Here is a 144,179-nt window from a genome sequence, read left to right on the forward strand (position 1 = left end):
TAAAAGGCATGGTTAAATTATTATTATTTATTAAGCCTTTCAAGCATTTAATGAAAATTTATTGAGTGGATTGAGGACATATTTGGGGTAAAGGGGGTAAAGTATTTTGTTATTTTGGGGTAAAGTGGTAACCCTGAGCCACGCAGGCCGGACGTGCGGAGGTGCGATGCTATCGATCGACCGCTTTCGAAGTCCACCATTTTCTTTTCTTTTTGGCGTGGCGTCGGTCCGGGGTGGTTGTGTTGAAACGCCGAAAAGTTGTTATTTGTGTTTTAGATTAAAACTTAATTATTAAGCTTAAAGTTTAGACAAACAGTTTCTCTTAACGTTGTATTTAGTATAAATCGAAAAATGAGGCCGCAAAACGGAGATGACGGTTTTGTAAGTATAATATATTATTCTATTTTTATCTCACGGAATTACTTTTTATTATTGAATATTTCCTGGCCTGGCACTTGTTACTACTTTTATAAGTTTTATTATGTGTTAATGCAGTTCCTTAATGACTCGTTGTCCAAGTTTTCTTGTATGGTTTTGTGTCGAATCTGCCCCGGTTCGATAAAAAACCACGCCGACCATGTCCGCCATTTTGTTGAACGCGCGTCCTACTTTCAGGATGAGCCAGAAGTTCACCGAAAAATCTTCATCGGTGGTCTGAACTACCGCACGTCGGACGAATCACTGAAGTCTCATTTCGAAAAATGGGGGGAAATAGTCGACGTTGTCGTCATGAAGGACCCCAAGACCAAGCGATCGCGTGGATTCGGGTTCATTACTTACTCGAAAGCTCATATGGTCGATGACGCGCAAAACAACCGGCCCCACCGCATCGACGGAAGGTTAGTATATTTTTTTCACTTTGTCTAGTTATTGCAGTCCAGCTATATAAAAGGTTTTTTCTACCTTTTATATCGTTTTATGCTGCAAAAATCACAAGACAACACTTGGTGAATGTTACGTGTAAACTGCACGTGGCATTTTCTGTGAGGTCGACACTACTATTAAGTATAGGTACAGTCGAAAGTTTTAATTTATGTCCCATTTTGTACCCTGTCAGTGACAATAGTATGAGGTCTCTAGCATAGCGATTTTCATATTGATGTCACTGTGACAAGGTCCGAAATGGTTCATAAATTAATACTTTCGACTGTACTTCAATGTTATACTATAGCATTGAAACTGTAGTATTCAAGGAACTACTCTATTGTTACAGGGTGGTTGAGACTAAACGCGCAGTTGCGCGCCAGGATATTAAAAATCCTGAAGCCGGTGCCACAGTTAAGAAACTGTTTATTGGTGGCATTAAGGATGACCATGACGAGGAACAACTCCGAGAGTACTTCTCGAGTTACGGAAACGTACAGAATGTTAGCATCGTCACCGATAAAGCTACTGGCAAAAAGCGTGGCTTCGGATTTGTGGAATTTGATGACTATGACCCGGTGGATAAAGTTTGCTGTAAGTGTTTTTGTAATATTATTTATTTTTTCGTCCACAATCTTGCCCCAGGATGGATTTTTATATCTAGGTCTGGCTTCTCTAATTGTGGAGATTAACCATTGATTTTAAGCTATACCTGACTACTTATTGAAATGGTATGTCCGGTACGCAAGTCAATGTACATTGCAGCTCTTTAATCCTCATTATCAAGTGATTGTTTTCTTTAGATTTCTAATTTCTTTTCTCTTATTTACAGTGAATGTCCCCCATAAAATCGGTGGTAAACAATTGGATGTTAAGAAAGCATTGCCTAAGGATGGCTCTGATCAAAGAGGAGGTGGTGGTGGCAGACAAGGCCAAGGCAGAAACGACAACTGGGGTAACGGAGGTATGTATTCTTTATTTTGAGCTTCTTCAATATAAATTATGAAGTTGATAAGTATTCATTTCAAGATTTTGTGTGTTCCAGGAGGCTATGGTAACAACCAGGGAGGTTGGAATAACTCAAATCCATGGGATAATAACCAGGGAGGAGGATGGGGAGGGAACCAGGGGGGTGGTGGTGGTTATGGAGGCGGCGGAAACCAACGCGGAGGGGGTAGCTGGGGTGGAAGTCAAGACTTTGGCAACTATGGCCAACAAAGCTATAGCGGGGGCCCCACTAGAAATCAGCAATACACTAACAATCGTACAACACCATACAACATGAACCAGGGTGGTGGCAGTAGTGGCAGCGGCGGTGGCTACGGCGGCGGCAGCTATGGTGGTGGCCAAGGAAGAGGAGGTCGCTTCTAAATCCAGGTATGTATGTTTTTTATAATTAACTTCATCATTTTTCATACTACTCACTATCAAATCGCCCACTGTTAAAATCTAAACCTGACAAAATTTTAGAACTCTTAATAGGATATATATTATACATCGTTTTTCAGGATTAACGGGTTAAATTTATTTCACTGAGCCATACATAGCATTAACATATGAAGCTTAGGAATAGTTAGTGACTCCATCTTTTTTTGGCAAATAGTTCCAATGATAATGCTATGCTGGTAGTGTTAGTGTGTTTATTTATGACTCATTAAAGATTTTTTCAATCTCTAGGTTTCGTGCTAAGTACACTAGTAAAGCAGTGTTAACCGTGCTAGTGTAGGCAGTACGCTCCGGAGCACTAGTTACACACCTCATGGTCCACACGCGAGACCACCTAGGAGAAGCCGTCAGGAAAACCTTAGAAATTAGCTGGAGTTCTTGTCTCATTCATAGAAATATGAATTAGAATATTTTAAAATGTGTACTGATCTTTGTAAGTTGGTCTTCTATTTATTGTAGTACTTAGGTACTTACCGTGACATACTTTTAAGGAAATAGCTATGTAAAATAAAAATTAGAATTACATTTTTTACAGTAATAAAGTACAATCTAGGATAATGTAAGAACTCCCTTTTTAGTAGATGCTAGGTGTATGAGATCAATTAATTTTATTTGACATAGAATATAAAGAATCATGATTCAGACTATTTTTCCTGACTTTTACTCAGTATTAAGTTCTCAATTAGCTGTTAAATAAAAATATAGGCATATAATTAAATCTGTAGGTTAATTTAATGTAAAATAAAATTTAATACAAACTGTAGGGTTGTTTCTTTAGATCTGTAAATATTCCTTTTTATTTTTTTATTTAGAGTAAAAAAATATGAGAACCGTAACCTGAATAAAATCGCAGGTCTTGTTCTCACGACTTGGAAGGAATCTATGAGGAAGGTAACTTATAAAATAAAAAACATATACCATAAGTAGCATTGGAGGTGTTCACGGCGTAGGTAACTACAGTTATTAGTACACCGGACGCGGACGCAAGGGTAGTTAGGTAGGTACGAGTACATTCGAGAAAAAAATACCTTCAGTTGCAGGAGCATCCTCCCCTTAGATATTTTTTTAATGAACTACTAAACCAAGGCGGCCTACAAATGATTTATGGCCTATGTCCAAAATTTTACCATAATAAACTTGGTTATTCTCACTAGTTACCAGCAAGTTGTTACCAGTGGTAACAACTGGGATTTAATTTCTTACCTGTCCAGTGGTAACAACTGAAAAAAAATTATCCTTATATACATATTTTTCAGTATAGAACATTAATTTATTTTGGTGGTAACAGCTGGGATTTTTTCTGTTGTTACCACTGGGGACAGCTGAAAAAAAATCCCAGTTACCAACAACTTATTACCCGTGGTAACTACTTAGTGGGAATAACCCCATAAACTTTAGTTTCGGGAGTAAAATGGCTAACTTATAAACGGACAAAAAACCTCAATATACCTATGCGTTCACAATTTTAGATTTTTGTTACCACGTAGCTTTATATCATGGTGTGCTAATTTGATTAATTTCTTAATGTAAAAACACGATAAACTCGTTATGGGATAGAAGGGGGAAAATAAGCCAGAGATAACTAACTACAGATGACAACCCCAAGCCTCCTCTGGTAGTGAGCTCTGTGTAGAAACACTGGAAACCCTGTGTGGCTATGGGATTCAGTCATTTTGTGTAATACAAAATTTCGATATGGAATGTCTATTCAACACACTAATTCCGTGTATGAATACAAGAAGAGCATTAGTTTTTACCCTTTACCACATGAAGCCATATATGTACAGGGTGGCCAAATAAGAGGTATACACTTTATTTTTGAAATTTTATTCTAGAAAACATAAAAAATATTAAGTATTCCTTGTTAAATATAATATTTAAGGTCAGCAATTACACATGGAAAATAATGTCAGAATGTCCACCTCTAGCAGCATGGCAGATGCGAACCCTTTTCATCGCGTTTTTCATCACTTTTTCACACATTTCTGGCGTTATCTCAGCGACAGTGTTTCGAATATTTTGTTTTAATTGTTGAAGGTTCGTTGGCCTATTAGCATAGACACGTCCCTTTAGATAGCCCCACAGAAAAAAGTCAGGAGCTGTTAAATCAGGCGATCTTGGGGGCCAGTTAATGTCACCGTTTCTCGAAATTAATCGACCGGGAAACGTTATTTTTAATGTTTCTATTGTAACTCGTGCCGTGTGACACGTTGTTCCGTCGTAAAACGCTCCATAATAAATTTGCCGTATCTACACAAACTAATTTTCATGCAATAACTGTCATATTTACCGCCAAAATAAAACGGCGGCAAAAAAAAGTTGTATACCTCTACGTTGGCCACCCTGTATATGGCAGTTATTGACACTAACGTGACGTCCCGCTCTTACACTGCAAAGTGCAATCGCCATAGAAGGTAGGATCGTATAGAAGTGGTATACGCGTGCCCCCGTGAGGGACAAAACATACGCCAATGCGACACTGATTGGTCGAACTCATTTGTTGCCCACCATTATCCATACTAAAAAAAGGTGGAGAACAAATAAAATGTGAGACTGTGACAAGGACAAACAATAATAGCTCTTTCGCTGCTACTCCTACTGAAAGATACATAAGACTATCCCGTTCTGTCAGTTACCCCCAACACTCATGCCAGATCCAGGTATATCCTAGATTCATGGCAATCGCGCTGTAACTTATAATCAATTAGATTCGGGTTAGGCGCATGCGTAAATGCGCAACCTTACACGAAATATGCCCAGGCTCAGGCCGATTACTAAAAACAGGCGTCGGCGTGAACATACCTCGCCTTTAATTAAAGAGCCGTATAAATACGTATTTCGGGTTAACAAATAGTGCGCGCAGATTTTTCCACATATTCATTGCCACTGTAATTTTGTTTACCATTTATTGCGAGGATCGAATCACGAGTGCTTACTTTACATCCAAAGTGAAATTGAGCTCAATAATGCGGGAGAATCTTACGAAGGAATATTAAAGATGGAATTAATTAAGCCGAGTTGTTAACCTTACTAACCCAACCGTTATTCATATTAACGGTACATTCTTTGGTGGCACAGTTTTTGGCAGTCACTATTTTGGGACCGGCGCTGTCAGTAGGTAGGTACTTTTTGAATGGATGGAAAGCCTGTGTGTAAATTTTACCGCTAATCATTGTCGGATTGCTTGCACATTTCCGTAGTGAAAATAACATGGCGCTGTGTTTACGCTCTGATCTTAGGTAAAAATAGACGACGCAGCCCAGAACTAAAAAAAACGAACCACCCTGTAAGAATAGGGAAAACCTTAACATCGCTTTTTAGACAAAACGTGTGGTTAATACTTACAAACAAAATAAAATTCTACGACACGTAGGTAGGTACAGCGGTCGTGCGTTAGAAGTTTTTCCCTATTATTTTATTTCTAATTCTTTAAATTTTATTTTCCATGGACTGCGGGAGGGACTGGGGTCATATCGATCGGCCAGTGATATGTCATCTTCAGGTGAGTATTTTTTTTCCACGAAATTCAACTGGTTGAATCATCAATACATGTCGACACATATCAAACTTCATTTTGCACGCATTAAGACTGTGGATTTTTCAACAACTTCTGAAGGAGTAAGTCGGAATAGTTAAAATTTTGAGGACTTATCTAATTTTGATATGTGTTGAAACAACACGTACCTACGATCACGTCGACCTTGATGTATTCTATAACGGTGCAGACGCATATACAGTTAAGGGTAAATGACCTCTCGTTTCCGTTAATCTGGCCGCCTGCCACACCCTGTATATCCGTCTGCTTATGAAAATACAATGGGGTCTAAAAACGGTGACTGGTTAACTTAACATCTTACTTTTACCTTCGTTGTTTTAAAAAATAATAAAGTTTAAAAATAAATGTGCGTTTTCTTTTCTTAAATCAGCTACCCTAATCTCCTTTCTCTCCAGACTTCCACAATTAGACCACAAACACATTTAATGGCTCCTCTAAACGATGGGCCAGCACCGGCCACTCCCAAGGGACGCAGCCATGCGGTAGAATGAGATAGCAATATCACGTGCTCCCTCTATAAATGCGTCCCTTGGAGTGGCCGGCGCTGGCCCATCGTGTAGAGGAGCCATAATATGGCACGTTTAGTCGGGATGGATTACAGCTTACTGATTGCCTCCTACAAAAGCATGCGTGCCAGTGTATAATTTCCTGTCTTATAACGGACATGGATGAATCAGTAGCAGTCCGCGTACCCAAAACCCAAACGGATTTTGTTGTTTCGCATTACCTACGACGTTAGAGAACAACATTCAAAGAATTTATACCTGGAGCCCGTTTCTCAAAAGCTTGTAACTTGTAATACAAGTGGAGGTCACTTTTTGACAGCTTTTGTTAAAAAGGGACTTGCACTTGTATTACAAGTTACAAGCTTTTGAGAAACTGGCCCCTGTAGTCAAAATGGAGAATTAAAAAAAGAAACAGCCGGCCTAGCCAAGGTTACAATCGCTGTCGCTTCGAAAACGAAACTGTGTCTCTCTATCACTCTTCCATATTAGTGCGACAGTGACAGTTGCGTTTCGATCGATACGGAGCGTAAGCGATTGGTATTTTGGCTACGCGGCCAGTTGTTCCTACCTGCTACCTACTTAGCATTCCTGGTATGGGATGAGATAAAAGGTATGGTTCCGTGCACAATAAAATTACAGAGATCAATAAATCTTTGTATGTAGAGATAAATCACTGATAGCACAAGGTGACGTGGTAAACCAGTCGTGGGTTCGAGCAAAAAAGTGCTACCATGAGTTTTAGGTTTTAGGGTCTTTTATATAGATATAAATATAGGTAGTTTGACAAATACCAATATTCTTTTTGGTGAAGAAAGACGAGAAATTAATCTTGAGGAAACCGGACTAACTAATCCCAATAACAGGTCTCGAATAGCAGTCATGTATTTCGTAAAAACTAGTGCTTGCTCAATTCTTGTAGACTGACCACACAAACTTGTCAGTACCTAAGAATGCATTTATGGGTAGGTAATCTCCATACTTGACGCAGCACTTGGCATGAAAACTTGGCGTGGCCAGACTCATAAGTTTTCCAAGCGATCTATATCACAGAAGAAATAATAGTACTACCGTACAGAAAGGACACTTCCTACAAACCCGAAGTTTGACAGCGATTCAGGATCGAATCATGCTATTTATGCCCTTTCTAATATATGGCACTATCCCTTTCGGCTATTTAGGGTTGTCAAAATTCAAGTGATTATCTTATCTGTGGTCGTGCACGCACAAGGAAGTCAAGTGGTGCCAACCCTAATAATTGCTCTGAGCAATGCAGAGGGGCTACCGCGAAAATCGAAGTTAGCAAATTGCGGGCATTTTTCTCTGTCACTCTAATTACGCCTTCATTGGAGTAAAAGAGACAGATCCCCGCAATTTGAGAATTTCGGTTTTCGCGGTAGCGCCTCTGAGCCGAATGGAGCCGAGTTCGACCGAAGTCAGAAGTGTCTCCCCACTGTCTATATGCAACGTATCGACATTTGAGTTGAGCAATGTCTTTACTTGACGGATAGGTATTGTTGCTAACTTGAATATTGTAGGCGCTGGAAGAAGGCCAAAAGGTTGAATTCATTAAATAGTAGGCAATATTTAAACCATAGGTATACCGATATTTGGAGATGAAGGGGCCCACTGATTCAGTCCGCTGCACGGTATCGGCCTGTCAGTTGTTCGGAACTGTCAAAACTGACAGGCCGATACCGTCCGGCGGACTGTTAATAAATCAGTGGGCCCCTTTTGGAAAACGATGATCGGATGTTGAATAAATTGGAATTTCTTGGGCGAGAATGTGGCATATCATTGTACTTTTCAAAATAAATGTTTCATAAAAAATGTTTGTGTAGATGGCGCTAGCATAGGTTTTACTTGTTCTTTGAGATTTGGCCTAGAGTAATGGGATATAATGATCGTTCCGCAACCCTTCCGTTCTGACCAATTGGTACGTTCAAGCTGATCCAAGGCAAAATGGTAGGTAATAAGTGCTGTCAAAACGTCCGACGCATTGGTACCTTTCCCGTCCATCTGTATTTTATTTACTAAAAGCATCAACGTACTAACAAATTAAGATCATGGACACGACCGCGATGCCGGCCTGTGAGCTGTGTCTAATTAAATACCTACCTACCTTTCTAGAGATCTTAAAGGCCACATTGCAGGCTCAACGAAATGACATTCAAAACTGGAGTAGCCAACTGGGGAACTTAATATATTTTTCTATTTAAAGTTGTACCCCCAACTTTTGTCTTAAACTTGGTTATTTTTACATAGTTTCATCAATTGGAAGATCAAAACGGAACTCTTCAACGACGCATAGTACACGTTTGGCGATTTCGATTTTGTGGGTTAGGTTAGGTGAATAACTGCGACCCTTATGGCTCCTCTACACGTTGGCCCAACCTATTGGTCCAATATGTTGGGACAACGTGTAGAGGGGGTATTGGTGTCGGTTGGCTTTTGGCGTGCGGGATGGCGATGAGTTGGCCGCGGTGTCGGTTTTTCGGCCGCACATCAAAGGGATTGGCCAAGCGATTGCGGTACGCATCTACACGTGGCCCAATCCACAGTGCGTGCTCGAACGCGGTCGAGTGCGGACGTTTGTGCTCAGTATCAATTTTAGTTTTTTTTAATTAAAATGACGAGTACGTGGCCTCGTTATGGAAGTAATGAAGGAATAGGAAATTTACGCCGACAGTACATTTACAATTTAAATAAATAAATATAACAATACATACTTATAGTTAAATAAATGAATATTATATACATATCTAACTATATATAGTAAGTACCTACATTGCACAATTTGCACAGCTATGTTGGTAAGCTAGTAACAAAATTAAATAAAATTATAATATGCTCTAAAATAATTTAAGCAAATTATAAGGTAACATGAAATTAAAAAAGATATTTAATTAATTTAATTCTTTAAAAAAATCTAACATGCATTTATTTTCGAGAAGTAGGTCATCAAAAAACTCTTGCAGCTTCTACGACATTTTTTAAAATTACTTGATGATAATAATGGTACGTGGCGTATCTTAGATAAATTGCTGCAACGGCTAATGCTTCCACGTCCATCTTGGAAACCGGTCAGATCACAACTGAAATTCGCCATCGTGTAGTAGCGTTCCGACCAAGACACGGCCAACTCATGGGCCAAGCGTTGGCGGAGCGTTTGGCCAACGTGTAGAGGAGCCATTAGAGAATCGAAATGCAACCGGGACATATTTATGCTAAAGGGGGAGGGGGGATTGCGTCAGGGGGAGGGGATGGGACGCTAGTGTGCGTAAAGCACCATACCCAAAGGCAGTGTTGTCACATACAATTTTGTCTAAGTGGTAGAACACGATGCAAAAATCGGTAGAAATAGGTAGAATTTAAAATGAAAAATAGGTAGATCTACCTACTTAGCTTTAGTCAGAAAAAAAGGCGCGAAATTCAAAATTTGTATGAAATATCGATCCTTCTTGCTTATATTTTTAAATTTGCCCCTTATTTCTACTGAAACGCTAGGCTTGTCAGAGTACAATTATTAAAAATGTATTAAAAATATTTATGAACAAGCAAACCAAGCAAATCTTATCAGTAGAAAAAGGCACGAAATTCAAATTTTCTATGAGACGATATCCCTTCGCGCCTACATTTTTGCCGCGTAAGTAACGTTTTGTTACACGCATGGAGGAAAATTGCTATTACCGTAATATTTTGAAAAAAATAGGTAGATTTGACGTCGAAGGTGGTAGATAGGTAGGACGCAGGTAAAATAGGTAGATCTACCTAAAAATTGGTAGATGTGACAAACTGCCCAAAGGTACCATACTACATTCATTAAATGCTGGCTATAAGTAGGTTATTAGTTCTTCAAAAAACACAATTTGACCGAATCACATTGAAAGGTTAAAATGATAATCATAATTATTATTACTATTCTGAATACCTACACTCTTTGTGACCTACATCTACATCCCTACATCTCGTTTACACTACTCCGCTTGTATTGCAGAAATCCATTATTCCGCTGATTTCACTTTCATTTTTATCAGCACGCTGGGAAACCCCACAACTAGATCCGTGGAAAATGAATTATCGGTACCATTATTACCTGACTACCCAGAAGAGGAATTCGACATGCTAGATCGTCGATCGTAGAGCGTCGATTTAGCCCCCTATGGGACAGAGCCCTCACAAAGCCTTCCAGTTGGCTGACCAAGGGCCCCTGTGTCTCTCTTTACTGTGAGGACTTGTAGTCCTTAAGTAAGGACTAGTATTTGCAGCACTTGAGAACCTGGGCCTGGTCAGCCGCACCGCCGGCCTGGGCCCTACCTAGTTTCCACGGCACCAATGTCAGGACGCTTGCCGTCGTCTCTCGCCATGCCCGCGGGTTCGAGAATTGTAGGCACAGAGGCAGTGGCAACTTGGCAAGCGAGCGACGGACCAAACCATAAATGGTACCGTGGCGAACAAGGCGGCCGGCGCTTTTGGGGCATGAAAGGCCATGTCGGCCTAGCTGATCGACGTTTTTGCTGCAGGCGTACGTATGAGGGACACATATTTTGAACCCAAGCCTTAATCATAAGCCGGAAAGGGAGTAGTGAATAAAAAACCGGGCAAGTGCGAGTCGGACTCGCGCACGAAGGGTTCCGTACCATAATGCAAAAAAAAAAAAACAAAAAAAAAAGCAAAAAAAAAAAAACGGTCACCCATCCAAATACTGACCACTCCCGACGTTGCTTAACTTTGGTCAAAAATCACGTTTGTTGTATGGGAGCCCCATTTAAATCTTTATTTTATTCTGTTTTTAGTATTTGTTGTTATAGCGGCAACAGAAATACATCATCTGTGAAAATTTCAACTGTCTAGCTATCACGGTTCGTGAGATACAGCCTGGTGACAGACGGACGGACGGACGGACGGACGGACAGCGAAGTCTTAGTAATAGGGTCCCGTTTTACCCTTTGGGTACGGAACCCTAAAAACAAGCGGTACCTGCAGGTACAGGCAAGTTGACAACTTGACATGTCAAGTGGATAATCTGTTCTCTAACTGCTCCTCAAAAGGGGTAATTTTAGACATGACAAAAAAAAGTTGTCTACTTATATAAAGACTAAGCCCCAAGTTACTCTACTTAACCGGTTTTGGGAATAGGCCTCATCAATTAATAAGATCCATATCCGCCTTCCGTTTTTAGGGTTTCGTAGTCACCTAGAAACCCTTATAGTTTTGCCATGTCCGTCTGTCTGAAGCTTTGCTCCGTGATCGTTAGTGCTAGAAAGCTGCAATTTGGCATCGATACATAAATCATGCATTGCGACAAAAAGGTAAAATAAAAACTACAAAAAATTGTTTTAGGGTACCTCCTATACAAAATGTTTTTTTTTTTGCTTTGTCCCAATAGTGTGGGGTATCGTTGGATAGATCTTTCAAAAGGAATAAGGGGTCACCAAAAACCATTTTTTGATATAGTTAATATTTTCTGATATATATCCCCTCCCCCCCTCTAACTTTTGAACCATGGGTCCAAAAAATATGAAAATAATCGTGAAAATAAAGCTTAATAAATACATTCAGAGAGAGAGAGAGAGAGATCTTTATTTGCATACCATAGTACAGATGTTATATACATGGACCCTAGAAAGGGTGTAGCAAAAATTGATGGTTCACAATTTCACAGTTTTGGTTATTATTACTACTGACTTATATACTTAGGTTTCGATATTATAATACTTATACATTTTCTAAATTGCACTTTTAAGTTGTAACAGCCTCTTCTAACGAATACTTGAATGATTCAATGAAAACTATAAGCAAACATGATCAGTCAAGTAATTTTTGAGTTACTTTTATTGCAAAAAATCTTCTTTTCTTAGTAAAAAGACGTATAAAGCGCTGCAAAGGTACCTACTCCCTTATACTTGTAATGTATGTATATGATACTTACTAGTAGCCCCCGTTTGGCCTATATTGACAGAATGGTAACTACGAAACCCTACACTGAGCCATGGCCCGACATACTCTTGGCCGATTATTATACTATTTTGTCGTAGGCAAGAGTAGAAGTTATTGATCAAATTTCAGGTTATATAAACAGCACCAGTCATGGGACATTTAAGAGGAAATTTGGAGTATTTATGATATTTCCCTTGTACATGTAAATGGTCTTCCGCTTAGCGTGTTAAAAGATGAAAGTCCTATCCGCCTTTCATGTTTTAGGCGTGTTGTATCAAAGATACTGCAATGAGTTTCCACATAATTAACAAATTAAAACTATGCTTTTTTTCTCCAGTCATGGACACCAAAGCTCCAGTAATGGGCCCCCGGTAATGGACGTGGATCCAGTAATGGGCCCCCTATAATGGACATTGCTCTATCAGTATAAAATTTTGAAATGGGGAATAAGTTATGGCAAAAAAAACAATTTTTGGTATAAGCTTTTATCGCTGAATGTATTTTTCTTTCCACAGCCAATTATTATTGTATTAGATTCATCGAGACAATTCTAATATACCCAAACACAATTAGTTAGGGTTTATTGCGATAAAGTTCCCATGGCCACCTCCTGTCTCCATCATCAGATTAAGTCCATGTTATCATAATATTGCATTATCATCCGATTTGCATACTTAATTACGTACTTACACAAAATTTCAACTGAATCGGAAATCGAAAAGTGGGTCAAATTCAGCTACCAAGATTTGACCCACACTAACTAACAAGGCAAGTTAAATAAAAGTTTGGAAAAACGATATTAATTTATCCTAAGTCCGAGAATACCTCCTGGTTGACATATATTTCGTAACTACATTTTACTTCTGTATTGTTTAAAACATGTTATTATGGCATGGCAAGCATCATTATGTCAATTGTCCCATCATAGGAGGTATGCAGTTTTACAGCTCCTATAATGGGATTGGGCCAAATACCACTATTTTTTTACATCTGTGGAGTCACAACATAGTATGTTGTATACCTTATCTCATGGTAAATGCAATTAACAAAACACATTATAGTTTTCATCAAGTATTAATTAATTAAAATTTTATAAATTAACTCACCTCTCTTAGCGAAGTTGTTAAGAATTTTTAGTGATATTTTTTTTCAGTGGCACGGCAACTTTTGGGTTGACGCACATTTCTTAAAAAATAACCGAATTTAATAAAAATTCAAACATAATCAGCTCTAGGACTCTTATTTATGATAAAAATATATCCAGTGTTTATAAACTACTTTTTCTCAAAAATGGACGGCAAAGTCGACTTTGCCGTTTAAAAAATAGGTCGCGAAGCGCGTAGTTTATGGTCAGTCAAAAATTAAAAAGTTAAAAACATTGCAGTCTCGATTTTGGGACTGCAATGTTGCATACAAATTCCATTATTTGTCGAGTTCCAAACTTTTTAAAAGTTGAAATGGCCATATCAAATGAAGGCACAGGCCCATTAAACAGCCAAACAGATGATTAGTACCGCGACTATTTAACTGTCTCAAATAGGTTGACGTATTTTCGGCAGAAAAATACACTTCTATTTTTTTATTAAAAAAATAAAAAGGCGGCAAAGCTAATTTTTTCAATTATTTCTACTTTTGTCTGTGAAAATATATACGTAAGAACGTTGCTTTTGTAAAATATTCCTATTATATTTATATTTCTTGCACCATTTTTGAGAAAAGCACTATATATGACTCGGCTGGAAGGCTACTTGCTGGCTTCGGATTCAATTAAACGGACTCCCAAGATCGTCCGTTTAAAACGAATCCTCAGCCTGCAAGTAGCTACTTCCGAGCCTCGACAATAATGTACTATTATATACTTATTTTAGAGGAATTGTGTTTTTTTGTCCCATTACTGGTTCCGTGTCCATTATAGGGTATACTACTAGTTTGGTTTAGTAACAATGCCTACCAGATAAATGATAAATTAATTAACCAATAGGTATTGGTATTGATACTTAGCTATGTCTTCGACGGCTAAGGGTGGTCATTTCTCCATACAAACGTACTCCTCGTTTTCCTCCGTGGTTTTTGAAGCTAGAGCAATGATTTTTTCAACACATATTAATATTGTCAATATGTGTGTCGGACCGTTTTGCTTTTTTTGATATTTTTGTTTTTTAAGGCGCTAGAGCCCTTCAAAAATGGCCAAAATGGCCTAATTGACTATGCCGCAATGAGAGGCGTGGCATTCAAAACTGATATCAATTAGCCAAAAAAGCAAAACGGTCCGACACAGATAATTTCATAATCATTTAGATTTCCAAATTTGGTTACGATTGGTTTAAGTTTTGGAGGAGGAAACAGAGGAGTACGAAACCTCGATTTTTGAGATTTTTATTACGCAGGATTTTTCGCCTTGTCCTTATCGCACTACTTTTAGGTGCCGCTTCCGTTAGCGAGACGGGTATATTTACCTAAAATATTTAAAACTCAGTTCCTGTTTCGTCTTAACAACCTATAGGAACTGGTCGAACTACGCTAGCTGCTGCTAACACGGTGGGGCGCTGAGATTTTGGCGCGAGTGAAAGTGCGGTGGTGTGGCCGAAGACCCCGCACTGCGGCTGCGCCGCCGCGGCCGTCAGTACGCGAATAATGCCAGCCACTCGCCTTCACCGACTTCGCCAGTGATCCTCGAGATGCCGTGCAAATAAATGGTTGCGCATTTAGTTCTCCACCGTTTCCTACCCCGGACCCGCGACAATGTGCCCATGGACAACAGTGGCCCTTGTTTTTGTGTTTGTTTGTTCCGGTGCTGCGAGGGAGATTAGCTCGCCGGATATCGCTGCGCTTGATAACCATGTGAGTTTAAGCATACTACAACCAGTTCTGAAGATGCTTAATAGTGCAGTAAGGAAAATATTGACTCTTCCTCTGCCTAAAGTCGCATGCGATTTTAAATACATTGCCGGCCATGTAGGTTCAACGAATTGAATTGATCGATCAAAAGCCGCAATGTGTAAAAACACATGCAATTTGTTGCAAGGTGAGTACAGTGAGGCCATAAAACAGCGAGTGGTTAGCCTACAAATATTTACTGAGAAAAAAGTTGCGTTAATGATTTAATTATGCTGTAGGTTAACATTAACATTGGTCTGCAGGGACACCAACAGTAAAAGTTATGCTCTTCCTACGGTTCCTCTGCTCATTCTTTACGGAATTCACCCCTCTGGTTTCGTGTTAGGTAAATCGTTGCGCCGTCATAATCTGGAAAGGATAAGGTTTCGAGGAGAGCATCACTCAAAATTAAGTTTGCAATAGGTTCAAGTTTGGAATACATAACATCCGTCCTCTTCCTGGGAATCCCGCTTGTTTACGTCGGGAGCGTTATCACGGTCGGTCGGGCTGCGCGTGCGTTGACCGTACGTGCACTTTTACTTTCCGCCAGCTGACTGCTGTTGCCTTATTATCACGAGAACAAGACGCTATACGGTGCGTGTCGAGCAAGGTACAAGTACCTATGTACATAGTTAACTAGTTACATAGCTTGTGGTTAGGGCAAGTGCTGGAATTTTAGGTACAAAGCTCCATATTACAATAAATTTAGGTTCTATCACATTATCACAAACTATCGGTAGTAATTTATCTTAATTCCTATTACAATTGATAATGTTGTTTAGAAATAAAATTCGACGCTGAGGTAGGTCAAAATCATTTCAAAGAAACAATCTAAACAGTCTGTAAAAGTTTTGTTAGATAACTAGTAGCCATAAGAAGTTTTCTTCGGTGCATTGCGTTGCATACAGCGTGCATATACGTAACCATGAGCAGTGTTGGCCGAAAGTTAATCCAAATTGAAAATGCTGGCCATTAACCATTATAAATTGAACCGTAATCTGTAATCGTCCGTTACGGTTTAAGGTTCAATTTATAATGGTTAATGGCCAACATTTTCAATTCGCATTAACTTTCGGCCAACACTGACCATGAGTCATCCCACACTTAATTGTTATGGACTCAATTTTTGCGCTTAGTTCATAAAAACCGTGGCGTTATTCGTTATGTAAGTATAGGTAAACCAGAACTTTGGGAGTATTGTCAAGAGGGCGCTCGTTTTGAATTTTATATAGCAACAATTTGTATAGTGGGGACAATGGAAATTGGCAGATGATTTTTGTTTTATTCCGACAACTTTAATAAGTGCGAAGTTTGATGTTTGGATATTTCTTCGGTTTTTACGCTATAAAATTCGTGAATTTTACGACGTATGACACATAAATCAAAATCATCCAAATCTATTTTCTTTTTTTGTTTTCTTTTTTTTAGGTTTGGTCGTTTAATTTCGCCCTTACGCCCTTCGCTAGCAATCCGTGATGCCGATGCATGCGATACACCTAATACACAAATCAAATTATTACAAGACATCAACCAAATCGTGACGACCTGACTATAGTGACATTTGTCCATAAGTTTGAAACTTACCCGTCAATTCAGGTGCTAATTTCGTTATGTTTTCTAATGGAAGAAATTTCTCTCCCGCACGTTTTTTTCCCAATAAATAACTATATACACTATTTACAACTTTTTTCTCTGTAAAATCTAAAACTTTCGGCATGATTATTGCAGTCTAATAATAATTCACACGAAACTAGACAAAGCAATGTTTACATTGTCAATATTGACAACTATCATAGAGGGTAGATGTTGTCTATTATTAAAATTGTTGCCATTGCTAGAAATTAGTACCAACAAATTTCCGTAACATGGCGCACCCTCAATAGATCCTGGTTCACCTATACCAGCTACGGGTCTACAGACATGGCGAAATTAGTAAGTGTTCCTTGTTGTCAATGGAACCCTAAACTCATAGCTGTCTCTTTGGGCAATATCCTTGATGCCTGCAAATACTGTTGCCCATGGACACCTGGAACATTAGAGGGGTTGCAAGTGCGTTGCCGACCTTTAAGATGGGAATACACTCTTTTCTTGAAGGTTTGAATGTCGTATCGGTCGGGAAATACCACGGGCGACAGTTCATTCCACAGGTTAGCTTTGCGAAGCAGGAAATATGCTATCTACTCCTATGGGATATTGTATGTATTGTCACTGTCAAGTCAGTGCAAACTTTGTCTGGTTTTAGTCTAATACGATGCTTAACTATGATACTACCTGCTGCCTGCCAACTAAAGAGCTTCCTGAAGACCTAAAGAAAAGAGTTTAGTAAACAAAGACAAATGACTTAACAACTGATGATGGAAATTTAGATGTTGCTAGCGATTAGTGTTATGACTAATGGATTGAGCAGAATCGACGCAATAACGGTAATAATTAGGTCCGATAGATGAAGCGGATGTGCACCACTTTCGCTGTTACGTGCAGCTGTTATATAACAACACGTGGTAGGTAACAGTTGTCGAACTCGGTAGTGACCGACTAGCCTTGCATATTAGCATTGAGTTTAGGTTCGACCTACGCCCTCTAATATGTACCCTGGGCAACACAATGCAATTTAGGTTATCATAATTGATTTGGAGTTCAGTTTAAAACACACTGATCTAGACGACGCTTGCGCTTAATACCTAGATTCTAGACTTGTGGTCAATATATGACGGGAATCACCAAATCAGGTACATTTGAGTCCGTGCAGTGTAGGGTTGCCATAAGTGTAGGGACTCAGACCGGGACATTTAAAGAAAACCGGCCAAGTGCGAGTCGGACTCGCGTCGCGTTTAAAGGGTTACACAATTTGTAACAATGTATTTTTTCATGTGAAACGTGAGTGAAATGTCTATAATTAAGTCCGACTCACGCTTGACTGCACATTTCTAATAGGTTTTCCTATAGATATTAGGTAAAGAACTATTTTGTGTTTTTTATTTCAAATTTTAGCACAGTAGTTTCGGAGATACATTTTCCATGGGTTTAAATTATTATTCATTGACTAGTCAAGCTACCATGTAGATTCAGGGGATTCAGGGTCAACCAGCAAAAAATGCGAGCGAAGCGAGCGCGAAATTTTTTTGACAAAATTGTGAAAGCGTGTTAAAAAAGCCGGGCCGGGCCTAAAAATCCGAAGTTCCCCAGTGAGGCTAGCTTTCATGCGAGGTCGAAGCCGTGCTTCAGGATAAGCTCAGCTAGAGCATAGACGCCAACCAATGTCCATTGTATTAAAAAGCGAAACCGTAGGCCGAGCTTGGCGCAGCGAGGTCAAAGGCTAAGCTGAAGAAGACGAGATTTGGAAGACAAACCAAAAATTTAGGTAAAATGTGAGGCTGAAGGTCGAGCTCAGAAATCTCTACATTACTTAATAAGCCCGAAGCGTACCTACTTATAACCAGCGCGGTGAGCTTTCATGCGAGGCAAAAGGTTAAGCTTCTCAAATCAAATTTTTATATGTGTTAAAAATTAAGCGACACTGAAGGTCGAGCTGTAAGAAAGCAGCGCTAGTGTTACTCAACAATAATATGTGTCATATGTACAAGAGTTACTCGGAGGGCCGAAGTTCCATTGATGAGGTTTTAGGCCCTTGAGAGCCTGAAATTCGAGCTCTACATTACAGACTTTAAAAGCTATAAAATAACATAATTTCCATAATCATCTAATTATTGTGTGTCTGAGAAACTGATATTGGACATTAGGTAAAAGTAGGTACCATAAAACATTTTTTTTTTATTTTGGCCATATGAAACGTAGAAATGTAGGTATATTATTATTTACCAAGTCCAGCCCCCTACTAAATAACTATGATTTTTAAACCGGGACAATTTTCTTATCGGCCGGGACGCCGGGACACCGTGCTTCAAACCGGGACATGTCCCGGCGTACCGGAACGTATGGCAACCCTACCCATATAACCATTCCAGTCGCAGAATCACAAAGTGGTAACTAAATGTCAGATGTGTCGTAACAGAGTCCACACAATGTGTCTAGAATTGTTTCGAAACAAAGTGTCGTCGCCGTGTCTACACTTTTCCGTAACAAGGTGTCGACACATTTGTGTGCACTTTGCGTGCGGTTTGCGACTAAATCTGACAGCCAATTTGTGACAGCAAATGTCAATATAAAATACCTCTTGAAAACCAAGGTTTGTCAAACTACTATTAGTGTCTCGTGTGCTCGTAATTCTAGTAAGTCATCATGGGCAATGCAAATGATAATAATCGACCGAAACCATATAAACACCCAACACCCGTCAACCTTTTCCAGAAAAGTTTTTAAAGAAATGCAATAAGCTACTTAGGTCAGGCAACGAATGCTCCAAAAGTTGTAGAGGGAAATGCTCGGAACACAATTTTTGACTCCGTAACTCGGTTTGACAAGTTAGGAGGTGAACATATCAAAAGTCCCCGGCCGTAGCCCTTGAGCGGGTGGGAGAGAGGGGGCTTTGAAGGTCCCATTTTCCGGTTTTTCGATTATATCTCGGAAACTATGCATCTCAGCGACATGGCCACTTATACAAAATGAAAGTTTATTTAATTTGTTACAAGTTTATTCAGTCAATTTTTTCGATATGTTGAATAGCCTTTGAGATATCCGCTCTTGAAAGTTTATTTAGGGCTCTCAATTTTATCTTGATATATCTATATCAGTGAAGGTGCTAGGCCGTGTTTGGTATCGTTTTCGTATAAATCTGGGGTGCTGAATCCATTTAAGATATCACATTGACACCATTCCACAAAATAAAAATAAATCTTTTTAGGGTTCCGTACCTCAAAAGGAAAAAACGGAACCCTTATAGGATCACTCGTGCGTCTGTATGTATGTCCGTCTGAATACACAAAATAGTTCTTTACCTATAGATGACAGGAAAACCTATTAGAAATGTGCAGTCAAGCGCGAGTCGGACTTAATGTACGGAACCCTTAATACGCGAGTCCGACTCGCACTTGGCCGGTTTTTTTGAAACTCTTCTTGACGCTTAACCGCTGAACCGATTTCGTTGAAAAATGGTATAGAAATAGTTTGCGTCCCGGAACAGGACATAGGATAGATCTTATAACCAAAATCATCTTTTGAAGGTGTGAAAAGTGGCGTGGAAATTTGTACGGGAAAGCAATAACCGCTGAACCGATTTATATGAAATTTGGGATGGTCTACATCTTTGATTTAGTTAAAAATGATGAAAAAACATGACTTCAAACCTAAACTTAAACAGTATTAACTTCAGGAAGTCAATTCTGAATTCCCCCCTACACCTCATTTCACACCTTTAAAGGATGATTTTTGAGATAACTTATTATATCCTGTCTCGGGACTCAAAATATATGTGTACCAAATTTAAATTAAAACTGTTCAGCAGTTTAAGCGTGAAGAGGAGTTTAAAAGAAAGTATTTTAATAAGTTTATATGTTTTTACTTCGGAATGGTGTCAATGTGATACCTTAACTAAATTTGGTACTGCGAATTTATACGAAAACGATACCAAACATGGCCTCGTAGCTTTACTGTTGTAGAAGTCAAAATAAAATTGAGAGCCCTAAATTCTTATTACTTGGCCAAACTTGTGTAGAAGGAAAAGGTAAAATAAAAGTCTTCGGCAGGAATATAAGACACAAATATATTTTTTTTTTGCGTTACTATTTCATTCATCAAATATAAACATACCTTGATTATACTATTCTAGTGAGATCCTCATAGATAAACAAAAACATTTACTTAAAAAATTACAAGGTCGAAATGTCACGGAACTTGTGAGAGTAATATGTGAAAAATAAAAACTTTTATGACAAAAAAAATCTGGACACAATTTAAGAATCACCCAATTGCGTCGAGGAATCATCTGTATTTTTGCTTGTTTCATTACCTCCTCGCTTCTTTTTTGTCCTTTGTATTCTGTAGCAATTTGTTAGATCTGAAAATAAAGATAACTTGCGTCGTCACGGATGTCGATTTATAGGTTTTAGGGAGTGCAGAATTCGAAAACGATGATCATTTTATAATCCAAGATGGCGGCTACGTATTTTGTCATAAAAGTGGAATCCAAAATAGTCATCATTTTCGAAATCTGCGCTCCCTAAAACCTATAAAACGATATCCATGACGACTTTTATGACATAGTGCATTGCCGCCATTTTGAAATTGAAAATGTTATCATTTTCGAAATCTGCGCCCCCTAAAACCTATAGAACGACATCCATGACGACTTTTATGACATAGTGCATGGCCGCCATCTTGGAATCCAAAATAGTCATCATTTTCGAAATCTGCGCCCCCCAAAACCTATAAAACGACACCCATGACGACTTTTATGACATAGTGCATGGCCGCCATTTTGGATTCCAAAATGGTCATCATTTTCGAAAGCGGGGCCCCCTAAAACCTATTAAACGACATACATGACGACTTTTATGACATAGTGCATGGCCGCCATCTTGGAATCCAAAATGGTCATCATTTTCGAAATCTGCGCCCCCTAAAACCTATAAAACGACACCCATGACGACTTTTATGACATAGTGCATGGCCGCCATTTTGGAATCCAAAAAGGTTATCATTTTCTAAATCTGCGCCCCCCAAAACCTATAAAACGACACCCATGACGACTTTTATGACATAGTGCATGGCCGCCATTTTGGATTTCAAAATGGTCATCATTTTCTAAATCGGGGCCCCCTAAAACCTATAAAACGACATCCATGACGACTTTTATGACATAGTGCATGGCCGCCATCTTGGAATCCAAAATGGTCATCATTTTCGAAATCTGTGCCCCCTAAAACCTATAAAACGACACCCATGACGACTTTTATGGCATAGTGCATGGCCGCCATTTTGGATTCCAAAATGGTCATCATTTTCAAAATTGGGGCCCACTAAAACGTATAAAACGACATCCATGACGACTTTTATGATACAGTGCATGGCCGCCATTTCGGATTCCAAAATGGTCATTATTTTCGAAATCGGCACTCCCTAAAACCTATATATCGACACTAGGGTTTGAGATCCGGATATCCGGATATCCGAAATATCCGGATATCCGTCGAAACTAAGATCCGGATCCAACGTCTCATAGGATCCGGATATTTCGGATCCCACGGATCCGTTAAATATTGCACTGGTCATGGCCATCACGCGATAACTAAATACAAATATTGCTTAAACTAAACAGTAGTAACAGTAACAACAATACTAACAACCTTAAAACTAGCTACCTGCATACCTCTTGACTGGAATAAGGATAATTATTACTATGTTTTAAAATAATTATTATAAATCGCCTCGTCGGCGATGGCGGGATAACTTGGACTCCTTCTTGAGAGGCTGGCCAGATATTGCACTAAATAGAGACGAGTGGAGGAAGAGGGGGGAGGCCTTTGCCCAGCAGTGGGACACAGTGGGCTCTGAATATAATATAATATATGTTTTAAAATAATTGTTATCAGGCTTTCGCTCAGTCGGTACAATGAAATACCTTCATAGTCCTAATGCGTTCTATCAAGAAAGCAACTCTGCATTTCCTTTCGAGAATCCAAGTAATGACTGTGTTCGAGAGACGATAATGAAAATAAATACTACGTTTTTCGAACCCCAACCCGTACACGAACAGGCATAACCTGAGCAAACCGCACTTCCTAGTACCTCAGCAGCGGCCTCAATGAGTGTGAAACAACAACTGCAGGATGAGATTAAAAAGCATTATTGGATCCATCATCTTAACCTCTAGACGCAACTGCTGCTCTGGACATAGAAACACAAGTAAAGGTTGAAATGGCTTTGTTCGATAATATAGTCGCACCAAACAAAGTCTGCAGCGGATTTGATAGCCCACGCAGTGTAAGTAGTGATCCAAAGGACTCAAGCCTTTTAGCTCTTTTTGACTTGACGCCTAAAAGGCTAAAAGCCTATTTAGCTCTTTAGCCCCCGAGCCTAGTTATATTTAAGATCCTAGACTCTTGGGGTTAATAACCTTATTAAGCCCGGCCAGCCGGTCGGGGGCTACAGAGCTCAATAGGCTTTTTTTTAGGGGCTTAATAAGGTTATTAGCCCCAAGATTCTAGGCTCTTAAATAGAACTAGGCTCGGGTGCTAAAGAGCTAAATAGGCTTTTAGCCTTTTAGGCGTCAAGAGATGAGGCGAGCCCTAAAAAAGAGCTCCAAAGGCTCGAGTCTTTTGGATCACTAAGTGTAAGTGTTATATATACGTCATAATTTCATAGAAGTTTGACGTTTAATATGACACTTGCACTGCGTGCGCTATCAAAATCGCTGCAGACTTTTTACGGTCTGACTATAGTAACAAGAGGACTGAATACTTACAACGGGCTTATGATGCCTTATTAACGATATCACCAACCAGCGTGGAATCCGAGAGAGTATTCTCGTCAGCTGGTTACTTATGTAACCATCTTCGAACTAGGCTCAAAGCAGACTCGTTGGATGCTTTGAGTTTTCTGCGCTCACATTATCAAAGACTGGACAAGTAATCATTAAAAAACAGAGATTTTTTAATGCTTTGTATCGTTTAAATTAGTTATAATGATTGTGAGACATAATAATTATTAAATTAATCTTTATTATTAATGTTACCTTGTCTTTTAGTTTTATTAAATGTTTTTTTTTCGTTGGACGAGGTCCTTTTGAAGATTCAATTTTATTTGTTTGTATAACTATAATATTGATTTTGAAAACTTTAATTTTGATTACCATTCGCTTGGGTAAACTTTTTATTTTATAATGTGATTTTAAAAACTTTTAAACCTGATTATTATCAACCTAGTCAATCATTAGCTAAGGGTGTTACAATTACCTAAGTTAATTTAGTGTTATTGTAAAGAATTTTTCTATAAAAACTGATTGTTATTATTTAATTGTTAATTTGCAAACAAATGTTTAATTTTTGTCATATATTTCTACACCGATTTCAGTACGTTAATTTCAAATAAATCCTACTATCCATGAAAATAGCCTTTTTTAACCGATCCTCATAGAACGTCACTTTTTTTTATACAGATCCGTATTATCCGAATTATCCGGATATCCGGATCCGTCAAATTTTAATATCCGAAATATCCGGATCCGAAAAATTTACGGATATTGCAAACCCTAATCGACACCCATCTCGACTTTTATGACAAAGTGTTTTGCTACCATCTGCATGCAAGACATTTCTATTATTTTTACGTACAAAAATGGCCCCCTGTCAACTTTCAATCGAGATTTAATCGATAATTTATTCGATTAATATTCAGATTAATTCAATTTCAATCTATGTTAGGTCGACTAAACTAATCGCGATTAAAATTTGAGAATTAACTTTTTTTATTCCATTAATTAGTCGAATAAACAGTTAATCGATTAATGCCCATCTCTGACCACGGCATTTTTACACTTTGAGAATATCTGAAAACAAATCAACACAAGGAGCCATTTTGCAAATCCAGTAACATACCAGTAACTTTGTTATTACTTTTGACAGCGCGTGTCATGTGTCAACACAGAGTCGACACAAAGTCGAAACATTGCAACTACTTTGTGACTGCAATATTTCTCAGCCTTAAACCATATTTATACATCATAATTAACAAGTTTCGTAGTATGTAAAGCGTTATTTCTGTTATTTAAGTATAGTATACGCATCGAAGTACTAAAAATGCTTCAAATAATATAGTTATGAACACAGGCACTGAGAAGTAAACAATTTAATTTCCGGCTAAACTAAAACAATGTGGTGGCGCGTTGATTATATTACACTTAGTTTATCAAATCACTCGAGCAGTTTAATTCCCCATATTAATTTAAGTCCTATTGTAATATAAATGCAAACAATATATAATAACGTCTTGTAATCCGTTTTAGAGATGGCGTATTAATGTCACTTATTTTTATTTAAGTATTTTTCCATCTGACAGTTTCCATTTGACAGGAACAAAATGAACGAATGAACGAATGATTTTGGCATAAAGTAGTCGCAAACCCGAAACAATGTGTGCACACGGCGACCACACTTTATGTCACTGGTAACTGTGTCGACACGGCGACGACTCTGCGACTGGAATTGTGACCGAAACAGACGGTGTCGACACAAGATGTGTCAACACCGCGTCGTAACGGCGACTGGAAATGGTTGTATGGGTAGTGCAGTGCTTCTCCCACCATATATTGACAGACATGTCGACCAGACACATTTAATATACACATCCGTACGTATTTAATTTACATATCTATCGCTACATAATACTTCAATCGTGTAGAAGTTAGTTACCTACTCCACAAGCTATTTTATTTTTCCTGATTGACTAATTAATACATTTGAAAGAAACTTTTTACGATACATTCACCTAATGAATTCATAAATACACGTAGACATTCTTTCGTTTATTACCCACTTACTGGGTCATTAGTGTACCTAATACATAGTTCAATACAAAGTAATCGAATAGGAACTATTTTTCCGCCGTGCTGGGTCACTAAACGATCAGTTATGCAAGTTTGGGTGGGCGTAATATGCGTGTTTCCGCACTTGTGCTGGAATTACTTAGTAACGTATGCGAATTAGATAACTGACAGGCAACTAAGTTAATAATCACCTCATTTGTTCATTAATAAGTTCCTACCGATGAATATAATTTTAGTAATGAGACTTTAACGAGGGTTGTCTTAATCCTATGAACTGTTCGAAACACACGTTACACGTTAGTTTCTCATTCTCAATCATCAGATGTCATCTCATCACAAAGAGATATTATAAGTATACAATGAACTTTTTAAAGCTTCTCATTACCTACTAAACCTATTTGATGTGTTCGGGCAGGAATACCTACCAACGTTGCAGAGGAAAAATATTGTCTCTATACAAAAAGTGGACCGCAAATTGTGAGTTACGCAACCGGCGTCAGACACTTTCTTGCATTATTTTGATCGCAAAAACGAGAGCAACAATTACCTCGTGAAAGGCAGCCCAATCATACTTTGGAAAGTATAAGTAAGTACCTACTATCGCATGACCTTATACTGGCGGCTTATACGCATTCAATGAAAAAAAAACTTACACGACGAATGCGATATTAGTGCAATTGAGCGTTGCCATAAAAACATTTTATAAAAAAAATATAGTTGAATTAATATAAAACACTAAAAAAGGGAAAATCGGTGTTATCGGCTACATTCGAAGCGCGCAGCTCGCGTTATTAGCAGTGATTGTGTTAAGTAGGTACTGGGTAGGTATCTTCTTTAAGAAAGTAACCTATTCCATTTTGAGGATACATTTTGAATAGTGTTCTTAACAGCTCATGAGTCTCTATTATTTGCTATTATGTATGTCCAATTTATTGTAATGAATAATTTTCTAAATATTTATCTTAGAAAAGAACCTAAAGATTGTCCCCATCTTACACTAAATACAATTGTTTTTTTTTTTCACCTTAAAATCTCTTCGACATAAATACCAAACACAAATACATAATACCTACCTACCTAATGATATTTAAGTAAATAACCCATCTGCATAATACCTAAAGTTTATTGTATGCATAGTATCTGAGGAAATTGTATTGTTTCGATGCATTGTTAACAAAACAATCAATCGACCCTGACATGAAGACATTGAACTTCAGACTGACCAACGATCTACATTGCATTAGATATTTCACTCGGGTCGGTTTCGAAATCACTAATGGGGTCACGGGTTTTCAATTTAAATGACCGATCTTCGAACTGTCTAGAATTCATTTTTTGCTGCCCTTTCAGGCAGCCTTGGAATCAGACATTGACCGTTTTTTTTTCAAATTATGAAAAACATGACAATAATAATCGTGACTATAATTAATCATCATGAATTCATGACTCATGATTCATGAGTAATATTCGTGACGTAAATCGAAAAGCGTGTTAGAAGCTCGAAAGATATTTGTGTCACTTAATTTTGGATTCAATTATCTTTATTCTTACTCTCAGTATTAAGCATATATATGAGAAGAGCTCTAGAAAGCGACATAATTTTATGATAGTTATTTACATTTTTTTTCGTTTTCAATAAAGAAGGAAGTTTGAGAACATTTTGATTATTAACAATTGCCTAACTTGTTGAAAAAATAACTTTAATATAAATTTCTACAAGTACATACTATATTTGTTGACATATTTTAAATACACCATAATTTTATTAATTTTTTTAATGAATATTTTATACCTTTAAAATTATATTTAATCTTACGTAATCGCTTTTTCACGTCGTGCGCGCTTCCCGAAAATTAGGCGCGGAGGGCTGTGTTCAGCGTTTAATAAAAAGTATAAATAATGGAGATACAGTTCTGCAAGTATGGAATGTTTTATTAGATATATCCTCCTCTTTTACCATATTAATTTTGGTTTCTTAAATAGTAATACTTTTTGAGATTTTGCGGAAATAAAAAATATCTACTTATTTCCCAATTTTTTTGTTTATAACTTTTGATATTTTTTGTGTGTATTCGAATACATTTTTCTAGGCATCATGACGAATCTAATGAGGTATCACACGTATTTTTAGGAGTAGTATCTCTATTTTTCACCATTTTCAGTTTCTCGAGCAGTCTATAATATTTTCTTCGGGTTGGTGTGGTGAAAAATTTTGTGTTTCACTCGGGGGCAAATTTTGTTTAACCCTTGCGCTTTGAAACCCTCGCAAAGCTCAAGATTAAATTTTTCAACTTTGCCCCCTTGTAAAACAAATAACTATATTTACTAGTAGGTATTACTTATAGCTCCGCGAAAGCCATAACACTAATATACCTATTACTATTATTGTTTACAAGTTGTTTAGTATCACGCGTAACAGTTTATTCATGATAGAGTTTCAACCTTAGCCTCATTATTTGTGCCATAACGGGTTACGTAATGGAAAGACGTGTCGTTTCGTCACCACTGACGTTACGTCAGAACACATCGGGGAAAGCGAATGTGTGTTGCTGCTCATATTATATTGTAAACATAGGGAATGCGGTTGACATAAGGAAGGATTGTTAAATATAACACTATGTATGATATATTTGTGCACATGTACATTGCCAAAGCAAGTGCTACCATCCACCGTTGTCGTCGGTACGTTTCCTTGTGCATAGTAGGTTCTGCCATCTTGTGGACTACATCGGAAGCATAAACGACACATTTACGACTCGCGCCAAAAATCTGACGGCTCCTATTATGCTGCCCCCTATAGTTCATGCACGGGGCCTGTAGCACTTATTTTCAGGCCTTGGATTTTCTATAGCAAATAGTAAGCAAGGTAATCATCATCCTCATTTGAATAATTAATCAAATATACCTAGTACTTTTACAAATGATAGCAATTAAATCTGTCACCACCACATTAGTTAAACATTATGTGATTAATAATAAATAAATGTGACGTTCCACGGCAGAAGGTACCTTATGGCGGCTGGCGCTTACGTCGCATAGCGCCACAATAATATTGGAGCGACGTTAATAATAGCGTAAGCGCCAACTGCCATAAGGTACCTTTACCCGTTGGACGTCACATATGTATAGTAGTATACCCTATAATGGACACGGAACCAGTAATGGGACATAAAAACACAATTCCTCTAAAATAAGTATATAAAAGTAGTTTATAAACACTGGATGTACTTTTATCATAAATAAGAGTCCTAGAGCTGATTATGTTTGAATTGTTATTAAATTCGGTTATTTTTTAAGAAATGTGCGTCAACCCAAAAGTTGTCGTGCCACTGAAAAAAAATATCACTAAAAATTCTTAACAACTTCGCTAAGAGAGGTGAGTTAATTTATTAAATTTTAATTAATTAATACTTGATGAAAACTAGAATGTGTTTTGTTAATTGCATTTACCATGAGATAAGGTATACAACACACTATGTTGTGACTCCACAGATGTAAAAAAATAGTGATATTTGGCCCAATCCCATTATAGGAGCTGTAAAACTCCTACCTACCTCCCACCTCCTATGATGGGACAATTGACATAATGATGCTTGCCATGCCATAATTTCATGTTTTAAACAATACAGAAGTAAAATGTAGTTACGAAATATGTCAACCAGGAGGTATTCTCGGACTTAGGATAAATTAATATCGTTTTTCCAAACTTTTATTTAACTTGCCTTGTTAGTTAGTGTGGGTCAAATCTTGGTAGCTGAATTTGACCCACTTTTCGATTTCCGATTCAGTTGAAATTTTGTGTAAGTACGTAATTAAGTATGCAAATCGGATGATAATGCAATATTATGATAACATGGACTTGATCTGATGATGAAGACAGGAGGTGGCCATGGGAACTATATCGCAATAAACCCTAACTAATTGTGTTTGGGTATATTAGAATTGTCTCGATGAATCTAATACAATAATAATTGGCTGTGGAAAGAAAAATACATTCAGCGATAAAAGCTTATACCAAAAATTGATTTTTTTGCCATAACTTATTCCCCATTTCAATATTTTATACTGATAGAGCAATGTCCATTATAGGGGGCCCATTACTGGATCCACGTCCATTACCGGGGGCCCATTACTGGAGCTTTGGTGTCCATGACTGGAGAAAAAAAGCATAGTTTTAATTTGTTAATTATGTGGAAACTCATTGCAGTATCTTTGATACAACACGCCTAAAACATGAAAGGCGGATAGGACTTTCATCTTTTAACACGCTAAGCGGAGAGAGTTTACATGTACAAGGGAAATGTCATAAATACTCCAAATTTCCTCTTAAATGTCCCATGACTGGTGCTGTTACTATATATTAAAAGTAACAGATAAATACGAAACAAATTTTGTACTAAGCAGAAACGTCTGCTAACAAAAATACTCATTCGTTTCAAAAACCAATCATTTCGGAAAAGTAGGTAGGAATTTTAACGTAAGTATGTAATATATAAGAAATACTAAGTATGTACCTATCTACTTATTACGTTCATTGCTTATTATTTTTAATAAACATACCTATCTCGGAAATCCTGAAATCGATTTATGTTGCAGGTATTTAATCCTATCGGTCATACCATACGGCTATCACTTCCATGATGATTATGCACAATGGGAAAATTTAATTAAATACCTAAATATCTACAGAGGTGCATATCACGTTATTTAGCAGATTTAATTAATGAACGTTCGTTTCAATCAGTATTATACTCAGGGCTCAATAGTAGATTGTTAACCAAGGGATGAACGGCTAAATATTTAGGCCATTTGCATTAGTGCAAGTCGGTATGCGTGCTTTTCTTTCGAATTAAACACTCTACTATTCATTTCGAATACGAGGAAAGTAAAATACATGTGTAGTTTACAAAACCTACTAAGTAACATACCTATACCGTAAAATGGGGTGAGTTGGGTGAAATTTGACTTTCAAACCTCGATAAAATTTTATTTTTACATGTGAAAACTGAATGGTGTATATAATAAGTGGTTCGGACGTTTGTATTTTAGTTTGTATTTTATTTTGGGTAGTTCCATTTCATAACTTTGACGATAAAGAGGAAAACCCACCTCACCCCGTAGTGCCTCGTATTTGGGGTGAGAGGGTTTTTCATACAAAGGTGATTTTGGAAGATTGTTGGATCGATTTTTTTTATTATGAATATTACTATAGCTCCATTTTAAATTGGAATACATTATTTTTGTAGCAGTAGCCTTAAAAACCCACCTCACCCCCCTCTCAATCCTTCTCTCCCCATTCATAACCCATAGTTCCCCGCGAAACCTACTCACCCTGTTTTACGGTATTGTATAGTATTTCTTAACGGTCCCTACTTCCATAAAAAATAGGCAAAAGAATCGTTGTTTATGGAATCGGGAGTTGAATATCGCAATGGAAATTATACAACAAATCCATTTATTTTATTTTCATTGCTCATGGTTACAAAAATGCAAAAAAACGCACTTGGAAAGTAAAACGCCCGCCTTACCGTAGGTAGGTGTAGGTTGTACTTTGAGTCATTCCACAATTCACCGCCTGTCAGATGAGATGAGAATGAAAGTGTAACAAAAACTAGGCAAAACGAAAAGAGTAATGGCGTATCAGATCACCGGAACATGGTTTTTTTTGAGATTGTGAAAGCAACATTGACATTACTGGCCAATTATTTTGCCATTGCGCAAGTGCGGTAATGCACGTGCGCGCTGCGAAAGCGAAGCCGCCGTGAACTTTAAATAAACATTAAACAATGCTTATGTAAGTGCATTTCCGTTGGGACGGTCTATCTCGACAAGTTTATCTGTGTTTCTGGTTTTATAGCCTCTCTGATGTCGCGTGATGGGTCACGTAAATTTTAGGTAGTTATGTAAGTAAACGGTAATCGTAAAAGCGTGTTCTTCCAACTGACAAAACTGCATGGTGGCTTTGTGAGCTGTAGATCTCGCGAACCCCTATAGCTACGCCATTTTGAAAATTATGAAAAAACCTAATCAACCAAAAATGCCATATAATTATTGAACAAATTGTAAGGTGTGGGTGTCTGGCGACCTACGAGCAGGCGCATTTTTTGCACAAAAACTCAGCCTCACTGTGCAGATAGGGAACGCGGCCAGTGTCCTGGGAACAATGCCTCAGGCTTATTTAGGTTTAGACTTATGATCATAATTTAATAATATGTTTACAAATTGTAAGGAAGTACCTATGAGTTTATCAATTGAGTTTTTTAAATTTTCCAGGTGTCATCAGGTAACAGAAGCCAGCGGTTTCTCTTCGACGCCATCTTCGGACTGGAGGTGCCACTCCTGGATGAGCAGAGCGTGGAGGAGGAAGACGATGACTCCCAGGTCAAGAACTGCTCATGTGGCAAGTATTCACGTTCACCAGCCTTCCCATTGCGGCACTTTTGTTGTAGCTGTACCTACCGCCAATGCCAACATTCTTGTAGGATCAATCCACTTTTGTAGACCAGTGACTATGTAGTTCAGTGTTAGTTTGGCTCAACCTGAGATTCTATCTTTCTTTTTGTAGAAATGTTTGTATGTGTATCTTGCTGAGAAATCTACAGATCATAGGTACTTACTGAAAAAGTCTATCATTGTATTTCCATATTGTTAAACTTGTTAACAAATTATTTGAAATACCAACGTACGTTGTACGAGTTGTTTCAAGGTTCCGTACGCAAAGGGTGACCATAGGAACCCTATTATGAAGCCTATTTTTATTTGTTAAAATACCTATGTTTACCTAAATTCACTGTAAAATGATCACACGAAAGTATCTTATAGTTCAGTTAGGCATGTCCTTTTCTTACAAATATAGTACTTTTGAAGACACTGCAGCAAGTAGCTAGTTCTCAAGTAGAGGGTCTACCGCGAACATCGAAGTTCGTAAATCTTCCTCTTTTACTCCATTTAAAGCGTAATAAGAGTGACAGAGATAGTTGCTAGAAATTTATGAAATTCGACTTTCGCGGTTACAGGTGCCTTTAATCTCGCTCAAACATCTATATACGTTTATTATACACTCGAAAAATGTCCAAGTCACAAATTTTCATGCTACACTGAAATTTGCATGGTCCCAATCTATTCACAAGTTTTAGCGCTTACATGCAGTTCTAATTGTGCATTCAAATTCACTTTTTAGAGTGCGGCAGAGCAAATCCTCTTCCTAGGAAGATAGGTAAGTTGTGTCATGTAGCACTCGATATCGAAATACACTTATAATCGAATTAAATTGTACCTATTACCTACTAGTGGTAGAAGTAGTATCCTTAGTATCCTAGCCCTATTGTTAATCTGTGGTTAATGTGGTTATGCACATTGCACAACATGCACTACCTATGCTTAATTTGTAAGTGTATTTGTATTTTTAATTATTGTATTGTAAGTAATAATATGTACAATCTGTTAATTTGATTCGTAAACTGTGTATTGGCACTATGATATATACACAAAAAAACAATTTTTTTTTTTGTAAATATGTACTTAACACATAGTGACTAAATCGGGTGAACTTACTTTTATTAATTGGCCTGCGGGCTCAGCACGGTTCCATTTTTATCGACTATCACTATGCGCGTCCCTTTCGCACTTACATACTTGTTAGAACGTGACAGGCATGGTGACAAGGGATAAAAACGCGACCGTGCTAAGCCGCCTGATTACGTTATTGATTGCAGGAAGACTAATAAAAGTAAGTGCACGCGATTAAAGCCTGGTTCAGTTTAAATTTAGTTTTCAGTAGAAAACGTTTTCGATCAAGTTTAAATTAATTTAATAAACAGACATCGTAAATCTTATAGCATTTTCGGTGCAACGGAGTGGTGTTAACGGAATTGGTATAAACAATTTCAACCCTAATGATTAATTAACGTTAATTACGTTAATATTAACCTTAATTTACCATTTCCGTTGGAATTGTTTATACCAATTCCGTTAACACCACTCCGCTGCACCAAAAATGCTATAAAATTTACGATCTCTGTTAATAAAACTCACGTTTCCGTTTTGCACTATTACCTAATTAAATAAACTTGGTCAATATTTATGTAAGTAATGTTGAAATACCTATTAATTAAACTTTTTTTGTATGTAGTGTAATGATTATCAACTTATCAATATATATAGAAATTAACAACCCCTGTGTATAACTCCTGGTTATGTGTGAATGTATTCCTCAATGTTTTTAAGTTTGAATAACAATAGAGGTAGTCATTATGTATGGTATAGCAATGGTCTAATAAAAACTAACAACCAGGTAGACATGACACTTAAAATAGTCTTGCGAAAGCAATGTCTTGTTACAGCAATCTCATAAAGAGTGCAAGAAAGATGTAAACAATCATTAACAAGAATAGAACGACCCCATGTGCATTGAACTGCAGCCATCGGAGAAAGTGAAGTAGTTACTATGGTGGTCGCAACCGTTCAACTGCAAACGTTTAAAAATGACAGGAAAACGATCGCACAGGTATCGCCTAGTAGACTTGATAGTGCTATAGTGTTATAAAAGAATTGAAATTAGTTAGATATACTTATAACTAAAATACCGAATAATTAGGTACCTACCTAATGATTTTTTTGGCTTTTTGGGCTTTTTGAATCGTAATGCCATGCCGGCAATGGATTATCATACGACATTACCTATGGCTCAATCCCCCATAAAAAACATCGACATAAACTTTAAACTTAGGTACATTACATAAGTCCTTTAATAGCTATTAGTTTTACAAGGGGGCAAAGTTGTTGTTTAACCGCTCGAGCTAATATTGATACCCGAGTAAGCGAAAGATTCCAAAATTGAACCACGAGCGTAGCGAGTGGTTCGAAAAATGGAATCTTGAGCGTTGCGAGGGTTTCAAAGCACGGGGTTAAAGAAAATTCGCCTCCGAGTGAAACAAAATTTTTCACCACACCAACCCGAAGCAAATATTAAATGTAAAATATCAAACAAAATCAAACCAAATCAAATTCAAATGAATGTTATTAAATATTTATCATCCAAAATCATCATTAAAAAGTCAATTCTACCAGCAAACATAAGAAAACAACTTAAAATTTGCATTTGATTACTTTGCCTCACATGTGAATTACTGATAGCAAAGTGCAACTTTGCTATCCGTTTTTGAAGTGCAAAGTACCTAAGCCTTTCCGAGCTGGTGTGGTGAAAAGTTTATTGCCATTATTTATTCTCGCATTTTAATTAAATACTTTAATGCATACGTCGGGGCAGACCAGGGATTGCTTGAACGTCTTTAGTGTCACACTACACAGGTACAGATTAAATCACTTTAAAGTCATATGCTATTCCTTACCCTAACTGTTTATTATTAAATCCCAAAAAATATGTGAGTGATGTAGAGTGGTATTTCCTAAGACACAAATTTCTATGAAAATTTGATGTTTATAATACATACTTTCTTCTACACTTTGTTCTGTCAATTTCGATGTAGAGTTAGCGTAAATGGACTCTTGTCACAAAATTATCATCAAAGTATCCTACACAGTTCACACGAAGCTATTTCCTTATGCTTATATCCACAACCGCCACCGTATAAAGCAATTTCCCGGTCCCAAGCGGCCGAGCGAGTTTGTCAAGGGCTCCATCTAGATATCTACAATGTTAGGGTTCAACAAACTGCTTTCGCTTTCACAGAGTGCGGCGGATCGAACCAGGAGAACCGCATCGTGGGCGGCGTGCCGGCAGGGGCCAATCGCTACCCGTGGATGGCCAGGATCGTCTACGATGGACAGTTCCACTGTGGAGCGTCGCTGCTGACCAAGGAGTATGTGCTCACGGCTGCGCATTGCGTGAGGAAGTAAGTTATATGGAAGACTTCATATTTCTAAACCCGAAAATTGTTTTACTAGGGAATTTATATCTATGTATCTTGTAACTTTAAAAACATCTGTAAACTGAAAACCCGCATACCATAAAGGCCATAAACGTGATCAATTCAAATAATTCCAGATAGATTGCTAAATCGGATGTAGAATAGCCGTAACGAGGTATCTGTAGTTTCAAACTAATCAAAATAATCACCGCCGACGTTTTGGTTTAGTTAGAATATCACTGAAACTGAAAACGCTGTAATATTATAATCAACGAGTTAGGTTAAGGGGCTGTGCGTTTGGATTTTTGAGAGTTACGATAACTTTAGTACTTAAGCACAGGTTTTCCAATGTTTCTGAAAATTAATAGATGCTGAATCTGTTGAATGATGGAGTGAGGCGACTTATTAAAAATGGTATCAGAAATACTCGTAATTTACGACAATTTTCCAACTAGGTTTGTTCAAAATATTGGAAACTTTAGTAAACGAATAATAATTTGAAACTAAAAATATGAAAATGTTCCAAATCCTTTTTACGTGAACTTGAAAGGACTATAATTTAAAAATACTAATTGTAGTCAAAAGTAAAAGTTATCTGCTTTAGGAAGTAAACAGTTCTCAGGCCGGAGTGAGAGCGAAATAATGATACACGCTCGCTGCCTCAGGATTTCCTTATTACGGATTAGTAAGAAGACCTAGGCAGTTAGTATAATCCGGTTAATGAAAGTAGTATTATATAACTAATGATCATAATGCATTTCCAATTAGGTGTTAAATTTAAAATGACAAAAAAAAAAAACAAATTGGCGACTCTTTCACCCAAAACATTTACATGCAATAGAAAATATTTTCTTAGAAATAAACCCACAGATTATTTTTAATTTTTATATCGACCTTTCACAAATCTCTCCTTGTAAATAGATAAATAATGTACCTACACATATGTACCTACTTGTGTACGTGTGTGTTGTTTATCTGTAAAAACATAGCACAAATGAATTGACAAATTTTCAAAACTCGTGAATCATCTGCATTTTGCATCAAATTAGTATTACGACTTACGAGTATTACCGGTTTAGAGTATGCACTTATGAAATGCACTCACCACAACTAAAATTAGACTTTAATTCGAAGAAATTAAGCGTCAACATGTGTCCACTTAAAATCATGTAACTATACCTTACTAATTATGCACGTATCATTATTCAATCGTAAAACACATAAGCATGCGACACGTTTGCGTGTCGGTTTGCGATGATTTATCATTACGTTCTGCATCTTATGACTAAATCACTTGTTTACTTCTTCAAGATTAATACAGTAGTTCAAAGTGTCGAAGTGTTGATTTATGCGTAGTTGCGTCCTACTATCATGTAAACATATCGTCGTTGATTTGGATTTAAAGATAAAGAAGGATTCATTACTTAATTGTCACTTTTATTTAACCGTTTCTTCTTTGTTTTCTGTCTATCGTATCGTAAGGAAATATCACTAAGTATACTAAATAGCTAGGCGGAATACACATCATATATCATTATTATTTGTGTTGAAGTAGTTCTGTTATTACTCGTATATGTACATAAACATGCAATATTGCGTTGCTACAGCGAGTCCTACTTTTGCAAATTATTCCAACTGCAATTTGCATTCGTGTCGTTTTTTTTTTTCAGAATAATAAATTCCGGAAGTAAGATGGAGAAAATCGGGACTCAGATTATAAGAAAGATATCGCCTCTTATTATTGGAGATACAAAAGTACCTATAAACAAACGTATTGTAATACAAACGTATTAATAAACGATATCAACATGTAAAGGAGGTCAATTCGAACGCACTTTTTAATATCTAAATGATGTCATGTAGTTATCATTCGCGCGTGCGTCCCGCTCGCGCCAATATGACGAGCGAAATTCATGTGCGAATGATATGAATGTAAATGACATGATTTAGATATCAAAACTTACGTTAACGTACGAATTTGGCCTCTAGCCCACACATTGGGGTCCATTAAGTAAGCTTGTGCAGAGAGCGAAAATAAAATACAAATGAAATACTTTTCTTCTCAATACCATTCGTTAAGGTGTATTATTAACACATTCACTGCCCCCGACGCACATGTGCGTCCACCGTCATACAAGTTTGTAGGCCACGCCCCCTTGCAGTGAATGCGTTAAGGCGGTGTCATGACGACAGGACATTACTAAATATCAACCGTCATGTACGTGTATCGTTTTGTTTTACGTGTTTGTGATACCTAGCTGATTTAGCAGGCACTAGTCGGTACTGTCAATGTTTGACATAATCCTTCCGCGTATGCAAGTTTATTGATAGCCATTCTGTTTAATTTTACTTATGCAAAAAATGCCAATGCCAAGACATGATTATGATTCATTTAGAAACATTTACAATAGCTGCAAACTACGTTGCTGATTAAAGTTGTTTTTAAAGACCATATCGAATTATGTGCCAGAATAATTAATTATGTTAGTGCCCCCCCTAAAAGTATTTGTTTTAGTTCTAAACTAACTAAACAAATTTCAATAAAATATAGCTTATAGTTTTCGAATAAAATGGCTGTGAAATAAGGACAGACAGACGGACGGAGACTGACAGGAAATACAAAGAAAATCACCTATAAATTTTTTGCTCTCTTTATTTCAGACTGAAACGTTCTAAGATCCGTGTGATCCTCGGCGACCACGACCAGACGGTCACCACGGAGAGCGCCGCCATCATGCGTGCCGTCACCTCTATCGTACGCCACCGGAGCTTCGACGCTGACTCATACAACAACGACATAGCGCTGCTCAAGCTTCGCAAGCCGGTCACCTTCTCCAAGATCATCAAACCCATCTGTCTGCCACCAGCTAGTAAGTAATATCACTTGAAAAGAAAGCTTTAAAATAATATCTATCACTGCCATCGTACGATAGCACATTTTTTGTCCAAAAAATACGGTACCGTTCAAGCTAGATAGTTTAATCTACTAAAACTGCTACTACTAGTCAGTTATCATTCAACTGGAAATTAATGAAAGTGCGGACATCAGCGTCCGAGTTAATTAGCTACTGAGCAACAAAGTTGGAGAACAGAACACTTGTTACCGGAACCATCATAAATAATTATGTAACGGAAAAAAAAACATCACAAAAGTATAATTTTTTTTGTAAGTACGTTCAAGGAATGATTTCTGTACCGTTACGTGCGTTGTCTCTGTAATAATACTATGAGATCCCTAGCGGCTTTCACATTGATAGCCACTGTGACAAGGTATAATAAAGCCAAATACCATATTCTATTCCAACGTTGTTGTCACACAATCATAGTTATCTTTATACAAATTTATACGCTTCTTTTCCATCATTTCCATATGAAGTCCCGCAGATTTTTCCCGTAAAAGCTCCTACTATTTTGAGGCAATGAAGACATAAAAGTTAACCGTTGTTTTCAGGTATAGATCCCTCGGGCAAAGAAGGCATCGTAGTTGGCTGGGGTCGCACGTCAGAGGGCGGGCAGCTCCCGGCCGTCGTGCAGGAGGTGCGCGTGCCCATCCTGTCGCTCACGCAGTGTCGCGGGATGAAGTACCGAGCTTCCCGGATCACTAACAACATGGTAGGTATATCCTTCAAGCAGAAGGCATCGTGGTTGGCTAGGGGCCGCACGTCAGAGGGCGGGTACCTACCAGACGTGATGTGCGTCCCGGATCACTAACAACTCAGTTAAAAATTTTACCTAAATTTTACCTACATTACCTTACTACTTTTAATTTGAACTATCTTATTCGATTTTAAAAATAGATAATATATTGAATTGTAATTAGTCTCTGCGCGTCAATAAGGGCCTGAGCTAAATGCACTGAAATTGATGTCAAATCAATATCATATTTTCATAATTTGAATACGCTTCTCGGCTTTCAACAATGTCTGTTCTTCAATCCTTGTAATATTTTTTAATTCAAATAACAAAATATTATTTTCAGTTGTGTGCCGGTCGAGCGTCTACCGACTCATGCCAGGGCGACAGTGGTGGGCCTCTGCTATTACAAAAGGGAGACAAATTCCAGATTGTTGGTAAGAAATATATTTTTTTGAAGTGAAAACTTCTTTAGCGGCGGTGTGCACTTTTTGTGATGGGGAAAAAATGTTAAACTCGCGACAGCCGTAAGACGTAAGACGCTTCGTAAGATGGACACGTGACCTGATCGAAAAACTGTAATTCTTTTTTTATCTTTATTTTGACAAATCAAAATTACATTTGTCTTGGCAAGTTTTGACGTGTGGGCAATATGCCTACACGAGTTTGATTTATGATCACAAAACCCTTTATTTCATCAAGCTGCATCAAGGATCTAACTAAGCATTTAACTTGTTCCGCAAATTTTCAGGTATAGTGTCGTGGGGAGTTGGTTGCGGACGGCCGGGGTACCCAGGAGTCTACACGAGAGTCACTCGCTTCCTGCCCTGGCTTCGAGCCAACTTACGGGATTCCTGTCTCTGCGGCAACTGATTTGTAGATCTACCACTTATTTCAGGTGGTTGGTAAAGAGGCGCGGTGATTTTCTAGTAGACGAATGTACGCTGAGTTTTGGGAATAAGATTTACTTTATATATTACGTTATGACTTAAGTACTTGAACATCAAATCCGTTTCATACAGCCAAGCCTTCAACCATTCCGTAGCTGACCATAATACCTATTCGTAACTTCTTACCAACCGCCCTGGGTTAACGGTAGACCTATTTAAACAATATAGTTTAACGTAGTCAAAAGCTTTAAAATTTAAAGCTTTAAAAGGGTAAAATCCAAGTAACCACATGATCATCTCGAGGGTACTCTGGCAAATGTGGGTCCTAAATTACGATTAGAATAAGCAAAAAGTCGAATATCGAAAACAGCCTACCGTTTGTATTTAATAAACGCATGTAGGAAATAAAATAAATCGATGTCATTTGTAATGATAATGAATTAAAAATGAAAGCCTAAAATTTTAAGTTGCCCATTTTTCATCAAAATGGATGGTACTTATACATTTATAACTTACCAACTCATAGGTAAATAAATCTTTATTTACATACAATATATATACAGTGTTACTACTAAACGAAATTAATAACTAGCTTAAATCTAAAATAGGCCCTTGAGGCATTGTACCAAGGATGCTGGCGGCATTTCCTCGCTGTATCGCAATGCTGATACGTTGTGCGAGGTAGCCGCCAGCTCTTCGGTCACCAGTTACGTCAACCAGACGCTTCGCGATTTCTGCGAACAACTTATGCGCGCTGGGACCCCATGGACCTAGAGTTTCAACACCAAATGGTACAAAATGGTACTCTCTACCGAGGCTCTTATATTTGTTACGTTTTAGAATTTCGGCGCTTTCCGCCGCTCCGCCCGCTTTTACAGTAGTCCGTTGGAGCTGGGACGGTGCCAGTGTGTCTACGCAGGTAGCATCCCACACCAACATCCGTCCCAAGCTCCAAGGAACTAAGGACACTCCATCGGGCCTCTTGCCATCATCTCTGATAATGCCAGTCGGCTCAAGAAGAGCAGGCACATTGATGGTGGCAAGAGACCGACGGACTATGTCATTAAGCGACGCATGTCTCGAAAAACGGCCTGCACTTTTTTGACAAGATAATCCGTTGTGTCCCAGTCGGTCGCCGTCCGTGCCACAAGAGCATATGTGTGGCGTACACACCGAAACCCCGAGTCGCAAACCAGTCGCCAGTCTAAGGGAGGCCGGATCCAAGAAAGTACCAGTATTGGGCGAAGGATGGGCATGTAGCCAGTAACCGGCTTCCCGGGCTCCGACCGCCAAAAGCCTCGCGCGGTCTGGACCTGTACAGGCTACCTCGCACAACGTATCAGCATTGCGATACAGCGAGGAAATGCCGCCAGCATCCTTGGTACAATGCCTCAAGGGCCTATTTTATAACTTAGATCGTTTTGTTTTGTATAAATACTATAATCTAAATGTAGTTAATACTCAATAGTTTTATACAAATAGATAAAATGCAGTTGTAAATTAATCATACACGTCTTCGACTAGTTAATTCTACCTATACAAACATGAATGAATCGGTGTGCGTTCGTATTTTTCGCTTGTTCTCAAGCCTTTTGTATATAACATTTACTTATACATACTCGTATTAGACTGTTAATGTAACGTTTGTAAATATTAACATTATGTAGTTTTTATTGTTTTATGTTATTTTTATCATTTGGATAAACCTACCGCATACATCATTGCATGCATCTCATTCGCTTGCTTGTCAAATACTTTACTTTACTAATGGAACTTACATTGTTCACGTAAAGTCTCATCTATCTACACATTTAAAATGTAATCAGTTTTAGGAATTACTAAAACATTTTAGTCCGCAGTTAAATTCGTAACATTCATAAACACCTAGATAATTTAGTCAGCCATCGTAATATTATTAGGTACCTGTACCTACATTCAATTAATGCTCATCGTATTAAGACCATTATCTTTTACTAACTTTATTTTAATATGATCAGAATATCATAGCATTGGTACTTACTTTTTGATAAAATTCCTTCAATTTTCTTAGATACTTTCATATTCGAATTTATAAGATAAAACTAATTTAATTGCAACTTGTATAGATTTTAATGAATGTATAGGAGTAAATTACTAACAATCTTAGTTTATATATTAATTACGAAAAGGCCGGTGGTGCAGATTACCAATAGGAATAAGAGAAACTACTACCTAAGTGTTCATTGGATTATTTGTACATATTGTATTGGAACCTTGTTTTCTAATTTCTAATTTATTTTTATTTATTGTTCGGTAATGGACGATATATGTATAGGTCAATAGCTAGAAATAAATAATGTTATACTTGATTGTTAACTAGATATTTAGAGAAAATTCTAAACTGCCTACTATAAATTTCGTCTAACAACAACACAAAAATACAAAATGAATTTGCGTATCTACTCAAATGTAGTATACAGTTTTACTTAACTTAAAACCTTAAAACGGACATTATTATAATTAACATGGGTACAAACTTATGTGTCACCACTATTTAAACGATACCTAGTTATATTTTGCTCGACTCGAATTAATGAAATAAAACTAGTAGGCTAGTATTTAAAAGTCCCTTATTAGTTACTTAGATATAAATCTTTTGGTTAAAAATAGCCCGTTGTACAAAAGTTCACTACTACAAATATGTACAATGTCTTCTATGGTAGAATGTTATGAGTTATGACGCAAAAATACAAACACAACTTTCATTGGTCACTTTGAGCTGATTTGCATGTTTATCATAAGTAAATATGCCATTTATGTTTACTCAATCGATTACATTTCTGAAATAGGTGATTTCATCAGGCATTGCCATATTGTCAGTAGTGACCATTTGTGCGATGTTTAGACTTAAGAATAAAAAGCTCTTTAGGCTGTACCTGTGATCCCTATCACGATAAAATTTGTTAATAACTAGTTCTGTTAATGACGTTTATTTTTTTCCAAACGTAGTAGCTCGTCTACGCGGGCAAGGAACTCAAAAAGTAAACATACTTATTACTACTACTCACGAAGTTCACCAAAGAGAGAAATTGTAGGTATAATTTGAGATCTTCGTCCATGTAGAAAATAATCTCCCTTTACATGACAATTTTTATGAAATGTCTAAAGAAATTCATAATAATTTATTTAAAATTGCATAGTTTTAGTTTCTATCAATAGGTAGAAACAAATTCCACGTCATAAGACATAACTGAAAACATGAAGAAACGAATTGATTGGATTGGTTGTCTGTTCGAGTTCGTATTTATTTGATCATTTTAAGGAAGTGTATTGTAATCGACTTTTCAGACAACCTCAGCTTGAAAATCAAAATTCATAATTATTTTTTATACCTAATAATTAATTCACTAAGTATATCAGAAAAAAGGTAGGCAAATAAACTAGAAAGGTTAGTTTTCTTCAAGTCCGCAACTAGTAAGTAAAGAGTAAATTAATTAAATTACGTCAATTTTAGTACAGTCACGAGCTTTAATTTGGGACCCATTTCCATTAAATGTTGTTAGAACATTCATAATGCAATAAAGTTGAAACTTCAGTTCGATAGTATTGAAATGTCAAATTAAGACATTTAAAAGTCATATCGAATTGACCCTTGAAATGATAACCTCTTTGCAAAAAGTTATCACTCCGGTTTTATAATCTATTTAAAGTGACATTTCAAAAATATTATTGCACAAATTGACATAATTGAGTGGTTGCCCCTAGAAACGTAAACGTAAGTAAATGTCGATGGTAAACATTATGTCAATGAATTATGACAACTCGCTGCGTTAAAATATTAGCTCTCAATAGCGTCAGTTTGCTACACGATATTCAACCTTAGGTGGGTCCCAAATTAAAGCTCGTGATTGTACTTATACTTAATTACCTACTTATAATATAATAGATGCGCGCGTACCTTGTACAATGAAAGTTATTGTTGTGTTTGCATGTTTTTAATTTATACAAAATGAACTTGCATGATTAATCGTTTAAATTTGTTTTCTAGCTTAATTGTATTGTTGTTGTTTACTAGTTGGTGCTATTATGATTCCATTGCCGCTGCTTTTGTTCTTTTGGAATGTTGAATTTAAAATTAAACAAATGATAATTTTGAGAACTTTTATTACTTTTTAGAATTGCAACACTACAGGGTAGGATTTTCCAAAACCTAAAATGACGCTGTAAGAGACCGTGAAAAGTCTGCAGCGATTTTGATAGCCCACGCAGTGCAAGTGTCATTTTAAACGTCAAATTTCTATGAAATTATGACGTATAAATAACACTTACATTGCATGGGCTATCAAATCCGCTGCAGACTTTATTTCGTGCGACTATATTAAAAAAAAATCTGTACAAGAAAAACAAAAACGCCTTGTACGATTTTCTTTATAAGAGTGGTGTTACCACTTTATACCTAAGTTTATGGCGCCAAATACATTTTCAACAGGGATACGAGTACCTAGGTAACTATGTACCATTTTTTGGATGTCTTTGTTATTAACTTGTGCCATTTTATTTCTTTACCAAATAAAAAATTGGGTACCTTACCTAATCAGAGCGAGAAGCAATTACCCAAAACTTGGATCAAAGACCTACCCTACTATAAACCAATTTGGCAGTAGAATAAGACGCGAAATTCAGAATACGTATAAGAAATCTTTCTGCTGACATAATTGGTTTGCCAGACTATAAAGGTTCCGTCACACAGGCGCATTTTCCGGGCGGGGCGTGACCGCGGCGTGAGCGTTTTATATGTAAAAGCGGCGCGCCCCGCTCACGCGCCGCCTGCAAAACGCGCCTGTGTGACGGAGCCTTAAGTTGTTCAATATTAAAAAAAATAGCGGCTCACAAAAAACGCATTCTTCCAAGTCACATATATTTATTTTGGACGATATTTACTTGTTAGGAAAATACTTACTCCTGAATAAAATGGTTGTGATGTAAGGTCGAATGGTCCAAAGGACGTGGCAAAACCGTAATCTTTACGATAACGCATAGGTATAAAGTCAAAGTGACTTTTCAAAAAAGATATAGGCAGTTATCTTTGGATAATTTTTGGGCAAGGAAATTGGGGCATACAAAACGCTGCATTGGATTGTTGTATGCAGGAATAATTTAATCGTCCCATGATGTCCCTTTTCTGCTCTATTAGGTTTACGGACAAGTGTAGCGAGATAACATCATTATGTAACTTACCTATAGTTTGTCTAATTACTATTCTCTCAACTCTCGGTCAGGTGAGTGACAAAAATGCAGAAATTGCATAGATTACGCGCGGCGCGTTGGAAAGTGGCACTTTCCACCGTAACCGGTCGCCCAAAGGACGCACACATGTCTTGTCTACTGTTGAGGATGTAGGTATTTGAAACATTTGTGACGTAAGCTTGTTAGCCTAGTCAAAAATAGTGCGTAAATAAAGACCGTGCTAGAAGGCCTTTAAATGTATTAAACCTACTTAGTTTTAGAATATTTACCCTAATAACTATTATGAAATTATGAATAAGTTCCACAACCTACATTTTACCATATTTCACATTTGAGTTTGTGTGTAATTTTTTTATGCATTTATAAAAACTGTATTTCAGAAAAAAACAAGTTTTCCGGTCACTGTATATAACAATTTTCATAATAGTTTTCCTTTAGTAGGCACCTAAGATGTTGCAGGTACGTAAATTATAGGAAATATGAAGTCCAAAATTAAAGGTTCAATATCATCCAATCATTGGATTGGCTTCATAATAAACAAATGATACTGTTTGTTTATTTATCTCGCAAAGACAAAAATTAGTGGGGCTGCCGTACCCAAATCGCGTTGGATGCGCCGCTCAGTGTCCGTCGACGGGCGACAGCGCCAAGTTCAAGACCAGAGGCGCGAATATAGTATTTAAAATTTGAATTTTTATTTTTCTTTCGATTCTTTTGTTTCAAGTGCCAACATGTGGAAGTATATTTTCCTTTTATTGTGTGCTGCCGCTTTCACTTGTTCTGAGGTGAGGATGTTATGTTATGAATTTATGTTAATTTATGGATGTTTTTGTCCGTTTCTGGGTTCTTTTTGTTTGCCTTAAAATTGTTTGAAACCAGAATAACGTAGTACTTATATTTTTTTAGTTTATGTTCTTCCACATTGATCAACACATTGTCTTCAGTTTCAGCGTGTGGGTTGATTTTAGCCCCGTAAATATTAGCAGAATATTAGCAAATAAATATAACATTGAGCAAGATTTTGGCAAATTCAATATACCAACGCGAGCATAATACCTACCAGTAAAACATTTTAAATCGAATCCATCTAAATGAATGTTTGTCTTTGAATTTCAACGGATAAATGCAACTACTTATATTATCTTTTTGAAGAACAAAGAGAGCCTTTCCGAGCTGGTGTGGGCAAAAATAACATAACATATGATCGAGTCTACATATATATGGTATTTGGTAAATAGAGCAGTAATCATTAATTTTACTCAACCATTGAACACAGAATGAAGTGTCGCGCGATGCTCAAGGAGTGTTCACGAAGAACTTCTTTGGCGGAGTGTGGGGAAACCGTCCACCCCTCATGGAGGTTAACCAGCCTAGAGCCCTCTGCACTTGCAGTAAGTTTCCTATTTATGTTACAAGTGTAGCGTTTAACTCTGTCACTACTTCACGTCGATGCTGAACCAGCAAAGAATCATCTGTACCTACAGTAAGTAAGTCTTCTTAAGGTTGAGGGGTGTTCACGAAGAATTTTGAAGGTATGTAGGGCAACCGTCCGTCAGTCATAAAGTTCAACCAAGCTTAACCTTTATACTTGCAGTAAGTCTTCATCATATTAACACAGTATTCTTGTAGCCGTAATTTGGATGTTTTGATTAGTGGGGATTGCTTGCTTGTGATGGTGCTCATAGAAGTTCCGTTGTCGTATTTATTTAATGCGTAAAAATCTAAAATTAGTCGAACAAGGGTATAGTGAAGGGTTCAGACGGGTGAAGGGTTAACTCTTAGCGATATAGGTACCTACTTTTTCCTCGTGCTTACTTTTAAAATAAGTTTATATTCAGCTGAAGGCGTTGATGATGTCTTTCAAACGCTCAATATGAAGACCTAATTGAAAATATGTTTGAAACATTATGCTGTTCAGTTTTACTGTTCTTACTTCAGAATGTGGAGAACGGAATGAGGCAGGCCGCATCGTGGGAGGCAGGGAAGCTGGCGAGTTTCCCTGGATGGCCAAGCTCACGTACATCAAGAGGTTCTACTGCGGGGGCATGCTCATCAATGACCGTTACGTGCTCACCGCTGCTCATTGCGTTAAGGGGTAAGTTGTTTCTTTCTGTAATCGTAAGGGGTAAGCTGGGATCGCCTTAAGATCCGTTGGACGTACAACGTCTAGATGCTAAACTAAACTAGATTCATGTAAACGTTGTATTTAGACTTGCAATTAAATGCTCAGTTCACCGTTTTCCCGTTTCCCGTCACCGTTTAATATAAATACCTCTAGAAGGCTATATAGGTATTTAAAAATGAGCCTCACGATTTTTTTTTATAATTATGGCCTGGATGCAATTCCTTTAAGCGAAGTCTTTGTTAATAGGTATCTTTCATACAATTATTAGTGTAACCGGTAACTGGAATTGTATTTTGTTCGGTATCATTTGGCACGAAACAGCCTGGAGATTGTAGTTCATTTAATTTCAATAATAAGCATTACATAAAAAGCTTGCCAATAAGTTCGATCGGCGCTTTGCCTTCGCGTGAAATGAAATCCTTTCTCATTTAAAGTTATCCATTCACACTTGTACGTATAAGTACACGCCTACACGGTAATATTCAATTACACTAGACGTGTTGCTAAGTGTTAATGCATCTCCAAGAGGCACTGAGTGTTTAAAGACGTGTTTACCTCCCCGGTTTGCATTGCCACTCAGTCAGGTACTTATTGACATAGCTTCAACAAGGTATTTTACCTCCTTATCTTATGTAACTCTGATGCAAGTGACAATGCAACAAATGTTTGGACGAGTTTCATGGTGTCATTGCTCAGGCAACTGAAATAATTATCCCTCAATTTTTAAACGTATTTCTAAGTACAGTCTCCGTCTTAAGCTGATTTACTTCAGAATTAGTTTTTTTCACTAATATCTATATTCGGGAAGGGGAATATGTGTCCAAAGTTAAAGCCAGATTGCTAATGTTATTTAAGCAGTTATTAATTAGTAGGTTTGCTAAAATAGAACCAGCTAAGTACATATCAATACCTATTACAATCTTGATTTAGAAACAAATAGGAAAAGTTTCTTAGGCATTGGAAAATTTCGCTTCTCAGAATTACCTAAGTCTTAATGATTTTGGTAATCAAATACGTTTGTGATGATTATATAACATGTGTGATATATTGGATATAGAGTTGTTTATATACCAAAAGTAATCACAATCCTTTTGAATCTTAAGTACCTATCCCTAATTAAGATAATGCGAATCATCATTAAAACAAAATTAGAATACGACTCAAAATGAATTAAGGAAATCCACACTAGGTACCAAGAATTATATTTAGGTTAACGAGACATTAACTGACTGACTGGCTCGAATATTTTTTATTAAGGAATAAAACGGAAGGTTTTTTCCCTTATATTTAGTATGCAAAGTGGTTACAGGTCAAGGGATTTGAATAACCTAAAGTTATCAATTATATAAATAAAGTATTATTTTATATGGGTACTCAACGTCTAGAATCTATCAACTGCTCGGCTGTATTTATCATAGTTATGTATGTATTAAATCAGTACATTAAACATGTGTAGACCGTCGTCGCAAAAAAATAATTATTAGTTATTTTTAGAAAAAACCGGTCAAGTGCGAGTCGGACTCGCGTTCCAAGGGTTCCGTACATAAGTCCGACTCACGCCTGACTGCACATTTCTAATAGGTTTTCCTGTCATCTATAGGTAAAGTACTATTTTGTGTATTTTTTTCAAAATTTTAGACCCAGTAGTTTCAGAGATCAAGGGGGGGGGGGGGGGATGGTTGGACAGACAGACAGACGCACGAGTGATCCTATATGGGTTCCGTTTTTTCCTTTTGAGGTACGGAACCCTAAAAAGTGTAAATCGATTCGCAAAGTGCATGACTTTTTATTTTTACACAAGTGACAAAAAAGGAGCGTAATGTTTTAAAGTTTTATATTATTTTAGTGACATAAATTATAATTTGTGCGTATAATCCTATATCCAAAGTCCGATAACCCGAGGACGAAACGAGTAACACAATAAATTGGTCGGATTCAAATTTGTGAATTCCTCTCAGTACCTAAGCTCAGGACATTCACCTTAAACCGGCCTGGAGGCGCCAGCGGCAACGGTTCAACATACCCGAAATGTGATCGATATTTATTGTTGACATTAAGTTTGGCGATAATAGGTATATTCTGCTTTATACGTGATTATTGTCTCTTCAAGTAAGATTGTATACACTCAAATACAAAATAAAAATGAACTTGGGGGGGGGGGGAATCATGAAACAACTAATGTGCAATTTGATATTGCGTTTCGGCGAGCGTGCTTTTTTGCGAATGTAACGTCAGTGACAATCAGTGGTTGACACTGCCCCAAATAGTCTTCTTCCCCGCCTTCAATCCTAATTCCTTATAAAGGCGACGAGTCAACTATTGAAAAAATAAACATTTTAAGGCTGTCAACTCTAAGACTTTTGACCTCTTTTCTAATAGGAGACCAAATGAGTCTGCAAAATAAAACGGATATATAAAAGTCTACCTACAAGTAGTGCCTAGTGTCTAACTTTATTTTCAAACCAAACGCACCTTTTTGTCGTATCGTATCGGTAACAGTCGGATGTAACTAATATCAAATATGCAATCGTTATATTGTCAGCCGAAAGCGATACCTAACGTTTGGCCAAAACGTCACATATAGTACCAACGTATATATTTTAGAATTTCTCATCTAATAAGATATTTTGGTAGTTTGGACTAATATATATCGTATTTTGTAGGTATGTATTAACACTAGTGTTCAAAAATGAGTGGTGTCCAAGTGCATCGTAAAAACGTGTAAATAACGATGACACATACGTACACTCGTACAGTAAGTGAAAGCGTAGGTAAATAATGAGACATTATAGTATTCATGTCCGAAATGCTGTTTACTTTCGCTGAACGGTCGAAACCTACCTAGTTAGCTCCTGGTCAAAATTTATTTAATTCGGAATGCCATTGCTGTTTCCCCCTAAATTCTATAAAAATTAATTGAGATGGATTTCAAAGGGACACTTTTCCCTTTCTATAAAACTATGTTGTATTGGCGAAATTAACTCGTAGTGCCAATTGAGTACCGGACCTGACTATTAATCGTACGGGCATTAACCAAATAATCATTAATTAAGACACCATTCGATACCGCTGCAACATCACGGAATGTGTAGGCCCGAAAACCTAGAAAACGAACACCTTTTTTTAAAGGATCTAATTATACCTACCGATAATTCTAATTTCAGCTTCATGTGGTTCATGATCAAGGTGACGTTTGGTGAGCACGACCGCTGCAACGCCACGACGCGGCCCGAGACCCGGTTCGTGCTGCGCGCCATCGTCAACAAGTTCAGTCTTACCAACTTCGACAACGACATCGCCCTGCTGAGGCTGAATGAGCGTGTGCCTCTGTCGGAGGCCATCAAGCCTATCTGCTTGCCTACTAACGATAGTAAGTGACAATAGACAAATTTACTCTGGCCGTTAATGTGATATTTTCGGATTCATTTATAGAAACCGTCTTAATCTTTTTTTTAACTTAATAAAATTATTAAAAAAATAACTAAAATTAATTGGTATCAAGATGCTAAGAGCTGAGACATACACTGAGAGATTTTATAACTTATAGGGTTATAACTACATACACTCTTAGTTTATGATATTAATGCGACCAGATAAGGGATTTTATTACTATAATAACAAGGACGTATACATACACTGTTTGCTAATATGCCGTGTAAGATCCTGACTGTACCTAACTAGCTACCTACCAAGGATTTTAACCTGCCTTAACTGAGATTCTATTTTTTCTGGAATTTAAAATTGACTTAAAACTAAAACTTTGCAACTAGATACCAGAAGCATGTCGCATATTGTCCTAGTTCAAATCATCTCCATCATTTTTAGTTTAATCCACTGTTCGTTAAAAAGATCAAGTACTGTCAAGTAAATCAACTAAATATGTACTATTGTGAACAGAGGAGCTCTACGTCGGAGTTAAGGCCGTCGCCACCGGCTGGGGTACCCTTACGGAGGAAGGCAAGGTGTCGTGTACCCTGCAGGAGGTGGAGTTACCCGTGATAAGTACCCAGGACTGCCGCAAGACCAAGTACACGGCGTCTATGATCACCGACAACATGCTGTGTGCCGGGTACCCGGCTACTGGCCAGAAGGATTCTTGCCAGGTTAATATTCAAACTTTTGTAATAATTATTTTCCTTATCCCAACTTTTAAACTTGATTTGACCAAAACATTACAGTCTCAAATGACATTCTTACACTATAAAATCACAACAAAACTGCTTAGGTCCTTAATTTATTAGTGGTTAGTAGTGTAGTAAGTGTATAATTTACATATTTTTTATTTTCTCAGAATTGAGAAGTATTCCAATTAAAAGCATAGGTAATATTAAAATATTGTGGTAGGTTATTTGTGTTTATCCTCAACCCATAAATTAGGAAACATTTAAGTTTATCCAAAGGCCAATAAAATTATATCAAAACAGCTAAATCCAGTTTTAAAGTAGGTACATTAAGGATGACTCACGCTAGACCGGGCCGTGGCCGGACCTAGGCGGCCGACATGTCATTTTCTAGGACGGCTGATCGGTGATCACGTGGTGCTTTCTATACAAAAAGAAGCGTCAGAAGCCCGGCCCCGGCCCGGTCTTGCGTGAGTCATCCTTTATACTCGCTGTTTGGATGTGATTAAAAAGAAAGTTTTAGGTATTAAAAGCACTTTCGCCCATTTTTCAGGGTGACAGCGGTGGACCACTTATCACAGAGAAGACGACCGCGTCGCAAGAGAAACGCTACGAGTTAATTGGTAAATATCCGTCTCCTTTTGACAAGTATTTACCTAATGGCCGATGCTACATATTATTATGGTCCACGTCAAAGATTACGCGCAATATGAAGTTGGAGACAGAGGATGTACCTACGGAGCTTAGACGTCGACTTCAGGGTGTTTTTTAATGGGGTACATTGAGGACAGCTACAGTTACATTTCTCTTACATCTTTCTCTACTAAAACGTCTGAGTATTTTCTAAGTCTTTCAGAAAATTGCGCCCTGTGCCTGTGCCGTCCACCCTTAGGTTAAGTAGTTGTTTTATTTAATGAGATACTTGGCCGACCTATCCTTGGCTACGATAAACTACCTGCCTACCTACGAATTTCTATTGCATTAAATAAACCAGCCTTAGAGAATCTTGCAACACAGAATCTGATTGGTTTTCAGGTGTGGTGTCATGGGGCAACGGCTGCGCGCGCCCGGGATACCCGGGCGTGTACACGCGCGTCACCAACTATCTTGGATGGATACGCGAAAACACGCAAGACGCGTGCTATTGTTCCGATTAGTACATAAGCCCAAAACCTAACACGAGGGCCACGCCACGAAAAAAAAAAACATCTTGCGAATTTACCTGACACTGGTAGCATTCGCCGTATATTTTTGAAAAATAAAAGTACGGCACCGTCAGAGTCAAATAAAATTCATTCGGGTATTTTATTCGTGCCATTCATGAGTGTGTGTAGGTCATCCGCGCAAAGAAAACAATAATGGGCCCGTTTTTGGAACAATAGAAAACATGCCATATAAAAATCTGTTCTAGAAAATAAGGTGTAGTGCCGTGCCGTTACGCGATTTTTTATTATTTGAAAGAGTTACCTTTTTATGTTGATAAAGGATGGTGATTTTTCATCAAAAAATGTATGGCTCTACCCTGAGGACTTCCCTTTTAAGGACGTTACAGTCTTTCAAGTGTGATAATCGTAATTTTTTGAAATACTTATTCTAATATACAGAACAAGAATTCATTACTACATATTATATTATATTGATATAAAATTTTAAGCCAGTTCGATGTTAACCGAACCGATTTAAACTTAGGTACCTGAATTGACTCTGTACGTAACTATACTTATGCACTAAACGCACGTGTTTCTACTGTTTTCCCTAATTGCCTTAAGTGCAACGGATTATTTGGACATTCTGTACCATATTTTCAGGTATTTGTATAGTAGATTTCCGAACCAATTCGAGTTTTAGTTGAAGAAATGTTACTTTTGACACTGACTGATCAGTATCATATAGGAGATCAAACAACTAAAACTCGAATTGGTCCGATCGTCTAACTAAAGGTGACATTTGGATGGTAACTGCAGCTGCAGCACTGTTTGGACATTATTGTCCGAATGTCACCTTTAAGCATGCAGTAGGGTTATGTTTAGGCTGGCCCCAATTTCACATCGGTGACAGGTGCGACGAATTGTAAAATCACTGTTGCTGACGTCACAGGCATCCATGGGCTACGATTACCACTTACCATCGGGCGGGCCGTACTCCTGTTTGCCACCATCATTGTATTATTTAAAAAAACTTTATTATATCGGATAAAAACAGATATTTCTCCTGCGAAGTTTCTGACAATTGTCAAAGATTTAGAAGAATTGTAGGTAATTCTTGACAGGTAATGAGTTATATGTCGGAATTTCGTGACAATTGTAGTGTTTCTTGTGACAATTGTCATAAACTTAGCAAGAGAAATATCTGTTTCTTTCCGATATCATAAAGTTTTTTTTAATAATACAATGATGGTGGCAAACAGGAATACGGCCCGCCTGATGGTAAGCGGTAACCGTAGCCCATGGATGCCTGTGACGTCAGCAACAGTGATTTTACAATTCGTCGCACCTGTCACGTTGGTGAAACAGGGGCCGGTGTTACCAATCTACAGTATATATCGCTGTAGACTTAGACAAACTCTATATAAGTAATAGGTCAACTATTTTATTCAGAACTTTGTAATGGTATCACAGGGTGGTATTGCCATGATTATTTAATTATAAACGATAAGTTTGAAAAAGACTACTCGTAAGTGAATTTACTTGTCATGACAATATAAATAATTTATTTTAAAAATAAAACTAGACATAAAAATGTTGTTTTATTATTTTTACCTTTCCTTTGAGTACTGAACATAGTACTCAAAGGTACTGCAGACAAACTGTGTAAACAGTTTTGCAAGGAACTGAATTAGATCGTAAGGTTATTTCTTGTATTAATAATAGTAATAAAAAAAAATAGTCTATTTTATGAATGCGCAAGATTTTAGAGCAAATAAATAACGGATTTTTTAATGTGGTCTAAGTATTTTCGAAAGAAGTTAAGTACAATTTATCTGACACTTTAAAAATGAACATTCGGTTTTCTAGATTTCTCGTAAATTGAGAAATAATTAATTATAATAATATAATAACATTACTTATAAGCGCCCTGGTTTATTAGACTGTAGGCTTATTTGCGAATAAAACAGAATAAATAAATAACTACAGTCAATATCCCTATTAAATTAAGATCCCATGAAAATATAAATCTGAAAATGAAAAACCAGCCTCGTCGACAAAAATATTGATATAAAATGAAATAAATAAATAAATTATTCAAACGTTATTATTTTATAAGTAAAATAATGCGAAGTACCGTGTTTCGCTATTACCTATAACTTCAAAATTATCTAAGAGGCGATAGAAAATATATGAATTCGTAAAAAAAAACTGGTTGCTTACTTTGTGCATAGTCCACACAAATACCCATCCGGATACCACATTCTAAATAGTTTATAGATAATTTGGAAATGGGTTTCAGGTTTTGATGTCAGTCAGCCAGTGTTAAAAATGACAAGTTATAAATGTTAATATATTAATACCTAACCGTTTCAGCAGTATTTATGAAATGTAGAACGAAGTGATATAGCTTTGATTAGTATACACCAAATTGTGTATAAATATTTTCCATAATATCAATTTCTCCAAGAGGAAAACAGGATTACATTTTTATGGAGAAACAGTCGTCCACTTTCCTCTTAATTTATTTTTTGTTTAAAAAAAAAAGGATCTATCTTTTAAGGAATAACAAACGTGCATTGCAATGTGATTAGTCACACAAACATCATACATTGAACTCATTAACTTTTTTCCGATACCTTTACCGAAATCGTAAATCCAAAAATTAACATTTCCTAAAGTATTTTTTTTGTTTTCGAATATTAGCTTTTAGGAAAGAGTTGAATAAGGTTGGTATTGGCTAGTGTATCGATTGCAGATCGAGAGGCGATGAGAGTTCATTGATCCGCGAGGTCATTGCCAAATAAACATGCCGTACAGCCTCCATTGGACCTAAAATGACGCTCACTCGTGAATTAGCAAAATTATAATATTTATAGTTTAGCAACGAATAAGCGTTGCGATTCAGCGAGGAAATGCTGCCAGCATCCTTGGCACTATAGATATAGATTTCTAGTTTTTTTAGGTATTAGTTTTAGATTTGTAGGTAGTTTTAATTTTAGGTTACTTTTATTACTTAAATGTTTATTGCATCGGTTATTAGGTAGGTAGCTACTTTGAAAAAGTTGGGTAATAGATATTTATAAGCATACTCGTACCGGTATAACTTGGGAATTCCTTTTCTTCATGAGGTTAAGGAAATGCTTGTCTGAAAAGTAGAGAAGTCGGTGGGAATAAAGTTCTATGGACGACCGCCATTGGTAGCTTTGTATTAGCTTGCTCGTTTCCAAATGCAAACCATTTTTCAACCACTTGTTGGTATATCGCATTAGGAAACATATATAACTTAGGTAGATGCACATATGGATTGTTACGGGAATAATACTTTATATCAAGGTGAACTAACGACGGAGACGGATATGGCCATTGGCCATAGAAGCAACGAGCCTTCACGAGTTTAGGATATAATTAATAAATTAAGAACACAGTCTCTATCTCGATAAATATGTTTATGCCATGAATACGACCGTCAGAAACTTACAAATAATGAATCTTTGTTTGTAACAGAAACTTATCAAAAAGATGTTTCCGATCAATTTTTTTTATCCAACTCGAAGGTAAGTAAAGATGATTCAAGGCTAGTTTCATTACATAGTTTTGGATAACTAATGTAAGTACTTAATAATGTAGACGTAGAACGATTGAGCTCGCTAATTGTTAAAGCAATCAAACACACGTGCCCTTAGGTAAAATGATTCCATTATTCTCCCGACTTCAACATACTTGTTTACAAAAAACAATATTGTGATTATATGTATAGGTAGGTATGTACGAGTAAGTGTATAAAAAAGAGATGCTTCTCTCTGGTCCATTCAAAAGCAACATTTTAAGCTCCGTTAGTGTCCATACTGTGAGATCAAAGAACGACTTAGTACACTTTTAAACCCGACCACATGATCGCGTGGTACATAAACAATTATTAATAAAATATTTCAACGGGAGTAAAATGTGGTGTCGTATTTCAATATTATTCATAGTTTTGTGTCTAGGAAGTACTCTGCCTCAGGTGAGTGTAATTAATCTTATTTGTACAATTTTTGCCGTTTCTCATTGTCAAAACTAAAAAATGCGAAGTTATTCTCCTAATATGCAACTTAAATAGTATTCTTAGTAGTTTTGGTACTATAGTTTAAGGTACCTACTAAAATACACCTCAAAATGTCTCTCATGTTCCCGGAAGTTAAGGACAATGGGACTCATTTCGTTGTCGTGATGTAGGTATCTACATATTATATGTGCGCATACATAGTGTTGTATAGGTATCCAATTACTTGACGCATATATATAACTGGGCGCATTTGTCTACTAGAGCTAATTTGCAATGATCTGAGTCCTGCCGTTAGGGGTCTAAGTATAGTGGTTCCAAGCTATTTAATAATTTTAATTTTTAACCCGTTTTTGACCAAAAATATTTGTAACGGATACTTCACTTGGACACTTTCGATATAAATTTTTGTTTACAGTCGAGCTTACTTCATTTATCATTGTCAGCTATCGTAAAATTATACTTAAATTGTTGAAAGAAGTTCAAATGTAAAATAAAATTTAATCCTACTCAACTTTAAAAATTTTCTTAATTAAGTACATATATAGCTTAACGAATACCTATATTGAAATTAATAATAAGCTACATTACTTGCAAGTTATATAACTATTCTGTGATGCTTTAAATTTTTGTGTTTGCAGGACCAGCAAAGAGTTTATGAATCAGACACAGAATTGGAGTTCCAACCCGTGACGGAATCGTTATCAGTTTCGGACGAAGCATATGTAAACGCGCGGGCCCGACCGGAACAACGATACCTGCCTCCATGTAGCCAATGTAGTAAGTAATATATTTGCATAAAAATTTTTTACTTAATGTACCTACCAATACAAATATTAAACCAATACAAATATCAATAATGAATAAAATATTTTTTTTGAAGAAAATAGTGATCATCTAACCATTCTAACCTATACATTAAGGATGACTCGCGTTAGACCGGGCCTTCATGCACGACTTCATGCGCGTGGATGTTTATATTGTTTATGTTGGTTGTTATGTCGGCGGCCGATCGTAAAGTTCCTGTGCAAATAAGTAGGATAGGTTCGTTAGGTTGCAGGTCGTAGAAATAGGTGCCCCGTAGCGTAAGCATGTATGTCTTTTTACTTAGCTTCATATCCCTCACTCAAAAAAAAATCGTTCGCGATACAAACTTTGAACCCATTTTTCATAACCCTAGGCCCCCCAGGGAATGAATTTTCAAACACGCTGAACTTAATTTTCTTGTATTTTAATGAAATACCTTTTTACAAAGTTTCAAGTTCCTAGCTTAATATAAAACTTTCACCCCATACCAACTTTCATCCCCTTTTTAACCCACAATATTTTCGAGAACGCTTAAATTCTAGTATTCATGTATTGTAATAAAATATTTTAAGAAGTTTTAAGACCGTAGCTTAAAATAAAACTTTCACCCCGTACAAACCTTCATCTTCTTTTTAAGGGATGAATTTTGATAAAGATTGAAATTAGTTTTTTTTTGTATTTTCTCGCGGGCAAACGCTCGTAGGTATACATAAATTGATTGATAATGAAAAAGAGAGAATTTTATTGATTTGCACATTCTTGTAATCTAATAACTACTTACGTAGCCTAATCTTATCTGTTCAATTTATGGCTTATTATCTGTTACTCTTTGCCTTACCTTACGCTCATTAAGAAAATATTCAAAAGCGTATCGCACAAGCGTATAAAAAAACCATATAGGTACAAGCTATCAAGCCACTTAACAAATTAGAGGTCGCCCTTATCGTATCGCTAATGAGAAGACAAAGTATATGTCACCTTTTGACAAAACCCTAAATCGCTAACGACGGTGTAATTGTCAACACGCTCGTAGCGCATCTTGTTCCCATGAATGTATCAGTACGGTTACATTAAACTCACGGTAAGGATACTTGACCGACCAAAATACGCCTGCCAAGAACTTCCATCTCTTTCACTCCAATAGCGCTCGACGTCACTACTACCCTGCTACTTCCTCTTACCCACTAATTATTTACCCGCTTATTTAAACACACACATTAGTTTAGATAAATACGGAATGTAAAAGAAAAAAATACACTTTTCACAATTTGGTTTTCCATAAATCTCTTTATTTTATATTCAACTTTAAGCCTCAAACACAGGTTCGTCGCCCTGGATTACCCATGCCGTTCCACTATCCGCTTTTCCGAACACTTCGACAACAGCCTGCCCCACCCTCGTGACCTCCGCCCACGGAAAACTGTCAAATGTTGCCACAAAGTCCTCTTGATTCTCTTTTTCTTCAAAATTCTTGTAATCAGCGAGCAGATTCGTCTTCGTGACCCCTGGACATATGGCAAGCAGTCTCACGCCGATTTTCTTGAAATTATATTCATGGCCTTTACTCTTCGTGAAACCAATGACGCCAATTTAGAGGCTTTATACGTAGGTAAATAAATAGGTAGGTACCATAAACCCATAAATCGAGGATACGTTGATGATTTGCCTTTTCCACCACGGTCAGTCCTCATTATTTCCAAGTATTTCAATGACCATTCTATGACCGCTGTTAGGTTTATTTCGATCACCTTCCTAGGATTCCTTTCATTAACAATACCAGCACTGTTCACCAAAACGTCCACAGTTTTGTATGAGTCTATAATAACCTTCGTAACTTTATCTAGGTCCTTAGTGACGTCGCATAGAATGAACGTAGCCTTGTTTCCGTGCTTGGCGTTTAGAGTTGCGGTAGTTTGGTCCGCCTGCTGGCCGTTGAGGTCGAGGAGGATGACGCGGTGGGCGCCGTGCTGGAGGAACGCGTCGGCGATCGCGAGACCGATGCCGCTCGCGCCGCCGGTCACTACCACGGTAGTTCCTTGTAAGTCTTTCGACATAGTCACGTCTTAACCCAAATAAATATATTTGGGTACTGAAACAAATCGCTTTCACAATAATCTACGTCATTAAAATAGTGATAAAAATTCTTAATTGAAAAAAAGTTTATCTGTTCCGTTGTGTTTTGCTGATTGTATTCTCGGATTAATCTTGGTCGCTTTTAACGACCGTCTACGATGACAGTTTTGGTACAGACAGCTTTGTCAGTTAATTATTGTTGTTTTTTATTCGACATCCGAATTTAACTAAAAACAGATATGTGAGCAAGTTAATTTAATTTAACATTTTAAATCAGGCAACAAAGCCCATATTACAATAATCCCAGTACCTACACATTGTACGTTTTATCAATAGTGGATAACATGCATACAGAATCGCGGTAAAAAGCTAGTATAGCTACAATTATAACTTAATTTCTAAGAGAGCCCTCACACTAGCGCTTTCGAGAAAAAAAATTGGATGTTTCATACATTTTGCTGGTCTGATGTTGAAATTTCCTACGGGAGAGTCAATTTTTTTTCCGCGTGTTCGGTTCGGGGTTGGTCCCATAGTAAAAGTTGCTCAGTATGACCTAAACATTAATGGGTCTCTTTCTTTGCCTTTCGTTCTGATACATACTGTATAAATCTATACATATATAATTATAGGTAAGCTAACTACTAAGGTTTCCCTAAAAAGAGTAGTAATAAGACTAAATAGGGGGTAGCTGGATCATATTGACGTAATCCTTAAACAATCTTTCATTAACACAATTTATAGCCGCAATAAAAAGTAACCAGATAACTTTGATAAGATAACTTTGACCAGTTTGACTTTAGTATTAAAGGAAAAAAAACAATCACAGTCATTTTCGAATTATTAGTAGGTAGTTAATGTAATTAAGATAGTGATGTTTTGTGCCAGTATTTATTTACACTTCATTCTATAAAGACGTGACAATGTCGAAAGATATACAAGGAACTACCGTGATAGTGACCGGCGGCGCGAGCGGCATCGGTCTCGCGATCGCTGACGCGTTCCTCCAGCACGGCGCCCACCGCCTCATCCTCCTCGACCTCAACGCCCAGCAGGCGGACCAAGCTACCGCAACTCTAAACTTCAAGCACGGAAACAAGGCTACGTTCATTCAATGTGACGTCACTAAAGACTTAGACAAAGTTACGAAAGTAATTTTAGACACGTATAAAAGAGTAGACGTCTTGGTGAACAGTGCTGGTATTGTAAACGAAAGGAATCCGAGGAAGGTGATCGAAATAAACTTAACAGCGGTCATAGAATGGTCATTGAAATACTTGGAAATTACGAGGACTGACCGTGGTGGAAAAGGCGGCACTATAATCAACATGTCGTCAATATACGGTTTTATGGTGGATCCATATTTAACTGCTTATAAAGCTTCTAAATTTGGCGTCCTTGGTTTTACGAAGAGTAAGGGGCATATGTATAATTTCAAGAAAACGGGCGTGAGAATTTTTGCTATCTGTCCAGGAATTACGTCCACGAATCTTGTCACTGATTACAAAACTTGGGAAGCTGAGGAGAATCAAGAGGACTTTGTAGCAATGTTCAATGGGATGCCGTGGCAGGATGCGAACAGGGTGGGACAGGGAGTTGTAGACGTGTTTCAGAAGGCTGATAGTGGAACAGCTTGGTTGATACAAGGCGAAGAACCCATTTCTGAAGTGTAAAGTTGATTTTCGTCGTTTATACATACATATATGGCAAATATTTACTTATAAATTATACTTAGTTATTTTAAATGGGGTAGGGTCCCATATACATATAATATGTATTAGAAATTTGAAAGTAACTCTGTCTGTCTGCTGATACCTCTTTATGCTTAAAGCGCTGAACTTATTTAGGTGAAAGTACATAGGATAGTGTAGCGAAACGCTACATCTGTGGCTTCAGTTTTTTTTGTCAGGCCGTGTTTCGCTGTTGTTGATTCACGCGAATACGCGTTGGTGGCGCTTATATCAAAAACTCGAAGATTCAAAACTCGAGATTGCGAACCTGTTTTACAAACAAATAACTGTTCGCTGGATGTAATAAAGTGAATATTTAGGCATATTTTGAATTTAAATTTTTATGGAATGTTCGAGAAAGAAAAGATTGAAATTGTTTTTAGGCGGATGGTTTGTGGATTTTGTGCTGAAGAGTCGTTCGTGTTCCCGGGGTGTTTTTTTTTTAAACCAGATTGGCAATTTATATCCAGTTTGATATTTAATACGAGGTATTTAAAAGTGCGCGGAAATCCATCCGCCGTGGAGTGAAGAAACCTCATCGTTACCGCCCGGTCTGCTGCTATACGCGCTTGATAGGAAGCGAGTGAGGCTTACCTCGGGTCTGCGGCCATACGCGCTCGCCAGGAAGCGAGTGAGGCCTACCTCGGGTCTGCTGCCATACGCGTTCGCCAGGAAGCGAGTGAGGCTTACCTCGTCGGCCTGTTTGAAGACACCAACTTGTGCGCCATCTATGCAAAACAAGTAAATTCGGATCCAGCTACTGGCACCCTTGCGTGCGCTTCCACATTTGTCCCCTTTACCCTTTTACCCCTGAACGTCAAGACCACCTTTATCCCCCCCCTTTCCTGACTGAAATTCAAGACCGTAGTATTTTAAAATTTTAACGTTAGTCTTCCAATTCCAATTTTTATAACCAGCTAATTATTTGTTGTATATTTTGCGCCATATTTTTGTTTTGCCATTTATTATTTGTTGAATATCTGTTATCCGCATATTACAAATCCTCAAAATTCAAATTGCCTCATTTGACGGGCGGTATAAATAATCGGTATAAAATTTAGGTATCATTCACCCAACGTGTCAACCATCATCGTCCATACTATTCGCCACATTAATACATTTTTCTTTTCAGCTAAATTTTCTGCCGTATTCTTTTTTTACCTTCATGTTTACCAAATTGTCAAATTGTGTAAGGAGACGTAAAGATGCTGAAAGTACCTACTAATTTTATCCAGACGAAGTCTCGGGCAGACGCAAGTATGTATATATTTGTTAAGTCTCATTTGTATTGTGTACATTTCAATCGTTAGGTAGGTAATTGAAATTACAATAAAGATAACATTTTTTATCATTTATATCATATTTAGTTGAATAAGTAACTATCATGTAATCAGAAATAAATAAACATGGGCAAACAAAAATCTCTGTATTATTTTTTATCAACCAGATACGCCTGCGTGGGATATTACAATTGTTTAAAGGAAAAATTCACCGCTTGGGAAAAGAAATGTAAAAATCACTGTATTCAATTTTAGTTGTAAAATATTGTAAATATTGCTTGGCCTTTAAATTACGTTGTCAAAATCCTTTGGACTATTCTTCTCGTCACCTTTGCCTTCGATCTTAGCTGCTTTCCGCTGGGAAGAAACTCTAGAACGAGTATGAAAAGAAATGTTCTTCATGGCGGCCAAGCCCGCGGCCCGGCCTTCGTCACTGCACCGATCTGAACTGACTTCTCATTTCTAGTTATCGTTAAGAAAATAAATAGTTCCTACTTATGATTATCACTATCTTCCAATTATAACACATTTTAAGGCTACTTACAGATACTACAACGTACATAAATTCAAAATTATCTGCATATTAGCAATAGGGCAGATTAAAATATATACACACTTTTTGTTACACCGTACACCATTTTTGTATGCAGAATAATCTTTAACAGGAAAGCCAACTTCACAAAAAAGTTTGAAATGCCATTAAAATATTTGAACGTGATAATACACGTGACGAAGTAAACATGAATTCACTTATCTAACTAGTTACCTACATGAACATTCTGAGTAAATTAAGAATATGCAAATTTTGTGGCCATTTTAAAGCCTCAAAGTTTTATATTTATTCTTTCCTAAAGTCACCTGATTTTAAGGTACGAGTAAGTATGTTAATTTTGAAGGTTATCAAGACACAACAATTTTCATTTATATTATTGGTTTTGACATTGATTCGTTATAAAATTAAACATCAAATAACTAAGTTCATCAACCTCTTTTAATATTTGTGTCCCAATGAATGACCTATACCTACATATAATATTATTAAACTTAAATTTATTTATAGATATAGTTATTACTCATAAAAATAGTTTTATCCCCCTATTAGATTTTAGATTTGATTGCGTAAATATGATGATTTAAATCACCAAAAGGGTATGAAAAGTCATGAGTAACTATCGCGTTAAACGAAGCAATATTATTTATTTACTTCCAATTTGTCTAGTCGGAAATATTGTATGTGTAATAAATACATGCAATTAAGATCTTAATTGCACCTCAACCTAGGGAATGCAACCGGTATTTTTTTAGTATGAAAAATACCAGTAATTTACATATTAACTATATTACGAACGGGTCACTCACGTATTTTAAGTCGAAAAACGCTCGACATGTTTCATTCCGTACCGAGTGTCATCAAGACTCGAGACACGACCCGAGGGGTGTACCGAGGGGTGTGGTGTGAGTGACCCGTTCTTAATATATTTATTATGTCTGTGTCCCACGGATGTTTTGTTATACAGACCAGTAATTTACCACGGTAATTTTCTTTTCTATAGGTATTCATATTCATTTTTAACCGGTTTGCGTGCCGTAGCCAACACATCTTTGATTCGCTTTTAATCTTAAAAGTTCAGTTCAGTTGGACATAGGAGTCATGACCACATGAGTCGCTTTCTTCAAAACTAGTGCCTGTGCCAAATCTTGTGATACGATTGCCGAGCGGACCTCAAGCTGAGCCGTGGCAAAAATGCCGGGACTAGAAAAATGATGATGAAGATTTGATGTCCGGTGAAATTAGCATCACACCAGCACGTGTCTGCTTATACCATAAAATTATGATTGCGAAGAATGTAAATAGGTACGAGTACTATCCAAAAACACCAACCAACCATGACAGCAAGAAATAAATTAATACTGAATACTGAATAGGTACTTTATTTCAGGTTGTGGCGAACGTAACGAGGAGCCTCGCATCGTGGGCGGGTCCGCGGCCAGCATCAACGCCTTCCCGTGGCTGGCGCGGCTCATCTACCACAACGCCTTCGGCTGCGGGGCTTCCCTTATCAATGACAAATACGTCGTGTCCGCTGCGCATTGTTTGAAGGGGTCAGTGTGGAAAAAAAAACAAAATTTATTATAAAAAAAAACTTAAACAGAGAATCCATTTGTCTCAGACAGTCGATATAGAAATGCGCGGTGATTTTCTATTAAATATTATGTATTACATCTTGACTAATTTTATATGACTCAAATCAGCTTCGTGCAGCCAAGCCTTCAACCAGTCCGTAGTTGACCATAACTTCTTACCAATCAGCTCAGTTAAACGGTAGGCCTAGGTATGTTTGACTTAAGTTGTATCCTTGTTGTGCAATTATGTACAACACAGGTTGGTACTCGGATTATAGCAACTATGTTTTAACTTTTTACAAACATTTTTTTAGGAATTCTTTACCATCGTGATTTTATTTGGATCGTTTGCTGGCTAGGGTTTCATAATCAGCACTATTTAAAGCCTTCCTAAATCTTCCTACTTAAAGTAAGGGTTTTTTTTTAGTTTCATGTGGTTCATGTTCCGAGTGACTTTCGGCGAGCACAATCGCTGCGACAAGACCACGAGACCTATCACCCGTTACGTCACAAAAGTTATAGCCCACAACTTTTCTCTCTCCGACCTGAGCAATGATATCGCCCTGCTGAAGATCAGTTCACCGATTACGTACTCCCACGCTGTTCGGCCCGTGTGCTTGCCGAAGTATCAAGGTAAGATTGACTCATAGAATTATGGCCCTAAAACAATAGATAGACGTATTAAAGTCCTGTTTGGTTTTGGCTACCGGACGGGACACAAAGATAGATTGGTGAATTCCCTATCCCATCACATGCTATTCCAAGTTTTCAGTGGAAATTGGTATTAGGTTAGTTTCAAAGGAAGAAACGCCTGTACGAATGGAACGAGAATAATTTTTCGAAGGCTGTATAGATTAAGCGTATTGAGAAAGGTAAGGTAAGGTAAGGTTAGGCAATAAATCGATCTTGCAAGGTCTCATTATTGCCAAGTAAGTAACAATTTCCTAAAAAATAAATAGCCTAATATTTCTGAAATAAATAAATTAAATTGAATTGGATATTAGGTACCGAACAACTTACTGGAATGATAAGATTATTATTAGACACTAATGAATGTATCATTATGATTAAATTACTGTGACTAAGTGTCATTATATTCGCAATTGTGAACTTATTTATGACGATTTTACTTGATGTCCACAGGAAGATCCTACGAGAACTCAATCGCAACAGTATCTGGCTGGGGCGCAACTGGCGAGACCAAGAACTGGTCTTGCACACTCCTAGAGGCCGAGTTACCTGTTCTTAGTAACCAGGAGTGCAGGCACACAAAGTACAACGCCTCTAGGATCCAGGAGGCGATGCTCTGCGCCGGGTTCCCGAAGACGGCACATAAAGATGCTTGTACTGTAAGTAATACTAATTGCGATAAAATTGATATTCATTGTACCTATTCTATTCAGTAGGTAATTGCGAAGCGGCCCTCTGATATTTGGATATCGTTGCTACGGGTGCTTGCAACTCCTGAAGTGTCATATAAATTTGTCATGTGTATGATTGTCAGTTGTATGTTTAACTGTCACTGTGCCATGCCACATTTGCCTTGCATAAGGTACAAAAAAAGTTTGTAAAGGTTTGTAAGTTTACCAAAGCCCACAAGTCCACAAGCGTAACCTAATTCATGGAGGGAGTTAAAGCTACTAAGCTTACTGCTGATAAAAGGAGTCCTGAATAAATATTTAGTTCAATTTGGTGCGGACCTAAGTCTCGTACCTACTTATTTGCATTTAATCTTATAAATTGCTCAATTTTACATGGATTTCTGTTTTGAAATGCATACTAATGAACAATAAAAGTCATAAAATTTATTGTTGTTACCTACGTAGCTATGTCACTTGAGCCATTCAAAATCATCATTAATCAATCATCAATTTGTCACTGTACACGATTATTATCGAGTGTGTGACCTCTCCTTATGACTTAATTCCATTTCTGTTTTTTGCAGGGTGACAGCGGTGGACCTCTTATCACCGAAAATTCAGATCACGTTTATGAACTTATAGGTGAGTTTTATCATCATCTGCCTCGCGTTGTCCCGACATTTTTACCACGGCTCATGGGAGCCTGGGGTCCGCTTGGCAACTAATCTCAAGAATTGGCGTAGGCACTAGTTTTTATGAAAGCGACTGCCATCTGACCTTCCAACCCAGATGGTAAACCTAGGCCTTGTTGGGATTAGTCCGGTTTCCTCACGATGTTTTCCTTCACCGAAAAGCGACTGGTAAATATCAAATGATATTTCGTACATAAGTTCCGATAAACTCATTGGTACGAGCCGGGGTTTGAACCCGCGACCTCCGGATTGAAAGTGGCACGCTCTTACCGCTAGGCCACTAGCGCTCTTTTATATTACGAGTATAACATAACCTACTAAATAATTAGTAGGTACATTCAGAGTGAAATAGATTTTTTTTGGATATTGAAAGCAGTTCACCTATACTAACGTTTTTTTTTTCAATTATGCCGATATCAAAACTACGAGTAATATGTCTAGTCCGTAGCCTACATTTTAGTACCAACTACGACATTCGTATATCAGAAGTTTTATAGTTTTTTCTAACCTACTCTTTAAAAAATATTATCCTGTCTTGGTCCATAAATAAGCTTCTTGAACATCATGCATCATTGATTGTGTTTTATTTGAAAGGTAAACAAAAATATATTTTTCCTAGGTATCGTGTCCTGGGGCTACGGGTGTGCGAGACTTGGATATCCGGGCGTCTATACGCGGGTCACGAAATATCTGGACTGGATCAGAGACAACACCGACGACGCCTGTTATTGTAGGGACCAGTAGAGTCTCCCTTTGGGAAGTCACATAAAACCTTAATGACCAATAGTGTTCCTTTGAACACCAGATCAGACCTCGCTTTGGATGTGTAGTTGAAATTGTTTGAGACTAACTTTATAAATTTAGAATCGGATTGGCTAGTATCAAAACGATTACAGTATGAACTCAACAGATGGCAGTATCATTGTATCATGTCACATGTCGGAGGAGTCAAACTGCTTCCACTTTTTAGTTTCTTTTATGATAAAAAAATGCCAAAAGTGATAAAATACAAGAATTATTTTATGTTGAGATAAAATATATTATAGCCAGATCCCCTTTTATTTTAAAAATTGAAACTCCAATCACAGCATAAATTTGTAAATTACGCTCATAGTTTGTAGTAAAAAAAATATGCATTCTTACTAAAATCTACGGAATCCCTAAAATAAATGAAAATATATTTTATAGTTGAGCCTTAGATATAAGTAAATATTGCATTTTTGATACAACTTTGATATCTAAGTTAACTTTTGCTACCTACATAAACGAATTTATCATAAATATAAAGCAATTTCAAAATATAAGCATACCTAAAATTATATAAATACATATATATATACATATTATTAATTACCTACGAATAAAAGTGGGTAAGATAAGATAATGAATAAAAGTGGGGCAATTGATATTTGTCATTTTTCTGAAAATTTTACAGAGATTTATCTAAAGTTATTAAGACATTTATTACCTACTTCTAGGGCCACACCAAACCTGAAAATGAAAGTTGCCATTTGACTTGCCAAAATATATCAAATTGATAATCAAACGAACATATTATGAATTGCTATATTTAATAAATAAATAAATCGTATTCAACTCACGTTTTTTATGTATATGCCTTCTAAGTTGCACACATTAATTTTAGAGCCCTGCATAACTAGTCGCTAAGCATCTTACTTGCTTGACCTGCTTAGGAAAGGCTCTTCCCAGAGTCTAATAAATAAAGAAGACTGACAACCCCCATACAACGCCGCGAGAATTGTCAATGTCGTAGATAACATTAAATATTATTTTTACATATTATAGACCGACCGCTTAAAAGAGTCCTCGCCTGTGCGGTAAGGGGGCGACGGGGTAGGACGATTAAGGGCGGCGGGGAAGATGCGGGCACCGTCGCCCCCGTACCCCGCAGGCGAGGACTCATTTAAGCGGTCGGTCTATATTTATTCGCTAACGCGTAACCTACTTTCTGATACTTACATTTCGCTCGCACTATTATGCGAGTATGAGCGAGATGCATAGAAAGTAAGTTGCGCACACGCTAGCGAATATGTCAGTGTCAAACTGGCGGTAGCCGTATAGATGACAAATTTTATAAAGCTTTATACGTATCTAAAATAAAAATAGTAAAAAGGCGCGCAAGGAACGCGGTGTTGTTTTGAGGTTGCTCGTCTTGAATATTTACTAGTCCCTGCTCTTGCATAGTAAGTGCAGGGAGCAATGCCCTGGACCTAGACCGCAGCGGACGCAGGACTCAGTTTCCCATCGGGATGCGCGCGCGTCTTCTCAATAGATCTCTTGGAAAATACAGAATTCTTACGAAATTATTAGTTAATTTAGTTTCATCAAAATTTCACAAGTGTCATTTGTGAAATACATAAGTACCTAGTAGTTGTATGGCTCTTTTCGTGACGGTGAAGCAACGAGCCAGTTTCAGAATTTTGATTGAGTTTTGAATGTCAGGCAAAAGCAGCAGACGGGTCAGCGTTTGAAAATAATTTTCATCAATAAAGTGACATTAGTAAATTGAAATTTTCGCTGTCAAAGTTTGTAATGTAATAGGTACCAAGTTCAATCGCTGCTACCTTATTTTCAATATGTTAAAGTGGAAAGTTGTTTTCTTAAGTGCAATTGTTTTAGCATTCACAGTAAGTACATTTTAGTTATTGTTACTATTTTATGATATTTGAACTTACTGAGTATAATCGGATAGATGTATGGATTTAAATACATATTGTTGGAAATGCCAGTATCGGGGTTTTCCAAATTTTAAATCAGTAATAAGTACCCTCTTGCGCATGAGAGTAGGCACTGTGCCCAGCAGTGGGACATGAATAGGCTGAATTATTTCATTATTATAATAAATACCAGCTGACTTAGTAACGGAATGCTCTCCAAATGTTTTCACATCCTGTTAATCATATGGTTTTTATACTCTGAAAATACACACATGTCATGTACTTACACCTATTACTTATAATAGTTAAAAGCTTATTTTTCTTCGCAATAGATACAAGCTGATGAAGAATTATTAAAGAAAATACAAGACGATGAAGATTATGAAAAGATACCAAAGTGCAACTGTCGTAAGTAAATATTTTCTTGTTTGTTTCTGTAAAATTTTCGGATATAAGTACTAATATATATTTGATTCGAATAAAATACTAACATATAAAATATAAATATGTAACACGTATTATTTCATTGCATGTAGTTGTAAGTAAGGAAAATTATTAATTTGTAACATGTTTTACAGTTTCCATGCATCATTATTATGTTTCATTTGAAAGAACCAAAGACCGTAACAATGCAATAAATGTCCAACAAATTTAAGTTATTGCCAGTTTTTAGGGTTTCGTAGTCAACTAGGAACCCTTATAATTTCGCCATGTCCGCCTGTCTGTTCGCCCGCAGCTTTGCTCCGTGATAGTTAGTGCTATGAAAACTGAAATTTGGCATGGATATATAAATCAATCATGACGACATACATAGGGGTAAAATAAAAACTAAGTATACAAATATTTCTTTGGGGTTTTATTAAACCTAATGGTGTGGAGTGTCGTTGGATAGGTCTTTAAAACGAATAGGGTTCTCTAATTTTTTAACCATGGGTCCAAAAATATGAAAAAAATTCACAGATTTCGTGCCTCACACGACTATCGAGCACATTGGAAATGAATCTACGGAATTCGAAAAAATATTGTCGCTGAGCGACGAGAAAGTCTGGATAAGGAAAAAGTTACAAAATAAAACTACAACGTTGAATGATAATTATTTTATTCTTAGACTAACACAAGTATCCTGGACATAACGCATGTGAACAAACAAATTGCAAAATTTCCACACGCGTATCCAAGTTTGAATAATTGTCGCAGTGGCGCATAAGTATAGGTACATATTTCATTTTTCGATTAATAAGCAGGATATATTAATGTTCAAAGTACAAGAAAATTATTACACGGCAAATCCGTAGTCAACTCGAGAAGTGGTGATCGGCAGCGGCCCATTTGCTGCAAGATATGAAATTTTCTTGACAGCAGTTTGACGCGACGAGAGATGACCATAACAGCGTTTGTCTATGTTGCACCAAACCTGAGTTCCAATAGGTACTACCAGGGTTCAGCATCAGCTATCTTGGGTAATGCTCTACCATGTGCTCATCATGACGAATCGGGTGTCCAAAACAGCGTGTGCCTATGTTGCACCAAACCTGAGTTCCGCTAGGTACAACCAGGGTTCAGCATCAGCTCTATCTTCGGTACTACTGTCCTAAGTGCTCATCAAGACGTCGGATGACCAAAACAGCGTGTGCTTATGTTGTATTAAACCCGAGCTCCACTAGGTACTGCCAGGGTTCAGCAACATGCTGAGGTGAGACCATTTCGTGCCCTCTCCCTCTCCCTCTCCCTCTCCCTCTCCCTCTCCCTCTCCCTCTCCCTCTCCCTCTCCCTCTCCCTCTCCCTCTCCCTCTCCCTCTCCCTCTCCCTCTCCCTCTCCCTCTCCCTCTCCCTCTCCCTCTCCCTCTCCCTCTCCCTCTCCCTCTCCCTCTCCCTCTCCCTCTCCCTCTCCCTCTCCCTCTCCCTCTCCCTCTCCCTCTCCCTCTCCCTCTCCCTCTCCCTCTCCCTCTCCCTCTCCCTCTCCCTCTCCCTCTCCCTCTCCCTCTCCCTCTCCCTCTCCCTCTCCCTCTCCCTCTCCCTCTCCCTCTCCCTCTCCCTCTCCCTCTCCCTCTCCCTCTCCCTCTCCCTCTCCCTCTCCCTCTCCCTCTCCCTCTCCCTCTCCCTCTCCCTCTCCCTCTCCCTCTCCCTCTCCCTCTCCCTCTCCCTCTCCCTCTCCCTCTCCCTCTCCCTCTCCCTCTCCCTCTCCCTCTCCCTCTCCCTCTCCCTCTCCCTCTCCCTCTCCCTCTCCCTCTCCCTCTCCCTCTCCCTCTCCCTCTCCCTCTCCCTCTCCCTCTCCCTCTCCCTCTCCCTCTCCCTCTCCCTCTCCCTCTCCCTCTCCCTCTCCCTCTCCCTCTCCCTCTCCCTCTCCCTCTCCCTCTCCCTCTCCCTCTCCCTCTCCCTCTCCCTCTCCCTCTCCCTCTCCCTCTCCCTCTCCCTCTCCCTCTCCCTCTCCCTCTCCCTCTCCCTCTCCCTCTCCCTCTCCCTCTCCCTCTCCCTCTCCCTCTCCCTCTCCCTCTCCCTCTCCCTCTCCCTCTCCCTCTCCCTCTCCCTCTCCCTCTCCCTCTCCCTCTCCCTCTCCCTCTCCCTCTCCCTCTCCCTCTATTTCTATTTCCACCACCACAAGAATGCATAGATTGTCGAATAGTGCGTTATCTACGCCCGTCTCAAACAGGATAGATACAGTTAGACCAAGAAAAATCTGCAGCGATTTTGAAAGCTCACGCAGTGCAAGTGTTATTCTGCCGTCATAATCCCGATAATTCACAACAAACACCGATAACGAACTCTGCGAAACATGAAGTCATAAATGTCCTGTGAAAAATGTCGTTCTGACTTTTTGACTATTTTAAGGTTAGGCTACAGGGCAAACCCTTAGCCCGATCGTCTTTGTTTTAGGCTCAAATTGTAGCTGACTAAATTGTCCAGAGCCGTTTTTCTCAAATTTTTGATATCATTCTTTGTTTCCAAATTATCGAGCACCAAAATCAAAAATTCGGAAAAGATTGAATTTTATTTTCACTATTTCGACCATAACTTTTTTTGTTTTTGACTTTCTTGAATAATTATTTTTGCACCTTACAGCTCTCGTGATTATGCGTCTTTTGAGCCTATTTTTTAATATCATATCTTCACAACTTTCCGAGATATAAGGGGATCGCACTTTTTCGTGAAATCGGACCGTATACTGGAGCGAACGAAAAGACATTTCCAATGTCAAAATCGGGAAATTCCAGTTTACAGCGTAAAGCACCCAATTAGCTTGTCACAGAAGGGTCACTCTCACTAGGGAACCCTAGAGTATGGCCCGAGATGCTTTTGGTCGGTTTTTACTATCAGTATTTTACATAGTAATAGGTACCTACTTACAAAAATAGAAAACAAAGGAATTTAGAGATGACGGCATGAAAAAACAGCATGAAGATATCTAAAAATTGTAATTAATGTAATTAGTTGTAAGTAACTGATTGTAATAGGCCTGTCACTGGCCTATTCGGATTTCGAGATAATCACAAGATCTTGAGACGATTTAGAGATCAACTAGATCTACATTAGATATCGACTAGATGTGACTTGTATGTACACTAAGTTTATCACGAAAAATAAATGATTTATGATTTATTTATGATTTATGATTTATGACTTGGATATCTAAGTCATAACTTGTCGAAAATGTTTCAAGAGGACCTCCAATGTCAAATTTGACATATCTATCTTACAAATATCTTTAAATTATCCGTATCGTAACTTGTTGAAGTCTAGTAGAAATCTAATTCATTTTCCGAATCGAGCCCTCAGATACCTACAACATGACACCACTAAAATAAACAAAACATTCATCAACATTTTTTTTCACAAGGTGTGTTCATTTGAATAAATTACGCTGTGGTTTTTAAGGATGTGGTGAACGCAACGAAGCCTCCCGAATAGTGGGGGGCGTTGAAACGATGGTGAATGAATTCCCCTGGATGGCGCGATTGACGTATTTCCAGAAGTTCTACTGCGGGGGCATACTCATCAACGACCGCTATGTGCTAACCGCTGCGCACTGCACTAAAGGGTAAATTGGAAATAACAATAATAAGACACGAGCAAGGGAGCATCTGTTCGGTGTACCCCTTACATTACATTACATTAAATTTTCAAAAAGAACTCTACGCATACGCACGCACGCCTCCCAAATGTACGAATCACCATTGTTCCGTGTACGGAAAATAATTAGGCAGAATTTACTTTTGACGGTTTTGGCGTCTACCGCGGCTTACCTGCATTTTCATTATTTCATTCATTGATAGATTGTAGGCTCTGTGTTTTTTTCCTTTATATTAAAAATTAAGATTTCGTTACAAGACGGTTCTATTGAATATGAGTATGTTTAATTAAATATGATAGTAGCGTGACTGACTTGCAGAAAAAACAATTTACAAAAAAAAGCAAACCGACTTCAAAAAGGATGAAATAAAATATTATCCTTTTTGAAGTCTATGCGTTACCAACTGATATGTTTGAAGTCGGTGCCAAGCCAAATTTTGAAGCATACCATGATTTTGGTGCGATTCGATAAGGATGTACCTACGTTGGATTGCCTTACACGACGACAATGAACGTACTTTCTGTAGGTACAGTCGACGTTAAAAATATGTTTACACTTTTCGCCTTATTACAAAGGAGTAAGGTGCAAAAGTGTAAATATATCTTTGACGTCGATTGTATCTAAAGCCCCCTCCAGACTATGCGCGTGAATCGCGGGCGAAGCCGCGAACGCGAGTGTGGAGTCGATTTCGCAGGTCTGCGTTCAGGACTCCACACTCGCGTTCGCGGCTTTGCGCCGCGATTCGCGCAGGAGTGTGGAGGAGGCTTAGAACACACCTCAGAACACACGATCAAACCTTCTTGGCGCAGTCTGTACCATGTTTGTCGGCACATTAGTGGAAATCCAATGCATTTTTTTTCGTCGTATTTTTTAAAGAGCATTTCTTACTAATGCTCGAACAGTCTATAGCACGCAAGTGTGAGATTGGGACTGAGTAATTTCCCGTCCCTTATCCAGAGGACTACATTTCAAAATATAAAACAATTTAAGAAATTTACCTTCTTGCCAAATTTCACCTAAGGCGGTTCAGTTGTTTAGCCTTGAAAAGGCGACAAAGAGGCAGACAAAATTACTTACACATTTTTAATAGTTATTAGTGCAGTTCTAATGGGATTTATAGCCATAAAGCTGATTATTTTGACTGGTATTGTTACTACTTGGCTTGGCACCGACTTCAAACATATCAGTTGGTAACGCATAGACTTCAAAAAGGATAATATTTTATTTCATCCTTTTTGAAGTCGGTTTGCTTTTTTTTGTAAAAAGTTTTTATTTTTCCATTTTTAGTTTTAACGCATTGTTAAGAGCGCGACGCATGAATGAAAAACAAGATCATGTTTAACACTAAATTCGTGTACCTATTACTTTAATAAATATGTATGTAATCAGGAATTTTCTCGAGTCCGTCTGGGAAATTATAATTCCTGTCACTACTACACTAAATCCATCCTCCGCCCCGCCACTGGCCCAATCCCTCAACGCCCCGATCACTCAACCTCACAGCGCATCAACCCCTGATCCAGGAACCCCTCGACCCTGAACCAGGAATTTTCTCGAGTCCGTCTGGGAAATTATAATTCCTGTCAACTAAATCCATCCGCCTGCCCCGCCACTGACCCAATCCCTCAGCCCCCCGATCACTCAACCTCACAGCACATCAACCCCTGATCCAGGAACCCCTCGATCCTGAACCAGCAACCCTTCAACCGCCATTCCCCGACCCGTTAATCTCTGACCCCTTAACTCCTAACCCTAACCCCCGATCAGTAGCCTTACCAGCTTACCACGAGTTTGACATTGATATATTCGCTAGCATGTGTGTAACTTACTTCCTATGCATCTCGCTCGTACTAACCTTAGTGTGAGCGAGATGCATAAAAAGTTACATTTAGATGCATAAGACGTTAGCGAATATGTCAATGTCAAACTCGTGGTAAGGCTACAGTTGCAGTACATCAAATTGGTGGTTTTCGGAAGCAAATGCTCGAGTTACTTTAGAAAACCCCGAAATCACTTAACACGTGCCTTTAAAAATTGAGGAGTTCCCTCAATTCCTCATGGATTCCATCATGACATCAGACCAGAACCAAAAATAATACGGAAACACCTTGTAGGTAACTTCTTCCAAACAAAAAAAGAATTACTCAAATCGGATCACAGGTGCCGGAGTAATCGGTGAACATACTTACATTTAAAGAAATCATCATCATTATCATCAAAATAATCATCATCATCAGGTCTACTTCATCATTTTAGTGGTTTTCGGGAGAAAATGCTCGAGTTGCTTAAGAAAACGCCCAAAACACCGTGCATGTGCCTTTAAAAATTGAGGAGTTCCCTCAATTCCTCATGGATCCCATGATCAGAACAGAACCAAATTAAAATGGGACCAACTCGGAGGTAGCTCCTTTCAAACAAAAAAAGAATTACTCAAATCGGACTACGGATGTCGGAGTAATCGGTGAACGTACATAGAAAAAAAAAAAAAAATAGCCACAACCGAATACAGAACCTCCTCCTTCTATGAAATTGAAGTCGGTTAATAAAAAGAAGTTATTTAGGTGTGTACTTAAAAATCTTTTGTGATTGAAAGTAGAAATTTGCATTTGTATGGTCATTGTGGTTGACATACCTACATTTTTAAATATATCTACATTTTAAGTGGTAAACTTTTACTAAAATGAAATCTTTCAACAACGCACGTTGTTAATACGTTTTATATTCTTTGCCAAATAATGTGGGGAACATGTTAACGAAGGGATGAAACCATTTCTGACGAGATGTTTTGGGCTATATTGTAAGTGAGAGCGCCTATGGTTCGAGTCAGAAAGAGTACCTTTCACACGAGTTAAACACTCTATTTTTCATTTCAAATACGAGGAAAGCAAAATACATATGTATTTTATAAAACATTACGAAGTATAAACCTGTCGTGACGGTATCTCATTTAACAACTTATGTAAAAGGATAGTTATTTCTGGAATCAAGAGTAAATATCCGAAAAATCAATGTATCTTGTTAAAATAAATTAAAAAAAAACGTACTCGGAAAGCAAAAGTCCCTATGACCAAAACGTATCACTTTCAATTCGCTTCATAGATAAGAAGCAACTAGCTTGTTTCAGAGCTTGAGAAATGAAAAATAAAATCAATTTCTATAAAATTTATACTTTGTGACCGTTTTCCTGATTCCATTCGAAAATTCCCATAATGGAATCAGGGAAAGCTTTTCATAGATATTAGGCGGTGTAATTGCCCTCTAGCTAGAGTAAAGTTTACGATATTACGGTATTATTTCCAGGCTGATGTGGTTTATGATAAAAGTGACCCTGGGCGAACACAACCGCTGCAACGAGACCACGCGCCCTGAGACACGCTTTGTGACAAGCATCGTCGCCCACAACTTTACATACACCACTTTCCGACATGACATCGCGCTGCTGCGGCTCAATCAACCTGTCAATATTACTGATACGATCAAGCCTATCTGTCTGCCACATAGTGACGGTAATGTTGAGTCTGCTACCGCGGAAAACGAAAATCTAAATTTCGTTATCTGTCTCTCTATCGCTCTTGCATATTCCATTGATAGAGTGGCAGATAACGAACATTACATTTTCGTTTTTCGCGGTAGGGCCTCTGTATTTTAACTTAACTCCTAGTTTGGCCTGAAGTCCTATTCAGAACTTGTTATTATACGGCTCTGCATTGGTTTTTGGTTTTGATATGACCTTGATGATCGTCTCGGTAATTGGTGACATTGGTGTGCATCTCACGCACACAACTTTCATCTGTCGTATCTAAATAAGATCAAAACCGTTATACGTTTTTAAATCTGAATTGGGCTCTTGATAAATTTTAAGGAAGAGATAATGGGTGTGCAAAAATGCTTATACAAATAAATACTTTTTTTTAGTAAGTTGGACAATTGCATTAACTCGTCATTAAAAGGCATTCTTTATTTTTTCCAAAAACATTGTAACTTGACAGATGCCACATACGTAGGAGTGAAGGCCATAGCAGCGGGCTGGGGTTCAGTAACCGAGCAGAGGAACCACTCCTGCGTACTGAACGACGTGGAGCTGCCCGTCCTCAGCAACGACGTCTGCAAGAAGTCCAAGTACGAGGAAGCCATGATAGCTGACGACATGCTGTGCGCCGGCTTCCCTGACCAAGGGATGATGGATACTTGTCAGGTGAGATTTAAATTTCAAGGAGGGAAGCGGCCCATTTAGCCCTAAATGTCCTTGGCCAACGCGATCTCATAAGCCGAATTCCATGCAAATGTTAACCTTTTCAACGCCGTGTCAAACACAAAAGCTGTCACTCAGACGCCACGACACCGAAGTGTCAAAACTGAAATTGAACTTTATGCATATGCACGTAGGTCTATGTTGCTCTGTGGTCTGTGACCGATTAATCGGTCTTTGGCGTTGAACCTGCGGTGCGGATATATCGGTCATTGGCGTCCAAAAGGTTAAGAGGGAGTTATTTGCTGAAGTTTACTTTTTTTACGTGGCTAGTCGAATTCCTGACACGTAGCGACAGTAGCCACATAGGTATATTTCCAAAAGCTGAAGGAAATTTTAATAACTCACAGATTTACATTACATTACATTGGTACTGAGAAAAACGTTCCTTATACTAGGTAATTTATATATATAGTTGAAAAACTTTATTACAGGGTGACAGCGGCGGACCGTTGGCAGCCGAAAGGAGAGATAAACGCTACGAGCTTTTAGGTAAAAACCGGCCAAGTGCGAGTCGGACTCGCGTTCCAAGGGTTCCGTACACTACCCAATTTTTAACAATGTATTTTTTATATGTGAAACGCGAGTTAATTGCCTTTAAAAAACCCGTAGGGGTCGGATCAAAAACTAAGTAATTAGTCCGACTCACGCTTGACTGCATATTTCTAACAGGTTTTCCTGTCATCTGTAGGTAAAGAACTATTTTGTATATTTTTGTCAAAAATTTAGACCCAGTAGTTTCGGAGATAAAGGGGGGGATTTATTTTAAAATTACAAAAAATATATATTTCAGATTTTCAAAATGAGCTTTTTCATTTTATATGTAACACGATATAGTTTAAAAAACATTATTTTTTAATTTTCTCATTTACCCCCCAAAAGTGGCGTCCATGTTTAAAATTCATTTGTTTACGTAAGATTTCCATCTTTGGGGCACGAATTTACATATGTGAACCAAATTTCAACTTAATTGGTCCAGTACTTTTGGAGAAAATGGGCTGTGACAGACGGGCAGACAGACAGACAGACGCACGAATGATCCTATAAGGATTCCGTTTTTTCCTTTTGAGGTACGGAACCCTGAAAAAGGCTAATTTCAACACTTCCATCCACTATTATGAACATAATGCTTTATTATTAACTAATACGACCGATAAGACCTTCAAGAAAAGAGCGTATTCCCATCTCAAAGGCCGGCAACGCACTTACATCCTCTCTTATGTTGCACTCGTCCATGGGCGGCGGAAATCGCTTACCATCGTTTGTCTCCTGTATCATAAAATAAATATAATTACGAAACAAATTTTCTCCATTAATTTCAGGAGTGGTTTCGTGGGGTATAGGATGCGGGCGCGCCGGTTACCCTGGAGTGTACACGCGGGTCACCAAGTACCTGTACTGGATCCGGCATAATGCGCGTCAAGGATGCTTCTGCTCAGATTAATTATTTATATTTATTTACCATGTATATTTGTTTTGGCGAGTTCCCGATATTTTGGCACAGTTGCACATGACATATTTACGGAGTAACTGACGTGATATGAATTTAATTGTGGTCTAGTACCCACACACCATAGCTCGACCCTTTTTCGGATTCGATATTTACGCACGGTGTCACTCGTCCTCATTTTCACTTACAATAATAATTAATAAGTCATTTTTATAATAATTATATTAATACCATATATTTTATATTATTTAATACATGGTAAATACCTCGTTTTCAATGTTAGCTTGAAATAGTAAGTAAGTATATAAACACATTAATATCTATTATTTGACGTATGTTTAGTCTCAGGTTTTTTAAGTGCGAATAAAATTCACGACAAACAATACTTTTTTAAATCGGTCTCGAGTGCCCTAAGCTCCTTGCATAAATATGTTAAAATAGAACATAAATATGTAAATGTTAACTCATAAAATGTGTCAATGTGTTAGAACTTGTGTTAAAAAACTATAGTGTGTAATACGTAAGTACTTGTAACGTATCAGTATGTCAATAAATAAAATAAAGGACCCGCATATAAAATGGAAAGTTAGTTTTGCGTTTGTTTAATGCTTAAAATAAATTTACTTCAGTTTAGCACAATTCGAGCTTGAGACTAGTGGGTCTAGTTCATTTTAACTTTGAAAAATTGCCGTTGTAAGAAAGTAATTATGTTTATCTTCCCTTTATTATTTGGTGCATATTTTGTTCATCTCGTGGTAAGTATAGCCCCTAAAGCCCATCAATTCCTTACAAACATAACATTTAGGAAAATGTTCTTATTAAACGTAGGTAAGTAATGTTTTGATTTTTCTAGGGGGCTCTTCACATATCAGGTGGATTGTTTGGATATGTTTTTGGATTCCAGAAAATTTGTCTCTGCAGTAAGTCACTTATTTATTTGAATTATTGAGTAGGTAGTATCAAGCCCGCCTTTTCATTAAAAATGCCATGTTGATAGCCATGGAATGTTTTAAATGTTTCTTATTTGGGATGTATTCCCATTTGTCCCCACCCCAAGTGTGAGAGTTGGACACAAATAAGAACGATTAGTTACACCGGAATCGTTACTGGTGATATTTAAATCACTGTAATTTTCAGGATGTGGCGTTCCTCACAGGTACCTGTCCGAGTATTCTAGATCAGGCCGTCTTCTAGGCGGTGAGACCACCACCGCCCATCAGTTCCCATGGCTCGCTGCCGTGAATATCGCCTCCCGCAGCATAGGCGGATCCCTCATATCTGATAGACATATTGTTACCGCCGCATCACCGCTCTATGGGTTAGAATTTAATTGTATTTTTTTTTGTAACAGTAAGGCGATAGGTATATTACGCGGATATAATAATCTCAAAAAGATATTTGGAAACTTGTTGTATTGATACAAGTAGGTAGAAAGAAGACTCCATATGGTATCGTCTTGGGTCGTCAAATTCGTTTTTCGTCAAGTTCTTAAATTAGTCCTATTCTGCTTTCGTCACGCATTCTACATTGAAAGCCACCGACGATTGTGATGAATGTAGAATGGGTGACGAAATCAGAGTAGGACTAATTTAAGAACTAGACGAAAAACGAATGGGACGACCCAAGACGATACCCTCCATATACCTACATGGGTTCCGTAGTTCCGTTTTTCATTTGAAATTGAAAAATGCCTTAATTGTTACATGCGACTAAATATCATTGGTCTACTTGCTGACTGTAACTAGATAGTTTAATAAATTTTGTAACGGCTTGGTAATGCCAGAAATTTTAACAAGCAGGCCAGTAGGTAGTCCAGGAAATATTGGACCACAGAACCTAAGTGTTGCACGACCACTATTTTTCAGAAAATCATTCAACGAAGTCAGCGTGACTCTGGGAGCTCACGACCGCTGCGGTAATGGCAGTGACCCGGTTCTGAACACCAGTGTGTCAGATATTATCATACATCCTGGTTTTTCGCCGACGAACCGCGACAACGATATCGCCTTGCTGAAGCTAAGGCATGTGGTGCCTTTCGGCCGATTTATTTCACCGATATGCATGCCTCATTACGGTGGGTTCCTAACTCTAGACCTAATAGATTCAAGACATGAAATAACTCTTTGATACCAAGATGAAAAAAAGGATCTTTACAATTCTGAAAATCGAAAGAAAATATTTTGTACAAGGCAAGTTAGGGTAGAGAAACTTCTCCAATGAAGATTTTTTTTTGTCTAAACGTGAAAGATTGGAGCTCTGTATTTTAAGGGTAATAAGACTTATTAAGGCGGGTCATGTCATGACCCATTTTGAACAAATTCTACACGTAAACCTTTAGTTTTACATATTTTAATACCAGGAGCGCCAGAATCCGGACAAGTCGCTTGGACGGCGGCATGGACTGGGACGGATAACAATGAATCTTGTACACCAAGAGTTGCCACTCTTCCTATTCTTCCTACAAGGTCCTGTTTGAAGGACACTGTAAACTCTAATTTCGTGACCCCTGATAAAGGTTGCCTTGGACCTTTGGGTGCACGGAATATTATTTGCGAGGTAAGAAAATTACATTTTGATTACCAGAAACACGCAGCTGATAGGACTAATCTGTAAGGAGTCATTACAGTATTACAATCCTGATGGGTTATACTCGTAGGACTGATTGATGTTTTTAACTCTATCCATAGGTATTCCTATTTCAAACTTCGAACTTCAAAATGTATTGTACATTTGTACAAATTTAATGAGTGGGAGACGATTATTTGACTTAAATAGCTTTTCAGTACCTAACCCAGACTTTATTAAAAAAAAGTGAAAATTTACCATGGTTCTTTTTCGTAGGTATTTTTACGTTAAAAGGTAACGTAGTTTATCCACAAATTAGATAGGTATGAGTTATCATTATTCAATAACCGTTTATTATTTTTTTTGTATTTCCGCGCACTTCAGTTAGGTATGCCATTGTTGCTGTTGTTTTGGAGAATATAACAAAAAGAAACATCGAGACAGACAATAAAAGCCATTGTGGAACGGTCTTTAGAACAATAATTAAATATAAAAACACATTTGTTCAAAGAGTTTGTTTGCAGTTTTTTGTTAGATACCATCAATCATTTAACCAGCTTTTGATTTTAGGCAGATGTGGGAGCCCCTATCATGCAGAGACATCCCGGATTCTCATTCAGGCTGGCGGGCGTTGTGTCGTCGTCATCGTGTGACCGAATCACCAGTCCGCTCTACACGAGGATAATTGACCACGCTGGCTGGGTATATCAGCATACCCATAGTGACTGTCAATGTCTTTAACTTTGTGCATGCTTATAAAAATGTAAACTGCAAGCATTCAAGGGTGTATGTACAGTCACCTGCAATAATATGTTACTCTTCGAAGGCCGCAATAAATTGTGACACGCTCTTATGGCTCTACAAATAAGATCGTGTCAGATATTTTTGCGGCAGTCGTTGTGTAACATATTATTGCAGGTGACTGTACCTACCTATAAGATATTTATCATATGTGTAGTTTTATTCTTAATTTATTATATGACTTCGGCTAGTTTAAGTTAAATAAAAGGTACCTAGCCTTGGTAGCTTTGTGAAAGAAAGAACTGTCAGGGTTTACTTCAATGAGTGTGAGTTATACTTATGTACCTTTAATAATAAAGAAAATTGTCTAGTTTGCATTTTGAAGATTATAAATAAGACCACGAGTACTTTTTGATTTTTTGTTTATTTTACATATTCATCTACTACTTATCTACATAGTTATATGCTAATTAATAATGTCCAATGGGCGGTTGCTAACTATTTTCATGTCACTAATGTCACACGATGTGCATAATTAGTATTAAGTAGTAGTAATCACTTTATTGTCTACAAAACTAAATTACAGTACCTAATGGAAGTACAAAGGTGAACTTATCCCTATAATATGCCTGTGCCTTAATTATTTACATGAAATTAACTTTCTTCATAAATTGTTTCTATACATCAAATATAAATGAAGTCTTCCCCGATAGTTCGTCGCCAAAATTGGATTTACCATCCATATATCATCGATCCTCCGTCATATCACTTAATAATCTACCTAGCTAAATTAAATTCTTAGAATATTTTAATTATTGAATTACATCAACATCGAGATCAACATACAGTTTCTTTTAAGCCCTAGCACTTCTGTTTCTTAGGCTGCCATTTACATTGAACACATCTTTCTCATGGAACAGTGGTAAGCCCTCCTGCTTGAGCGCGCCGCTCGGTGGGTCATATGTGACGTTGTAGAATGGGTTCAGGGGGTGGAGAATACCTGGTGCTGTAACAGCAGCTTTGGCCTCATCGTTGCCGAGTTCGCTGTGCGTTCCGTCACCGGTACGAATGATTCGGTTTGCTACCTGAAATCAGCCCATAGCTAAATAACAGATAGACAAATTTCAAAACTTTAAGATCTTAAAACAGAAAATGCCAAAGACCATGAGAAGTGAGGAGGAAAAAAGCACACCTCGCACGGGTTCTGAAACGTTAGATAAGCATAAACGCTAAGATAAAAGCTGAAAAGTGTATTTATATGCCGAGCTAGGTCATTTTAATGAAACCTTGTTTGAATTGCATACATTCTCGAGAGACCAATGAGAACTGCTATTGCGTCTGTGCGATATCTGCTGTTATTAGTTATATAAATGATATGGATTTATAAAATGATTTTGGAAACAGTTCTAATTAGTAAAATGTACGAATATTGACAAACCATTTCTGGAGATGCAGTTTTCAAGTCGTAAGCTAGTCCGATTTCTTCAAAATATTTAATGATTCTTGCGGATTGGTTGAACCTGGAGGATAATTCGGCAGCTTTGTAGTCCCAAGGGAAGGCGTGGTGGTAGTTATGCCACCCTTCGCCTAAGCTTATGCAGGAGACAAACCAGGACTCTACAGGTTGCAGACCCCTAAAAAATAGTAGGTGGTAAAATATTATGTCTACGTAAATAGATAATCATTGACTTAATTTACGAATGCATTGAAATGAATGCCATCAAAACGCAAGTCCAATCGATTGCCCACTCGATGGGCACTATTTTACAAATTGAAAGTTATTTAAACATAAAAAGACAGCGACAGTATTTTTTTGAAGTGAAAACTTCTTGAGCGGCGCTGTGCACTTTTTGTGACGGGGAAAAATGTTAAACTCGCGACAGGTCACGTGACCGACAGATTCTACAGATTGAAAATTCGTAAGACGGACACGTGCCCTGATCGAAAAACTGTTACAATGTCATTGAGTTTTCACTTCTGCCGGCACTCCCGGAGTGTAACCCGTTGTTTTTTTAATTAGTACCTAATACATTGCATGTTACAGTTAGTGCAAATATATAAGACAGTAATGACTTACCTACACTACTTAGAGGATGGAAACTTAACAATAGATAGGTATCATGAAACTTACTGGTCATAAGGCCTGGTACCCCAAAGATGTGCAGCACTGTTAACCAGCCAGGTTCCATTAATTTGTAAGATATAACGAGCGAAGTAGCACACTAGGAGGGATTTCCCCCAGGACTCTCCAAAATACTGTACTGGGACCCAGGCGGGGATGAAGACTGCGAGCAGGAAGTACAGCAAGTAGTAATATCTGAAATATCACAAGCGCAAACCAATACTTACTATATTAAATAATAAAAAAAACAAGTTTGCGTCAGTGATAGGGTTTGATCCTGGTAATAGTTGTCTATACAAACACAGCACTGGGAATCTGCTTTTTGAATTACATATTCAATACCGGGAACTTTCCCTGGTCAGTGACCCAGAAATGTTGGCCATTGAATGAAACAAGAGGCTTTAGGGGTCTATTAGGATTTCATCGCTCTAGTTATTGTAGAAACACATTTACTGTTGGCTGTTGAAAGCAAAATTAGTCTAACTATGTATAAGATAATTTGATCATCTTTAGACTTAACCTAAAAGCGATTAAAGACTCACTTTTTCTGGTACATGACCATCCAATCAGCTTCAAGATCGCTCATGTCGATCTTCCTACCGAGTTCAATGACGTAGGGGTGCTTCTTGCTCATGAGCCAGCCGATGTGGCAGAAGAAGAAGCCGCGCTTGGAGTTGTGAGGGTCGGCGTCCGTGTCCGAGTACCGGTGGTGGAGGCGATGGTCACGCACCCAAATGAACATCGAATTCTAAAACATGTCAAAATATTAGTGCAGGCAATTAATTCAGACTCGGAGCTGTAAATATGTTAACTATAAATGACAAGGTTTTTAAAGTTTCCAAACATTTTGAGGCTACATAGTACATACCGTATTTGTCTAGAGTGGTGTCTAAAAGTGGTGTACTTACTTGTCCAGCTGTAGTTTGAGCTAAAATAAGCATAGCTCGAAGGAACGGCGTCGCTTTAAAAGACTTATGTGTGTAAAGTCTATGTGCGCCAATCGTAACTCCTTCGGTGCTGACATACCCAACGAAAAAAGCTAAAAAAATTAACATTAAAAATAACAAGTCGTCATTATAAAAAACACGATTTACAATATGGATCGATATCCGAAATTTTCTGAATTCCTTAAAAAAAGTCCTTAAAGTAGTACCTTCGTGAATTTACTGTCAAAATATTAATCAACTCAAACTAAATAACATCGATGCAGCGGTGAAACATTAATGTTTGTCATACTCACTCCATAATATAGTTGGTAAGCTTACACCGCCAGTAAATGTAATGAGAATACCCCATACAGCAAAAATGTGTAGTATCAGGAATCCAATTGCATTTTTCCAAACTATTTCATGTTTGTAGGAATAATCCGTTCCGATAGTTTTAGAAAACTGAAGACTTTTCTTGTCACTTCCATTATTCATTTTATCACGAGGGGAGTCGAACATTTCTTCAAGCCTTGAAAATATATCCATTTCAGCATTTGGAGCAGCTATTAAATTATCTGAAACAGTCATGTCCAATATTTGTTTTCTTTGTTATAAATTGCCCAAAATTCAATTGACAATATGAACGATGCGTGTAGGCTGCTCTACGGTGATGATTGTAGTGACAAACTCACATCACGCACGATTTTATATATCAGTTACAATGGTGCAAGCGCAGTTAGAACTTGAACCACGGTGGCAAGGTTAGCAAGGTAAAACAAAAGACAATTGATTTCGTGAACTTGTTCGTAGTTAATACTTAATTAGATTTACTAAATTCGACACTATTACATTTATTGAGAAAATCACCCTACGACACACGTCAGCTAAGTCATACTTCTTAAGGTGGCAGTACATTTCCAACGACAGCTGCACTACCGTTACGGCGACGCGTTCGGGCCGCTGCAGTAGTGTCGGAGCCGTAGTGCTGCTGCGGTCAGAAATGGAATGTTACCTTTATTTTAAGTTCCATTGCATGCATTGTGTACGTGCCGTTATTATGATTAGGTACCTTACTATTTGTACCTAACAGGTTTTTTAAGGGACCATTGTCCGTGGCAAATAAAGTATACGGCCCGCCTGATGGTAAGCCATATTCCGTTGTACCTAGAGAGTACCGAGAGTCCCATTTCGGAATTATCCGCCACTTTTTTAGTGTTTTTCCTTTCGGAATTACCCAATCACTCCTTACTGTGACATTTAGACACCGTCGCTTGGTAAAAAAAATATGTGACTATCAAATTAAATATTTGAAAGAAAGAAAGAAAATACATTTATTTACGTCATCATAGTTACAAAAAAAAAATATGTGACTATCAAATTAAATATTTGAAAGAAAGAAAGAAAGAAAGAAAATACATTTATTTACGTCATCATAGTTACAAAACCAGTTAAATTAAAACAAGATATAGGTCAGATGGACGTTAAAAGGAAACTGACTTAAACTTAAACCCCTCTTGACACTGGCATTATTATTTACCTCTCTTCTTCCTCGCGTTATCCCGGCATTTTTGTCATGGCTCATGGGAGCCTGGGGTCCGCTTGACAACCAATCCCATGAATTGACGTTGGCACTAGTTTTTACGAAAGCGACTGCCATCTAACCATCATACAACCCAGAGGAGAAACTAGGCCTTATTAAGATTAGTTCGGGTTCCTCCCGATGTTTTCCTTCATCGAAAAGCGACTGGTAAATATCAGATGATATTTCGCACATAAGCTCCGAAAAATTAATTGGTACGAGCCGGGGTTTGAACCCGCGACCTCGCGAAAATCGCACGCCCTTATTACCGCTAAGCCACCAGCGCTTCGTTAGTGTATACGCATGAATAAAAATTTTCTATTTCTATAAAATATTGTTAAGATAGTCGATACTAACACGTTTTTCACACAAGCACGGAAAGGCTCTCTTTGTTCTTCAAATACATACTTACTGATGAGAATGTGGCATTGTATCTACTAGAGTGCAAAGTATTTTTCACATCACCTATTCGAAAATGGGCTTTTTCTTCCCCGCTAGGAGGGATCAAAGTGGCACTTTTCTTCCCTGCTAGGAGGGATCAAAGTTGTACTTTTCTGTTCTAGGACACATTTTTTTTCATTTTTACATACAATTTTTTTAGCTTTAATAGTGTTTTGATACATGATAATTTCCTCATTTATTTATTTTTTTATTTTCCTCATAGTTGATGTGAAAAGCAGTATGTCACATGTCACACGGTATCAAAATTATTTCTTCTTGGGCGTTAACACTTGAATCCCTACGCTTACGCTCAGGATTCTATTGTAGAATCCATCGCTTCATTCAGGATTCAATGTACGCCCTTGACGGAAATATATCATTTTGATCCCTTGTAACACAAACTACTATTGATGCAAATTGTGAGTTGTTTCCATAAGTCGGCTCGTGCAATTCGAACGCCTTGTACCTTTTATAAAACAAATAACTACCTATACATTATTTTCATCAATGTAAAAATATAAAGCAGAAAACAATTAATGATCATACAAACGACGGTATAAGTAAGTTAACCCAAACTCCAAATTACAATGCACGAGTCTACAATAATTTAAGTTTTTAATTAAAACTTACCTCCGTTCACTTTATTGCTATGAATCGTTTGCAGCGATGCCGAACTGGCCTATTTGCCCCTCAAGCAGTAACGTGGCCCAATGTTTTCGTGTAAACTGGTTATAATTTGCTTCTCCGTGGAGTTAGTAAGTTACTTATTGCGTCTTTTGATCACAGGTCGGCCGTAGTGATTTTTCACCTCATTGTCGTGACTCGTGACGGATGCGATTTTCAGAGTAGAAAAAGCTCATCATGTGTCTAAAGAAAGCAATAATTTATAGAGCAATGCTAACTAAAGTAAAAATAGAAAAAATTGGGAATTTTTATAGTCCCGAGATCGAGTCTCCCTCCAAACCCCTGTGACTCGACTCGACTCTAAGATAAGACTCTAAGAAACCAGCCCGCCGTTTTATCAATTCAGCTACCGAGAGTTACCCGTTGAAAGCAAATATTTCCACCATATCTATTTATAGATCAACCAATAAGTAAAACTAGATTAATTATATAAATTAGATATAACCTTCGTGTTTTTTTCTAGGCTTTCGGGCAGAGATATAACTCTTCATGCGGTAAATATGTTACTACAGTAAACAATCTTCACTATTCAATTAAAGTCACATATTTATTTTTACCTGTAGGTACAAAATTAATTCGTGATAATTTCGACTAACTGGTCTAATAATTAACCAAAAAATTAAGTCTACACTACCCAAGACGAATATTATGTTACATTTACACTGCCTATACAAACTTAATTGGTTTAGTATGCATAAAATATAATGTAGGTACATACATACATACTAGATTTTTTTGTGTATGTTTTTATCATGAAAAAAAAAACAGTTTTGCATCTGTGATTATGATCAACAATGCTGTAGCTGGCATTGAAAATTACTTTTTTCCTGAAATGTTCCGCCCACACAAAAGCCCGCCCGTCCATACCAATATTGTTTTTAAGCAAGTAGGTACCTACAGTGAAGCCTAAACTTGCGTGCAATATTCAATACATTGCTGTATACTACATATCTGCATTCATATATACTATGTTATATGTATAACGATATCCGTGGAAAGATATCGTACCTACCTATGTATAATTGTGTATAATTTAATATGTCGCATCCGATAGCATCTTATACATAAGTATAAGGTCGGATGCGACATGCCGTCATCTGATATGAAATTTGCGCGCGACTGCAGAAAGGCGAACGGTCTTAAAAATAAATGATTGTAGACTAAAGAAACTCACACACTTATATGTAGTCACCTGCAACAATATGTTACTCTTCAAAGGCTGCAAAAATATCTGACACGATCTTTTTTGTAGAGCCATAAGAGCGTGTTACATATTTTTGCAGCCTTCGAAGAGTAACATATTATTGCAGGTGACTGTACATAGTAACAGACATAAACACTGATAATATTACACGAAAAAGGCATTATCCAAGACTGTAAATACGTTAAAATATTTTTTTATGGAGAAAAATATTGTCTGTGGGCGAAACTACATATTATATTAAAGGAAAAATCGGAATATTCACCGCTTTCGGCCAGACTCGAACTTGCGACCTTTCGGAACACTGGTTCGATCGCTCTTTTAACCGATTCAAATTCAAATATCGATATGTTGACAGAATGCGGAATTGCGGGCACAAACCGTCGCATAGTGGGTGGCACCACAGCCCAGCCACACGAATACCCCTGGCTCGTGGCACTTATGCTGGGCTCCAAGCTGCACTGTGGCGGTGCCATCATATCTGATCTGCATATCCTTACAGCCGGCCACTGCATTACGTTTGGGTAACGTAGTTAACAACATAATTCATGTCATTAACGAGTGTAACGCGATACATATACCTAACGATAACGCGAACATAGTTTACAATTGTCGAATACTTAATTCTCGTCGCTATAAGTGTTCTAGGACACACCACATTAATCGATCCCTTTGCGATCCTAGAGTTTAATGCAACTTTTTTATGAGTTTGCTGCTCTTTCCACAGTATGGTCAGATGCAATAGTAAGTATCGTATAAACAAACTAGCGACCTTCCTTAAGAATCACTTTATTGATAGGTGAAAACCGCATGAAAATCCGTTCAGTAGTTTTTGAATTAATCGCGAACATACAAACAAACGCACAAACAGACAGACCGAATCTAAATACTACGACCAATGCACAATGTAGGCACAATGTTTCTACTGCCGGCAGTGCTGTGGCACTGCACATAAGTAATTATGGAATGTGATCACAGACAAGACAACTAAGAGTAGTCTGTTCGAGATCCTGAAAACGTTGAAAAATAGAGATACTACTCCTAAAAATACGTGTGATACCTCATTAGATTCGTCATGATGCTTAGAAAAATGTATTCGAAAATTGTATTAGCACACAAAAAATATCAAAAGTTATAAACAATAAAAGGGGGAAAAAGTAGATATTTATTATTTCCCCAATATCTCAAAAAGTATTAATATTTAAGAAACCAAAATTAATATTATAAAAGAGGAGAATATTTCCAATAAAACATTCCAGAACTGTATCTCCATTATATATACTTTTTATTCAATACTGAACACAGCCCTCCGCGCCTCATTTTCGAGAAACGCGCGTGGCGTGAAATAGCGATTATGTAACATTACATATAATTTTAAAGGTATTAAATATTCATTCAAAAATAAAAAATAAACTATGGTGTATTTAAAACAAATGAACTACTTGTAGAAATTTATCTTAAAGTTATTTTTTCAATAAGTTAGGCATTTGTTAATTAACAAAATTTTCTCAAACTTCCTTCTTTATTGAAAACGAAAAAAAATTATAAATAACTATTGTAAAATTTTGTCACTTTCTAGAGCCCTTCTCATATACATGCTTAATAAGATCACGATATAAAAGTTCTGAAAAAATTAATAGTTTGGTTATAATATTGTTTTATATTTTACAATTTTACCTTGATTTTTTGATTTTTGTCAATTTTCTATGTTATCCTAAAACTTATTTTAAGCAAAGTATTAACTTTATTAAAACTTTTATAATGTGATCTTATTAAGCAAGTATATGAGAAGGGCTCTAAAGAGCGACATAGGTTTACAATAGTTATTTATAATTTTTTTTTCGTTTTCAATAAAGAAGGAAGTTCGAGAAAATTTTGTTAATTAATAATTGCCTAACTTGTTGAAAAAATAACTTTAAGATAAATTTCTACAAGTAGTACATTTGTTGCATGTTTTAAATATACCAACAATTTAAAAAAAAATTTAATTAATATTTAATACCTTTAAAATTATATTTAATGTTACGTAATCGTTTTTCACGCCACGCGCGATTCTCGAAAATGAGGCGCGGAGGGCTGTGTTCAGCGTTGAATAAAAAGTATAAATAATGGAGATACAGTTCTGCAAGTATGGAATGTTTTATTGGAAATATCCTCCTCTTTTATAATATTAATTTTGGTTTCTTAAATATGAATACTTTTTAAGATATTGGGGAAATAAAAAATTTCTACTTTTTTCCCCCTTTTTTTGTTTTGATATTTTTTGTGTGCTAATACAATTTTCGAATACATTTTTCTAGGTATCACGACGAATCTAATGAGGTATCACACGTATTTTTAGGAGTAGTATCTCTATTTTTCACGGTTTTCAGGATCTCGAACAGACTAGAGAGTTGTGGCTACCTAATTTAAAACTACACTGATCATATTTCCAAAAGCTTACCAAATATACTGTTTACGCTTTATTTATATTTTATTTTAATTTCAGGGTTCACTTTCGAGATCTTAAAGTGCACGTAGGCATGCACGATCGCTTGGACAACACCTTCGAAATTAGGAGAGTAAGCAACGGCATCAAACATCCCAGGTTCACCTCGAACGCCGTGCGGGACATCAATGATCTCGCTGTGCTAACTCTTGACAAGAAACTACACTTCGACGATAAAGTTCGGCCTATTTGTTTACCGCGTGAAGGTAGGGCCAATAATTTGTGCCAGCAAGTGCATCAGAGGCACACGCCCACCGCTTTAAGTCCACTGCCATGTGGCTTGGGTTCGACAACTGTGCCGCCCTTCCACACATCGATTGAAACCGCTTTTCTACCCTAAATTTTTCAATGTATATTTGCCTATGTATACTCTTAATTTAAAGGCTAGAACCAATAATTTAAATTTGCATTGGAACTGATTGCATTTTGTACAATAGGTACCTACTTTGGGTATCTCGTGGATATCCAAGAATATGTTCCGTTAGATCAACTCTAGAAAAATTGCTCTGATTCTCATGAGGTTGGTCAAAACGATTAAAAAAAATATATTTTTTTCTAGACATGGACTTTGACAATCTTCCCCTTACTGTTGCTGGTTGGGGTAAGATAAGACAGGGAGCCCTAACATCTTCAAGACACCTATTGGAAACCAAAGTGAAGATAGTGCCAGAAGAGAAATGTAAAAAGACGCAAATTTATAAAGACAACCTCGTTAGCAACACAATGATGTGCGCATACGCTTATGGAAAAGACGCTTGCCAGGTGAGAAAATAGCTTCTGTAATTTCTACCTATTTCAGGAAAAAGGGAGTTAGGTACTTGCAGCTTGAGATTAATCGCCCGATCTTTTAAATACTTTAATTAAATGAAAAGTGCGCAAATAGTAAGTACCTATTTTCCCATAAATCGATAGGTGCCATTAAGGCCAGATCCAAATAAAAACTGCAGAACTAATTTTTATGAAAAGTTGGACGATGTTGAACCTTTGCGAAGTGGAGTTGATCTGCGGGCCATACAAACCTAATAATAGGTAATTTAGGTTTCCATGATAACCTTATAACTTATAGAGATAAGCAAGAATGTGATTTGTCTACCTTGTTTGATCTAGTTAGTGTATTTTTAATACGAGCAATAATTAGACTAACAATTTAAGTATTATTTTTTATCAACAGGGGGATAGTGGTGGACCACTGTTTTCTACTCATTCAAGTACTGGTAACAGAAAGTGGTATCATGTTGGTTAGTGTATTTTTTATTATTATTTTAATAATTATTCCATTTATTCCAGACTCTAATTGACCAATTCAATTAGGTATTCTTGGTCCTAGCCCTCGATTCAATGATAAGGAACCAACAGCACCTAAATGTAATACATCTGCACGTTGAAAGTGAAAAATGCAGCAGAGGCCAATAAAGAACATCACTGGTTACTAGAATAACCAACCACTCATAAGCAAATTCATGAACCAAAATCCATCGATATTTTATAATTACATTGTTTTGCTTGTCTCATTAAATGATTAAGTGTGATTAGGTAAGTGTGATTTGCTCACGTAACGAGAGCCAATCAATATTTTCTTTTGGTTTAAAAATCAAGCAGCAATTTAGCATACGTTCTAGCAAGGGTTGAACTCGTAACTTAACAGACCGGAGCCATCTCGACGGCCACGGTTTTGCCACCTGTATTAATTTAAAACTTATCTTTTAGGAATCGTGTCATGGGGCATTGATTGTGCCATGCCGGATTACCCAGGTACATTACTTACTATTTATTTATTTTTTATTTATTCATTTTAGAAACAAACAGTCTTTTACAAAAAGAGAAAATACATAGTTTTTGAAAGTTTAGACCTAAAGTTTCATTAATATATTTAAATTTTACAATGAAAAACAGCGAGTAACTCATTTTAATTTTTAACAAGCAGAAACGTCTGTGAACGACAAGACAAGACAAAGACAAAAAAAACAGACAAAAACAAAACAAATCCAAGCCAAAGCCAAGACAGTAATTTTTCCACTTTTAAATTTATTCTAAGCGAGTAACTAATTAATAAATTGCACTAAGATCAACAATAAGTGACCCTTACAGGATTTACTGTTAGATAAACCCCATCTTAGATAACCACTTTCAATTCTTAATTATGTATAGCGCTTTTGGATCCTTTCTGGAAGCTATAAAAGCCCAATACAAAAGATATGCCTATGTCCAAAAAGTGAGGCTAGTTTTCGCAAATGCCTGCAATTAAACGAAAACGTATATGAATGAATTGGTACACATTAATTAATAACAGCTGGAAATATTACCTTTACATAATATGTAATATATTATTATCTATCAGTATATGTCATGGATCGGGTTATATGTATATTAGCCACGAGCGGCGCTGTTGCTAGATAATGTAAGTCATAGATGCTGCTTAAATCATCTGTAAAGATGCACAAGGCCTAATGAAGATCTGTATAATTATGTAACTGCCAAAACTTTCACTGGACACCCCCCCAGCCCCTTAGGGTTAACTACAATTACTAAAAGCAACTAAGTAGTACTTAAATAATTCATTTATAATTTGACTATTTCTGCAGGTGTCTACACGGTCGTTTCAAAGTATATCGATTGGATCCACAATGAAAGCAAAGACGGGCAATATTGTGTATAAAAGTTTTATAAAATCTGGAGAAAAAGAGGGAAGGTCTAAGCTCAGCGGTGGAACATTAACAAGGCTGCCTATTACAAAAATTTATGGACTTCAACATATCAGCAAAGAGAAGAAATGAGAACATTTTATATAATAAATGCCTACCCAATTCTATTTTATTCGTTCGTTCATTAAAATAATTCGTATCGGTACCTATAGGCACCTCTACCTACCTACAACGCAAAATGTATTTAATTGACGCAAAGGTATGTATCCGTTTCTTGTTTTGTAATAACTTGCGTGAAATTCGATGATAAGGAAATATGTTTTCCTCTACATAAGTCATAGTTTTATTATCGCCAACAAACGGAATTCAATTTTCGATTCGGCCAGTCACACGTTTTGCAACATGGCATGTCTTCGAAGAGTATGCTGGTAGAACGTGTTTGTTAATTTGTTTATAAAAAACTGATAGCGTAATAGTGTAGTGTAGAACTGAATTGGTCATACTTATTCTAATTTATGACTTGTGGCATGGTGAATTTAAAAGGACCATTATTATCGCGTGCATAATTTCTTCGTGGTGCGTAAATAAGTGCGACAGACCAGTCGAAGTGGTGTTGGTGCTTGTGTTAACCGTGTGGTGAGACGGATACGTTATGTTTCAAACTATTTTTAGTGTAATAGTGCTCTTAGGGTATATTAAGGTTGGCAAAAATATTTCTTGTTTGTTTACTTACATAAACTAGAACTCTCCGAATGCAACTTCCCGTAAGATTTTGTTTTAATATTTTAGGTCGTGCCATCATATGGACAACAGTGCGGTGAGACGTAACTATTAATTTAATAATATTCCTATTTACCTATTTATAATAATAAAAATCTCTGTTTTGGACCCTTCTGAGCTTCTGACCTTCGACAGAGAAGAAAGGTTGAAAAACAAAACACTTAAATCTAAAAATAATCGTACCTAACTATGTAGGTACAATAATTAACCGTAAATGGTATTTAATTAAATATGTATAAAACCTTCTAACTTGATTACTTTTGGTGAGTTATTATGTTTCACTAGTTTTATTAAATTTTCCATATAATATTAGATACATTTATCACCTGTATTAAAAATAAAAGTCGATCTAGTTTTAAATATACCTTTACAAAGGGAACAAAATTGACCTAAGATGTGAGTTGCATTCGATCGTAGCGCGCGCTGTAATCGACGTCCTCCTTAATGGAGAACCATGGACTATTTCAGAATGTGGCGTTCCTTCGGACACAATAGTGTCCCAGCGAATAGTGGGTGGGAGACGGGCAGAGCCTTACTCATTTCCATGGACGGTGGCGATCATCAAAAGTGATCGAATGCACTGCGGGGGCGCTATCATTACAGACAGACACGTGCTAAGTGCCGGGCACTGCTTCAAATGGTAAGTATACCTTTGGATAGTTTGCATATTGTTGACTATGCGAATAGTGGGAGTAGGTAGAGCAGGTAGTCGGCAACTCGGCAGACGAGTTAAGCCTTATATAACCGTCGTTTCGTGCGTTTATCAAGAATAATTGAAAGCACTGCATGTAGAGTACTGCATCATATTAGAGATTAAAAGTATTACACCAAAAATGCGGATAATTCAAGTTCAGGCGTTGGGCTGCGTCTCTACCACAGTTAAGGCGGGATTCCAGTGCACTTCAAGCATGTTTGTACAGAATTGTGCCGCACTGGTGGAATCCAGCACGCCTTTACTGATCAAACCTCCCACAGCCCTTCTTTCTCATTTAATTAGCTCATATTTAGTTTGTAAAAATAAGACTTACATTCCGCTGACAACCATTACCGTACGGTGCTGCAGTCGTCAACAGTAACTAAATTTATGCGTTGAAGCGGGTGATGTCACTGTTAATTGATTTGATAAAATGAGTGACGTATGAAACGTTCTACTTAATCACAGCGGTAATGTGGGAACGAACGTCATACATTACTGTTGTGACAATACATTACTGTTGTGACAATACTGCTGCGGCCATGACGCGGGCGCTGTCGAAGCCGCATTACTGCTGCGATTAGAACTGTCAATCTGTCTCTAATTTTCTCAAATAAATTAACGCAGCAGTAATGCCGCAATAGTAAAGCAGCTGCAATTGCCATCCGAATGTCACCTTGACAGTGACATCACCGGCGTCGAACCGCAGCAGTAATCGTTACTGCTGCGGTAGCGTAGCGGCACTAATAGTGCAATGCAACAGTATAATGCTGCTGCGGGTGCTATACGAAAGTGAGTGGTTTCTTAGATAATACAGTTAGTAAAAGTAGCGCCAAAATATTATAATTTTACAGTTGTAACTTTTAACTCTGCCCGCGACATCAAATTATGAGCATCTTTCAGAGTCACTAGTTTGAGAGCCAAAGATTTTCGTATAGGTAAATAAAATGTTTGCAAATAACAAATCAATGAATCAACACTATACGTGTGAGAGCGATAACGGAGTAATGACAAGCTTTGAAATACATACCTGTGACTTTACGTTGCATAAGATACTGTACACTCAACTGTATGGGAGCCGTAGTCGATTTAAAAAAAAAATCTCAGTGCATCCCTCTTGGATAGATAGCATAGCTAACAGGTATCGCGGCCGCTACTGAAATAAGTCGGGGATACTTAGTACAATAATACCGCGTAACTAAAAAAGTCGATAGAGTTCCAAATTTAAACAATATAACAAGGAAATTGGACCTAAATGGATTTCTTGGTTACGCGATATTGCATTATCCCCAACGTGATGGTTTTAACTATACTAAAAATAGACAATATTTCATTAAGGGACGACCACAAAGACATGCACGTCCTCATCGGCTTGGACAACTTAGACGACTTAAAACAAGTTGAGAAGAGGAACATTTCCCACGTGAGCATCCACGAGAACTTCACTTCGACTGCAGTGAGGGACGAAAACGACATCGCGATCGCTACGCTTACCTCACCCGTGACGTTTGGACCTACCATCATTCCTATATGCTTGCCTGAACCTGGTAAGTAGCAGTTGACAGTATAAACCTATAGTATTTACCTATAGAGGTATCATGCGATAGGGTGTTCAAAAATTACTTTGGCTTCGCGGAACACTGGATAAATTAAGTTTCGAACTTACGAGAGGTAACCCGTGTGAAGCTTAATGTATACCATATATAAAAATCAAAAAGCAAAAATGGGACTTTTGTTTCCACTTAGCACTTTTTAGATCTTCTTCTTCCTCGGTCCCTCATTGCTGAGGATCGCGACCATGTATGCTACGTCTCCACAGTGTGCGATCATAGGCCATATGGGTCACGCACTGCATGTTGCCGCCAACCACCCTCTTCACAACATCAGACCATCTCGTGGGTGCTTTTCCTCGCGCTCGCTTGCCCTCTATTTGGCCCAAGATAATCTGCCTTTCTAGGTCGTGCTTTTTAGACCGCATGACTTTTTAGATACGAGTCTATTTATTAAGCGGTTGAAGTTACTTACTACAAAACTGTTCTCCATTCAAATGTTTATAATATGTAGGGTAATTCGCCAGTAACTGGCCACTTTTAGTAACTGGCCGCCTTAAACTAAAAATGAATTCTATTCACCTATAATAAGGTTTCAGTAACTGGCCAGCTTTCAATAACTGGCCACCTAATACTAAAATTAATTATATTTAAGTATAGGTGAATAGACTTCATTTTTGGTTTCGGGTAGTCAGTTACTAAAAGTGGCCAGTTACAGGCGAATTACCCTAGTCAATTGTTTTTAAATTCTGTTGCACAGATTTAAATATACTTACTTACATATTTACAGGACAAGAGTTCAGCCACCGAGTGGGTACCATAGTGGGATGGGGACGGATAGCCCCAGAGGCCTCGGCATCCAAAGTCCTTCTGAAGGCCACCCTCAAGATCCTGAGCGACGAGGAGTGCACACAATCCAAGCTGTCGCAACATCTGAAGCCGACTATGATGTGCGCTTTCTCAAAGGGAAAGGATGGATGTCAGGTATGATCAAAATGGTTGATGCAGCAGATGTTAACGATTTTTTCATTGGAAAAAATAAAAGCATTTGACCACAATCTCACCTGATGGTAAGCGCCGATGTGATCTACGATGGTTGCCTAAGAGATCTATTCACACTTGATTTAAAAGTTATAGTGGGAATAGATAAGCAGGAAGTGAGTTCCACACCTTAGCAGTTCGCATAACAAAGCGTTTAGTACGTTTGGTTTCAACTCATCAACGATCATTGGTAGTAGGTACTGTCTTCAAGCTTATTTGGAATTTACATACCTAATCAAGTACTTACCTAATCATATTGCCGAGAATCAGTCTCATACTTACTTATGTATCGACTTTAATTGCCACAAATGCCGCAACCGCTACATCGTAATGGCTCCTCTACACGATGGGCCAGCGCCGGCCACTCCAAGGGACGCAGCAATGCGGTAGAATGAGATAGCAATATCACTTGCTCCCTCTAACCCATAAATGCATCCCTTGGAGTGGCCGGCGCTGGCCCATCGTGTAGAGGAGCCATAACATTCGTAACACAGTCATGTTAACTGTTGGCGTACTTAGTACCTAGTACTAGTATTGGCTACTTTCCTACTAGTCAAATCAGCTTATAAACTGAAATAAATAAATATAAATATAAAATAAATATTTTCTGAAAATAATTTATTTTTTTCTAATAGTATCAAATCAGCTTCTTTTTTTATTTTAGAAATGTAAAATTTTTTGCTAATATGGAATTTATATGAAAACATGTATAGTGACGGCACGGTCAACTCACCTACTTTTTATATTTCAATCCGATTTATTAAATAGAAATGTTGGTTAAAAATAACTGCTATCTAATGTTTTCTAATAAGTAATTATCTGTTTGTGTGTGCGTTTTATTTCATGCACAGTGTGAAATAATTTATTTTAAGTAGAGGAAAGTAACCAATTAGAGCAACGGATTCTAAATATCCCTACTCAGTGGTATATATTTGAAAGCCCAAAGGTCTGAATACTCTGAATCTTATTGTGCCTTTTACTTACATTTCAGGGAGACAGCGGCGGGCCATTTCTAGTATTTGAAACATCTGGAAAATACGTACAAGCAGGCGAGTTGAAATAAAAACAAATCTTTTTTCCATGATATCTTACAAAATTAATGCAAAAATTAAATAAAGCCCCTGCTACACGGCAGCCGACAAGCCCCCAAACCGCGTGGCCTTGGTCTGTCCCGGACCGTGTAGACAGTTGTTACCAACAAAATTTCGTTTGACCTCCGGACGCCCTTGGCATGCGAGCGCGCGCCAGCGACCGCGGTCTGAGCGGTCGGTCCGGAACCGTGTAGCCGCCCGACGCCGACCGCACTAGGCCATTTCGCTTGAAGGACGCGCCGTGTGCGCTCGTGTGGTTAATAGCCATGCCATGGGTACTCAGTAGCATTTCTAATAATTTATCAAATACTTTCCTCTTCATTCTCAGAAAGTTATGTATGTCCCCGTAGCGTAGTCCAGCGAATTCATTAAGTTGAAATGACTCAACAAATGCCGTTTTTTAAGCCAGCGTTTCATTCATATACCCTTTTCTTTTTTTTACAAACTTTTTATTAACTTGCAATATACCTAATCGTAAGTATGTAAATATGTTTGTACGGGTCAAATCTTGCAAGTTAAATTAGACCCACTTTCTAGTTTCCGATGGAGCTGAAAATTTGCATACATATATAAACAATGCATTACTATGGTACCATAGAGCTGATCTGATGATGGAGACAGGAGGTGGCCATAGGAACCCTGTGATAGAACAACGCGACCTAATTGTGTTTGGGGTTTTTAGAATTGTCTCGACGAGTATTAGTTGCCTCTGGAAATAAAAGTACAGTCAGCGATAAAAGCTTGTACCAAAAATTATTTTTTTGTCAAAATTTAGGGATCATCCATTAATTACGTCACACGAATTTCTAGGTTTTTTTACCCCTCCCCCCCTCCTTGTCACACTTGGTCACATTTTGCAAACCCCTCCCCCCCTGGTGTGACGTCACATTTTAGGCAATTTTATTTTCAACGAAATCGACAATATTAAATCGGCATTATTTTTTTAATAAAAAAATATTTTTGATATATAAATATTAGTAATTTTATAACACAACGAAAGTTACATCCAAAATCTCATTATTTAACTGTACAGCGAATAAAAAAATATAAATTAATTTTCGGTTACTGATGAAGTTAAAGTGACATCACAATGTTTGTGACTCCCCCCTCCCCCATGTCACAACATGTCACATTTTCTTGACCCCCTCCCTCCCCCTAAACGTGTGACGTAATTAATGGATGACCCCTTATTTTTTTGCCAAAAACTTATTTTTTTGTCATTGCACTAGTATGAGTAGGTAGGTTATGAAATTTGGCGCCGCGGCCAATAAGTTTTGCCGCCCCAGAAGTGAAGGAAGAAAAACAAAATACAATCCGCCAGGGGTGGCATACGCCGCCCTTAGGGCCATACGCCACTGAGTAGGTACTAATGCCACGCCAACTTTCTGAAAGGTTAGGGGCCATTTCTGGCGTTTGCAATACGTGTTGTCCGTCCGCGAGTTCTGAACACACTGTGGTTTGCCACCGTCTAGCCAGACAACTCAGACGGACCCACACACCAAGGACAGACCAAGGTCAGACGGTTAGTAGGCTTGTCTGCTGCCGTGTAGCAGGGGCTTAACGAATCAAAAGATGGCAAATGATAGAGGACCTTAAGAAGATAGGTCATTCGATCCCCATGCATGCTCAGCGAAAATACCTAATTTTTAAAGAAATTATCGAAATTTAGCTCTATACATTGATATCAGAACAGTTTTCGGTTAAATTGTACACATACCCACTAATTGACCGAGCGAGTGCGAATCACGAGCGAAGCGTCATCGTTTTAGCTTGGGTAAAAATATTTCGTATGGAAAATTATATATCATAAAATCATAAGCTTCGTTTGATCCATCATACTGCAAGGCTAATATGGTCGCCTTTTTATCATCTGTTACCATGCCTGGCACATTATAACAAGTATGAAAGTGCGAAAGTGTCGCATGACATGACAAGTGATAAAAATGTGACCATGACATCTGTGCTGAAGGGCTAAGATGGCCGGCTGTTTATCATTTGTCACCATGCCTGTCACGTTCTAACAAGAATGTAAGTGCTAAAGTGACGCATGATATGACAGGTGATAAAAACGCGACCATGATACCGCTGCTGGACGCGACACGCTGTAAATTGAATAAACATCTACGCCTGATAGACAAATAGTAGCAAAGTAAAGCAATATTATCCTCAAAGCTAATTAACCGCGGGTGTTTTGACCTTTTTCAGGCGTTGTATCTTGGGGCATTGGCTGTGCTGATCCACGATACCCAGGTAGGTAATTGATCTATGAACTGAACTGCAAACATTATTTAAATTAGCTAGCTAATAGTATATGTTAGTATTAGTTTGACGACCGGTCTGGCCTAGTGGGGAGCTGCCTGTGAAGCCGGTTCGAATCCCGGTAAGGGCATTTATTTGTGTGATGAACACAAATATTTGTTCCTGAGTCCTAAGTCATGGGTGTTTTTTATGTATATAAGTATGTATTAATCTATATAAGTATGTATATCGTCGCCTAGCAGCCATAGTACAAGCTTTGCTTAGTTTGGGGCTAGGTTGATCTGTGTAAAGGCTCCAGTACACAGTGGTCAAGGATGGTCCATGCCAAGCCATGCTTTGCAATGCGCAACTGTAGGCCTATATCACGTAGATGTTCACATAATGGTGCATAAAAAAAAACATAAAATAACTAAATTGCAGGCTCTGATTGATATATATTCTATAAACTGAAAAGTCTCTTCATTGCCACGATAATGACATTTTGGACAATCAACATTTAATCAAGCGGTCAAAAATTCAAGCTGTCAGTAATAAACTAAACAAACAATGGCGACTGTGTGAACACCACAGGCCACGGTACGCCACGATTCCTTTAGGTGGGTCCACACTTGTGACAATTTACCGAACATTATCCCGTGACCGTATCAGAAACACGTGTCAGTACCATTTGAAGTGTGCCAAAAAAACCGACAACTTTCCGATTGCCCACCACGGCTGTCGGCCAGTCGTCCGCCATTGTATACCATTGTACACAATGGCGACGGCGTGGCATGGCCCATCCTTCACCACTGTGTACTGGGGCCTTAAAATGTCCCCAGATATTTATTTATTTATTCATTTAGATATATGTTTTTAAATTTCGTTTCAATTTTAACATAGTTTTGTTTTAGGAGTCTACACGAAGGTTAGCAACTATATTGACTGGATACAGAAAAACTCGGAAGATGGAAAAACGTGCAAATAAATAATTATAAATAATACTTAGTATACAATTTTAATGATGTTTTATTGCCTATTAGTGACACTATCATAAGTATCTATACTCTGAAAAGTCCACTTTGTCAGTATACTTGGTCAAGCAGATCTTGTCAGTAGAAAAAGGCGGCAAATTTGAAACATGTAGGCGCGAAGGGATACAGTCTCATAGAAAATTTGGATTTCGCGCCTTTTTTACAGACAAGTTTTGCTTGACCATCTATAGCTAGAAATAGGCGAGATATTAAAATTTTCTATGGCGTGTTCTATTTAAGGTACTTATACTTACTATGGTACTAATCCTCGCATCAAAAACATAAAATGTGGAATGAGAGCCAAGTTCAATATTAAGAATATAATGTCGTTGTTCAATTAAAGTTCAAGATTTGTATTGGCCAGTTTTTACGTACACGCTATATTATATTTGTCTATGTTACTTTTCTAAAATTTTGTATGTTGGTATAAAAAACTAGCCAAGACAAATCTTGAAAAATCACTGTTTCTTTATCTCAGTTCTGTAACTACACAATTGCCCAGCTGGATGCCAAATTTCAACTTGCTAGGTCACATAGTCAGTACGTACGTACGTCATCGTTAGTACATGAAGCATCAATAAGTCAGTGAGAAAAATCCCGATTTTTAGATGTATGTATCTTAATAACCATAACCAGTAGCCTTAAAGGGTCTTAATAAATGAATTTCATGTTTATGTTAAATAGATTTTGAGTTACGTAGGCGTCAAAAGTGGCTCCAAATGGTTCGTGAAATATAACACAGGACCGCTGCGTCGCGTGTAAAAATAATTGCGACTATTATGCGTGCCAAGAACTATTTCATTTGGGATGTACATAATTAAAGTTCAGGATTAGACTTGGCTAGTTTTTTACACGATGATGGTGAGAAGGTTTTTGAAAATTTGATTTTCGCGCCTTTTTCTGTTGACAAGTTGAGTGTGTTTGAGTATAAGTTTTTTCATAAACCCATTTAATTTCATAGTGTACGAAGTAAAGGCTCTACATAATAATAGTATTAAAAATATTTACTAATGAATTACCTAATTAAAAGAATTGATTAAAATAAATTCATGTTTAATTTTGGTTTCGCGCCATACAAACTCATTACCACTGTTAAAGTGGTATTCAGACGGGACTGATCAAATCGGTCGATTTGATCAGGAATATAATTGGCGCCAATCACCAATTTTAGATTTATGGTGATATTAGAGCCCTCTAAATTGAAAAAATGCCCCAGCACGAAAATACTGGCGTCTCAAATTGGTATTCTTGCGCCCGCACCTAATTTTATGGGTAATACCGGTCATTATCGGCGGTTGAATTCGGCGAGCCAAATTGGTGTTTGCGTCGCACGTCCTGATTCGATCGAGAAATTTAATCAGATTGGCGAAAAATTTACTAGTCTGGATACCGCTTAAAACTTGACCTGGCCTCACAGACGCTCACAGTGAGCCCCATTCAATTGATCCGTCAAATGCCACATCGTATCAAAATCGTATGCGATTTGTTTTATAAGGTCAGTGGAGCCCTTTAACGCCGAAGCATGGCCGAAGCGCTCCGAGCGTTCCGAGCGCGTCATTTCTTTCTCTTTTTATTAGCATCTCTGTTTCACCTTAGTTAATGCTATATTGCTATCCTGCTGTCATTGAGACGTGCTCCTCCCCCACCCGTTGTGATTTGTTTCGTTGTTCGTTTCGTTGTCGTGTGTAGAGTAGAATGCGCTTGGTTGCGCTCGATAATTTAGTTAAGTCTTCAGATATTTAGTTTTCTATCTAAATGTAGGTCGAATTAAGTTATTTGTTTGTGAAAATTAATTAAGTAATTTTATTTAAGTGACATGAATTAATTTAGTTCTATCAAAATGCCCGGAATAAGAAAATATCGACGAGACACTAGCGAAGTCAGCTGTTGTTTGAAATATGTTATTTTTGGTGTGAATGTGTTGTTTTGGGTGAGTATTCTTCATTATATTTAATTAAAAAGACTTAAGCCAGACTAAAATTATATGAATAAATGATAAATACCCGATTAAAGCCAGTAAAAGTACCGTAGTTACATTACTCTTCTTAGTGTTAGTGTAAACGCCTTACAAACAAGTGCAGTTCAAGGCTAGAATAAACAAAAAAGAAACAAGTTAGCCATTCTTACGTATTTGGAACAGCTGAATTTCCATATTTATGACGGTATTAGCTAGTCAATGTGTCAGTATTTTCATTTGTTTAGGTATATTAAATTGAGGCCACCTCAATTTGTTGTAACAGTACTTGACATTACACATCCTCTTTCCGATCGCGAATTTAAATATGAGAGTAGGGCTCTTAAAACTGATTTCTAACTAATAATTGTCTGGAAAAATATGAAAATACTCCTTTAAAGTCTGTGGTTTAGCTAAATTAATGTCAATTGAAAACAATAGGTATGATCCTGCCATGATGTCAGTAATGTGTTGTGCTAATGAAGCAAGATTGATGCAGATTGTAAAGTGAACTTGGCAATGACTGGTGGGCTATTCCACTAGAAATCTTGTATTGAATTACAATACTTGTATATCATCACTTTTCCATTAGGCAACAAAAACTTTTGATAGGTAATGTTTACTGCCATTACCTGTGTAATGTGATTTAATGGGGTTTTATTATCAGTCCACACTTTAAACAAAGATACTGCAAATATAAAAATATGCTTGAGCCTTTGCAAATCTTACACCATTAAAAAAAAAGTTCATGAGATACAGCCTCGTGACAGACAGACGGACAGACAGATAGACAGTGGAGTCTTAGTAATAGGGTCCCATTTTTACCGTTTGGATACGGAACCCAAAATATAGCTTTGATTTGAAGGCTGCATAGTTTTCTGACTGTATGGTTCTCAGAGATTTCAAATAAATTTAGCTGCTCAGGCAAAGTTAAGGTACTTAATAAAATATTTTTAAACTATATTTAATGTAGGTACACCTAGTTTTACTGTAAGTAACTTTCTGCTAGCTAGGGAATACTTGTTGTATGAATCATACATTTTATTTTAATCAAGCTATTTTCCTTTTCTTTTTGACCACTTTTTAACTTTCCTTATTGTTGCTCAAAGTTATTGTACAAATATATTCAGCTTTCCTAAATAAAATGAATCTGTTGCCTTTAATACTGTTTTAAATATTAAATAAATAAATAATAAGAAGGCTTGTGTTGTGGGTACACAGACAACAATATATATAATATCATCATCATCATTCAGCCTATATACGTCCCACTGCTGGGCACAGGCCTCCTCCCACTCGCGAGAGGGCTTGGAGTCCCCACGCTGGCCCAATGCGGATTGGGGACTTCACATACACCTTTGAAATTCTTCGTGGATGTATGGAGGTTTCCACACATAATATGCAAATACTTAAATACATAAGTATTAACCAAACACCCAAAACTCAGGAACAAATATCTGTGCTCTTCACACAAATAAATGTCATTACCGGGATTCGAACCCAGGACCATTCGCTTCACAGGCAGGGTCCTACCCACTAGGCCAGACTGGCCGTCTAATGTTTTGAATATGTTATGTATTTGCAATCGGGGCTGTAACCACTAGGAATATTAATGCTAGGTTGACTGTAGCCATTTACAAATCATCTACAATGTACCATTTTATGTAGTATCAGATTTTTTTTATTTTCTTTATTGGGGAAAAAAACAGATACAGGCCAATAATATTTACAGGCAAAATATCAAAATTAAGGTATAGCCTACATCCTAAGACAATTCCCACTAGGAGGTACGACAATAGTTTTATGATAGCATTGTGAATTAAAAATTGGCAAACTGCCAGTCTCCATATAAATTAACCATAAGAAATTGCACAGATTTGATCCCATACTATGTCGAAAACTTTGCATACCAACAATTTTAAAACAAGAAACCACCCCACTAAAGTTTTAGAGATGTAATGGTAGAACGTTATTGGGTAGACATAGTAACAAAGCCAAAGAAGGCCTGTCAGGGATCTACACTGGCGCCTATTATTAGGAAGGCGGAAAACCATGCAGAATGGGAAGGCTAAGTGCACATTTTTGACATTTTTATTTTGTATTAGAATTAACATGTAAACGAGTTGGTGACTTTACTGTAAGTTTATTATGTGTGTCTTAAATAAATGAAATAACAAAGACCTTATGTGGTGGGGAGCCTCAGTCATGAGGAAAGAATTAAGAAGAAGAAAGAACTAACAGTCAATGACCTGCAATTAGTGCTTTAAAATGGAGACCTAGGTTCTCCAAAACATGTTGGGTGAGTGACTAGTAATACTTGAGTTAAACTGTAAAATTAGCTTCATTTTAGTATGACTCTCAACAGCAACAGCTTAAATGAAGAAGAAAGAAGGTATAAATTTTTGTATGGCAGCAGATTGTAATAGCATAGTGTCTCCATGTTGACTTTTAAATATTTCCTTTGCAGTTCTTGGGCCTTATAGTACTGGCTGTGGGTGTGTGGGCATGGACGGAAAAGGACACATTCAACAACCTATCTCAGCTGACCAATATAGCATTGGATCCAGCTTTCATATTGATGTGTGCTGGTAAGTGGGCTAACATACATGTAAACTTGATAATGTTGTTCTGATTGTAAATTCCGATATATTATCTGTCAAATTTTCAGGAAAGAAAATATTATGTACCTAGTGTTTTCAGGGTTTCATTTAAGTTTTCTAAAATCAAGCACATGTCGGAATTTACAAGTGCAGCAATGATATATTTTTTTTTCATTTTATCATTCTGTATCTTTGTATCATATTATTCATATTTTTGTATGAAGTCCACAAAATATCATTATGTTAAACAATGTTACAATCAATCAGGTGCTCTAATGACTGTCATACACCTACATAATGGAGTTGTTTGTTATTCTTATCTATGTATTAAAAGAATATTGTTGTCATAATATTTGTTCTTAGATTATTGTGTATGTAGTTTTATACGGTACTGAGATACAGTTCTTTAACTCTTTGGTATTGGAATATTTTAAGAGCACTACCTATTATTTTAGGTAGATATTTAAAAAATAAGTTAAAGCTTTTCGATTCGATTCATAAGAGCTTACGCAATATTTGTACTGAACTGTTAAAATTCTCATATAATAACCGCTCCAGCTTTCGTGCCTCAACCTATTGGCTATGTGTGATGGCTCCTCTACACGAATGGCCAACGCCGGCCAATGCAAGGGACGCATTTATGCATTAGAGGGAGCAAGTGATATTGCTATCTCAGTCTACCGCATGGCTGCGTCCCTCGGATTGGCCGGCGTTGGCCATTCGTGTAGAGGAGACATGAAGTTGGTGGTGGGGGAAATACAAGCTACGCCAACGCGCGACGTGGTGAATATATGAACTTTCGTAGGACAATATCTTCGTACTATTTGGCCAGTGCCAAGTGTCAAACAAGCAATACGTCCCTCACCCTGGCGCCACAGGCATACACGGAGCGAATATACTGCCTCATCCCAATCAAGCTACATATTTCGTTTCGTCTAATATTTTTTATACTCCTCGTTTCAGGGGCTATCACATTCATAATCGGCTTCACGGGCTGCGTCGGAGCATTGCGTGAGAACACCTGCCTATTGGCCTGCGTGAGTAATTAATTAACACTAATACCAATTTAAACAATCACACTATAATGTACAGTTAACTGATCTCAACTGAACCTTAATAGCAATGGTTTAAGGTTTCCCAATGGTCAGTTACATAAGTCTATTGTTAGACAGTCACCATCAGATATAGTGGATCGACTAAAGTTCTCCAAAATATCTGAATAATGTACTTTAACCTCTTGATAATAGAGGCTTTGCTCGGATATTTGTGAACACCTTGGCTGCTCCGATATGTCAGATGGCGATTGTACATGTACAGTCGTTGTCAAAGATACGATGTATTTTTTACCTTATTCCAATGTAGTAAGGTCCTAATTTTGAAATTATATCTTTAAAGTGGAGTATACTTGCTTTATTGCTTATCTAATTCATTATAGTCTTAATGAGCTGTGTAAAGTCTTTGGTCTAATATTGCTCAATAAAATAAACCAGTAGGTAGATAAAAAAACTGCGTAGTAAAGTTATTTACTTTGGCTATGATGTTAATTATGTATGTTTGTTTCAGTATGCGGTGTTTTTGGCGCTGTTGTTACTGTCTGAGATGACGACAGGAATACTGTTCTTTGTGTTCAAAGATTGGGTAAAATATTTTTTTTATTATTATTGGGAGCCTATAATGTTCCACTGCTGGACAAAGCTCCCCCTCCCACTTTTCGTTCTCATAATTAGTCAGTTTTGGCTCGTGACCGATTCGTTCAGCAACTTTCACTGAACGAATCGGTCAATTATTTTACGGTTGACCTGTCGTTACGACAGTCATAAATTCATAATCAATGATAGCCTCCTAAGGCCCAGGTATGCAAATGAAAAATACAAAATTTTCCACTGAAATTTGAACCTATAGTGTAGAAAACAGAGTTGATTTTGCGTTGTTGAAAAATTGTACGAAATAATGCAAAAGTGACTCTAGAATCAACTTTTGATGGTTTAGTTGGAACCTACCTTACAAATATAGTCTAGTTTCCGTGTGGATTTATTTCATGGCGTTTGCACTTTATTAAAAAGTGTAAAAATTCAATATAAAAACTACATTTTTGCGTTAGTTCCCTCTTAATACGGTCATGTTTAATACGATTTGACCTTATTGCGCTTTCGCGCTTAAGCCGCGTTTTTGCAGTTTTCAGAATATTTTTAAACGGGTTTATTTACCTGTTGCAATAAAGATACCGTCGTCGGTAATCCAAGTCGTTAATGTAACAATTATAATGCTATTTACAGATAAAACAGCAGGCGACGACTGGTTTCCAGACCTTCATCACGCATTATAGAGAAGACCCAGACCAGCAGAACCTGATTGACTGGATACAAGAAGAATGGGTAAACAAATGCAATTATTGCTATTAACCAGTGTTGGCCGAACGTTAATTGTAATTAACCATAACTATTATAAATTGAACCGTAAACCGTAATGGGCGGTTACAGTTTACGGTTCAATTTATAATGGTTAATTGCATTAACGTTTCGGCCAACACTGCTATTAACTATGTTAGCTTGCTTCTTTGTGGCTCTTATTATAATCTAATAACAGTTAAGAATAATTTGTGAAATTCAAAACGCATAATTATTTTCCATCGTATTTTCACGGAAACTTATGAACGTGTCTTGCTATTTCAGTCAGTCTCGGTACAAAAAGTACTGAAATTGACTGAACTAGCATGACAAATACGAACGTTTCCGAGAAAATACGATGGAAAACAATTATGCACTTACATCTGCACGTCAATTATAAAAAAGCTATTAAATTGTAAATTATTTTAGACACGTGTCATTTGATAGGGTAAAATGCGATAGAGTTAAACCAAGAAAAGTCTGCAGTGATTTTGATACCCCACGTAGTGCAAGTGTTATTTTATAAAAGTAAAATAAATGACAAAAAATAAACAAAAAAAAAACAAATCTTGTCTGATTTTAGAAAGAGTAGGGGCATTAAATTGCTCGTTGTTTGTAGAGTTAGAAAAACATATTACGGTTCACGACTTAAATGTCACCCTGTAGATACTAGGTTTTTACTTTTTTTTGTATATAGCTAGAAGTCGAATGTGGGCGTTTCAATGAAAACTGGTTTAGGTATACGGAAAGTGGGTTAGCTTTCGTACGACTGCCATTTTAGATGTGCTTTTGCTTTCTATGGCTATATCCATGCCACATCATCTGACTCACTTTTGTCGACACATGTTTGTATTATTTTTCTAACTGGAAGGGTACGATGATAGATGTCATCTCCATACAATTTATAACCTAAAATGCCAAATGTCGCAAAATTTTGAATTGACGTCTATCATCGTACCCTTCCAGTTTGAAAAGTACTATACAAATTGCATAAATTAAGTGTCAATTCCAAACAATTTTGACAGTTGGGGCAGACTAGTTTATCTCTGCATTTAAAAAACGTGACTTGCGTGAAAAAAGTTTTCATTTACCGCATTTTTACGTTCAGTGAATCTTTTAATTAGTTTGTATGAGATGAATTTATTTTATTGTTTATCAACTATAGCTGGTCAAACCAATTTGTCAGTAAATAGGAACAAAAAAAACTATACCCATCCTTTTCTTTTGGGTGCTAGTACTAGTGTAAGACAAAGATAGTATGATTCTCTCTATCTATGTTTGAAATTAGACAGTCCTTTGACACACTATATAGCACTAATTTCAGTCACAAACTACTATGGAATCTTTCCAGCTCCAATGCTGCGGAGTAGAAGGCCCGCGCGACTGGGACCGCAACGCATACTTCAACTGCTCGAGCGGCGCCGTTGGCTCCCGAGAGGCCTGCGGAGTCCCCTTCAGCTGCTGTCGCAACAAGCCGCAGGACATCATCCGCAACAAGCAGTGCGGCTACGACGTCCGCAAGCCGACCTATGTGAGTACTTGTACCGAGACCACAACGTTACTTCATCTGCTCGAGCGGCGCAGTTGGTTCACGAGAGGCCTGCGGAGTCCCCTTCAGCTGCTGTCGCTACAAGCTGCAGGAGACCATCCGCAACAAGCAGTGCGGCTACGACGTCCGCAAGCCGACCTATGTGAGTACTTGTACCGAGACCACAACGCTACTTCAAGTGTATGAGCGGCGCAGTTGGTTCACGAGAGGCCTGCGGAGTCCCCTTCAGCTGCTGTCGCTACAAGCTGCAGGAGACCATCCGCAACAAGCAGTGCGGCTACGACGTCCGCAAGCCGACCTATGTGAGTACTTGTACCGAGACCACAACGCTACTTCAAGTGTATGAGCGGCGCCGTTGGCTCACGTGAGGCCTGCGGAGTCCCCTTCAGCTGCCGCAACAAGCCGCAGGACACATCCGCAACACGCAGTGCGGCTGCAACGTCTGCGTGATCCACGAGCGAGGCTGCCTGGCGGCGGGCGAAGACTGACTGCATCGCCGCTTCAAGACTGGCTTGTAGTTTGTTGTAGAATATGTTGACTTATTGATAATTCTATAACTGAACGCCCGTGAAGGGCATCTTATGGCAACTAAACATACGAGTACATACATTGAGTTTATGTTATATAAACGGCAGCAAGTGAGCGAGCGCGTGATCCACGAGCGCGGCTGCCTGGCGGCGGGCGAGGACTGGCTGCAGCGCCGCTTCCCCGTGGTGGCGGCCGCCTTCCTAGGGCCCATCGCGCTTAAGGTTCTAACTGTACTGTAGGGACAGGGTTAGTTTCCGTTGACGTTCAAGGCCGTTTTCCATTATTGAGCACAGTTAAATCTGTAGAGTCATTCCCCGTAACGTCATTCACCATTTTATTATGTACCTTTTACTCATTATGCAAAAACAAGTCGCAATGTAATTGTGACTCACATCGCATTAGTTCTTCGTGGATTGACCCTGTGTGAGATCGTGGATAACTTACGAAGCGGCATGGTTAGATATGATCGAGTTGACTAATTTGCCCGCTTGATATCGATGATCAATATGCGAATGTTTCACCTAAAACTACGCAAAAACGAAAAAAAAACTTGCTGTCAAAGTGGCTAAGACGATTTCAACGGAAACTAGCACGAAGTTCCTTCGAAAAGTATGTTTGGTTTGAATTTGCCGTCGAGTAGAATAGATGCATTACAAATAGCGCAAAGGAATGAAGTGTGCCAGAACTTTATTGTTAGAGTCTAGCTTATTTTAATTAAGCCTTTATTTCCTTCCTTTGAGTTACCTAGGTATGAGGCATTTACCGCATGTTAGAATATTCGCAGTTACCGTGGATTATATGTGTAGACGAGGAATGCAAAAATTGTCCATTAATTTATTTCAGTATTTCAAATGCACAAAAGTGGCAATTCTTTGCATTTTTTCGACTGATCATGTAACACGATAGAATAACATGATGGATGCTTGTAAACTGATGAATTATTAATTCAAATTCGAATAAGATGTTAAATCTACAGTCCAAGCAACTATCTTTTCTTTTACGCTCTATATTAGTATAGAGACAGTAGTTTGTGTTTGCATTTGTTTTATTTTTTGTTCTCTTTCTTTCTAGAGTTATGATATTGCTAAGATAATTCATGAGAAAGGCTGCCTAGAGGCGGCCGAGGAGTGGTTTGACCGTAACTTGCTGGTGGTTGCCACGACCGCTGTTTGTACTACTTTTGCACACGTAAGTTTTTGTTTTAGGTGCACTTAGTGTAAGGCCTGAGTGGACGCTCGAAGCGGAGCGTGCAGCGTGGCGTCGGGCTCATAAGTGATTTGAGCAGCGTGCACTAAGGCCGCTCCTATACGTTTGCATTTGTTTAACATGCACGCCGCACGCCCTGCCCCGCTGCACGCTCAAGTCGAGCGTCCACTCAGGCCTTACACTTACACATTTAACTTTACCTAATCGCTGGTCCAATATTACAGGGTTCTATGTTACATTTTCAAGATAGTTGAAATTCGACTTAATGTCACTATGACAATGTTCAAATTTCAGTTCTATAAAAGTGAAACATAGAACCCTGTAATGTCTACCACTTAACTTGAGGCGGTTGGTAGGAACTAGGGAGACAATATGGTTAAATAAGGATTGGTTGAAGGCACAGCTGCGTGCGTCTTAGATTAATTAAAATAAAGTATTTAAATTACATTTAGTTCGTAACTATGCTACCTTTTACTAGGAAACGCACTGTACCTTACCAACCGCCTGAGTTTAGTAGTAGATCAAAAGAGCAGAGACTTGGCATGAATTTGTAGTAGTTTTGAGAACGTATGTTTGGCTTGCATTTAGTTACTAAGAATGATGTATGATTTAATTTTCTTCACTGAAAAGTGTCTTACTAATAAATAAACACACATTAAGGCGCCCTGATTTATCATTAAAGTGCGTCCAGATCAAGCGAATGTGTACAGTCATTACAGTCAAGTGTAAAAATATGGGTGCATAAATTTCAAAAATATGTCCCGTAGCTCTTATGTCAGCGAATTAAGAACTATGGGACATATTTTTGAGTAAGTTGTCTACACCCATATTTTTACACTTGACTGTACTTCTAATTTGCGCAAGGCTCGAATAAAGTGCGCTATAAAAGGCCTATTGCCTATAAATAAATACATTTTGGATTTGAAGCCAGTGCTGGTCGCCAACTTTAACTAAACATAGCTTATAGCAAACCAGCATGCGCATTCGCGACGTATTCGCTCGATTTGGACGCACCTTTAGGCATTGACGTATAAGTGGCCTATACTTGCCGCAGCACCAAGTGGCGAGTAGGGAAATAAAAGTCAGTGATCCGAGTTGAGCTGAGTTCTGCTCCATAATAAGGCCGTGCAAGGGTCTGCTAGGCTTCTTGGCAGAGTTGGGTTGGCAAGAATAGTGCCGCCAACCCATCACGCAAAATAGGCGCAATAATATGACGTCGAGTTGCGGAAACCAAGCCCGCGAGAACCTATAACCTAAGGCCGTGCAAGTGCGAAAGAGATAATTATAATGATTTGCGACCTGAATCGACACTTAGTTTTGTGACAAGTATTGTTTGCTCTAAATGCTCTCGATGTTGTTCCATGGAAGCTCTTCCGCTTATGTTATGAGGCTACCTACTTTATTCGAACTCAGTCAGTTAGTAGTTGTAATTTATTTGCGCTACTATGAAAGTTATTTATATATTTCAGTAAAGGGTATTTTTCATGAAGAACACAATTTACTTATTTATCATTTATTTCCCTTTAGATCCTTGGGATATGTTTCGCCCAAAACCTGCGCGCGGACATATTCGCCCAAAAAGCGAAATGGCACTGACAATCAGCCCCTCCTGCGGCCGTGTGACGCTCCCCGCGTCGCACCCCCAACCCCTATAGCGCGCTGTACGGCCCCGACGTCACCTGCCACTTGGACAGGTGAACGGGCTGGAGAGACGACGTCGCCGATGCTTGCTAGTTATGTAAGGTTAGGATAGATGGCGCTGTTGTTAACTTAACTCGGATTTAGAAAGAACATAAGACTTCTTATCGGTGCATTGAGTTGGCCAATATTGTCAGTAGAAAATGAAGGGAAAATTAAAAACTATAAACGTTATGTTCAGTGATACGAATTACATGTAGGTACTTAACGATAACGAAGGTTATAATGTATTGTTCCTCGTTGTCTTTATATACACCGCAAATTGAGTTCATAACGTTTAACCTACATAATATTAAAGTTTTTCAACTGAAGTTTCAATTAAAATTGAAATAAAATGACATTTGTCTATTAAATCAAATCTGATATTCATTACAGACTTGAGTATTTCATTCAGGTTTATCAGGATCTGATTAACATGGTCCTACTGACAATATTGCCTGGCCAGAAATAAATATACGAATACAGTGATCTTTTCGCTCTAAATCTGTTGTTAACACCTAATAGTTACTACCTTACCTACTATCGTATTAACGTAGCTTTTCCCAAACTTTTACTTAATAGCTTTTCACAACGAATCCTTAAATCCTTCACTTTCACCTCTTTCCTGAATGTTCAAGTTGTCTTGATGGTGATAAAGTTTATAAATAAATGTTGATGTCGTCATAAGAATTATCCAATGTGTAAATGACCTAAGTCCAAAGTGCAGACAGTTTCCGCAAAGCACGCAAAGATAGGTAACTAAACAAATAGACATGCTCAGGCAAAGCCGTGATATGATAACAGTCACACTAGATGGCGCTGACATAAATGCCATTGAGGCATCAAATCTAACCGTCGTATGTGGCATTACTTTATATAAGATCTAAATATGTAGTAGCACGCCGTATAACCGTTGGATAGCTTGCGTCGAACTTTACAATCGTTACCAAAAGATCTTAAAATACCTTTTAAGGAGTAAACTATATAGGAAATTGTCTGCACTCAAAACATGTGTTCATATTGGCCAACTGTACTGTATTAGCCTTAAAAGAGCTGTGAAAATATAAGTATCGAAATAATTATAGAGTGAAAGTGAAAAATATTCGCCGAAGTTATGTAGTATACAAATATGTTGCAAAATGTATTGATCAATTATAATACAAGTAAAATTTGTGTTTATTGATAGTTTTAGTGGGAATTATATACTACTCTAGAATCTAGATGAGTTCGCATACAATTGAAGGGATGTTTACAAAAACAACATAACTCACTACACTGGTTGACCCCTGAAACGATTAACAATGTTCTTAAAAAAGTGTCAACCGCTCTAAGCAGTTATGTTGTTTTTGTAAACATCCCTTCAATTGTAATTGCCTTGCAAATGCTTTACAAAGTGCTTTAGGTGACCTGTCGTCGGTGCGAGGGGTTGAAGCCCAGGAGAATAATGGCTGAAACTAGTATTATAAGAATTAGAGGACTTATCTGTACAATTATAAGAGTAACTGACGAATATTAGGATAAGTAATACTCATTGCTTTAAGTTTTCAAACGATTTTTATAAGTATTTAAATTCGTTCTAATTTTATTTCTTTTGTTATATCTCAAAAATAGTATTATATTTAAGACAATATGTTGTGATTCGATCTTGACAAAAATCTCAATTTTTTGCACAAAATGTTTATTATTGTATTGTAGTAGTGTCTAGTTGTAGGATTTCTGTAGTGTTTTTGTTGTATATTTAGACTAGGACTTTACAATTATGTTTTTCCTTGTACATGCACAATAAGCAGTACAATAGGCACCTAGATGATATTTCTAATGTTGTTTGATTCTCGTATTATTAATGCAGCATGTATTTTTGACATATGTAACCGCAAACTTTCACAAGACGTAGAATTTCCTCTTATGTACCATATTTTATTTTTATTTTTTGATATCATTTCAATTTAGTCTATTTAGTCATTGCTACTGCTAGGGCGTATTTTTCTGTTTGAGCGGAAATATAGTCATCGCTTGTTTCAGTTGTGTGAGTTGTGACATCGCTTCAGAAAATAGTGACGTTACGTGCTGAATTATTATTTTTGATGGAAAATAGTTTACTATTATTTAACCGTGAAATTATACTGTCCATTAGTTTCAACAAATTTTCCTTGCATTTTGTGATGTTATAAAATACGGTGCACGGTGTGTATCTACATTAAATTACATTTGATAAAAACACACCATAACTATTAAAATGACTCGTACTTTCAAGAAATAATGATAACAAAGTGTAATTATGAATTAAGTATATTAATTATTTAATTTTGACCGCATCTCAAAGTGTAATTCTATGGAACTTGCTAACTATGTAAACAAAAGTCACTAGTAAATTCATAATTCAGAGACAATTTCAATATGGCGGTTTGTTTAGACTTTAGATACATTACATTTGACACTGACATTCCCCTAGTTTCCAACATATTAGCTGCTTACCAATAGTGATGTGCGTGCCTGAATTACGAATAAAGATAAATTATTAAGATAAGCGACTTGTGCTATCTGATCTCCGTACATTTGCTTCCTATTTGCCGGTATTGACAATCTAATAATTAATTAATTAATACAGTATAGTAATTCAGTATATTATTTTAATAAGATGCATGGTTTTATAATCAGAACCGTGAGAGTGCGTTTATGCTTTAGTGTTGTAATAATGTATTATAGAAATTTTAAAACTTCTTAGTTGGCAAATTCACCAAGACAGCCGAGTTTTTTTGTGAAACGCTGAAGAAATTTTAATAAAAAAGAAGAGTTTAGAACCTTATTGTTAATGTTTATACCCTATCTAATTTCTAGTACTTTCTGGCGCTTAACGCCTAAGTAATATTTTATTAAAGTCAACTAGGTTACTTATTAGCTGGACTAAAATATTACTGCCTTGAGTATAATTATGCAAAAATTGTACACTTAAATATTATGAAAGCATGAAAAGACGCATTACCGGACCTACTGAGAGTTTCAACTATCGAAATTCTGTATATCTAACTCTGTCATTCCTATTACGTAAGTCAGAGATAGATGTAGACAATTTGATATTTATAATTGATTTTACGTTGCATAATTCATTGAATTGGCATTTATTAATCCAAATCATTGCTTTCCTGAAAAAAAAATATTTTTCCTGTTTGTAATTTTAAGTACCTACATAATTTTACTGAAATGAAAGAAAAATGATGAGTTAGGAAGCTAAATATAGTATAACAGTATTTGTATGTAGATGTAGGATTTTGTATTACTTTTAAAAGACGTACAGTAATGTAAAATATTTTATACGCAAATATAGTGTTTATTATTAATGACAAACATGTTTCATTTATCCATTCATATACATGTCGTATCCTCTTGCCACCCAATGTACATTAGGATGTACACTCAGTTTCGATGGAATGTCAACCTTAATTAAAAACAAAGTAGGTCGATCGTATTATGTTCGAAAAAAATAAATTCAACCCAATTGGAAATACAACAATATTCTAACTTCCTTGGCTATAATTTTGTATGGTGAACTAGTAATTCTGTACCAATAATCCTACTGACATGAAACTTTGCTGGTATGGCACAAAGTTTAACCTTTTCGACGCCGTGTCAAACACAAAAGCTGTCACGCGGACGCCACGTCACCGAAGTGTCAAAACTGAAATTGAACTTTATGCATATGCCCGTAGGTCTATGTTGCTCTGTGGTTTGTGACCGATTAATCAGTCTTTGGCGTTGAACCTGCGGTGCGGATATATCGGTCATTGGCGTCCAAAAGGTTAACCATTCAAAAATGAATCCATGGTGCTTTAAAGTGTGGACACGAAAGAATCTGATCAGTGATCATGCATGATATTGGTAAATCTTTAAATGAATGTAGATTTTAAAACAGCAGTTTTTAAAAATACACTCGGCGTCACGGAAATCGCACACCCACCGATTTTTGTTTTAAGCGAATATAGCTCTTATCATATGTATTATACCCTCACAATATATACATCATTTAAAAGCACAATTAATAAGCATTAAAACATGAGTAAAGCATTTTTGGGAAAAATAATAATAATCACGAAATTACGGCGTTCTGAAAGAACACCTACAATACGCGTTGTAAGGGTCGCTAGTTGCGTTACCTTGGATAGGTTTAAAAGGGGGGGTAAAAGTGGAATATGGGTCATTCGGTATCCAGAGTTCACAGAGGTCACACCGGAACAGCTGGAGAAAGAAAACACCCCAAGAAAATGGATACCACGGATGCAGAAGCAGCTCAAGCAGTAGCCCAGGTGGAATCAGGAATGACGCAGTCTGCGATTGCTCGGCAACTCAACATAAGCCGTTTCCGAGTTCTCCGAGCAGTTCATCGATTCCAGAGGACTAGAAGCTTCACCAGGAAGCCTGGATCCGGAGGACAACGCTGCACTTCCGAAAGAGACGACCGCTTTATTGTGTCGACGTCTTTGCGGAACCGTTTCTCCAACGCTGTCCAGCTGCAAGCAGTTCGGAGAACGGTGGTGAGTGTCTCTACAGTAAGAAGAAGGTTGCGGGAGAAGAAGATCATGCCCCATAGAGCGGCTACGGGTCCCAAATTGACGGCAGAGCATCGGCGAGTCAGACGTGAGTTTGCTCGCGAACACAAGGATTGGACGGTCGACCAATGGAAGGCTGTCCTCTTCTCCGATGAGACCAGGGTGTGCCTGTTCTGCAACGATAGGCGCAGAAAAGTGTACAGGAGGCAAGGGGAACGTTATTCACAGGCCTGTCTTGAAGAAACCGTCGGATACGGAGGAGGATCCTGCATGTTCTGGGGTGGCATTTCCCTCGCCGGCAAAACCGAGCTTGTTTGTGTTTCCCGCACTGGTGGTGGTCGAGGCCAGGGATCCATGACTGCTCATCGGTACATCACAGAGATCCTGGAGGACCATGTGGTTCCATACGCCGAATTTGTCGGTCCTGGATTCACATTCATGCAGGATAACGCCCGCTCCCACACAGCGTTGATTGTTCGGGACTACCTTGATCAGGTTGGGATCACCGTCATGCAGTGGTCAGCAAGGAGTCCGGACCTGAATCCCATAGAGCACCTTTGGGATCAGCTAAAACGGAAGGTGCGGTCACGTAATCCTGCACCTGCGACCCCGGAACAGCTTCGAGATGCCGTCATTGAAGAGTGGGATGCTATTCCTCAAGAATACGTCGTGTCTCTCGTGAGGTCCATGAAGGCTCGCATGGAGGCAGTCATTAAGGCCAGAGGAGGCAACACTAGGTTTTAAGTTTAGTTTTAGGCATTTGTATTCCGATATTTATTGATTTTATTGTGTTTTAATTTGTTGATTTTTTTGCATGAATATACGATTTTTATTTCTTATTAAAAAAGGTGCCTTTTTTTTACTCTTTAGTAACTATTGCATTGTTTTTAAATGAAGGGTTAAATTCTCTTTAAAATGATCCCACACACTCATACTTTACCTTCAACAACATAAGGTTTATAACGGCTTGAAACAAAAATCCGTGGGTGTGCGATTTCCGTGACGCCGAGTGTAATTTGTGGATTATAAAACTATACATAATAAAATTACAATTATAATATAACGTTTGATTGTCTGTGACTTTTAGCATAATATATCTACCGTAGGTACCTATATTATCTTCACTCACCCGCTTCGGCGGTTATCACACGTATCACACTGGATGTGATTCGCACGTCGCTCCGATGTGCGAGAGGGATGTCGCTATAATACGCGCATAGCGTTGTCTCGCTCAAACATTACCTTTCAACAACTTTGCCTTCTTGTAAAACAAACTATTTCGTACTTAGTCCGCGAACTTTTCAATCTGAGCTCGTACCTATATTCTCAGCAGCACTGAACTGAATCTCAAACTGTCGATGAATACGAATATATGAAATATATAGAAATACTTCTAAATTTTTTTCTTTTATGTAGATGTGTGTTCATAAAATAATGTAGAAGTAACAGACATAACAAGAAAGACAATGTTCTAAGTCAAGTAAGGTATCTATGTATCTTATCTACAACGACTTCGTTAGCGACATCTATTTTACGCGCAGAGCCATCTAGCGGTGAATCTTGTCATCAAAGATTCATTTCTGCCAGGCCCCAATCGGTTAATTTTTGTCTTAGGGTGGTATATTATGTCCAATTTCTTTATCCAATGTCTGTGCGTCTCACTCTCATTAAAGCAAAATGTGTGACGCAATAGACATTGGACAAAGAAAAGAAATTGGATAGGTGGAAGCAAAGAGTATTAAATCACGGTGGAAGCCCACCCTTATACATTTTTATCAAGATTGTTTATTGTTTTACTTATTGTGTATTATTTATTCAGCGTGTCGCTATTATTATTTTTTAAGTAACCACAATTATTTACAAGGCAATAATTATAAACTTCATACAAAAAATTATTCATCAATTTAAATTAAATCACTGCTAGCAAAATGCAGCATTATCTTAATTTGATCCCTTGAGGATTAGTATTAGTAACTCTGGTGGGTGTCAAAGTATTTTTATAGGGGTCTCCAAGATGCCCATTCAATAGATTTAGGTACCTATTTATTTAATAATAGTAAATCACTAATATTAAGTTCTAGACTAAATCTATACGAATTTATATTTAATTATCCTATGTAGGTTAAATAACTACTGATTATTATGTCACGCAATACATAATATCAAAAATCGAATAACGAACTAAATTAAATATATTTATTACTTACTTAAAATATTATGTTAAAATTTACTTAGTTCGCCCCGAACTGAGAAGTCGCGGTTTGCCAAAAACTATAGAGTGATTGAATTTGTTGCACCTACTTAGTGGGCAATGGATCGAAAATTGCAAGGTCTGTGGAGCCCTTAACTGATAGATTTAAGTCACCATAGAGATAAAATAAACTGTATCTGTGGTAAGCCGCAATGTTTCTTGTCAAATACCTATATTATGTTAATTATGTTTATTTTATTTCGTTTTATCTTGCTAATTATTTAAAAATGGTAAATTTTAAATAATTAGCAAGATTATTGGCCTTCTAGGCTCTTCTAGCTCCATAACCCCTTGATCGAGTCTTCTCATAATTTTATGACTAAAATATAATGCCTTCATCTTCACGTTTACCCAATTTCATTTAAATTAGAAGAAATGTACTTAAGTTATTGTCCATCAAACTATGCTCTGATAGTTTAGTTTAAAAACATCGAAATGCCGGGACGTGCCCCTATATACCCAGCCGGGCCAGCCGTGTGTTCCAAGTTGAATGTAAAGGGGCCCATTGATTAACAGTCCGCCGGACGGTATCAGCCTGTCAGTTAGAACAAAATTTTGACAGTTCCGAACAACTGACAGGCCGATACCGTGCGGCGGACTGTTAATCAGTGGGCCCCTTAAGAACTTCAATTCGCTTCGCTCGCTCGTTCGATGAATGTAAGAACTTCACTTCGCTTCGCTCGCTCGTTCGAAAATTGCTTTAGGTCCTTTAGAAAGGGTTGCCATAAGTGTGGGGACTCAGACCGGGACATTTAAAGAATAATCGGCCAAGAGCATGTCGGGCCATGCTCAGTGTAGGGTTTCGTAGGTTCCATTCTGTCAAAATAGGCCAAATGGGGGCTAATAGTAGGTGAGTATCATGTAAAGTACATTACAAGCATAAGGGAGTACTTTTACTGAGAAAAGAAGATTTTTGCAATAACTCAAAACCGACTGGACCGATCATGTTCGCTATAGTTTTCATTGACAGTACATATTTATTTCACGATTTTTTTTCAGCTTTTGTTTCACGATTTTTTTTCATATTTTAAAATTAATATTTAATACCTTTAAAGTGATATTTAATGTTACGTACGCGCTTTTTCACGTCGCGCGAGTTTCCCGAAAATGAGGCGCGGAGGTCTGTGTTCAGCGTTGAATAAAAAGTAACCACAGTAAATATATGTAGTCCTCCACTTTTATAATATTAATTTGGTTTCTTAAATATGAATACTTTTTGAGATATTGGGGAAATAAGAAATATCTACTTTCTCCCCCTTTTTTCGTTTAATAACTTTTGTTATTTTTTGTGTGCTAATAAACGCATCCAATACATTTTTCTAGACAACATTACGAATCAAATGAGGTATCAGACGTATTTTTAGGAGTAGTATCTCTATTTTTCACCGTTTTAAGTTTCTCGAGTAGACTAAATGTGTTGACACTGTTACCGTAAATACGTAAAAAGTGAACGGACAAGTGTCAGCGCTTACATCGTTCTATCCACGTACGATTAGCCTAGCTAGTTAGACTAGTCGTGTTTATTGTTGGACTGTTGGTATATGTATATTTACCAAGTCCAGCCCCCTACTAAGTAAATAGTTACTATGAACTTTAAAACCGGGACAATTTGCTTATCGGCCGGGACACCGGGACACCATGCTTCAAACCGGGACATGTCCCGGCGTACCGGGACGTATGGCAACCCTACTTTAGAAGCATAGATATTGAAGCTGAATATTTTATACAATTTGAACCTACGCGTTTATCTAATTTAATTATTGCGGTGGTGAAAAATCTAAACGTTTGATTTGTTCCTGTCAAAATGAATTTCTGTAACTCTAGTGAAAAGGGGTAGGTACAAGACAAAGTCAACGGTATAAGTTCCAAATAGCTACCCTTTTCCACCTGAGCTGCGTGAATGCTTAGTCAATCTTATTTGATTTTTAGCTAGTAAATGATATTTAGGTAGGTTGGTACTAAAAAAAGAAACTAACTCAATAGGCAATTCCTATTGAATTCGTTTCTTTTCTCAGTATATTTTGTCGTTAGTCTCACCCATTCGACAAACTCGCCCGTAAGCGCGGTGGCGGACAGAAATGGTGCATTACTTTCATTTAGTCCGAATGGAGTCCGACGATTGTAAGTTAAGCCGCGAGTTGGGACACATACTAATACCCGCAGCGAGACAATTGGCGACGTGAAATACGGAGCTAATAGTCGGAGAGAAGCTTTTGTTAGATTCTCTGGGATAGTAAATACTAGGTATAAAAGTAATAATTTGCGAGTTAGCGGCGACGTTGTGTTATCGCTAAACAAACCGTTTGTTCTTCTAAGTCCTGCGTTATTGTAGGTAGTTAAGGCAAGATACTTAAGGTGTGCGTCTTATATAATTAATCTGTAGCGCAAAACAGTTAGAACGAATGAACGAAACCGTATGCGATTCATCGCCACGAGATTGGAGCCGAAGTAAAATTTCGTTGATTTATGGTTAAAAATCCACTTTTTACTATGGGACTAACAAATATGTTTACAAAATAAATTACTCATTGAAAATCCCTAACATACGCTCCTTAAAACATATGTACTAATCGGAACTTATTTTTTTACACCCCCGGGCAGGCGGGCAGCCCAATGTACTTATTCTTATAATGGCGCTATCCGTATAAGGTATGTTGGGGTAATACCGGACGGATTTGGGACTAATTGGGAGACCTCGCGAAATATTTTTTTTTCTCGAGCTCAGTACGTGTCAGCTTCTAGAAATATGGTGCAAATCGTTAAATAATAACCGAAGTTTAAGCCTGAATATTGGCAACCTTCAATGTTTAACGGTTTCAGTTTTATACAAGTGTAAAGATGAGACATATTTTTATTCGAGGGTAACGATGAATTTGTCATCCCGGGAGAACATCGGATGGCGAAAAAAAACCGGTTCTAATGCTCAGATAACAAGGTATCTAAAACAGTATATCCGATGTTTAACCTCCTCCAACGTATATGAATTTCAGCCACGAATAGCTGGAAACTTAAAATTTCTCATCAAATGTTTAAAACTTTGCATTTATGCATCCGATCTTGACCCATATACGAAAATTTGGTAAATCTGTGGCTCTCAAAGTGTGATATGTCAATAGAAACAATTTCCTAAGTAATACATTCATACATATATAGCGACGTACACTGCTAATATTTCTTCCTTTTGAATTACCGTCCTCGAATAAAAATAAAGGAACGAAATAATTACGATAAAAACAGAGTTCTTGCAGTCATAAAAAAAACAAAGTTTGACAATCACTGCTGAATTTTTAATGGGTAAAGGTCGGATTGTTGCTATCCGATCTTTACCTGCAAGGGTAAAGATCGGAAATCGGTCTACAGCAGTCCTAGGTCTGTTTTGATTGGATTCATTTAAAGATAAACCTTCAAAACGAAATTGGACATCAACTGAATCACAAAAACAACCACAGTTTTATCACAATACTCGACATAAATTACAGGGCGAAGATCGGATGGCCAGAAAAATGACCAAAATTACCTTGCTCCCTTTAAAGGCGCGTAGAACATATCCGATATCACTGAGCGGCGGAGGGACACTGGTGTCCGAAGCGCAATGAAATAGCGTCTTGCACATTGTTGTCAAAATTAAGAAATAAAGCCTACTTTGGCGGAAATGAATTTCCTACGTTCTTCCCCCGCATCCGATATTACCCCAACATACCTTACGTATCTAAAATAGTCGGTGCAATACTAATTAACAAATGCACGATATTTGTCTAACTTAACGTTCTATGGATTACCTTAGCATATCTACCTAAACCGGACAAGTGCGAGTCGGACTCGCCCACCGAGGGTTCCGTACTTTTTAGTATTTGTTGTTATAGCGGCAACAGAAATACATCATCTGTGAATATTTCAACTGCCTAGCTATCACGGTTCATGAGATACAGCCTGGTGACAGACGGACGGACGGACAGCGGAGTCTTAGTAATAGGGTCCCGTTTTTACCCTTTGGGTACGGAACCCTAAAAACAATTTTATGGGACTCCTTAATTTTTAGTCGTAAAATTATAACTCTCTAGCTGCTGGCCTAGGGGATGTTCAATTGCTCAATGGGGGTGAATGTGAATAAAATTATAAAACAAAATAATTATGCATCTTTATGTTAGTTTTAACCTTTTTTTATTTACCTACCATCCTACGAGAACTTGTCTAACTTGTGTAGAAAGCAGTACCTATATAGCGCGAACTACTGCGAGCGAACGCTAGAAAAATATACCAGAGCTAACTTCAATCTGCGTCATATCGTAGATGAATGACGTGGATTAAATCTGGCCCAAATACACAGTTAAATCCATAAGTAAATATAGAGCTGGCAGATCGAGTGACAGACGGCAAGCGGCGAGGCGACGTAGAGTGGAGTGCCATCCGACGATCCGATATGACGGGTAATCGGGCGAGGGACTACTGGAATATCCCTTATTTATTGCCTCTCATCTTATTTAAAAGCAATTTTTGTAGGGTAGTAACGGTATGCCGCTTTTTCTTTCCTGGAAATCGATAGTGTTGTAAATTAAGTGATATCATTTTGTGATGTTGATATAGATGAAATTAGATGTAAAATGTTGTCTTGTCATATGGCTGCTTAACACATTCAATACCACTAAGTGCTACGGGTTACGCTCGTAGCGCGTAGCCACGGTTTCGTCGTATGTAGCGCGTAGTCGCTACGAACAGTGTACCCGACAGTCGGGTTCTTGGTGTTGAATGTGTTAATTAATACTAATGCCCATTGTTACTAACAAAATAATACAAGTCGGATGGTACGTCACGAGTAGTGTGTGTTCCCGGTACTGGTTTTCTATAGGTACATAATCAGTTCCGTAAACGGGAATTCCCGGGACTCGCCATACAAGAGTAGGCCCGGGAGCAATTCCTATAACAAGACATCAAAAGCAGGCCCTGATTCCGCCCTCTACCGTCGACAGTTTTAGATTAGGTAGGGTACCTAAATTTATGTAAACCCCTAAGTGTTTGCATTAATGAAATAGGTACGCCAGGGTGTACTTTAGCGAGTGGACAAATATGTTAATTATTCAACGTGGGAGACCCGACGTGTCTTTGTAGATTTCTACAACAATTTCTATTGTTTATTTTACTAAATACCTATTAGAAATTAAATGAAAATGCTTTACTGCCACACAGGTAACTACTTAACAAGCATGTAGGCATTATACTGTTTAATAAATTATATGGTATATAAGATAGGTATTTGACACAGAAATTTTCCATTCCCCAGTTCCATCGGAAGTTATCTTAGAATAATTTGTTATCCCCACCAAATTATAATAATTTTCACTTTCACTGTGCATTAGGTGTTACTGTAATGGCGCTACGTATTGCTATCATTTCTTAAGTTTGGCGACATTGCAAAATTAATATTTAAGAAACTTTATTCATAAAATAAGAGAATGAAGTATGTAGTTACCTATTTATTGACCAAGGGAAAGCGACGCTGGTCGTTTCAGAGAGCCTACCGCGAACCACGTTCGACGTGTTGCTTCCCTGTCACACTTACGTACGAATTTACAAGTGCGACAGAGAGGCAACACGTCGAACGTGGTTCGCGGTAAGCTTTGACAAAAATGCTTTCGTATGTCTGTCCGGATTTATTACTCTACAGGTCGCATTTTTCAACCGATTCTCGTGAAATATTTATTGTGAGCGGGTTCGACATAAGTATGGATTAGTTTGTAAATTAAAATTTTGGAGATATTTCATTAGTTTTGGAGCATTGGGGCTTCTCGAGGTCTATACTCAACAGCTTACAGAGCCACTAGTCATTAAACATAAATATAGTGTAGGTAAGTACGTACATTCTTAAAAAACACGAAATTGTAAAAAAACTAATTAGTGAACGTAAAACATTTTTTTTTTCGTAAATATTATATTAGAATACAAACTACCTATACAACAACGTAATGTTTCACGAAACCGTGAAATGACTGAGCGAACATTCGGTGAATAGCTTGTAGTGTCCCTGTAGACCACCACAGTGAACAGCCACAATAGTAACAAGGGTTTGTTTCGGTACTTCGCAACTTTTCTCGAAATTAACACATTGTATTTGTATAGGAGGGTAGATAAATTGTTACAGTGTGATACAACACAAATTATCGGTATATTTAGTTACTTTCTATGATGGCTTCTAAGCGCAATTGTAGTAAATTAACCTACATGACATATAAGTAAATGCACCTCTTCAGCTGCTGTATATAATTATGATATTTTTTCTTCGCTTGGTTCATATGAATGTGATATTTTTAGCCCTTCTGTCTTCTATCTCCTTTATTTTTAGATTTCAACCAATAACACTTTAAATACAAGGCATACACAACAACATCAAGGCACTATAGTACAATATAATAAAAAAGTAGCTTTCGTCGTTAATCCTCACTATAAAAGTTGGATTATTTATGCAGAGAGTTAGCTCTGTATGAGACTAAATTAAAATTATATCAAAATCATTTCATAAATTTACGAAAGAATCGCGACCAAAGCTAATTCGCACATAATAGGTACCAGACCAGTCCTATGATTAATTGAAAACTAAGCCCAGTAAACCGTATTGTGCGAACAATGGGGACATTCTGTCCGTTGCCTTCGAACATAAATCAAAGTCTCGGACAATTAACGACGCATTATCACAGCTCATACATTTAATTAATTTGTACAGAATTTAATGAATTTCTGAAAGATGGTGGGGAAGTTTTAACGAGTTTAACAGTTATTAGGGACACTTTACACCCTTCTCGGACAAGGGAACAGCCTTCAATTATGGATCAAATGGTTAGATGATTAATAAAAAAACGTCATTCAATAACATTAAAAGCAATATTTATTTAACGCAAACGTTAAAGTTTAATAGCAGGTATTAGTCAATATTTTATTCAGAAATAAAATAACCTTAGATCCAATCGTTTCTAATAATTTCTATAGTAATTAATAATTATAATTTCTAATACCTAATAAACGGTATTCATTTTATTAGGAGATATTATATTTACGTCGTTTTTATTTTGATTAGATAAATACAATATACACCATGAAGAGCAACAAAAAACTAAAAAAACATGACACACAAACAGAAACACTAAAAAAGTAGTCAACAATGTATAACTTATATTATATTATAATTATAAGAAAGGTTAATCAAGATCATTAGTTCCTGACCGACCACTGTGTGCTGGTGCCTTTACCTACCTTACCAACAAATTAACAGGTTACCCTGTCCCCATTAACCACGGATCCTAATTGCCGTCTTCCCATCTCAGCACCTGTTAGGTATGTAATCGAACTTTCCTGAAAATACGGGAACATTTTGACGTAAAAACCTATACCAAGAGTAAAGTTACTCGCACAGTTCACAACTTGAATAAACTTTTAATTATACAGCGTTGCGCAGGTAGGTACTACAGAACAATACGTTGGCAGACTTCAATTTGAGGCCGCACAATCCGCGATCATTAAAATTACGCCTGAAATGAAAAAAAAAGAGGCAAATTGCGTTGATAATTATCACGCTGGCTGCAAAAATCTGCAACGAGTGTTGGAAATGATACAACAAATTTACAGAGAACTCTTGCACGTCTTTCTCGCTTGTTGTCTGGAGGGGTTTGTGAGAAGACGGGGGTCCTCTTAAGTCGGTCGGTTTTGAAACCCGATGCCGGGTCTTTTGTTCGTGTTGCTCGGCTAAAGGTCGCGTCGCTCATTTGCTGAAAGCTTCGCTTCAAGTGCCGTCAGAAATCCGCCGTTTTCGCCACGTTCTGTTTTCAAATAGGCGGCTTCCATGTTGGAAAGTTGGAAAAGCGTTATTTAGTAGAATAAAGTTGAAACAGTGGAAGCAATATCTGACTTTAACCCTTAAACAGGCCTTACGCATTTTTTACTTTTGATTACTGATTCGGGTAGCTATTAATAGCGTTAAAAGAAAAGTAATTTCTTGTTTTATTTTTATTATCATTAATTCAATAAAAAACCCCGGTGGTAGTTATATGCCCACTGCCCGTTAAAAATGGTGCTACGTGGTACATATATGGCCACTGCCTTGTTAGCTATAGAGAGTAGTTTTAAGGGTAAGTCATGTGCATGTCACATTTTTACTTGCGTCACAAAATACACTAACTGCCAGCACTTGCTTGACTCACGCGGATGTCGTGGCTCGTAAAACTAACCGTTGAATAAATATTTAATTTAAAAACCAAAGGAAAATATGTTACTTTTGTACTGTGAGGGTTCATTCATAGTCATAAATCTTACCCTTAAATGACATGTAAACTCCTTGCAGGACAGTGGCCACTTAGATACCACTAGAACGTGCACCAAACGGGCAGAGGGTTCATACGAACCACAAACTTTTAGAGCGAATATTTTATCAGAAAACAATAACCAAGGTAAATTATGACTTACTACACATACATTATCTAATAATCTACCAAAAAAATAAAACAAAAAATACTTACAGGACTTTTTTTCGGTGTAGTGTACTTTTATAGCGGGAAAAACGTAAAAAACTGCCATTTGTTATCGATTTGAACTTGACAACTAAAATGTCAAAGAAATTTGTTTAGACACCTCCCATTTTTTTACGTTCGGAAATCACCCACTTTATAGACTTTACGGCAATGACATTTAGTGGTCGTTGTATTTATTCTGCTCGTCAAAAAAATTCATTTGCTATGTGGTACCTATAGATACACAACCTGTTTAAGGGTTAATAGTGGTTTGTGTTACGAGGGATCAAAATGATATATTTCCGTCATGGGCCTCCATTGAATCCTGAATTCTAAAGTAGAATCCTGAGCGAATCGAGGGATTCAAGTGTTAACGCCCAACACGAAATAATTTTGATACCGTGTGACACATACTGCTTTTCACATCAACTATGAGGAAATTGTTATGTTCCAAAATATGTATTATTTGACAAAAAAAAAATAGTATGTAAGAAAGAAAAAATCGTGTCCTAGAACAGAAAGTACAACTTTGATCCCTCCTAGAAGGGAAGAAAAGTGCCACTTTGATCCCTCCTAGCGGGGAAGAAAAAGCCCTGTTTCGAATAGGTGATGTGAAAACTATATTAATTAATCACTGAAATATTTTCATCACTTGGTTAAACTTTGGAGTCATGGCCACGTTATTTCGAGTATTCATTCTTGATGTGATAACTAAATCCAAAACCCACTTGTAGTGAAGAACATGGATAAAATAACAAGATCTTTGGTCAATAGAACATACTTAATGCCAATTTCGTCAAAACTTAAAACAAACAAATTATTTCACCTTTTCCACAATTCTTATGCAGCTCGGAAAAAGGCCATCTTGTAACAGTCTCTGTCATTTGCATTAAGAAATGACATCACGCTGGGCTGTCCGTAGCATGCCCGGGTCTCAGAAAGATCTTCTATTTATGTCATTTCCCTCGCATTTTATGGTACCTCATTCTTCCAGTGGCTGGTAGCTTCACTTTCCTTCCAGCTATTTGATTTTATGGCATCATTTAGAGATTCCGGGGCTCAGTAATGAACTTTTATATCAGTCCGGGTAATATTTCTGAGATGCCGAATAAGAATAATATTAAATGGGATGACTTTTGTTTCTCGAGTTTCTTGTTTTATCGAGGCAGATATCGTTGTAATTAGGAACTTGGAATTGGCCTAAGTACTCAGACTAAAATAATAAAGGACGATGAAATAAATTAAGTAGTAGAAGAAGTTTATTTGACCAATGTTTGGAATGCCTTGCTACTTCAGTATAACGAATAAGTACAGTATGAATCATAATCAGAGATCGGAGTCTTGGAGCGTTATTATTGGCGCTCAAACTTCTGAATTATGTCGTCAAAAATGGGTGCCTTTCATCCTTTGGTTAACCTTTGGTTAATATTACCTTTGGAGTCATGCCCACATTATTGCAAGTATCGAATAACGCCAATAATTTAATCTCTGATAATAATTCAACCTTATCTACATTTAGGTACTACATCGTCTATGTTTTTTTGATACAGTTCTACTTAAATTTACATTATATCCATGTAAATAAATACTCTGCGTTTGACACAACCACAAGGTTTTTTTCTATGTTCTTATATAGCTTCTTCCAAAGCAAACTGTTACGCAGAATCGAACCCCTGCTGAACATCCCACGCCAATGACCAAACCCCGCGGATTTATAAAAAGCGCTCCTTAGTTTACTCGCGCTTCAGTTAGCTTGCTTCCTCCAGCTCCATCAGTCTTCATGTCCACTATGCGGGAGGCATTTGTTTCAATACTGCTGCTAGTCGCCGCCGCGAACTGCTCAGACCTCGGGAAAGACGTCAATTACTATAAAGGTATTTATTTTCTTACTTTGTAAGTGAGGTTTGTGGTTAACACCGTCTAGACGAGGCACTCGGGTCGGGATAAGAAGGATGATGTTACACCGTTGCCTGGCACCGCGGACAGAGTGGATTCGTGCGGGTTCCAACTTTAACCGACATCAGTATTTGCTAATTACTAAAGTGTATGTTTTTCTTCGGTAGATTAAAATGACATTTCCTAGTATGAACATAAAATGTCATTTCATAGTATGAAATCTCATTTTAGTCTACCGAATAAAAAAATAGACTTTAAGTACCTTATTCATTACGTACCTAGTATTAGATTTAGATGAATCTGTAACGTAAATTTACTTATGTACAACATCAACATTGACACTCTTGACAGTAGTTAACGTTATTGTCAAATGTTCTTATTATTAGGCTATTAAGACAAAAAAAAAGTTTCACTTGTATCATTTTTGATGATAGTGATGGTTTAAATATAATAATTCTTATGTGATTTGAATTGACTTCACAATGACTAATACAAAATTAAATTGATGAGCATTGATTGTTCCTAATTACGGCTACATTGATAATAAATTAAAATTTCCCTAAACTTCAGATTATCTGCGTGCTCGCTCCGACGAGTTGCCCGAAGGCCCTGCGATGGCGGATCGGCTTTGTAAGTATGGCTGGACGTCTCTTCTAAATTTACAAATCGGTTAAGATAACGATATTGTACCAATATGTATATGTATAAGCGCGGGTTACAAAAATGCATGTCGAAAAGGCTTTTCGATATGTAACAAAATCCAAATGCAAAATGTATTTATATATTTGTAGGGTATCTTTATTAAATAAGAATCCCTACAATTTGGCCATGTTCGTATGTTTGTACTTCTGTCTGCCGCTTGGATCAGAGACCGGTTGTGCTAGAAAGCTGGAATTTGGGAAATGTAGATATACATTCAATTATGCCGACAAGGTAAAAACAAAAATTAAGTAATTAAACACACGTAAAGTTGGGATGAGTATTTTTCGCCTTAATCCTGTTGTGTGAAGTGTCCAATTAGTTTATTTTAAGAATAACAGGAGTCCTGGAAAAACATTTTTTGACTAAATAACTTTGTGAATAATTTCTGAATATCGCGCTGAAAGTCTGAAAAAATTAGCTCCTATACTTTTTAGCCTTCGGTCCAAAAACTCTACTCTAAGGTTAGCTGGAAGGCTTGAAAGAGATCCCTTAGGTATACGGATAAGTTCGCCTTTGCACATACCTCAATTTGTGCAAACTTCAATACAGTGAACCTGTTTTTGCACAATAAAGAGATTATTGAACTATTACTACTATAAAACAAATCGTTAAAGGTAAAAAACAACCTATTTTGAAAATTAAAATAATAATATCCTTGTTTTTTTTGGATTGCATTAAAAGCGACGAAATCCTCATAATAAATATTGATGCATGAAAAAAAATGTTTTGAATTAAGAAATGAAGTTGAATGTTAATGTATCTGGATTTAATTGAATGTAAAAGCTCCGAAGAGATTCAATGGGCGAGTAAAATTGAAAACCTTTCAAACGGGCGAATTTCCCACAAGGCTTCCATATATATTTAAAGCTTTGTTTTTAACAGATTTCTATCGGACACCGTTGCAGCTGTACCCGGGATTATTGCCGGTATTGGAACAGGAGTATAGGAAGAGGACAGGAAATGTATTCAAAAGTATGTATATATTACGTATATTTTACAAACTATTTACATGGGGGGTAAATTACTCGGAAATGTCACGAACTGGCGTACTGGCTCTTCTACACGATCACCGTTGAATTGTTTATTGAAATGAAATTATTATTCGGGAAGTCGTTAGAAGGTGACTTGGCTACCATAAATATATGAGCTCTATTTACAAAATAAGAAAATGTAATGGGTATTGAAAATAAACTGAATTAGATTGGCAACCCGCATCCTTTAAACACATTTAGTACCTAGTGGGTGAAGAGCCTCATTTAAGTTTCATCTTAGACCTACACCTGTTTTTGTTTTTGCAGATCATATGCTAAATAAGGACTCGTTGCTGGAAGGGCTGATACCTCAGAAGCGAAGCTCGAAAACTGCCCTGTCGGCGATGCTACAGGGGAAACATGCTTTGCCCACGTAAGAAATTAACTTCGTCGTGTACCAAAGCTTTTTGTATTCTGAATCTAAGATACTATGTTGATATACATCAAATCGTGTCAAAATGTTTTCAATAATGTTAATATCCAGAGAGGAAAATGAGGACTACGTTTTTTGGAAAGGCGATTTAGCGCGGGCGTTCACTTTCGTCTTAATAGGTACTTGATTAGACATTGAGCGTGTGAGCGAAATTAGACAAGTAAATATCAAGATATCGAGTTTATTTAAATGAACATTCAAATGCCTAACCTGTAATACTTACAATTATACGTTTCAATTCGTTTCAAACGTTTCTTTGTATGGTTATTATTTTAACTATCTTCAATTTATAGAAAGATGTTTACGTGCTTTTATTTATAATGTATAAAAAATAATTTGCAGGGATGAAGGGCATTATTGCCCATACGGCAAATAGAGAGGAGGTGGTGATAGGTAATAATTATATATTATTTATTGAACTAAGAATATATGTCCAAATTGAAACTGTTGTAAACTGAAACAGATGTCATATACTAAAGAAACGCCTAGCTAGCTTATCAAAGATAGCATACACTAGAGAATTTCAGGAGGGTACTGCCGTGGCACCCGGCAGTACGTTAGCCGCGAAGACACCGGTTCGAGTTCGGCCACCGGTAGACTTGGACACTTTTTCTTTAGTATATGCGGACTTTGTTTTATAAGGTGTAGTGATAATATGTCAAGTTTTCATGCCAATATTGAATTTTATCTAAAGTATTTAAATAAAATGTCACGCTCTATAATAGAATGCCTCAATTATACTATGACAAGGTTCTAAATGTTGAACTTCTTTACGTACGAAGGTACCAACTTACGGAATATTCTTGTTTCAGAATAGAGTATGATCAGGGTGAGGACCACGATCAGGACAACACGGATTTTATAGTAGGATAAGACATAGTTATATAATGACCTACCAAGTATTACATGTTGTGTTCTGTTATGTTAAGTCATAATCAAAATAATGTTTTAAAAAATACTATGCGTCGGTAAATGGTTTAAATTTTTATCGCTGGACGATGAGACAAATAGAACTTTGTAATTTAATATTAATTTACTTAGATATCGTGAAAATATCTATTTTGAACGTGTATAATGAAATAATAAGTGTAGTTACTGAGTAATAAAAAAGATTAACAAGAATTATCTTTCATTCATCGCCGTACAAAACTATCGAATACTTAAATTGGAATATTCACCAGAGTATCCGCTTCATGCTTTTTTCTGCAACTTTTTTAATTTAAAAATACTTTCTTAACTATTCTCATGTAAATCAAGTTAAAACTAAGTCAATCCAATTCCTGGTTTCGCCTCGCTGTGTAAAATTTAAATTCTACTAAAATCAAACAGTGTTCGAATTCATTCCATTTAACTTTAAGAGCCGAACTGTTCTGTTAAGTTGGTAGCATTGTCTACAGTTTCTGCTGAATGCATAAGCGAGCAGTTTCGAGTGAACCCTGTATCTGTTAAACATACATAATGTCTTGTTGATGGTAGTCTATTTCTACGAATGTGATCGGTTCCACGTCGTACATTTACTTTGTACAAGCAATTTCTGTGGTCATGGATAGGTTGTCTGTCCACATACACACAAAGGAGAATGATGAACATGCGATCAAAGTCGTCGTTGGCACAGCTTAAAATAAAGCACCTCAGAAATTCTCTTTGTTCTACACCTTATCATACCTATCCTCTCAAATTAACAAAGGAACGTAGACGAGGACAGTATTAAAAACAAACAAATGGGTATTTTTTTTTGTTTTAATTATTATTTAATATTTTACTTTATTGATATTTTGTTTTTACTTTTTATGTCTGTTTTTTTTTCTGTGTCGTTGGCGTATGTGTCGCCACTAATTCGTAGTTAGCCAGGTCTCCACTGAAATTCAGCGCCACGGATTGCTGCGGCATCGGCATTATCTTTAAGTGGGCATCCTTTGATTAGAATTTTTCATAATATAGTATTACATTAATATATGTTTATTTTTGTTTAATATGTGTATGTTTTTAATATTTTATGCTGTGACGTTAAATAAATGTGGAAACTTTCTTTTTTTTTCTAAACTAGGCTAATAAAAAAAAGCTTGGTTTCTTTATTTACCGGCCATACACCGTCTGACACAGATTGATGAATTTAATGGCAAAAACGTTAACATAGTGAGTAAATAGGTACATACTGTAAATAGCTGGCAACAATGATAATTACATACTGCTTCGTGTAGAATTTTTTTTTGTTCAATAATTTTGTAATGTAAATATCTACATCAGCGTCGATTTTTAAAAGAAATTGCAATTCGACTACTCGTGCTCCTTCCTTTAAATAAATTTGGACAACGCAAAAATTCAGCTCCTTTCCAATTCTAGTCCCGGACACTGCAGCTTCCTTACAAATTTTATGATGCAAAAGCAACAAGTGTAAGGGTTAATATGTTAGTGATAAATTTGTTTTCTTGTTGAATGAATTCAATTTTCTACCAGGAAATATTTTAGAAGTGTTTTGAATGATACGCAGACATTGGAATCACGCCACACTTGACATGGAACTCTAATCAAGATTCATAATAACTAACGTGCCAGTTTATGATCTTGTCTGTCATCATAGAGTAGGTAGGTAAACCTTAATAAACGAAGGTGACTTTGCCCGTCACTAAATCACCGCACAAGTGCCCCATGCCATAGTTGCCATGACCATAAATGTAATTAAAAAAGTTGAATTTGCCTCTAATTTAAGTACTTATACTTCCATATTTATCACCTATACATTACCAACGAATGGAAGGCCATTGCTCAGCAGTGGAACACTAAAATAGGCTAAAAAAGAGCTTTAATTGCTGAAAGCCTAACCTATCTGGAGTTAGGTATAATATCATTGTGTTAACTGGGATAATAGCGTCAAAGGGGTAGTTCTTTAGCATTACTAGTACCTAAGTAGCTGATGGTAAGTGTAAAGGATGTATTAAATGAGGTAGTTTCGACTGCCAGGTAGGCTAAGACTTCTTGTAAATATAATGCAAATAACCTTATGAATTCATTCCTTTGTGTAAAGGATGAGGGTCAGCAAATACTTACAACTTATAAATTAACTAGTAACATTAATTACATAATGGAACATTTACCCACCATTTACTCCAATGAAGATTTTTAATATTTGCCATTACATAAGGAAGTGATATACGAAACTGCGAAGTAATCAATCGATTTTGCAGCCACCGATGTGTAATCAGGTCCAATATCGAGAGTGCCCGGGGCTGGTAATTCTATCCGCCAGATCGGTACCAGACCGCGTCTGCTTCGATTTGCTCCCGTTTCAACTTAGCACTTTTGAGGGGATCCACAAAGAAAATTTAACAGGAAAACCTCGCAGGAAATGTTTTCAGGTGACCTCCTCCGTTAATGAAACGTGGCAAAGCTACAGTTACAAGGGTGCAGGGAAATGAGCTTAACGCAAAATGAAGTTTTTTAAGCTTTGGGAATGGGTGTAATAGGCTATTTGGCGATTTCTGCATTTACTAAATAAGATCTTATTCTTAGGAAGGTTTATTTTCCTTTGGCACAAAATAAACATTGGACACATTGTGTTTATGAGTGATTGATGCCTTTGATTGTACGCCTTTCGGAAAGCGAGCATGGATTTGGGCTTGGATAGCGGACAAAACGGGTCCAGATATAGTTTGGCAAGCCATTTTCGTCACTAGAAAAAGCAGGCGCGTAGGGTTATCCTACTCCCATACAAAATTTGAATTTTGCACCTTTTTCTACTGACAAAGTGGGTTTGCCAGAGTATAAACGGGTTACTTCTCAGATCCGATCAAGTAAAAGTTCTCAAGGGTCTATCTGGTAAACTTACACTGATTTATTAATGGCACAAAATAAAATGTAATACGAGCGCTCTACAAAATTGTGATATCCATAATCTCATCACTAAGCTTAACAAATTAAACGCCATCCTTCACAAGTATTCAAATTAACTTTAAAGGGCTAGGTGTTTTAATTCATTCGGGTTTCGTAGCCAAAGTTATATACTTAGATCTATTGCAGAAAATTAATAAGAGACGTGGTCGGCCTCCCAACTCCCGGGGCGCGATGATTTTCACTAATTTGGCCGGGTTCTAAAATTGTTTCACCTATTTATTAATGCGGTTAAATATTTGGGTAAAAGTTTCCTTGTCAGTTGACTATTTTGTAAAGCAATTTACTGGACAGTGAAAAGTGGTTATTAAGCTTTGACTGCGACCAAAAACATTGTGGTTAGATGCGACATTATTTGAATAAATAATAATACATGTAATATTTCCTCGTATTTGATTTACACATTAAATGTACTCTCTTCGTTCAAATCTCACTGATATCGCGTATTAAAGAAATACATGCGCTAACATTCTAGCCAAATACTCTGAAGTTAATTAAAACTTTTAATGACATGTCTTCAGTCTATGAATTAGGTAATTCATCGCCTCAGTTATTTTTGTTAATTAATTTAAACGTGTTAACATTGGAAATTGTCGCATATATAACTGAGAAAAAGCTATTAAGAACGCCGCTTTTTGGGCTGTCTAGACGTAAGAGCTAATATTTAATTAATAAATTAATTAAGATTTTACTAAGACTTTTCTTCTCTAAATAATTTCTACAGAAAAATGCGTTGTTAGTCTGTTAATTAGTATCGTCATAAAGCTGAAATATTAAGCAGATAATTAATTCTAGATTTGTTAGGCAATAATTTTTTTGTGTTATAGAGTTAATTATATTAATCCTTAAAACAAAGTAACGTTTCTCGAGTGTACTCGTATATATTCGAAAACTGGGTAGGTATATAATCACGACTCATATCCGTTCTTATTTCAATTGAAGCAGGCTAGATGGGGTTATTTAGTTGTAGGTAGGTATATACACTCAAGAGCAATGCAAAAGCTAACTTTTTTGCAATTTGAATACACTGCATTGTTTTACTGAGTAGAAAGATGTAATTTTAATAAATAGTTTTTTTTATATTTATTTTTTTATGCCATCGGGTAGGAAGCTCATCGAAAGTCGGTCCTGTTACACGCGGGTTTCTTGCATGTACTTACCTACTTAATGATGTGCGACGCGGAACAGTCCGAAGTTTTTCCATGCTGCGGAGGCAACACTGATAAAAGTGTAATAGGTGTATTAAACATAATATTCGTATATGAAGACTGTTAAAAAAGAGTTGGGTGCGTACTCCGTAGCAACCAATAGGCCCGCTACGTTGAAAATGAATTAAGTAGCCTCTCCTTACACTTCGGCCTTCGAGGGTACTTAATACTGGGGTTCCTTGGATATAAGTACGAGTATTTCGTTAGAATTCATAGTTAACGAACCAAAGTTACCCTCTGATCCGATCCAGGGTGCAATTCATTTTCAAAGTTAGTAGGTACCTACACCTACTCATGAAATTCAGGTTTGCCTCAGTCCGTCTTTTGGATATCACGTAACTGGAAAGCCCCCTCCTCTCCCGTTTGAGTAGAGGCAGGGTGGTCCCTAAAAGTTAAATTAATTGTCCATTCTTTGCTCTTTAAGGTTTTTCCTTTTGATTCCCTGGGGTAACTTTATATTACTTATCAGGTCAACTGACCTACCTTGGAGTTGAAACTCTAGGTCCATGGGGTCCCAGCGCGCACAAGTTGTTCGCAGAAATCACGAAGCGTCTGGTTGGCGTAACTGGTGACCGAAGAGCTGGCGGCTACCTCGCACAACGTATCAGCATTGCGATACAGCGAGGAAATGCCGCCAGCATCCTTGGTACAACGCCTCAAGAGCCTATTTTAGATTTAAGCTAGTTATTAATTTCGTTTAGTAGTACCACTATATATAGCTTGTATGTAAATAAATTATTGATAACCTACCATTTACTAAGGTATATTTATGTATTTAGGCACAGTTAGCCGCAGTGAAAAGGTATCCCCCCTGTATAGAAGTGTGTATGCAAAGGTGCTAAGCGAATAGTATTGCTGACTGTAGGTACATGGGTACTTTCATTTACGCGTGACCACTGATGTAAAAAGTTAGTACCAGGCCACCTTATATAGTCTCGATAACTGGCTACCTCAATAACGCCAACTAACACCAGGTCCCAACTATACCAATCAAAGAAAGGTATATTAGAAGTAAAAGTTACAGACCCAAACTAATTTTATTAGCGGCGGAAAAAGTGCCATTCTGAGCGCCACCTCACGTCCTCTGTTTGTATTAATTCTGGGCTTATTGAATAATACGTGACCCACATGGGCAAGCATTGTTGATAAAGGAGCCATAAAATTGATACCACTTGAGAAAATTGGGTCAACCTGTACTTACTGAATGTTGAGGAAAGGTAATATTTTGGGATATTTTTTATGTATTAGATCATAGAGGACGGAATGGAGTATTATTAATGGAATGGAATAATAATAACATCGATAAATTGCTCTGATAATTGTCGATAAAATATGTGCTACGTCACTTTAGTATAAGTGCCCCGAGTTATCCCAGGTTTGTATATATGTAATACGTACAATTCATAAGTGCTTGTTGCTAGGCCTACGTGAGTAAAGTATATTTGAACTGAACTGAACTGATGTCCGAAGACGAGCAGGTTAAGGGAAAGCTGACGATGGATGCATTGGATAATATGCTCAATGCTAGAGATCAACTATTTTGAAGCTGCACGCCCCTCCGCCCCCTCCACAGCAACTATGATCTATATCTATACATATAATAAAGCTGAAGACGGTCGAAAGTCTGTACATGGAAGATATTTGAAAAAAAGTTGGCTGGGGATACTTAGAATCGATAACAGAACATGTTCCAAAAGTTTTTAGAATTTTTGTCTGTTTGTCTGTTTATCTGTTTATCTGTTTGTCTGTTTATTTGAACGCGCATCACGTGAAAACGGCTGAACGGATTTTGATGAAAACTTTACTAATCTGTCGAGAAAATCCCCGGCCAGGTTATAGGCTATAAAAATTCAACCCCTAAAAGGGGGGGTAGCCACAACACTCGATTGACTTAAGTTTGCCCCTGAATCTTATGGCGCTACTTAGGAAGGAGGGGCAAACTTTTTTCAAATATGTGCTACCACTATTGAGTACCCTGGTAAACTAACAGATGGAGCTGAATTTAATACGTTGTGACATAAATAAGCCACCGAGGAAAGATTTTGCCAAATTAACTCTAAGTTTAGAAGACACGGATATCAACAAAAATAATTGAATAATTACTTATCTTGATTTAATAAATTAATAATATATCGAAAAATTTTCGCGCTCGCTTCGCTCGCGTTTTCTATTACTTTCTAAGATATGGCGACTGCAGCAGCATTACTCTGTTGCAACGTTACTGCAGTAGCACTGTCAATTTTCGTGATAAAATGATGTGACTGATTTCCATACTAAAAGTAAAAATGTACAACTGTCTATCAAATTGTGTTTTTATATCGAAATATTTTCGCGCTCGCTTCGCTCGCGTTTTTAATCACTTCCTAATATATGGCGACTGCAGCAGCATTACTCTGTTGCAACGTTACTGCTGCAGCACTGTCAATTTCCGGATAAAATGATGTGACTGATTTCCATACTAAAAGTAAAAATGTACAACTGTCTATCAAATTGCGTTTTTATATCAAAAAATTTTCGCGCTCGCTTCGCTCGCTTTTTCAATAACTTTCTAAGATATGGCGACTGCAGCAGCATTACTCTGTTGCAACGTTACTGCTGCAGTACTGTCAATTTTCGTGATAAAATGATGTGACTGATTTCCATACTAAAAGTAAAAATGTACAACTATCTATCAAATTGCGTTTTTATATCGAAAAAATTTCGCGCTCGCTTCGCTCGCGTTTTCGATCACTTTCTAAGATATGGCGACTGCAGCAGCATTACTCTGTTGCAACGTTACTGCTGCAGCACTGTCAATTTTCGTGATAAAATGATGTGACTGATTTCCATTCTAAAAGTAAAAATGTACAACTATCTATCAAATTGCGTTTTTATATCGAAAAATTTTCGCGCTCGCTTCGCTCGCATTTCAATTACTTTCTAAGATATGGCGACTGCAGCAGCATTACTCTGTTGCAACGTTGCTGCTGCAGCACTGTCAATTTTCGTGATAAAATGATGTGACTGATTTCCATACTAAAAGTAAAAATGTACAACTGTCTATCAAATTGCCTATTTATACTGAAAAAATTTCGCGCTCGCTTCGCTCGCGTTTTCGATCACTTTCTAAGATATGGCGATTGCAGCAGCATTACTCTGTTGCAACGTTACTGCTGTAGCACTGTCAACTTTCGTGATAAAATGATGTGACTGATTTCCATACTAAAAGTAAAAATGTACAGCTGTCTATCAAATTGCGTTTTAATATCGAAAAATTTTCGCGCTCGCTTCGCTCGCGTTTTTAATCACTTTCTAATATATGGCGACTGCAGCAGCATTACTCTGTTGCAACGTTACTGCTGCAGCACTGTCAATTTCCGGATAAAATGATGTGACTGATTTCCATACTAAAAGTAAAAATGTACAACTGTCTATCAAATTGCGTTTTAATATCGAAAAATTTTCGGGCTGGCTTCGCTCGCGTTTTTAATAACTTTCTAATATATAGCGACTGCAGCAGCATTACTCTGTTGCAACGTTACTGCTGCAGCACTGTCAATTTTCGTGATAAAATGATGTGACTGATTTCCATACTAAAAGTAAAAATGTACAACTGTCTATCAAATTGCGTTTTTATATCGAAACATTTTTCAAGTTCCGCCTCCAGGGGAGAGGGAGAGAAATTAGGATTAGAAATTAGCCGCTTACTGACACAGACCGAATTCCACGCGGGCGGAGCCGCGGGCACAGCTAGTTACGAATAAGTCAGTGCTTTTACCGTGTTTGTACCGAGTATGTTGTGTATATAAGGTGCTAACAAATTAGTCACGGATATTTTTACAGCTGATAGTACTCGGTTCTCGGAGTACATTTAAGTATGAAACATCATCGGTATTGTTATGTTTTTTTTGGAGAAAACTAGGAAACAAATTTGCTACATTAAAACACCCTGTTAATAAGATAATTAAATGAGACCTCTTTATTAGACATTCTAGAACCTTATTAAACTTGACTTGACGTGACATGACAGACAGTGTTAAACATCTTGACAAGTACATAATAGGGGTGATTATTTTAAAAATTCATTATAATATTTTTTTTTGTTCGGCAAATGAAAACAAAAAAATGATTTACAAAAGGTTCCTTAATTACAGTTAAAAGTTAATTATTTTAATGTAATGTATTATCTCTTAAAATATCCGTGACTAATTTGTTAGCACCTTATATATAAGTACTAGTACGATTACTATGTCTATAATTTAAGTATTTCTAATATTGTATTTTCATTCATAATAAGCAAAATTTCGAGCGCAATTTGATCCTACTTACATATTCATAACAAGAAATAATAAGAGTATACCTTTTCAAGGCGAGATGGCCTAAATGACAGAGCAAGTGAGCTAATTAATCAGTATAATTTCAAAAGCACGTATCTTTACTAAATGGATCCCCATCAATTAACTATTTAAAATTTTGTAGATTGCTAATAACTACCTCAATCGTTTCAGTATCCTTTGATATCCATTAGAATACATTTTAAAAATTAATTAAAATAATCTGCATTCATAAGGATTTCAGGTGCTCGTACAAACAGCAACACTCCTAACTGTATATACATTGGTGCCTGGTGGACCTTATTACAATAGGCATAAGGTCCACCGATGTACAGTAAACAGTTTGGGCGATGGTACGTGACGACGGGAAGTTTAATTATTAAAAGGAGCTCTCATGCCTACGCGATTTCATTAAAAAAAAAGTCCTCCGCCTCGCCTCATCTTCTGAAATACTGAGGTGTGGAGAACGTTAATTTAATTTATAACCATAATTATCTAATTAATTACGTTCTCCGTTT

At 37.4% G+C, this 144,179-nt stretch overlaps 9 protein-coding genes and 1 pseudogene across 14 annotated transcripts; 8 read left to right on the plus strand and 2 right to left on the minus strand.

Moving 5' to 3' along the window:
• The first annotated feature begins 165 nt into the window (after nt 1–165).
• Nucleotides 166–3,071, plus strand: LOC134806018 (heterogeneous nuclear ribonucleoprotein 87F-like). The gene is made up of 6 exons (XM_063779221.1): nt 166–381; nt 616–839; nt 1,214–1,458; nt 1,697–1,828; nt 1,910–2,241; nt 2,542–3,071. The coding sequence occupies exons 1-5, from the start codon at nt 352–354 to the stop codon at nt 2,233–2,235; spliced, it is 957 nt and encodes a 318-aa protein (XP_063635291.1). The 5' UTR covers nt 166–351; the 3' UTR covers nt 2,236–2,241; nt 2,542–3,071.
• Nucleotides 3,072–14,855: 11,784 nt separating this feature from the next.
• On the plus strand, nt 14,856–52,678 carry LOC134801329 (transmembrane protease serine 9-like). Its single transcript, XM_063773873.1, has 15 exons — nt 14,856–15,150; nt 31,898–32,024; nt 32,805–32,840; nt 35,316–35,478; nt 38,155–38,363; nt 38,945–39,105; nt 39,473–39,563; nt 39,878–39,996; nt 45,935–46,027; nt 46,519–46,633; nt 47,181–47,337; nt 50,532–50,737; nt 51,265–51,470; nt 52,042–52,111; nt 52,524–52,678. Exons 1-15 carry the CDS (start codon nt 15,052–15,054, stop codon nt 52,643–52,645), a joined length of 1,974 nt encoding a protein of 657 aa, XP_063629943.1. The 5' UTR covers nt 14,856–15,051; the 3' UTR covers nt 52,646–52,678.
• Nucleotides 52,679–58,734: 6,056 nt separating this feature from the next.
• Nucleotides 58,735–59,584, minus strand: LOC134806025 (15-hydroxyprostaglandin dehydrogenase [NAD(+)]-like; annotated as a pseudogene).
• Nucleotides 59,585–60,440: 856 nt separating this feature from the next.
• Nucleotides 60,441–61,452, plus strand: LOC134806024 (15-hydroxyprostaglandin dehydrogenase [NAD(+)]-like). Its single transcript, XM_063779232.1, has one exon. The coding sequence runs from the start codon at nt 60,479–60,481 to the stop codon at nt 61,226–61,228; it is 750 nt and encodes a 249-aa protein (XP_063635302.1). The 5' UTR covers nt 60,441–60,478; the 3' UTR covers nt 61,229–61,452.
• A 181-nt stretch (nt 61,453–61,633) lies between these two features.
• Nucleotides 61,634–79,216, plus strand: LOC134801338 (transmembrane protease serine 9-like). Its single transcript, XM_063773882.1, has 15 exons — nt 61,634–61,675; nt 61,785–62,026; nt 64,492–64,668; nt 65,117–65,322; nt 65,833–66,038; nt 66,635–66,692; nt 67,362–67,482; nt 69,206–69,222; nt 69,290–69,390; nt 69,753–69,828; nt 73,294–73,456; nt 76,790–76,995; nt 77,479–77,684; nt 78,173–78,230; nt 79,061–79,216. The coding sequence occupies exons 1-15, from the start codon at nt 61,634–61,636 to the stop codon at nt 79,180–79,182; spliced, it is 2,001 nt and encodes a 666-aa protein (XP_063629952.1). The 3' UTR covers nt 79,183–79,216.
• A 550-nt stretch (nt 79,217–79,766) lies between these two features.
• LOC134801350 (vitamin K-dependent protein C-like) lies at nt 79,767–82,494 on the plus strand. Its single transcript, XM_063773892.1, has 5 exons — nt 79,767–79,773; nt 80,326–80,506; nt 81,054–81,301; nt 81,548–81,744; nt 82,324–82,494. Exons 1-5 carry the CDS (start codon nt 79,767–79,769, stop codon nt 82,492–82,494), a joined length of 804 nt encoding a protein of 267 aa, XP_063629962.1.
• An 828-nt stretch (nt 82,495–83,322) lies between these two features.
• LOC134806009 (acyl-CoA Delta-9 desaturase-like) lies at nt 83,323–86,413 on the minus strand. Of its 2 annotated transcripts, none has more exons than XM_063779210.1 (6): nt 85,857–86,413; nt 85,525–85,655; nt 85,159–85,364; nt 84,626–84,811; nt 83,933–84,128; nt 83,323–83,579 (listed from the first exon to the last, which is right to left on the minus strand). In XM_063779210.1, the coding sequence occupies exons 1-6, from the start codon at nt 86,128–86,130 to the stop codon at nt 83,349–83,351; spliced, it is 1,224 nt and encodes a 407-aa protein (XP_063635280.1). In that variant the 5' UTR covers nt 86,131–86,413; the 3' UTR covers nt 83,323–83,348. The 2 variants fall into 2 exon arrangements, with proteins under 2 accessions (XP_063635280.1, XP_063635281.1); XM_063779211.1 differs by having other exon boundaries at nt 83,323–83,575; nt 83,929–84,128.
• A 1,781-nt stretch (nt 86,414–88,194) lies between these two features.
• LOC134806036 (plasminogen-like) lies at nt 88,195–102,990 on the plus strand. The gene is made up of 13 exons (XM_063779245.1): nt 88,195–88,317; nt 88,710–88,740; nt 89,806–89,971; nt 91,936–92,141; nt 92,495–92,697; nt 93,107–93,173; nt 93,643–93,687; nt 95,826–95,997; nt 97,390–97,598; nt 98,392–98,585; nt 99,634–99,691; nt 101,939–101,983; nt 102,883–102,990. Exons 1-13 carry the CDS (start codon nt 88,273–88,275, stop codon nt 102,954–102,956), a joined length of 1,515 nt encoding a protein of 504 aa, XP_063635315.1. The 5' UTR covers nt 88,195–88,272; the 3' UTR covers nt 102,957–102,990.
• Nucleotides 102,991–104,651: 1,661 nt separating this feature from the next.
• On the plus strand, nt 104,652–115,593 carry LOC134806021 (tetraspanin-5). Of its 4 annotated transcripts, XM_063779230.1 has the most exons (9): nt 104,652–104,932; nt 107,424–107,544; nt 108,520–108,593; nt 109,120–109,194; nt 109,833–109,931; nt 111,295–111,474; nt 112,128–112,250; nt 113,092–113,208; nt 114,754–115,593. In XM_063779230.1, exons 1-9 carry the CDS (start codon nt 104,843–104,845, stop codon nt 114,820–114,822), a joined length of 948 nt encoding a protein of 315 aa, XP_063635300.1. In that variant the 5' UTR covers nt 104,652–104,842; the 3' UTR covers nt 114,823–115,593. The 4 variants fall into 4 exon arrangements, 2 of the variants coding, with proteins under 2 accessions (XP_063635300.1, XP_063635299.1); XM_063779229.1 differs by lacking the exon at nt 112,128–112,250 and having other exon boundaries at nt 104,657–104,932; XR_010146448.1 differs by lacking the exons at nt 112,128–112,250; nt 114,754–115,593 and having other exon boundaries at nt 111,295–111,794.
• A 16,306-nt stretch (nt 115,594–131,899) lies between these two features.
• On the plus strand, nt 131,900–135,202 carry LOC134799720 (uncharacterized). 2 transcript variants are annotated; one of them, XM_063772158.1, is made up of 6 exons: nt 131,900–132,064; nt 132,657–132,716; nt 133,671–133,760; nt 134,087–134,192; nt 134,595–134,645; nt 135,065–135,168. In XM_063772158.1, the coding sequence occupies exons 1-5, from the start codon at nt 131,971–131,973 to the stop codon at nt 134,626–134,628; spliced, it is 384 nt and encodes a 127-aa protein (XP_063628228.1). In that variant the 5' UTR covers nt 131,900–131,970; the 3' UTR covers nt 134,629–134,645; nt 135,065–135,168. The 2 variants fall into 2 exon arrangements, with proteins under 2 accessions (XP_063628228.1, XP_063628227.1); XM_063772157.1 differs by lacking the exon at nt 134,595–134,645 and having other exon boundaries at nt 131,917–132,064; nt 135,065–135,202.
• The last annotated feature ends 8,977 nt before the right edge of the window (nt 135,203–144,179 follow it).

Source organism: Cydia splendana, chromosome 2 (genome assembly GCF_910591565.1).
Source record: "Cydia splendana chromosome 2, ilCydSple1.2, whole genome shotgun sequence".
NCBI classification, from domain to species: Eukaryota; Metazoa; Arthropoda; class Insecta; order Lepidoptera; family Tortricidae; genus Cydia; species Cydia splendana.

What these genes read in the sequence shown, in the direction of transcription:
- LOC134806009 (XM_063779210.1), bottom strand. Translation starts at nt 86,130, where the DNA reads ATGACTGTTTCAGATAATTTAATAGCTGCTCCAAATGCTGAAATGGAT. An exon ending in CTCAAACTACAGCTGGACAA is followed by an intron (nt 85,365 to 85,524) that starts GTAAGTACACCA and finishes GACATGTTTTAG; the next exon opens with AATTCGATGTTCATTTGGGT. An exon ending in ATGGTCATGTACCAGAAAAA is followed by an intron (nt 84,812 to 85,158) that starts GTGAGTCTTTAA and finishes GTGATATTTCAG; the next exon opens with ATATTACTACTTGCTGTACT.
- LOC134806024 (XM_063779232.1), top strand. Translation starts at nt 60,479, where the DNA reads ATGTCGAAAGATATACAAGGAACTACCGTGATAGTGACCGGCGGCGCG.
- LOC134801350 (XM_063773892.1), top strand. An exon ending in GCCGCATCACCGCTCTATGG is followed by an intron (nt 80,507 to 81,053) that starts GTTAGAATTTAA and finishes ACTATTTTTCAG; the next exon opens with AAAATCATTCAACGAAGTCA. An exon ending in CACGGAATATTATTTGCGAG is followed by an intron (nt 81,745 to 82,323) that starts GTAAGAAAATTA and finishes TTTTGATTTTAG; the next exon opens with GCAGATGTGGGAGCCCCTAT.
- LOC134801338 (XM_063773882.1), top strand. Translation starts at nt 61,634, where the DNA reads ATGTTCGAGAAAGAAAAGATTGAAATTGTTTTTAGGCGGATG. An exon ending in TCACGTTTATGAACTTATAG is followed by an intron (nt 66,693 to 67,361) that starts GTGAGTTTTATC and finishes TATTTTTCCTAG; the next exon opens with GTATCGTGTCCTGGGGCTAC. An exon ending in CTGTCTGCCACATAGTGACG is followed by an intron (nt 76,996 to 77,478) that starts GTAATGTTGAGT and finishes GTAACTTGACAG; the next exon opens with ATGCCACATACGTAGGAGTG.
- LOC134806021 (XM_063779230.1), top strand. Translation starts at nt 104,843, where the DNA reads ATGCCCGGAATAAGAAAATATCGACGAGACACTAGCGAAGTCAGCTGT. An exon ending in ACACCTGCCTATTGGCCTGC is followed by an intron (nt 108,594 to 109,119) that starts GTGAGTAATTAA and finishes TGTTTGTTTCAG; the next exon opens with TATGCGGTGTTTTTGGCGCT. An exon ending in ACGTCCGCAAGCCGACCTAT is followed by an intron (nt 111,475 to 112,127) that starts GTGAGTACTTGT and finishes TATAAACGGCAG; the next exon opens with CAAGTGAGCGAGCGCGTGAT.
- LOC134806018 (XM_063779221.1), top strand. Translation starts at nt 352, where the DNA reads ATGAGGCCGCAAAACGGAGATGACGGTTTT. An exon ending in AAAACGGAGATGACGGTTTT is followed by an intron (nt 382 to 615) that starts GTAAGTATAATA and finishes TCCTACTTTCAG; the next exon opens with GATGAGCCAGAAGTTCACCG. An exon ending in CCCGGTGGATAAAGTTTGCT is followed by an intron (nt 1,459 to 1,696) that starts GTAAGTGTTTTT and finishes TCTTATTTACAG; the next exon opens with TGAATGTCCCCCATAAAATC.
- LOC134801329 (XM_063773873.1), top strand. Translation starts at nt 15,052, where the DNA reads ATGTGCCCATGGACAACAGTGGCCCTTGTTTTTGTGTTTGTTTGTTCC. An exon ending in CCGCTTTCACTTGTTCTGAG is followed by an intron (nt 46,028 to 46,518) that starts GTGAGGATGTTA and finishes CATTGAACACAG; the next exon opens with AATGAAGTGTCGCGCGATGC. An exon ending in GCCAGAAGGATTCTTGCCAG is followed by an intron (nt 51,471 to 52,041) that starts GTTAATATTCAA and finishes CCCATTTTTCAG; the next exon opens with GGTGACAGCGGTGGACCACT.
- LOC134806036 (XM_063779245.1), top strand. Translation starts at nt 88,273, where the DNA reads ATGTTTTCGTGTAAACTGGTTATAATTTGCTTCTCCGTGGAGTTA. An exon ending in GGCCACTGCATTACGTTTGG is followed by an intron (nt 89,972 to 91,935) that starts GTAACGTAGTTA and finishes TTTTAATTTCAG; the next exon opens with GGTTCACTTTCGAGATCTTA. An exon ending in TGGAAAATACGTACAAGCAG is followed by an intron (nt 99,692 to 101,938) that starts GCGAGTTGAAAT and finishes GACCTTTTTCAG; the next exon opens with GCGTTGTATCTTGGGGCATT.
- LOC134799720 (XM_063772157.1), top strand. Translation starts at nt 131,971, where the DNA reads ATGTCCACTATGCGGGAGGCATTTGTTTCAATACTGCTGCTAGTCGCC. An exon ending in AGACGTCAATTACTATAAAG is followed by an intron (nt 132,065 to 132,656) that starts GTATTTATTTTC and finishes CCTAAACTTCAG; the next exon opens with ATTATCTGCGTGCTCGCTCC. An exon ending in TGCGATGGCGGATCGGCTTT is followed by an intron (nt 132,717 to 133,670) that starts GTAAGTATGGCT and finishes TGTTTTTAACAG; the next exon opens with ATTTCTATCGGACACCGTTG.